Source organism: Mus caroli, unplaced genomic scaffold, assembly GCF_978045245.1.
Source record: "Mus caroli unplaced genomic scaffold, Mus_caroli_1 scaffold_6, whole genome shotgun sequence".
Taxonomy (NCBI): Eukaryota; Metazoa; Chordata; class Mammalia; order Rodentia; family Muridae; genus Mus; species Mus caroli.
Genome location: NW_028227261.1, coordinates 142,242,648 through 142,360,527, shown reverse-complemented (window position 1 = coordinate 142,360,527; position 117,880 = coordinate 142,242,648). Strand labels below are relative to the sequence as shown.

The 117,880-nt window shown below is 40.6% G+C and overlaps 3 protein-coding genes and 2 pseudogenes across 14 annotated transcripts; 3 read left to right on the top strand and 2 right to left on the bottom strand.

Moving 5' to 3' along the window:
- Positions 1-12,913: 12,913 nt before the first annotated feature.
- LOC147004410 (protein yippee-like 5 pseudogene) lies at positions 12,914-19,432 on the bottom strand (annotated as a pseudogene).
- An 83-nt stretch (positions 19,433-19,515) lies between these two features.
- On the top strand, positions 19,516-21,569 carry LOC147004409 (polyadenylate-binding protein 4-like). 4 transcript variants are annotated; one of them, XM_085838490.1, is made up of 2 exons: positions 19,516-20,938; positions 21,056-21,569. In XM_085838490.1, exons 1-2 carry the CDS (start codon positions 19,516-19,518, stop codon positions 21,472-21,474), a joined length of 1,842 nt encoding a protein of 613 aa, XP_085694616.1. In that variant the 3' UTR covers positions 21,475-21,569. The 4 variants fall into 4 exon arrangements, with proteins under 4 accessions (XP_085694616.1, XP_085694614.1, XP_085694615.1 ...); XM_085838488.1 differs by having other exon boundaries at positions 19,516-20,964; positions 21,025-21,569; XM_085838489.1 differs by having other exon boundaries at positions 19,516-20,986.
- A 9,572-nt stretch (positions 21,570-31,141) lies between these two features.
- On the top strand, positions 31,142-42,501 carry LOC110292389 (RNA-binding protein 12B-A). 8 transcript variants are annotated; one of them, XM_085839472.1, is made up of 3 exons: positions 31,142-31,354; positions 31,512-31,576; positions 34,984-41,569. In XM_085839472.1, the coding sequence occupies exon 3, from the start codon at positions 35,012-35,014 to the stop codon at positions 37,520-37,522; it is 2,511 nt and encodes an 836-aa protein (XP_085695598.1). In that variant the 5' UTR covers positions 31,142-31,354; positions 31,512-31,576; positions 34,984-35,011; the 3' UTR covers positions 37,523-41,569. The 8 variants fall into 8 exon arrangements, 5 of the variants coding, with proteins under 5 accessions (XP_085695598.1, XP_085695596.1, XP_085695595.1 ...); XM_085839470.1 differs by having other exon boundaries at positions 34,391-41,569; XM_085839469.1 differs by adding an exon at positions 34,391-34,440 and having other exon boundaries at positions 31,142-31,576.
- LOC147004408 (protein yippee-like 5 pseudogene) lies at positions 40,084-44,503 on the top strand (annotated as a pseudogene).
- A 121-nt stretch (positions 44,504-44,624) lies between these two features.
- Cibar1 (CBY1 interacting BAR domain containing 1) lies at positions 44,625-62,716 on the bottom strand. 2 transcript variants are annotated; one of them, XM_085839473.1, is made up of 10 exons: positions 62,432-62,716; positions 61,718-61,952; positions 60,702-60,722; positions 59,720-59,788; positions 59,005-59,106; positions 56,579-56,599; positions 54,960-55,064; positions 48,290-48,403; positions 46,298-46,417; positions 44,625-44,880 (listed from the first exon to the last, which is right to left on the bottom strand). In XM_085839473.1, exons 1-10 carry the CDS (start codon positions 62,662-62,664, stop codon positions 44,797-44,799), a joined length of 1,104 nt encoding a protein of 367 aa, XP_085695599.1. In that variant the 5' UTR covers positions 62,665-62,716; the 3' UTR covers positions 44,625-44,796. The 2 variants fall into 2 exon arrangements, with proteins under 2 accessions (XP_085695599.1, XP_021016315.1); XM_021160656.3 differs by lacking the exon at positions 60,702-60,722 and having other exon boundaries at positions 56,594-56,599; positions 62,432-62,715.
- Positions 62,717-117,880: the final 55,164 nt, after the last annotated feature.

Sequence of the window (117,880 nt, the reverse complement as noted above, 5' to 3'; positions counted from 1 at the left end):
AGAAACATTGATAGAAGCTTATAGATACTACACTCCTTTTAACCCGACCTCTGAGGGTCAACAAGCCGCAGTTGCTAATGCTTTTCAGGATTACATGCCATGGCTTTATAAGATTTAGTTAAGGAGGCAGAGAAGGTGTATCACAAGAGAGAAACAGAGGGAACGTGAAGGAAGGAACAGGCCAGAGAATAGACAGATAGGGTACCTGGGCAACAAGGAACCCAGACCTGAAGGAAGAAGATCTGTCCAGAAGATTTTAGAGAAGGACCAATGTGAAGGGCCCCTAAGGTCCTGACTCTGAATGATGATGAATAGAGGAGACGGGGCTCGGACCCTCTCTCTGAGCCTCGGGTAATCCTGATGGAGGAAGAGACTCCCATGGACTTTTTAATTGACACAGGGGCAGAACATTCTGTGTTGAAACATCCACTGAGAAAATTTCAAAAAAGAAATAAATAAAAGAACCATAGTGATTGGAGACACTGGTCAGAAACAATACCCCTGGACCACTGCATGCACTGTAGATCTGGGGAAAGGCCAAGTGAGTCATTCCTTCTTGGTCATTCCTGAGTGTCCAACACCGCTTCTAGGAAGAGATCTTCTGACTAAATTAAAGGCCCAGATCAGATTTACCCAAGAAGGACCGTGGGTAACTTGGGAATCTCCCACCTCCATAGTCTTAGCCCTGCAGCTTGAGGAAGAATAAGATTGGTTGACTGCTTTCCCTAGATCATGGGCAGAGACTGGAGGCATGGAAATGGCTGTCAGAGTTCCCCCTGTGGTTGTGGGACTGAAGACGGATACAACCCCTATAGGAGTACAACAATATCCAATGAGCCATGAAGCAAAAGATGGAATCAGGCCACATATTCAGAGACTATTACAATTAGGTATTTTGGTACCTTGCCAGTCACCCTGGAATACTCCTTTACTGCCAGTAAAACAACCTGGCATGAGTGGCTACTGACCAGTCCAAAACCTGAGAGAGGTCAATAAGAGGGTCCAAGATATTCACCCAACTGTTCCTAATCCCTATAACTTCCTCAGCTCACTCCCTCCAGAGTGAAAATGATACATAAAACTCCCAGATAACTCTGCTTCAATATGTTGATGACTTGCTCCTTGCTGCAACCACGGAGAGAGAATGCTGGCAGAGGACCAAGAGATTGCTAGCAGAACTGTGTGAGTTGGGTTACCGGGCCTCTGCTAAAAATGCACAGCTATGTCAGATGGAAGTAGTCTACTTGGGATATACCCTCCGGGATGGAAAATGGTGGCTGACAGAGTCTAAAAAAGGACTGTGACTCAAATACCAACACCGGCTACTCCAAGACAGGTGAGAGAATTCTTGGGCACCGCTGGGTTCTGCAGACTTTGAACACCTGGGTTTGCAACACTGGCTGCCCCCCTGTATCCCCTGACCAAGGAAAGTGGGGAATTCAGATGGACATCAGAACATCAGAAAGCATTTAAAAATATTAAAAAGGCCCTGCTGACTGCGCCAGCCTTGGCATTGCCAGATCTAACCAAGCCCTTCATCCTCTATGTTGATGAGAGGGCAGGGGTGGCCAGAGGAGTTCTTACTCAGGCTCTAGAGCCGTGGAAGAGGCCGGTGGCATATTTGTCTAAGAAGCTGGACCCAGTGGCCAGCGGATGGCCCACACGCTTAAAGGCCATTGCTGCAGTAACCTACTCGTTAAGGATGCTGACAAATTAACTCTGGGAAAGCAAATAACTGTGGTAGCCCCACATTCTCTTGAAAGAATCATCTGGCAGCCCCCAGAGCTATGAATGACAAATGCCCGGATGACTCACAACCAGAGTCTGCTGCTGACTGAAGGGGTCGTGTTTGCTCCTCCTGCAATTCTCAACCCTGCCTGCAAAGTGATCTACCTGACCAGCCATGGCCAGGTGTTCCAAACTGGTATACAGACAGAAGTAGTTACCTAGTAGAAGTTTTTGAAGATACCTTTTCAGGATGGGTGGAGGCCTACCCAACAAAAGAGAAACTGCCAATGTTGTGGTTAAGAAAATCCTAGAAGAAATTTTTCCACGGTTTAGAATACCTAAGGTAATAGTGTCTGACAATGGACCCAACTTTGTTGCCCAGGTAAGTCAGGGACTGGCCATCCAACTGGGGATTGATTAGAAATTACATTGTGCTTATAAACCCCAGAGTTCAGGACAGGTAGAAAGGATAAATAGAACTCAAAAGAAAAAAAAAAAAACTTGACTAAATTAATCTTAGAGACTGGCGGGAAGTATTGGACAGCCCTCCTTCCCTTTGCCTTGTTTCGCCTCAGGAACACACTGGGAACATTTAAGCTCACTCCATATGAAATCCTGTTTTTTTTGGGGGGGGGAAGGCTCCCCTGCTCACTGAAGTAGAGAGAGTGTTAGATCCTTTAAAATTTAACCCTGGTTCTTCATTGTTTACATGCATGAAAGCCCTAGAAGTGGTCAGAAACAGCACCTGAGAGCAGCTCAAAGAGGCATACAAACCAGGAGATTTGATGATACCACACCAGTTCCAGGTGGGAGATGCAGTTCTCACCTGACGACATCAAGCTGAGAATTAAAACCTTGTTAGAAAGGCTCTTGCATCGTGCTGCTGACCACCCCCACTGCTGTCAAAGTAGAAGGCATCTCTGCTTAGATTCATGCCTCTCACATAAAGCGAGCTCCTGAAGAATAAATCCCCTTGGTTGACCACCCTCATTTCTACTCTGATAGACCCTCTAATAATTTTGCTCTTACTGCTGACATGTGGCCTGATAGTTCTTAATAAATTGGTGACCTTTATTAGAGAGAAGATTGGTGCTGTCCAGCTCTTAGTACTAAGAAAACAATACCAGTCTCTGCAGAACCTTGAAAAAGAGGTTGCAGTTTAGTTCTAAGATTAGAACTAGTAACTACAAGAAGTGGGGACGAAAGAACCTGACAGAATGTAAAAGGACACAGAAGACCTGAAATTGGCAAGATAGATGTCAGTGTTAGCAGAACTAGCTTCACTGATTTAGAAAAATAGAGATGCACAATTCTCTGGCCACTCCTTGAACCTGTGTGTTTGCCAATGTTCTGACCAGGTGTGTGCCCATTGCTGCACCTTCATTAGACTCTTTCCTTGTACCCCTCCCATACCCATTTCTTGAGAATAGACGTTGTTTAGATCTGGAAATCCCCTACTCTCCACCTTCTCCTCCCTGCCCCCCCCGAGGGCCTATAAAAAGTGGGACCTCTTTCCCCTTCGTGTCGACTCCTCTACCCCTGTGTGGGATATGAGTCGTCCCCAGAGCTCTGGCTTTCCCCAAATAAAGCCTCATGTGGTTTGCAACAAGCTCGGTCTGTTGTGAGTTCTTGGGTGTCGACTATTGTCCTGAGGCCTGAGCGAGGGGCACCTTTCTGAGTCTTTCAACACCACCACCAGAAATAACTGGGACAAGTAGGATCTAGGGACTCAGGAACTCTACCTGAGCAGTCGCTCAGGTTCCTCCCAGTCTGCACTGGTTTACCTTGGAGGAAAACTGCAGCCAGACCCACAGCACTCAGGAGGCTCAAATCCTAAGCTCTCTAACATAGCCAGGATCTCAGAGGCACCTGGACTCCCAGAAACTCTGACATACCCACAATTTCAGGATCAGAAAGATCCCATATTCACAATTTCACAGAGACAAATGGACTATGAGGATTTCTGACACAACCAGGATTACAGGAAGGACAGGCTCCATTCAGATAGAAAGGGGAGGTAGCAATGGAAGCTCACAGTTAGCTATTGGATGGAAAACAGGGCGCCCAATGGAGGATCTAGAGAAAGCACCCAAGGAGCTAAAGGGGTCTGCAACTCTCTATGTGGAACAACAATATGAACTAAACAGGACTCCCAGAGCTCGTGTCTCCAGCTGCATATGTAGCAGAAGATGGCCTAGTCGGCCATCATTGGGAAGAGGCCTCTTGGTCTTGCAAACTTTATATGCCTCAGTACAGGGGAACACAAGGGCCAAGAAATAGGAATGGGTGGGTAGGGAAGTGGGGGTGGGGTATGGGGGACTTTTGGGATAGCATTTGAAATGTAAATGAGGAAAAGAAAAAAAAGGAAAAAAAGGGGGAAGTAGCCTAGAGATATTCATATGGTACGTGGCAAGCATAAGAACATAAGTAACAGAAAACAAGTTTCCATGGCATCAGAACCCAGTTCTCTCACCATAAGTACACCATCACACCACAAAAGCAAGATTCGGATCTAAAATCACTTCTCATGATGATGATAGACGACTTTGAGAAGGAAATAAATAATTCCCTTAAAAAAAAATACAGGAGAACACAGGTAAACAGAAGCCCTTAAAGAGGAAGCACAAAAATCCCTTAAGGAATTACAGGTAAATAAACAGGCAAAGGAAGTATATAAAACTGTCTAGTATATAAAAATGGAAATAGAAACAAAGGAATCACAAAGGGAGATAACCCTGGAGGTAGAAAATCTATAAAAGAGATCAGGAGTCATGCACGCAAGCATCACGAACAGAATACAAGAGATAGAGGATCTTGGGGGCAGAAGATACCATAGAAAATATTGACACAACAGTCAGATGAAATGCAAAAAGCTCTTATACCAAAACATCCAGGAAAACCAGGACACAATGAGAAGACCAAACCTAAGCATAATAGGTTTAGAAGCAAGCAAAAATTCCTAACTTAAAGGACAGTAACTATCTTCAACAAAATTATAGAAGAAAACTTCCCTAATCTAAAGAAAGAAATGCCCATGAACATTCACGAAGCCTAAAGAACTCCAAATAGATTGGACCAGAAAAAAAAAATTCCTCCTGTCACATGATAGTCAAAAACCAGATGCACAAAAGAGAGAAAGAATATTAAAAGCAGTAAGAAAAAAGGTCAAGTGACATAAAGTCAGACCTATCAGAATTGCACCAGACTTCTCACCAGAGACTATGAAAGCTAGAAGATCCTGAGCAGATGTCATACAGACCCTAAAACAACATAAATGCCAGCCCAGAGTACTATACCCAGCAAAACTCAGTTACCATCAATGGAGAATCGAAGGTATTCTATGACAAAACCAAATTTACACAATATCTTTAATCCAGCCCTACAGAGGGTGAAAGATGGGAAACACCAACACAAGGAGGAAAAGTACACACTAGAAACCGCAAGAAAGTAATCTTTTGACAAACCTAAAATAAAATCGCCACATAAACATAATTCCACTTCTAACAACAAAAATAATAGGAAGTATCAATCACTTTTCCTTAATATCTCTTAACTTCAATGAATTCAATTATCAAAGAATAAGACATAGACTAACAGACTGGATATGTAAACAGTACCCAGCATTTTGCTGGGTACAGGAAACATACCTTGTTGTTGAAGACAGACACTACCTGAGAGTAAAGGGCTGGAAAACAGTTTTCCAAGCAAATGGTCCTAATATATAAGCTGGAGTAGACATTCTAACATCATATAAAATCTACTCTCAACCAAAAGTTATCTAAAAGGATAAGGAAGGACACTTCATACTGGTCAAAGGAAAAATTTACCAAGATGAACTCTGAATTCTGAACATAAAAACTCCAAATGCAAGGCCAACCACTTTCATAAACTTTACTAAAGCTCAAAGCACACATCTCACCCCATACAATAATATTGGTAGGCTTCAAAACGGCACTCAGCAATAGATAGATCATGGAAACAGAAACTAGCCAGAGGCACAGTGAAATTAACAGAAGTTATGAACCAAATTTATCTTACATATTTATAGAACCTTTTGTGAAAACTCCAAAATTGACCATATAATTAGTCATAAAACAGGACTCAACAGATAAAAGATTGAAATAATCCCATTCATCCTATCAGATCACCAAGGACTAAGGCTAGTCTTGAAAACGAACAAACAAAAAAAGACACACAAGCCGGGCGTGGTGGTGCATGCCTTTAATCCCAGCACTCGGGAGGCAGAGGTAGGCGGATTTCTGAGTTCGAGGCCAGCCTGGTCTACAAAGTGAGTGCCAGGACAGCCAGGGCTACACAGAGAAACCCTGTCTCCAAAAAAAAAAAAAACCAAAAAAAACCCAAAAAAACAAAAAAGACACACATACACATGGAAACTGAACAATGTTCTACTCAATGATAACTTGGTCAAGGAACAAATAAAGGAATTAAAGACTTTTTAGAATTTAATGAAAGTGAAGACACATCATACCAAAACCTATGGAACACAATGAAAGTGTTAAGAGGAAAACTCAGCTCTTAAGTGGCTCCAAAAATAAACTGGAGTGAGTGTACACTAGCAGCTTGACAGCACATCTGAAAGATCTAAAACAAAAGGAAGCAAATGCACCCAAGAGGAGTATACAGCAAGAAATGATCAAACTCAGGGCTGAGATCAACCAATTAGAAAACAAAAAATTATACGAAAAGAGAGAGAGAGACAGAGAGAGAGAGAGAGAGAGAGAGAGAGAGAGAGAGAGAGAGAGAGAGAGAGAAACAAACAAACAAACAAACAAAGAAAAAACAAAGAAAGAAACAAAGAAAGAAACAAAGAAAGAAAGAAAGATCAACAAAACCAGGAGCTGGTTCTTTGAGAAAATCAACATGATAGATAAACCTTTAGCCAGACTAGCCAGAGGGCCCAGAGACAGTATCCAAAGTAATTAAAACAGAAATGAAAAGGGACAGATAATAGAAACAATGGATCCTACCATCAGATATTATTACAAACATTTATACTTAACTACATTGGAAAATATGGATGAAATGGATAATTTTCAAGACATATACCAGGTGCCAAAGTTAAAACAGGATCAGAAAAATCACCTGTGACACAAGCCTTTATCCCAGCACTCAGGAGGCAGAGGCAAGTGGATTTCTGAGTTGCAGGTCAGCCTGGTCTACAAAGTGAGTTCCAGGACAGCCAGGGCTATACAGAGAATCCCTGTCTCAAAAAAAACCAAAACAAAATACAAACCAAAAACAAAAACAAAAAAACATCTATACAGTCCCATAATACCTAAAGTAATAGAAGCAATCATTAATAGTCTTCCAACCAAAAAAGTCCCAGTACCAGATGCGTTTAGTGGAAGATTCTATCATACCTTCAAAAAGAACTAATACTGATATTCTTCAACTATTCCTCAAAATAGAAACAGAAGGAACGCTATCGAATTCATTTTATTAATCTACACTTGTTTATACCTAAACAACATCAAGACCCAAGAAAGAGAACTTCAGAGCAATCACCTTATAAACATTGATGCAAAAATAATAAAATTCTTGCCAACCAAATCCAAGAACACATCAAAATGATCTTTCACCACAATCAAGTAGGCTTTATCCCAAGGATGCAGGGATGGTTCAATATACGGAAATCTTTCAACCTAATCCATTATATAAAGTAAAAAAAAAAAAAAAAGAAAAAAGAAAAAAGAAAAAAAACCATAAGAGGTAAAAAGCATTTGACAAAATTCAGCATCCCTCCATGTTAAAATTGATTGAACGATCAGGAATTCATGGCCCCTACCTAAACATGCTAAAAAGCAATATACAGCAAGCCAATAGCCAACATCAAACTAAATGGAGAGAAACTCGAAGGAATCCCACTAAAATTGAACTAGACAAGGCTGCCCACTCTCTACCTACCTATTCAATATAGTACATGAAGTTCTAGTTAAAGCAATAAGACAACACAAGGACTTCAAATGGATACAAATTGGAAAGGAAGAAGTCAAGCTATCCCTATTTGCAGATGATATGATAGTATACTTAAGTGACCCCAAAAGTTCCACTATTGAACTAAACCTGATAAACAACTTCAGCAAAGTGGCTGGATATAAAATTAACTCAAATAAATCTGTAGCCTTCCTCTACTCAAAGGATAAACAGGCTGATATAGTAATAGGGAAACAACACCATTCTCAATAGTCACAAATAATATTACATACCATGGTGTGACTCTAACCAAGCAAGTGAAAGCTCTTAGGACAAGACGTTCAAGTCTCTGAAGTAAGAAATCAAAGCTTTTTTTTTAAAAAAAGAAAAAATAAATAAAATAAAGATCTCCCATGCTCATGGATTGGCAGGATTGATATAGTAAAAATGGCCATCCTCCCAAAAGCAATCTATAGATTCAATGACATCCCCATCAAAATTCCAAGTCAATTCATAGAGTTAGAGCAATTTGCAAATTCATTTGGAATAACAAAACAAACAAACAAAAAAACAAGATAGGGAAAAGTGCTTTGAACAATAATAGAACTGGGGGAATCACTATCCATGATCTCCAGCTGTAGTATAGAGTAATAATGATAAAAACTGTATGGTACTGGTACAGAGATAGGCAGGAAGATCAATGGAATAGAACTGAAGACCCAGAAATAAATCCACATACATATTGTCACTTGATATTTGACAAAAGAGTTAAAACCATCCAGTGGAAAAAGGCATTTTTAACAAGTGGTCCTGGTTCAACTGGCGTTCAGCATGTAGAAAATCGCAAATCGACCCATTCTTTTTCTTGTACATACATCAAGTCCAAGTGTATCAAGAAGCTTCATGTAAAAACAGATACACTGAAACTTTCAGAGGAGAAAGTGGGGAAGAACCCACACATGGGCACAGGGGGAAAAAAATCTTAAACAGAACACCAATGGCTTCTGCTCTACTATCAAAAATAGATAAATGGGACATCATAAGATTGGAAGGCTTCTATAAGGTAAAAGACTATCAATAGGACAAAAAGGCAACCAACAGATTGGGCAAAGATCTTTACCAACCCCACATCCGATGTAGCCATTGTACTAATCTAACAAAACAGCCATTTAACCAAAATTAATCAAGAGAAATAATACTCATTAAAGGAAAACATTCACCAAGATGATGTCTCAATCCATTTTCCAAATGCAAGGGCACACACATTTGTAAAAGAAACATTATTAAAGATTAAATCACACATTGAACCCCACACATTAATAGTGGGAGACTTCCACACCCCACTTTCAACAATGGCCAGCACATTCAGACAGTAGTAAACAGGGAAATAATGGACCTAACAGACATTATGACTCAAATGGACCTAAAAGATATTTTCAGAACATTTCATTCAAACACAAAACAATGTACCTTCTAAGCAACTCACAGAACCTTCTCCAAAATTGAACATATACTTTGTCACAAAGCAAGACTCAGAAGCTGCAAGAAAATCAAAATAAATCCTTGTATTTTTTAAAAAAGATTAATTAATTAATTAATTAATTAATTATTTGTGAGTAAACTGTACGTGCCTTCAGACATTTTCTCTCTCTCTGGCCAAAAGATTTATTTATTTATTTATTATATATAAGTACACTATATCTGTTATCAGACACCCCAGAAGAGGGCATCAGATTTCATTAGAGATAGTTTCAGCCACCAAGTGGTTGCTGGGATTTTAACTCAGGACATTCCAGAGAGCAGTCAATGCTCTTAACCACTGAGTCATCTCTCCAGCCCAACTCCCTCAATCTTATCAGACCACCATAGATTAAAGCTGGATTTCAACAACAGAAGCAACAGAAAGCATTAAAAATCATAGACACTGGAGAGAGAGAGAGAGAGAGAGAGAGAGAGAGAGAGAGAGAGAGAGAGAGAGAGAGAGAGAGAGAGAGAGAGAGAGAACCTCTACCACACAGCAAAAGCAGCTGAAACAGCTACAAGAAAAAAAAAATGGGGTGAAGCAACAATGGAGGTCTCTCTATGTAATCCTAACTTTCTTGGTACTTGCTATGTAGAGTAAACTGGCCTAGAACTCACAGAGATAAGCCTGCCTCTGCCACAGGAAGGAATGCTGGGATTAAAAGTGTGCCCCACCACACCCAGCTGGTCTCTGAGCATGCTAGGCTGACTTTGAACTTCTAGTAATCCTGCTTCTGGTTCTCAAACTCTGGGAGTATAGGTGTGTACCACCACACACAGCTTCTACATACCTGTGCAAAAACTTTATATGTAATGCTAAGCATTAATAGGCTTTAAAGGAATTTTTTAGATTTATTCTTTTACATGTATTTATGTGAGTGCCTGCCTGTATGTACATGTACTGCATTCAGATTCCCTGGACCTGGAGTTATAAGGGATTATAATCTGCCACATGGATGCTGGGAATCAAACCCAGTCTTTCTGTAAGAGCAGCAAGTGTTCTTGACCTCTGAGCTCTCTCTCCAACCCCTTGTGTTAATAGACTTTATTAGGCTACTTATAGATGAAAATTCAGCGAAGATAACCTGATGACAGTTGTGGAGGCAGGAAATTCTGAACTAGACAGTCACGAGCATAAAAGTATGTGGCGTTTGCTTATCTATGCCTTGAATTCATGTGCTTATTTAACAGACAGGGATTGAGCATTTAGTCTGTGCTGCATTAGATGTCATTTAAAGGTCTTGTTCTCATAAGGCTTGTGTATAGGGAAAGACAGACACTAAATGAAGAAACAGGCAAAATGCTTGAGACTAGAGTGTTAGGAATCCTCCATTTTTTAGATTATGGAATTTTTGCAGAAAAATATATCTTAGGAGTAAAGACATAAAGCCCAAATCTTTTTATCTTATTTTATTTTATTTATTTATTTTTTTGGGGGGTTTTCAAGACAGGGTTTTTCTGTGTAGCCCTGGCTGTAGGCTAGGCTAGCCTCAAACTCAAACATTCACACAGCATTTGTATTAATCAGCATTGCTGCTCTCAAACAGACTTATCTGGTTCTAACATCCTCTTTGATGATTATCAAAGTGAAAGGCTGTTTAAATTTAACTTATTTTAACTTACCATTTAATTCACAATACACAGTAAGGGTACTTTATGTTACTGAAGGATACTACTAGAATCAGATATAGAAATAGAGACTTCAACCTTAAAAATCACAGGGAACTTATTTTCTGAAATATTTGTTCTATAGTCCCTTTCTCATAAAAATAGGTAAAAATATGCCAGACATGTAAAAAATTAATTTTTCATGTGTTATTTTTCAACAGATATCCACAAGTGGAACAAGGACTGACCAACAAGTAGAAGATGAAGATGATGAAGAATTAGATGTTACAGAAGATGAAAACTAATTTACAAAAAGAATTCACATTTGTGTTTTCATGTCATCTAACTTGCAAATGTAGAAACACTTTATACTCACTTGACAGGTTAAACTGTAAAATGAAATGCAACTGTGAAACTGGGGGAAGAGGGGAAAATAAAGAAAATTTTGCTGTTTAAAAAAAGTTTTTTTTTTTCTGGATTACATAGTCTTTCTTTCATCATCCTACATATGGTAGTGTATATTTTTCTGTATATGTTCTATTAAAAAAGATTGTATTTTTAAGCATTTCAGAATTAATGCACTATAAATACATGTGTGACACACAAAATCACATACCTATTAAAGGTGAAAAAAGTAGGTGAGTAACAAAAGATTTATAATGCCTCATACTTTCTTTTCGGATAAAAAATGAGATGTTGATTACCAGAAGAGGTCAGTTAATAATCCTATGCCCTAATGTCTTGAGTAAACACACTGCTTCTTTTACTTTTATTATATAACCTTATGTTTCATCATCTGGTATGAAAATTTAGTGTTTTCAACTAAAATTGAACACAGTAATGATTTGAGATACTGATAACAGATTTTATAAGTGTATATATAAAAGATTACATTCTAATTTTAAAAGGTCACATTCAACCTTTCTTGTTTTCAAACAAAACTGCTCTCACTCTACAGCTCTGCACATTCTACTTGTATAAGTTATTAATTATTGGAAGGCAGGTACTTTGTTAGAAATGTTGCCTTATCTTAGAATGCCATAAAGCATTAAACACACTCTACTGTCTTATCAAGCCACCACTGTCAATATATCTATACTTTACATCTAAAACTACAAAATGTTTGTTATATCTTACCATTTTCTTTTGGTAAAGAACCATGCTTTTATGACTCTCAAAGCAATGATCAAAACAGAAAAGTTTGTTTTCAACAAAGAATTGCTTCCTGAGAATACTTTTCAAATTACTTTGGAACGTTCAAAGATGAAATGCTTAAGACTACTTTAAAGCCCCTAGGTAGGTATTAAGGAAGTCAGGTTGTTACTGAAATTTTATATATTCTTGGTCAGTATTAAAATTGGATTTTAGGAGGAAATAGCTATGGCATTTCTGATGCTGCTCAACAAACAGTAACTTTTCTGAAGCATTAACTGACTTATCTTTCAAGTTAATGTCTAAGGCAGCAAGCAATTCTGGGCAGTTAGTGTTCTCAAAAAATGTTTTTTTTTTTCCTTCTTCCAACCACCAATTATCATTTATATTACTATGCTTAAGTTACATGGGAAAAGACAACCAAGCAGTTCTGCCCCATTTCAGAAAGTTTCCAATCAACACCAAGTCCACGGTGACAAGGAGCTAGTGATGGTGACATCTGTAGGTCAAGACTAACACGAAGAATGGGTTTTGGTGCTAGAGTTCCTCTCCAACAAGAAGATGGCACAGTGGCCAGCACAAGTCATGCTAACACTGAGCCTCCAATGCTGGGCACAGATTTGGATCTCTTCTTGAAGCTAGCAAATTAAGTGAATAACCGGGTTAAAAAGAAAATTTTAAATGAAGCCCAAGTAAATTTGAAAACCATGCTTTGACATACTTTCCACTCAAAATGTACACATAAACCCTCTTTTTACCCCATTTTCCCCTCACATAGCCCACCATGTAGCTGCAAACTCTTCTGCCTCAAGAAGTAAACACAGGGAAAAAATTAACAGCATATGCATAAAATTCTCTCTACAAACTGTTGGATGGAAAATACAAAATTGAAAAAAAAAAAGTTCCATTTTAGAGTCTCACAACCTCTTTTTTTTTTGTGATTTCTTCAGACAGGCTTTCTCTGCCTGCCTTTGCCTCACCACACCTGGCTTTTCTCACAACCTCTTGTTCCACAGTTCAGTAAAGGGGACCTGGGAAAAGATGGATTTACCTTTTTTCTTCAAGAGTTATCAGATGGTATGTGCTCTTCAAAGCCTTCACTCTTTCGAACTAGTGCACGTTCCAGGATCACACGGCCTTCCGTATAACACTGGCAATCTTCAGTAGCAAACTCATAGATCCATCCAGTTTACTATTTGGCAGCTCACATTTCAAGCCATGTGGCATGACCTGATCTTGAACTTCAATGTACTGCAAGTTAACTACCTTCAAAAAGAAACATTCTACCAGTGGTGCCTGTGAACCGAGTAGAGATGGGTTCGGAGCAATTGGTCAGGACTGTATCCCAGTTTGCCCAAGAAAACAGACCAGTGCCACCAATATGATCAAGAAAGATTCTAAAAACACATGTGGTAGCTGGGCGTGGTGGCCCATGCCTTTAATCCAAGCACTCAGGAGGCAGAGGAAGGGGGATTTCTGAGTTCGAGGCCAGCCTGGTCTACAAAGTGAATTCTAGGACAGCCAGGGCTATACAGAGAAACCTGTCTCAAAAAACCAAACCCACCCCCAAAAAACCAAATGTGGTGGTAGGAGCCTCTTCTCCCACTACATGTAAGCCAGAAGCAAGAGGAACAGTTGTCATCCTTGGCTTCAGTGAGTTCAGGACTAACATTGTATACATAAGACCGTCAAAACAAAAGAATATAAAAATTAAGATTCTTTATATAAACAAGTTTATAAAAATAAAAGGAATATTATATAGCACATTTTAAGGGAAGCAAGGCAAAAATCAAACTATTTTATGACTATTAACACAACCAGAAACCATGTAACTACATTAAAAATGTGAAAACTGGGCTGGTGGTTAGCATTTAGTCTGAAATGCATTTTGAGGTCCTGGGATTCATTCCCAGCACCGCCTAACTCCCCCAAAACAGGCAACCACCAACTTGTTAAAAAGCCTATACTTTGACATCTCTAAGAAAAACTAAGGTTATCTGATTGATAGTTCTGAACATCAGCTGCTAGTACATAATGTAAAAGTAAAGTGACAAGGTCACTGCCTAATAGGTAATAAGGCTCAAAAGTCACTGCTTTTTAACAATATTCTTAGCTGTTTGGTGAATGAACACTTCTAGGACAGTTTTACGTAACATACAGGTTTAAGTTTGCTTTCTAGGTATGTATTACTCTTTTTAATGTACATTCTGGGAAGGAAAAAAAGTATCACTCGAATGCAAACTGACACTGGGTGTCTTGTTAAAAGGAATACACTCCCAGCATAGACCAAATACTGTTCACGAAATTACTGGAGCTGGGTAATGAAATCATTAAGCTTTAGGACTATTCTCTCATGTGTCTGAAACTGTTGTGTTCAGTTGCCATACAAAACCGAGAAAGATAAATAAAAGCTGTAAGGGGGAAAATCCAAGAAACATATAAAGGCAGATTCTTTAAAATTATACTCCACTTTTTAATGGCGATGCTAAAAGGCAGACGTTCCTGAGCAAATGTCTTGTAGACTCTAAGACTATAGATACTATATATAACAAAACTTTAGTAACTATGGATGGAGAAAACATGTTATTACAAGACAAAACCAACTTTAATCAATAAGCATTGAGAGAGCCCTACAAAATATACGATACGGATAGCTCCAACCCAAAAGGTAAACTAAACCCTGGAAAACACAGGAAACGAATAATTTCACAACAGTAAAAGAAGGCCGTGCGCACACACACACACACATTCACCATCATTGCTCATTAACATAAGGATCATTGCAGTCAATTCCCCCATAAAAACACAGTCTATCTGGGCAGTGGTGGCACATCCCTTTAATCCTAGCACTTGGGAGGCAGAGCCAGGCGAATTTCTGAGTTTGAGGCCAGCCTGATCTACAGAGTGAGTTCCAGGAGAGCCTGGGCTACACAGAGAAACCCTGTCTTCAAAAGCCAAACCAACCAACCAAACAAACAAAACCACAGGCTAATATAATGGATTCAAAATCAGGATCCATCATTTTACTGCATATAAGAAACACAATTCAACATCAAAGATAGACATTACCTTAGAGTAAATGTTGGAAAAAACTGTCGAAAAAAGCCTGCAAATGTAGCCATTGTACTAATTGTACTAGTTGTACTAGCCTGCAAATGTAGCCATTGTACTAATGTAACAAAACAGCCTTTTAACCAAAATTAATCAAGAGAAATAATACTCATTAAAGGGAAACATTCACCAAGATGATGTCTCAATCCATTTTCCAAATGCAAGGGCATCCATGTTTGTAAAAGTAACATTATTAAAGATTAAATCACAGATTGAACCCCACACATTAATAGTGGGAGACTTCAACACCCCACTTTCAACAATGGTCAGCACATTCAGACAGTAAGTAAACAGGGAAATAATGGACCTAACAGACATTATGACTCAAATGGACCTAAAAGATATTTTCAGAACATTTCATTCAAACACAAAACAATGTACCTTCTAAGCAACTCACAGAACCTTCACCAAAATTGAACATATACTTAGTCACAAAGCAAGACTCAGAAGATACAAGAAAATCAAAATAAATCCTTGTTATTTTAAAAAGATTTATTTATTTATTTATTTATTTATTTATTTATTTATTATATGTGAGTAAATTGTAGGTGTCTTCATACATTTTCTCTCTCTCTGGCCAAAAGATTTATTTATTATTTTATTTATATTATATAAGTGTAATGTAGCTGTTTTCAGAAACCCCAGAAGAGGGCATCAGATCTCATTAGAGAATGTTGACAGCCACCATGTGGTTGCTGGTATTTTATCTCAGGACATTCCGGAGAGCAGTTAATGCTCTTAACCACTGTGTCATCTCTCCAGCCCAACTCCCTCAATCTTATCAGACCACCATAGATTAAAGCTGGATTTCAACAACAGAAGCAACCGAAAGCATTAAAAATCATGGACACTGGAGAGAGAGAGCAAGAGAGAGAGAGAGAGAGAGAGAGAGAGAGAGAGAGAGAGAGAGAGAGAGAGAGAGAGAGAGAGAGAGAGAGAAAGACCACTACCACACAGCAACAGCAGCTGAAACAGCTACAAGAAAAAAAAAAAAAAGGGTGAACCAACAATGGAGGCCTCTTTATGTAATCCTAACTTTCTTGGCACTTGCTATGTAAAGCAAACTGGCCTAGAACTCACAGAGATAAGCCTGCCTCTGCCACAGGAAGGAATGCTGGGATTAAAGGTGTGCCCCACCACACCCAGCTGGTCTCTGAGCATGCTAGGCTGACTTTGAACTTCTAGTAATCCTGCTTCTGGTTCTCAAACTCTGGGAGTATAGGTGTGTACCACCACACACAGCTTCTACATACCTGTGCAAAAACTTTATATGTACTTATATGCTAAGCATTAATAGGCTTTAAAGGAATTTTTTAGATTTATTCTTTTACATGTATTTATGTGAGTGCCTGCCTATATGTACATGTACTGCATTCAGATTCCCTGGACCTGGAGTTATAAGGGATTATAATCTGCCACATGGATGCTGGGAATCAAACCCAGTCTTTCTGTAAGAGCAGCAAGTGTTCTTGACCTCTGAGCTCTCTCTCCAACCCCTTGTGTTAATAGACTTTATTAGGCTACTTATAGATGAAAATTCAGCGAAGATAACCTGATGACAGTTGTGGAGGCAGGAAATTCTGAACTAGACAGTCACGAGGGTAAAAGCATGTGGTGTTTGCTTATCTATGCCTTGAATTCATGTGCTTATTTAACAGACAGGGATTGAGCATTTAGTCTGTGCTGCATTAGATGTCATTTAAAGGTCTTGTTCTCATAAGGCTTGTGTATAGGGAAAGACAGACACTAAATGAAGAAACAGGCAAAAAGCTTGAGACTAGAGTGTTTGGAATCCTCCCTTTTTTAGATTATGGAATATTTGCAGAAAATATATATCTTAGGAGTAAAGCCATAAAGCCCAAACCTTGTTATCTTATCTTATGTTATTTTATGTTATTTTATTTTATTTTATTTTATTTTATTTTATTTTATTTTATTTTATTTTATTTTATTTTATTTTTGGCTTTTCAAGACCAGGTTTCTCTGTGTAGCCCTGGCTGTAGACTAGGCTAGCCTCAAACTCAAACATCCACCTGCCTTTGACCTCCAAGTGCTGGGATTAAAGGCATGAGTCACCACCACCCACCCAGCTGTGGCTGACTTCAAAATTGTTAAAATCCTCTGGTTCTGCCTCCCAAATGCTGAGATTAAAGGTGTGTACCACCACTTTCCAGCTTTTTGTTTGTTTGTTTGTTTTTGTATTTTTAGGGTTTTTTTTTTTACGTTGTTGTTGTTCGGGTTTAATTTGGTTTTTTTTTTTGTTTGTTTGTTTGTTTGTTTGTTTTTGGTTTTTTGAGACAGGGTTTCTCTGTATAGCTCTTGCTGTCCTGGAGCTCAGAAATCTGCCTGTCTCTACCTCCGGAGTGCTGGGATTAAAGGCGTATGCCACCATGCCCTGCTTATTTTTTTAAAAGACAGGTCTCACTTTGTGGCCCGGGCTGGCTTAGATCTTGCAATATCCGTTTGTTTGGACACAAATACTCAGGGGGGTTCTGTCTCCCAAGTGCTGAGACTAAAGGTGTGAGTCACTACACCTAGCATAGTCACCAGAAATTATTCTCAGAGGTAGGGAGGGACTCTTACTTGTATACCATGGTACCATGGCAACCACCGCATCTTCTAGGGGAAAGTTCTGATTAGCCATTTTTTGGAATGAATTGAGAGATTAAATTCTTATATTTCCTCAATTGTTTACTTCAACCAGTAGATGAATATCTGTCCTCCTTTTCCTAATTTCTGTTTTGAGTGGATACAAGGATAGAAAAAAAAATGGTCCTTGGCACTTATGGAGCAAGGAAATAAAGCTATAACTCTCCATATTTAGTCTCATGAGATAACATGATCTTCAAATGGTCAGTGAAGCCTTCATTTGGGTAAAAAGTCAATGATTACCCTTCATCATCTAAGCGTAAACTCTTAACTAGCGTTTACATAGTAACAAAAACATTGTTTCTCATGCACAGATGTTGTGCCATGAGTCACCTGGAGATGCCTTGTAAGGACATCACTAGAGGTAGCTCCCTTATACAAGAACCAGGAGCCCAAATACACCTTCCTTCTCCTCTTCCTCCTCCTTTTGCACAAACTAAGTTGTAGGCGTGCCACCAGAACACAACAGGAGAGGAGTGTCGCGTTTTGTTTTATAAAAGCTTTGCCAAGATTTGTTCATCTTTTCAAAAACAGTCTCATCACCTAAGATACCACCACCATCTCTAATGACCTCCAAAATCCAACCTCAAGGTTATATGTTCTTAAAATTTCCGTATGTCTCACGCATTCAGCTCAACCATGTATTGGGCCACCTAATAGCCGTACTTTAGCATCCCTTTGTGTAGATTTGGGCATTTCATGGATGTTTTAAACAGTATACCTCCGTGTGGGTCTTGGGGAGGACATGGCTCAATCCATACACTGCAGAAAGAGAATCATACAGGTGCGTGCTGCTGGTCCTCCAAACGCAAGGGGATGCTGTGACACCTTGCAGGCGGCTCCAGGTCACTCTGGCATGACTGCCCCGCCTTGGGCCCCCGGGGCAGAATGGGCGGGCACGAGTGCGCCCAGGTCAGGAGACGCCCTTCGACCAGCAGCACCTGGGGCGGGAGGGTATAAATACATGGAGCAGTGGCTGCTCCAGCCATCTCTCTATTACACACGGGGTCGCAGCCTTCGGTGTTGCTTTAGGCTCAACAAGCCTGAAGCAGAAAAAAGAAAAAGCTTTAAAAAAGTACAAAAGCCTCAAAAACCTTACAAAAAGAAAAAGAAGACGAAGAAGAAAAGAAAGGAAGAGGGAAAAAAAAAAGCAAAAGGGAAAAAAGAAGAAAAAGAACCAGATAGCGACTTCTGTTGGGAGCCTGCAGGGAAGTGACTTTCACAGCTTCTGGCCTGCCTGTCCATCAGCATCTGTCTGTCCATCCGGTGGTGAGCCATCCCCCTTGGCCTGCCCGCCCCTGCACAACTCCGCGTGGCAGCCCAGCGCCCCGGCTGGCCACACCACGTGTCTGAGCTGCCCTTCGCCAGCACCCATAAAGATTTGGTTTCCCCCTCCCCGGGCTGCTGTAAGTGTAAACCACCGGGAGCCCAGGGCCTATATTTATCGCCCCAAGGCGGCCGTGAGTGCAGCATCTGGTTGCCTCTTGAAAAAATTTTCCCCCCTTACGAGGGGATTTCCTACTTTAATTTTTATTTTTTAAGCCTCAAGCCAGGACAGCTGGAGAGTACAAACTTAAGGAGCGGGCCATATCGTTTTTGAGAGCCTTTTGTCTTCGGGCTTTTGCAGTCCCGTGTAAGTCGTCCCGCACTCGGGTCCCGACTCGGAGCCTCCTTGCTCCAGCCTTCCCTGGGGTCGCTGGTGCCACCTGTGCACCGCGGAGCGTGCCATAGCTCCTGGGAGCCCCTTTTGTCCTGCAGTAGGCCTTGTTAGAAGTCCTCCTGGCGGGGCTCGGGGTCGTGGGGGGTGGGGAGATGATCCCTGCAGCCAGCAGCTACCCCATGGCCTCCTTATACGTGGGCGATTTGCACTTGGACGTCACCAAAGCCATGCTGTATGAAAAGTTCAGCCCTGTGGGGCCTGTGCTGTCCATCCGGGTCTGTCGCGATATGATCACCGGGCGCTCTCTGGGTTATGCCTACGTCAACTTCCAGCAGCCAGCTGACGCTGAGAGGGCCTTGGACACCATGAACTTCGACGTGATAAAGGGAAAGCCAATCCGCATCATGTGGTCGCAGAGGGATCCCTCTTTGAGAAAGTCTGGGGTGGGAAATGTCTTCATCAAGAACCTGGACAAATCCATAGACAACAAGGCACTGTATGACACTTTCTCTGCCTTTGGAAACATCTTGTCCTGTAAGGTGGTCTGTGATGAGAACGGCTCTAAGGGCTATGCTTTTGTTCACTTTGAGACCCAAGAGGCCGCCGACAAGGTCATCGAGAAGATGAATGGCATGCTTCTCAATGACCGTAAAGTGTTTGTGGGTAGATTCAAGTCTCGCCAAGAGCGGGAAGCAGAGCTTGGAGCCAAGGCCAAGGAATTCACCAATGTTTATATCAAAAACTTCGGAGAAGAGGTGGATGATGGGAACCTGAAAGAGCTCTTCAGCCAGTTTGGTAAGACCCTAAGTGTCAAGGTGATGAGAGACTCCAGTGGGAAGTCCAAAGGCTTTGGCTTTGTAAGTTACGAGAAGCACGCGGATGCCAATAAGGCTGTGGAAGAAATGAATGGAAAAGAAATGAGCGGGAAAGCCATATTTGTAGGCCGTGCACAGAAAAAGGTAGAAAGGCAGGCTGAGCTAAAGCGGAAGTTTGAGCGGCTGAAGCAGGAGAGGATTAGCCGGTACCAGGGGGTGAATCTCTACATTAAGAACTTGGATGACACGATTGATGATGAGAAATTAAGGAAAGCGTTTTCTCCCTTTGGATCAATCACCAGTGCGAAGGTGATGCTAGAAGATGGGAGAAGCAAAGGGTTTGGCTTTGTCTGTTTCTCCTCTCCTGAAGAGGCGACCAAAGCTGTCACCGAGATGAATAGACGCATTGTGGGCTCCAAGCCTCTGTATGTCGCCTTGGCCCAGAGGAAAGAAGAGCGGAAGGCTCACCTGACTAACCAGTACATGCGGCGAGTGGCGGGGATGAGAGTACTCCCTGCCAGTGCCATCTTAGATCAGTCCCAGCCTGCAGCTGGTGGCTACTTTGTGCCCGCAGTTCCGCAGGCTCAGGGAAGACCCCCATATTACACGCCTAACCAGTTAGCACAGATGAGGCCTAATCCACGCTGGCAGCAAGGCGGGAGACCTCAAGGCTTCCAAGGAATGCCTAGTGCCCTGCGGCAGTCTGGGCCTCGTCCAGCTCTTCGACATCTGGCTCCAACTGGTAATGCTCCGGCCTCTCGTGGCCTTCCTACTACTGCTCAGAGAGTCGGGTCTGAGTGCCCGGACCGCTTGGCTATGGACTTTGGTGGGGCTGGTGCCGCCCAGCAAGGGCTGACTGACAGCTGCCAGTCTGGAGGCATCCCTTCAGCCACAGTTGCTGCCGCCTCTCCCAAGGCTGTGACTCCATACAAGTGCGCCTCCAGTGTCCACAGCCCACACCCTGCCATCCAGCCGCTGCAGCCCCCCCAGCCTGCAGTCCACGTCCAGGGTCAGCAGCCCCTGACTGACTCCATGCTTGCTGCAGTGCCCCCCCATGAGCAGAAGCAGATGCTGGGGGAGCGTCTGTTCCCGCTTATCCAAACAATGCATTCAAACCTGGCTGGGAAAATCACCGGGATGCTGCTGGAAATTGACAACTCTGAGCTGCTGCACATGCTGGAGTCCCCCGAGTCCCTCTGCTCCAAGGTAGATGAAGCTGTGGCAGTCCTGCGGGCTCATCATGCCAAGAAAGAAGCTGCCCAGAAGGTGGACACTGTTGCTGCTGCTACCTCTTAGACAAGAAAAAAAGAGTCAAAAGCCAAATGACCCCTCATGGCATCCAGCTAAGGTCTGAAGACGTCCTAGTTTGTCTGTGGACCTCCACACCAAGGACAAAGTTGTAAATTCAATAGGTCATTTTGTATCAGAGGTCAATTATGAAGCACGTATAAATTTCAACTGTAAGAATATATTCTCTGGGTTCTTTTGTGACCCAGATGATACTTTTTTTTTTCTATTGTGGGTTCTGGGTTTTTTTCCCTCATCCCAGAAATTGGTTTTGATGTACCCAAGACTTAAGTTTGTCAAATAAAGGAAATAAAATCTCCATTAAAAAAAATCATGGAAACTGAACAACTCTACTCAATGATCTCTGAGTCAAGAAAGTGTTAAGGGTAGGGTGGTGGGGCCAGGTTTACTGATCTCATTCGAGTGCCAAGTGCAACCCCCCCCCCCGGAAACCATGTCCTTAGGATTAGTCGATGTTCATTTTCTGAAATATTCTTCTAACAAGATATCTGACTGCCAGGAATGCTTCATTTTGGTCAGAGTCCATCTACCCCCAAACCACCCCACCTAGTGCATTGTAAGTGCCCCATGGTGCACAGGAGAGTGCCGAGACTTTGTAGTACTGGTTGAGAGTACTCTCTCTGGCCTCCAGAAAGGAATGGAGATCTGTGCCCATGAGACTTTGAAGAGAACCCAGAGAAGGTACATGGTGTCAGGATGGGCTAAAGAACAGGCTGAAGAACAGTATTTGAATGCTGTGGTCGCCAAGGCCTTGTAAGGGTCACCATGGTACCAATACCCACAGTATGCAGTATCCTGCTCCCCAGCAGCCTTAATAGTGAGTCTGCTGAGTTGATTGAACAATAAGGTTCAGAAAAAAAATAATCTTAGACTTGAGGCACCTGGTTGCTAGGTTACCATGCTCATAGGTAAAGATGGATCAGACATATAGGGGTGGGCATTTAAAATTTATTTCAAACTCCAGGACACACAGTCTATTTAGTGTGTCAGGAAATAATACTACAGCAACAGAAAATACCTGGTTCTAGCACTTAAAAGTATGTGTTTCATCAAGGGTGGCAATGGCATGTACATGAGAGTTTATCCTAGAAAAATATCCCTGTAGTGGCTATTCCTGGTTTTCAACTTGACTATATCTGGAATGAACTACAATCTAGAATTGGAAGGCTCACCAGTGATCCTAATCTGGAGGCTGGGAGATAGAAGTTTCTGGCTTGGATCTTGGTATGGAGATCTTGAGGCACAGTGGCTATGAATTCCAGAAGATTAAGACAGGGAGATCTCGGAGTTCAAGGTCACCTGCGATTAAAGGTGTGGTGGCACATACCTTTAATCTGGGCTACACCTTCTGCTGGAGACCACATAAGGACATTGGAAGAAGAACGGAAGGAAGGCTCTATTTCCTTCGACTGCTTGCCATGTTGTATTGAGCAACTGCTTGATCCTTGGACTTCATTCACAGCTGCTGCTGACCATTGTTATGGAGTCGGACTGCAGACTGTAAGTCATTAACGAATTCCTTTACTCTATAGAGACTACTCATAAGTTCTGTGACTCGACAACCCTGACTAATACAGTCCCCAACAAAGGAAATGTGATATGTTTTTACATTATTTAAATTCCACTGAGGGTACAGGCCGTTTCGGTTCCTTGGCTTCGGTTTTAACAAAGCAATACAGAAAAAACACTCACTGATTTTATATGCAATACAAGAATATCTTCACGGCAAATGATCTTCCCACTAGATCTTGTTTTTCTACTTTCATAGTTTGTTCATAGACCCCCCCATGTGTATAAACTCATCTCACTTGGTTTGAAAAGCACAGTTGCACATATATGAATGTTGTCTTTTAAAGTAAACACCCTTACAGACAGCACAAACATATTTTGGCATGACAGTCCTAGCTAATGTATGGCTTCCAGGACAAAATGAAAAATGGCTTTTAATCTTCAATCTTTAAAGGTCAATTCTATTTTGCTGTCTTTTTTGTTATAATCGTATTTAACTCTTTATCCTTTTCTCCCCAATAAAATTGCCAGACATATTGCTTTTGGTTTTTTGATTTTTTTATCAGTAGCTTGCCTTGGTTTTTGCTTACTAAGAAAAGATAAGGATTTCTAATAAAAACACTGCTCTGCCCTTGGTATATATTCTTAATTCCTGTGGGAACTGCATCTAAAAGTGTTTGATGACTTTTGAGTCAACATTATGTCTTTGTCAAAAGACTAACATTTCTCTGGTTTGTAGAATGTCCGACAAAAGTTGTATGCTCTCAAGTAGGCCCCTGAAAAGAAAAATCTTTTGAGTCACTATTTTATTGAACTGCAAATAATTTATCTGGATACACTTAAAATTAATGAAGACTAAGAAAGGAGAGTTAGAATGGTTGGATTAATCTGCAAGCATGCTGTGGGTGCATTTTGACTCCAGTTTTCCTTGAAGATATGCAACTTGACAAAACTTCTAGGAAATAGTGTTTATCTGTAGTGCAAGGACTTGACATAGAGAAACACAGTTAACTTCAAAATAACTAGACACTGTAGGCTCACTGGGCAATAAGAACACTAGGAAATAATATAAACTAAAACCATTAAGCATAAATTTGAGGTTGTATCATCTATATTATTCTTGTTGGTGAGTAATTGAAGAGCATGCAGCTCAGCCAATTCATAATAGCTTAAATGAAAAAAAAAAGCATAAGTCTGAAGGTGTATGACTACTGATCTTTGTTTAGCATACTGGTTCATCCGTCTTAATTTTAGGTGGCTGCCATATACCAGACAACAACTTTCAAATTTAAGATATGAGTAAGGAAAGGAGCTAAACAGCAGGTTTTTCATGACTCCTCAATTAATATTGCAAATAGTTTCTCATATCTTGTGCTAAATTTATTTTCATATATATTTCAATCATTTTTCAACAACCCTGAGTAAGTAGTGTAATTATCTTCAATGTAACTCAATGCTACCCACTTGAGATGTAGGAGTTATTCATTAAAGTGCCAGAAACTAGTGGAGTGTGTACTAATGACAGCTGAGAAGAAATATACCAGTGAAGGAATGGGTTCAGAGGAAAAAAAGAGCATGTCCTATGGAGTACTGACTACAAGGTAGCCACCAAACTTTGCTCTCTTTACAATATCAATAGTAATGTGTTATCTTTCTGGAAATCATCATTGCTCTATTAAATGGAGAGAAGAACTGAATATTTAAATTTCACTTAAATTTTCTGCTTTCAATTTGCTGAAACAAAATTTGAATTCCATCAGTTAAGCTATAGAAGTTGCTTAACCTAAATGTTTTGTCTACTAACAATATAAATGCTGTGTAGGGCATTAAAATAGAGAAATAGTCTTTCATACTAGCATTTGAATGGTCGTGTTTTACATCTAGGGGCATGATTTCATTACAGTGTTTGTGATAGAAGCCATGCAGTATTAATAAAACATAAGACGAAGCAGATAAAAGTAAATAAATGCTATAGTTAATGAGGCATAAGAGTGAAGAGACAAATATTTTGAGGAATTTTGCAAAAGAAATGTAAGAACAGACGTTTTTTTAAAAGACACATTCCATATTTTATTTACATTTTAAGACTAACTTTCATCTCAAAATCACATATCCATACACCTATTTCCTTTTTGTTGACTTCACTTAAAACATCTAAGCATGTTTTACTAAACAAAGACTGTAAACAAATTATTATGTCTGTTACATGTAACAAACGGGAACAGCTTTTAACAGAAATTCAAACCCCCCAACATCTTTTATTATGAATACAGGTATCACAAGAATCCTGAACCTATATTTGATATTAATAGTGGTCAGAACCCACACCGCTTCAAGAATTAACACAATTGTTGACTATTCATTGTATCTGCTACTTTAAACAATTCCAACTGCAGCTCTAAATATGATAAAGAATGCCATTTCTGTTCTTCCTTCTTGAGACTTTACTTTCCAGAAAAACAAATGTTTCCATGGCCATCTGACACTCTTTTGCCATGTTTTAGTCTTGAAAACCTGAATTCCATTTTGAGTACTTCAGGTTCATGTTTAAATGACAATGCTTAAGAAGAGAAAGAAAAATTGTGCTGCACGTCTCTTGTTACCTGAAAACATAATAGATATACATATATTAAATATATTCTTGCAACTGTCCAGGTCATGTTTACCAGCTGCAATTCTTTTACTTAATGTGTGGGCATTTTGCATGGTGATATTTAATCAAGACATTAATGACTTAAATGCTATAGGAATTTTGCCATGTTGCTAATACTGGTATGCTCCGTGCATCCACCATTCCACTGGAATTATTGATTCCATTCATACTCGTTGTTGTTACAAATCTAACTGATGGAGGAGCTTCTGGGTATTTATATCCACTTTCAGGCTATATATTCTGTTTTCATAGTTTGTCCTTGGTGGCCCAATAATCATGCCTGTCCACCTTGTAAGTGTCATGTCTTCTTCATCATCTTCAAGGCCCCAGATAACAGTACCATCACCTACTCCTTTTTGTCCTTCAAGTTCTTCCAACAAGTGAACATTATGAGGAACTTTAACTCCTGTGGAGACTGCCATCTTCTCGTGCTACCAGACACAGAAGTTTTTGGTTTTTTGTTTTTTGTTTTAAATTAAATATAAAGGAAATATATCTGTAAGAGAAGAGGAAATGCTCAAAAGAGGACATTTAAAATACCAAATTTTCTCTTGTTCAAGAAGAGTAAAGAAAGAACTAAGTTAGAAGGCTGGAAGAACTCCACATTTGTATTAGTCAGGGTTCTCTATAGTCACAGAACTTATGGAATGAATCTATATATTAAAGGAATTTTTTTGTGATGACTTACAGTCTTTAGTCCAACTATCCCAACAATGGTCTGCTGTGAATTAGAAGTCCAAGGATCTAGTAGTTTCTCAGTTCCACGAGGCTAGTTTTTTCATCTGGTCTTCGGTAGAAGTATGTTCCAACAGATGTGCTGGTAAGTAAATGCAAGCAGTGAAGAAGAGCGAATCTTCCTTCTTCCAATGTCCTTATTGAGGTCTCCAGCAGAAGTGAAGAGTAGAAAAATACCTACTGCCCTGAAAATATGGGCCCCGGCCCCCTGCCAGATGGCCTAATTATCCGGATCTTTTGAGAAAAACTAATGCAGAATGTTTCAATGTCCCAGGTGCCTTGAAACAAACATCTGCCCCCAGACTTCCCCTATTTCCTCCCTGATCCTCCCCCTGGTTTCTGGTTTTTGCCATTATAAGCCTGCTGAAAAATAGGGTCGGGGTCGTACTCCTCTACCCCTGCGTGGTGTTTGAGTCTCGTCCCCAGCATGGTGGTTTGAGCTCTTGTCCCATCTTCTCGCTGTTAATAAACTTCCTCGTGTGATTACAGCAAGTTCGGTGTCAGTGTCTTGCTGGGTGCCCACTATTCCCGAGAATTGAGTAAGGGTCTGTCTATGGGGGTGGGGGTGAGGGGGTCCTTCATTTGGGGGCTCGTCTGGGATCTGCGCTATCATCCTGGGGTCCTAGACCACTTGGAGGTAAGGTTCTCTGTTTTGTCTTGTTTCTGTGTCTGTATTCTGTCTAAAAATCTGGTGCGATTGCAGTTTCGGTTTTGTGGAAGCTCTGTGAGACCGCGCTCTGAGAGGGAGAATGGGGTGGATAGAGATAGCTGTATCTGATGTCCACTGTCCGTTCGCCCTGGGAGACAACCCAGGAGGCCATGGGGAGGACCAGGGATGCCTGGTGGACCCTCGCGGGAATAGTCAGGAGATAAGTCTTCTCCTTGACATCTGTGTCAGCGACCTGATTATCCATGGACGGAGCCACAGCCACCCCCTTTACCCTTTTATGTCTGTCCCAGAGATAGAAAAAGTAAAAAAGAGGCTCGCCGGTGCGGGGGAGCAGAGGGCTTCTTCTGTAGTCAGTGGGGATGTGAAACCACTGGTACCACTTATTGGCACCCTTCCTCTAGCTGGGATCTTATTGTAGTGTCCAGACGAAATAAGGGCCATGATTCTTTAAACATCACTTTTACTCAGAAAGGAAAAGAGGCAAAGGAAGATTGGATAAAGGGGAGGCAGTGGGGCCTAAGATTTTCTATGCCTCTAGTCCCCCCTATTACTTCTAAAGATTTCCCTAGGCTCCTGTACCATGATGACAGCTCTTTTGTCGATGAATTCGACCATCAAGTTCGCCATAAGCGAGAGCCCATTACCATGACTTTGGTGGTCCTCCTGGGTCTAGGGGTGGCGGCTGGGGTTGGCACAGGTACAACTGCCTTAATTCAGACCCCTCGATACTTTGATGACTTGTGAACTACCATGGTCACTGATCTGAGGGCCACAGAGCAGTCCATAACTAAACTAGAAGAATCCTTGAACTCCCTGTCAGAGGTAGTACTGCAAAATAGGAGAGGGTTAGACCTCCTTTTCCTCAAAGAAGGAGGACTTTGTGCAGCCCTAAAAGAAGAGTGTTGCTTCTATGTAGACCATTCTGGAGTAATTAAAGATTCTATGTCTAAACTCAGGGACCGATTAGACAAGCGCAGAAGTGAAAGAGAAAATAGACAGAGCTGGTTTGAAAATTGGATTAATAAGTCTCCTTGGTTTACCACCCTTGTTTCTACCCTTGCTGGTCCCCTAATCATTCTTTTGCTTTTGCTCACTTTTGGACCTTGCATTCTTAATAAGTTAGTGGCTTTTGTAAAAGACAGGGTAAATGCTGTACAGGTAATGGTGCTCCGACAACCGTACCAGACTTTGCCGGAAAAAGAAGAGGGGTTGCTCTAAGCTTAGAGCGACTCACAAGAAGAAGTGGGGAAATGAAGAGCGGAAAAATACTGACTGCCCTGAGAACATGGGCCCCGGCCCCCTGCCAGATGGCCTAATCACCCGGAACTTTTGAGAAAAACCACCGCAGAATGTTTCAATGTCCCAGGTGCCTTGAAGAAACTATCCGCCCCCAGACTTCCCCTATTTCCTCCCTGATCCTCCCCCTGGTTTGTGGTTTTTGCCTTTATAAGCCTGCTGAAAAATAGGGTTGGGGTCGAACTCCTCTACCCCTGCGTGGTGTATGAGTCTCGTCCCCAGCATGATGGTTTGAGCTCTTGTCTGGTCTTCTTGCTGTTAATAAACTTCCTCGTGTGATTGCAGCAAGTTCAGTCTCAGTGTCTGGCTGGGTGCCCGCTATTCCTGAGACTTGAGTAAGGGTCTCTCTTCGGGGGTCCTTCAGAAGTTGTGGCCAAGATTAAAGGATTTATTTTGTCTCAGGCTGACCTTGAACTGGGAGATCTCCTTGCTTTAGCCTCCTGGGTTTAAAGGCAAGTACTACCTTATTTGGGCCTAAACTTTTCACAGCCACTGTGCCTCAAGATCTCCATGCCAAGATCCATGTCAGAAACTTCTGTCTTCCAGCCTCAAGATCTGGATCACAGGTGAGACCTCCAATTCCAGATTGTAGTCCATTCCAGATATAGTCAAGCTGATAACCAGAAACAGACATTACAACAGGGGACATGCATTCTTTCCCAGGGCCAGCAAAGAGGAGATAAAGCAAGCCGTAAATAAAGAGTAGAGAGGGCAGAAACCCATTATGACTGACTGGTTTTCTAAGAAAAGGACATGAAAACTAGTGAGAAATGTTTTGAAACGCCATGGTGAGTAAGTTGAAGGGAAACCACTTTTAGATTTAAAAAGCCTGTATTGTATAATGCAGGAGTAAATCATGTTGGCATGGGAGGATGAAGGATGAAGTAATTAAGTCTTAAGAGTCAAAGGTAAACAGTGTGTGGAAAATGGGTTTTTTACCTGCTAAAGGAGGGAGGAATAGCAGAAAATGGGTTTGGACCAGGTCTTTTGATTGGTGAAAAGGTCGAAAGCAGTTGTTAGTTAACAAGGTTGAACTAAGAGAGATATAATCTTCTTAAAACAGAGCCTACATGACAACTCAGAAAGTTACTTAGCCTTAGAGGGGCATCCAATAATTTTTGAGACATTCATTCAGTATGTTTGTGATATAGACATGTGTTTCTAAATGCCTGGAAAGAATCAGTCTTCATAGTTAAGTGCGGTTACTTAATTTTATGTTTTGTTGTTCTGAAAACTCTGTTTTCAGTTTATAAAAATGTTTAGACTCAATAATGAGAATAGCATGTGGTTACATTGACAAGAACTTTCCCTTTTATATTATAATGACAGAAATGGTAGGCATTTACTCTAATATGCTATTTTGGAAGAATGTTAACTGAAGGGGGATAATCAGCCCAGAGCAACATGGGAGGTAGTTGGAGGCTGGCAATTCCCATGGGGTATGTTGAGAGTCTATGAGCATTCTGGTCCAGGTGAATTAAATTCTCATTAAATCTGGGCTGAAATTTCTGTAAATGTGGGTGAGCATCACTACAAGCAGCCTTAACTCAGAACCACACATTCCTCATCTCTCCTCATCTCTTGTCCCCTTCTCCCTACCTATGCTTTCTTTCCTTTTCACTTCCTACTTACATGCTTTTCTAACCTAACAGACTCACATGTACAAAGAGTGAGTGAGTGTGTGTGTGTGTGTGTGTGTGTGTGTGTGTAAGGCATTCCTAGCTGTCCAAGAGATGACAGTGTTGATCCTCTTGAGCAGAAAAACGGTGTATAGGTTTGTCCTGACCGGAGGGGAGTGTGATCTCCATTTTCTTCGGGTTGTGTTGGGGCCTAGGTGGCCATGTGGAGGCTGCTGCTTCGAGGAGCGTCCCAATCTCCGTTTGTGTGGTGTGTGGTAACTGCCAGTGTCTGTCCCTTTGGAAGTACACCACATCCACTCTCGAATGTCCTTTTCTGCATGGGCCACGGGCCTAAAACAAAACAAAACAAAACAACAACCCCCCCACCAAAAAAACCCAAACAAACAAACCATATTCTCCTTCTCTCCACTGTCTCTTTTCTTCTCCCTTTCCCAGAAGATACCTCAATTTCCCCTCCCAAAAACCTCCCAATAGAGAACTAAGGCACGGTGTGATTTGTTGGGACTTGTCACATAGATCAAACAGCACAGTCAAAAGTCACTGAGGGGCAGCTTTCTGTAAAACCGATTTTTGGCAAGGCAGCCTGCAAGTTTTGTTTTGTTTGTTTTCTTTTTTCTTTTCTTTTTTTTTCTTTTTCTTTCTTTCTTTTTTCTTTTCTTTTCTTTTTTTTTTTTTTTGAGACAGGGTTTCTCTGTGTAGCCCTGGCTGTCTTGGAGGTCACTCTGTAGACCAGGCTGGCCTCGAATTCAGAAATCCGCCTGCCTCGAACTCAGAAATCCACATGCCTCTGCCTCCCGAGTGCTGGGATAAAAGGTGTGCGCAGTCGCTGCCCAGTGCAGGCCTGTGATAAATACAGATTCCTTTTATCAGTTTGTACAACTGTAGCTTTTTTGTTTGTTTGTTTGTTTGTTTGTTTGTTAACAGAAACCTCAGCAGCGAAGGATAAAGAAATCTCAGTTACCCTCTTTCACATCTTTTCCTTACCCTGAAAAGAAAAGAAGAAACCGGTTTGATTTGTATATCTTTGCTTTTGCCTTCCGCGGATTAGAATTTTTCAGGGGTGGGTCCGGGCTTACAGAATGGATAGGACACGGAATGATCATGCACAAAAGCTTTATATTACCTAAGGAAAAGCCTTCCTCCAGTCCCCTAACCACTGCAAGCGGCTCTGTGCATCTCTGCACAAGCGAGTCCAGAGCGCCCCTGCTGTGGGTTGGATCTGAACTGCGCATGAGCAGAGAGACGGTGCATCGGTTTGTCCGGACCGGAGGGGACCGTGGTCTCCATTTTCTTCCGGCCGTGTTGGGGCCTGGTAGGCCGTGCGGAGACTGTGGCGTCGAGGAGCGTCCCTTCTCCGTTTGTGTGGTGTGTGGTCACTGCCCAGAGCGAAGCACTTCTCAGGGTGCCGGGCATGGGGGAAGGGAGGGGGTGAGAGCCGGAAGCACGGGCTTGCTGGGCGGGGGGCGAGCGCGGCTGGTGCGGTTAGGGCCGCGCTCGCTGACCCCCGACTTCCTCCTGTCAGCCTCCGTGTGGCGGCGAGTGAGCTTCCTGGGATCTTGACAGCGAAAATCTCGGAGCAGCGCCTAGGTATTTCTTTTCTTTGCCATGCCCACGTTGGTAGCGGCGCGGGAAAGGCCGGCAGGCCGGTTTTCTCGGGCTGGAGGTGCGCAGAGCGGCGCGGTGAGGTTGGGAGCCAGTCCCCTCGGGCGAGCTGGGGTGGTGCGTTTGTCCTCAGGACCACGGAGCGCAAAGGAACGCGGGTTGGGCGGTCCTGGTTAATTTGAAAGCCGATTCGGGCACCGAGTCTGGGGACAGTATCGGATCCGACCTAGGATGTTGGCCTGGCGCTAAAAGAAGGAAACTCTGATCTTTGGCTCGGAGCGTGGACTAAGTCGAGTCGCAGTCTTCGGAGGATTTCCCCATCGACGATGATGGATAACGGGGGAAGCGTGTGTCCTGTGGAATCGTCTTCACTTAACGGTTCCTGACCCGGAACTATGGCCCTACGTGGTCATGACGCCTTTTAATTTTAAACATCTACATCATAAAAGGCAGATCTTATCAGAATATTTGTGGATTGAGGTAGATTTTCTGCAAGGAAAATTCTTATTTAGGATTTTAATGGTTCTTGATACTGGGTAGTAAGAACGTTGGAGGCACATAGTAAAACTTGTCTCTCTTGCCAGGTCTGGAAAATGGCTATGTTAGTTAAAATCAAGTGGAACTGACATTACAGCTCTTAAGTCCAATCTACTGTTTTCCTCTGCATCATGATTAAAAGATGCACACATAAGATCATTTATTTAAGGTGATCTAAATGGAAGGATGGCTTGGTAAAATTAGCAACATTGTTTAACTTATGTTTCTCATTAAATGAAATTTCAAGGATCCCCTTCCTTTTCGTAGCAGTTCAGTAGAGGACTGACAGCAGTGGCATCACTAAACAACAGGGTTATTGTGTTGTTCGATATTTGTGCAATGGCATCCAAAACTAGGACAGGATAATTTGTGCTTGGATTTTGGCGCAGGCTGATGTGTCAGTAGACTTTCTGGAGATTGTAAGGAAATAGTGTATACTTTGAGTCTCTGAGATGTTCTCTTAGACGTTCCTGATTGTGGGCGAGTGATACCTTACCCTGCTATGGCAAGGACATGAAAGTGTAAACATTAGCTTTTATTTGGCAAATTAAAACAAACTTATGGTCCGTTGGATTGGAATTGAATAGCTTCGTGCCTGTGAAACTGCTTAATGAAGAAGATTTTAGTTAAGACAAACAGAAAAGGTGATTTTTAAGTCAGGATGTGTTGTGAGAGGCAACTTTAAACTGGTATGTGCTTTTTTCCTTGACTGTCTCAGAATTTATGTATTTGTAGCCGAATTCTTATCCTCGGGGTATATAGCTCTTTTTGGATTTGAAAAAGTTTAAAGACAGACAAATTGAAAAGCAGCCAATTCAGTTTCCCTAGGAGTCTTAGAATTTGGATGTGGACAGGTTTCAAGGAGCCGTTTATAGTTTTCTTTGAAGGTTGTGAATATTGACTTGTTGAAATCAAACTTACAGGTTTCTTTTCATTTGTTTGGATCTAGTGTATGTATGCTTTATATTTTGTACTGCAAAGATTTTAATAACAAATCTCAATAATTTCCATATGTAGTGTACTACATACAATGTAGTTCCATTATTTTACTGATTAACTTTTGGTTTAAGCATTTAATCTGTAGACCCTCCCCACCTGTTTGTTAAAGACAGCTTTTCAAACTTGAAGATAAATTTTATTTGCAAACTAATACTAGTTACAATGATTATTTTTTCAACTTTAAAAAGTTACTTGGTAAATATTGTTTGGTTGTCTGTGAAAGTGCTACTAATAAGTTTTCCTAACAATATGAAGCTGAGTAGTTTTTTCTTTAAATAATAGATATTGGCAATCCCAATATTCCAAACTAATAAGTCTTTATATATTTACTTTTCTATATTATTATTAAGGGTTTCATAATGTAAGTGTGTAGGATAGTTTTTAAAAGTGTCTGTTGCAGAGTTAAACTCATAGTTGGTACAGTGTGTGTTTTTGTGTATGCCTGAGATAAATTTTAGTAGCCTACTGACTCTTGTAAGTGTATGAAATGAGTAACATTGAATATTTTAAGTTTTTCTTTAGGGAAGGTATAGTATTTTCCTTAATTACATCATAATGACATTTATTTCTGTATTGATAGTATGCAGAACTAAAATTTGGATCCATATGGTAGCCATTGGTTTGGATTTATTGTATAATATTGATAGTTTTGGAACTTTGGTAATTTTATTCACTATAGCATTTTGAATTGTTGCTTTATTCAATTTAGTGTTATGTTTTGCAAGGGTGCAGAATGGCATGTGAGTTGGATATAAGTATGAACTACATGTTTGGATCACTGTTAGGTAAAGTGATGTGAGGCTGTTAAAAATACTTGGTCTCAAAACTGATGTTTTACTCCTGAAATAGATTTTAAGTACATGTAAAACTTCAGTATATTAGCATGTGATAAGCTAGGACTTTATTTAATAATAGAATTCAATGGGCTTTGAAATATTTATATACTCATGTATAGACCACTACTCTCAAAACTATCTAATACTTTCTTCATATTCGTTTCAAGCAAGTTCCAACCAAGTAGTATAGCTTTGATCACACTTTTTTTTTTTTTCATTGTACCTCCCAATTGTCTGTTCTGGTGTTATAGTTCCTTTTGCCGAAGTGTAATCAGTTTCCCTTTAGGACAAAAAAGACTACTTATAATGGCTGCACTTGTGATACCTTATATTGTTTTACTTTAATAGGTAATTCTGAAATGGATATCAGGCATTGAGATTGATTGCAGAGTTGAAAGATTAATTATATTTCATTTTCTTTCCACAGTTAAGTTGCTTTTACAGAATAAACAGGTTTGCAAGAAATAAAAGGCAAAGGTAAGACATCAGAGTGTAAGGCTTCCACAGAAGTGTGACAAAATCAGACAGATTAGTGGATCCTTGTACTCATTATTCTGTTGTTTACATGGTGACCAGTTGATAAAGTGTTAGGCAGCTGAATATCGGGAGCAGAAGTTGTATTCTGACCGTCGTTGGCTTTTCTGGATGTGTAAACTCTATTGTGGTTAGTGAGAGGCAGACTGCATAGGACTCAGTGCTTCTAAAGGGTCTCAAAGTAGTTTTGTCTTGTTGTGAAGTAGCATTTGGCAGACTTACAAAGGAAGATTTGATATTTTGATGATCCTATTGAATAGGGTAGGTGATGTGAAAATGTTTAAGGCAGTTGGTTTATTTGTATGTTTATATAGGAGAACATGCATTTGTTTTAAGAGTTAGATAACATCAGGTTTTCTGTGGATTGGTATTTTGTTTTCCATTTACGAATGCTGAAGAAGGCAGGAACCAGGTAATTATTAAGCTAGTTTGTGCTAAGGTACTGCAAAATAAGACTTGCTATTATGTGTACCTTTTTGTCTGCAGGTCATTATTGCTGTGGCTTGAGCTCAGCATGGCTGTAGTCATCCGTTTACTGGGGCTTCCTTTTATTGCGGGTCCTGTGGATATCCGTCACTTCTTCAAGGGATTGACTATTCCTGATGGAGGAGTGCATATAATCGGAGGGAAAGTTGGGGAGGCTTTTATAATTTTTGCAACAGATGAAGATGCAAGACGTGCCATAAGTCGCTCAGGAGGGCTTATCAAGGATTCATCTGTAGAGCTTTTTCTTAGTAGCAAGGTAGAAATGCAGAAGACCATAGAAATGAAAAGAACTGCTCGAGAAGGAAGAGGGAGACCAGGATCCGGGGCATCAGGGGTTGGCAACGTGTTTCATTTTATTGATGCTCTGAAGGAAGAAGAAAGTTATTCTGGATATGGCTCTTCGGTTAATCGAGATGCTGGGTTTCATACAAATGGTACAGGACTTGACTTAAGGCCAAGAAAGACCAGGCCATTGAAGGCTGAGAATCCTTACTTATTTCTACGAGGTTTGCCTTACTTAGTAAATGAAGATGATGTCCGTGTCTTTTTCTCTGGTTTGTGTGTAGATGGAGTAATTCTCTTAAAACATCATGATGGCCGAAATAATGGTGATGCTATAGTAAAATTTGCTTCATGTGTTGATGCTTCAGGAGGTCTTAAATGCCATAGAAGTTTCATGGGTTCAAGATTTATAGAAGTCATGCAGGGTTCAGAACAACAGTGGATTGAATTTGGTGGTACTGCAATTGAGGGAGGTGACACTCCTCATATGAGATCTGAAGAGCATTCTCCTTCAAGAAGGATTAATGGTGGACATTTTTGGAAACGGTCTCATTCAAAATCTCCTAGAGCACGTTCTCGCTCTCCTTTTGGATTTTATGTTCACTTAAAAAATCTGTCCTTAAATACTAACAAAAGAGATTTAAGGAATCTCTTTAGAGATACTGACCTGACTAATGACCAGATTAAGTTTGTGTATAAAGATGAAAGAAGAACACGCTATGCCTTTGTGATGTTCAAGAATCAAAAAGACTATAATACTGCCCTGGGTTTGCATAAGACTGTTTTACAATATCGTCCAGTTCTTATTGATCCAGTGTCTAGGAAGGAAATGGTGAGAATCATTGAATGCTACGAGAAGAAGAGACCAGAGTCTTTAGAGAAAGAAAGGCCAGGACGTGTTTCACAAAAGTACTCTCAAGAAGGCTTCTCTGGCTCTGGTCAGAAGCTGTGCATATATATAAGAAATTTACCATTTGATGTTACAAAAGGTGAAGTGCAGAAGTTCTTTGCAGACTTTTCTCTTGTTGAGGATGACATTTATCTGCTTTGTGATGACAAGGGAGTTGGTTTGGGAGAAGCACTGGTGAGATTTAAATCAGAAGAACAAGCCATGAAAGCTGAACGTTTGAACCGACAAAGATTTTTGGGGATAGAGGTGTTGTTAAGAGTTATATCTGAGGAACAAATGAAGGAGTTTGGTGTAAATTTTTCCTGGTTGTCTAATGAGAGGACACAAGCCTGTTCCCAGTCACATGGTGGAGATGACTGTTCATGTTTGTTTGACTTAAAAGATCCGTCATCCTGTTCATTTGGCCAGTCTGAAAGCCTTCGTTATCATCCAAAAGACTTAAGGAAAATGGGTCATTACAAGCATCCCCAAGGTTATTTCCGGCAGTCTGACAGGCGCTCTCCTGAGGACTTCAGGCACTCCCCAGAAGACTATAGGCGCCCCTGGGAGGAGCATACCAGCCACTCTAGGGAGGAAGACTGGAGACTGCCTCTGGAGGATTGGAAATGGCCACAGGAAGATGGTTTTAGGCAGTGTCATGAAAAAGATCATAGGCAGCTAAGAAGCCCTTGGGAAGAAGACTTCAGAAGGCCATCTCAGGAGCACTTCAGGAGATCCTATCAGGAGCACATTAGACGGCCACCCCAAGAACATTTCAGGCGTTCCCGAGAGGAAGATTTCAGGCATGTGGCTGATGAAGACTTCAGGCAAGCTTCTGATGAGGACTTCAGGACCTCCCAAGAAGATTTGAGATATCCCACTGATGAGGACTTTAGGCGGGTGTCTGTGGAAGACCTCAGGAAAGTTCCAGAGAAGGACCTTCGACTTCCTAAAAATTTTAGATCTCCTGGAGAGGAGTTTTGGACCCCACCTGATTTCAGAGGTCAACATCCTTTTGTGAACTTTGATCACCTACAAAGTGGCAAATTTGATTTTGAAAAGTATAAATTTGGAAGTTTTCCTGATACAAAAGTTATGTCTGATCTAAATTTAAATTGTGTTTCAGGTAAAATAATTCCTGTCAAGATATCCAATCTTCCATTCAAAGCTAATGCTAATGAAATTTTAGACTTTTTTCATGGTTATAAAGTCATACCTGATTCCGTTTCATTACAATACAATGAGCAAGGATTACCTATAGGAGAAGCCATTGTTGCTATGACAAATTATAATGAAGCTCTAGCTGCAGTTAAAGATCTAAGTGGTAGACCAGTTGGTCCCCGAAAAGTTAAGCTTAGTTTGCTTTAGAGGGCCTTTCTAAGTAAACAGTTTTCTTCCACAGTATTCATGCAGTGAAAGTAAAGTTTTTTATAGAGATGAAAAATTTTATTTTTAACTTGTGAATAGAAAAAATTTGTTATGTAAATCTCGTTTCTTTTTGCTTATAAATGGACATTCTTTTACCCCCTACTTTAAAATTAAAAATATTCCGTTCTTGACAGGTGGGAGAGAATTTCTTGAATTCTTTGTTTTCATTTTTTACTTTGTTTTTATTTTGTTTTTAATCATAGAAGGAAATGAACACTGACTGATGTCTTAGTCAGGCCTTCCATACCTACATAAACATCATGACCAAGAAACAAGTTGGGGATGAAAGGGTTTATTCAGTTTACACGTCGATGTTGCTGTTCACCAAAGGAAATCAGGACTGAAATTCAAGCAGGAGCTGATGCAGAGGCCATTGAGGGATGTTCTTACTGGGTTTCTTCTCCTGGCTTGCTCTGCTTGTTTTCTTATAGAACTCAAGACTACCAGCCCAGAGATGGTACCACCTACATGGGGCCCGCCCACCTTGGTCATTAATTGAGAAAATGCCCCACAGCTGGATCTCATGGAGGTAATTCTCCAGCTGAAGCTCCTTTCTCTGTGATAAGTGCAGCTGTGCTAGGTTGACATACAAAACCAGCCAGTACACTTGACCCCTTGTCAACTTGACACACAAACACATCACTATTAAGCCTCATCCCTTACTTTCTTATTCTTTCCGAAGATCTAAATAACTTTAAAAACCCCATAGTCTTTACATATTAAAAGTTCACTTCCTTTAAAATATCAAATATCTTTTAAAATCTGAAGTCTTTTTATATGAAAAGTCTCTTAACTGTGGGCTCCACTAAAATACTTTTCTTCTTTCAAGAGGGAAAAATATCAGGGCAAGGTCACAGTCAAAAGCAAAATCAAACTCCAGCGGTCCAATGTCTGGGATTCACTCACCATCTTCTAGACTCCTCCAAGGGCTTGGGTCACATGTCCAACCCTGCCCATTATAGCACACAGCTTGTCTTCTAGGCTCCAGCTGCCTATACTTCACTGCTGCTGCTGTTCTTGGTGGTCATCTGATGGTACTGTCATCTCCAAAACATTGCTGTCTTCTACTATATCTATGCTCCACCTACTGCCTCTCATAGGCTCTCTTCATGGTGCCAAGCCTCAACTCCTTTGCATGACTCCTTCAGTCCTGGACTATCAATTGCAACTGAGTCTGCACCTTCACCAATGTCCTTCCACAGCCTCTCACAGTGCTGAGCATCAGCTGCTCTTCATGACCCCTCATGACTTCAAAAGCAGTACTAGTGTCTGACTCTTACACATTACCAAGTCCAGTTGCAACACAAGGTACAACCTTTGCTATCTCTGGAACACACTGCTCTTTGTGCTCTTAGAAAACACTTCCCAGAAGATTTCACCTCAATGGTGCTGGTCTCTTTTTAGTTGCTGCTAATTCCTTAGCTCCAGCTAACCAGCATCAACAGTCCCAGTAATACAAAGGTTTGCTTTAGTGGTTCAAGTATCTTGTTAATCACAGCTGATTCTTCAGCCCCAGGTAATCCAAACCTCAGAATCTTCACAATCAAAATAGCAACAGCCCTGATAAAGAGTCTTTACTCTTCCCTCTGAAATTTCACAAGCCAGGTCTCCATCTTCTGCACTGTTCTCAACATTATCTTCTAATCTCCTACACAACATCCCACAGAGCTCTTAACATCGAATGGATCTTCTAATCCAAAGTTCCAAAATCCTTCCACGGTCCTCCCCAAAACTTGGTAACATTGTCACAGGAATACCCCACTATGCTGGTACGATTTTGTCTTAGTCAGGGTTTCTATTCCTGCACAAACATCATGACCAAGAAGCAAGTTGGGAGGAAAGGGTTTATTCAGCTTACACTTTCATGTTGCTATTCACCACCAAAGGAAGTCAAAACTGAAACTTAAGCAGGTCAGGAAGCAGGAGCTGATGCAGATGCCATGGGGGGATTTTCCTTACTGGCTTGCTTCCCCTGGCTTGCTCTGTTTGCTTTCTTATAGAACTCAAGACTACCAGCCCAGAGATGGTACCACCTACATGGGGCCCCCCTCCCACTTGATCACCAATTGAGAAAATGCCCCACAGTTGGGTGTCATGGAGGTACTTCCCCAACTGAAGCTCTGTGATAACTCCAGCTTGTGTCAAGGTGACAATATAAAACCATTGAGTATAACTGATTAATCAGCTTTGGCACTTTCATTGCTACTTGCCTGTAAAAGTGTTTGTGGAGACATTGTGAGACTGTCTCCTATGAACTTTAACTAGTCCAAAAAATGAACTTACTGTGAAGTGAAATTTTCTCATGTGATGCCTCAGGAAAATCTCAAAATTTGTATTCACAACTTTGTAAAGTTTTATAAAAATAAAATTGCACTTGAAATCCTTACTAACTTGTATTTGTGTAACAAGGACAAAGCCAAAAGAATTGCTCTGGGTAGTGTGAGCTTCTCAGCAGCTATATTATAGTATGCGCTGAGCAGGACATCTAATCTGTACTAACGATGTACAGGTCTATGATTTCTTCAACACCATTTTATCTTAGCGCTGGGCTCTAGGTTTTATACTAAATAGATTGCTGAGTTTACACAAAATGTTCAGAAGACAGTAAAATAATCTGTTTAGGGTAATGGGAACTCTCAGGCTGGGGAAGAATATGAATTTTTCTAGGAGGAACTTAGTGGTGGTTCATTGTATTCAGTAGTTAACTCAGACTCAATAAATACAGATTTCTGAATGAATTTTGACTTTTTTGATACTCATTTTCTTTTTGTATTCAATTAGATTTTCCTTGTTCACAATAATAGAACTAGCTGACAGTGGATACTTATATTAGCCAATAAGCACTTTATGTGTATGATCTCAATGTTTATTATATCTATATTTTATAAATGAGAAATGAAGTTTAGAAAGTCAAACAAGGTGCCTGAAGTCAGACTATGTTAGGAAACCAATTTCAATACCAGCACATTCCTGATTATACCCTGTATATAAATATTTTTTGTTGTGTTATTTTCTTACATCATGATAAAAATATTTTTAGGAGTATCTATTTGCTTTTAAAGTTGCATTTAAAGAGTGATAAAAAGTATGGTATTTAACTACGCCTTTAATCCCAGCACTCGGGAGGCAGAGGCAGGTGGATTTCTGAGTTCGAGGCCAGCCTGGTCTACAAAGTGAATTCCAGGACAGCAAGGGCTACACAGAGAAACCCTGTCTCAAAAACAAACAAACAAACAAAAACAAAACAAGAATGAGAAAAAGTATGGTACTTAACTGTTGTTAGCTAAATTGAGGAGAAAGTGACTTAAAGAATTTATATTGGTTTCCAAGTCAAAATTCTTTGTTTTCTTTTTCTTTTTTTTTCAAAGATTTATTTATTCCATGTAAGTACACTGTAGTTGTCGTTAGACACAACAGATGATGGGGTGTGACATCTCATTACTGATGGTTGTGAGCCACCATGTTGTTGCTGGGATTTGAACTCGGAACCAGTCAGTGCTCTTATGTGCCAAGACATCTCACCAGCTTCTTTGTTTTAATTTTGTGATTTTTATAGTTTATATAAAACAGTTTTACACACTTTGTTCAACCAGACATTTCTCACACTGAGTAATTATGTACAAAGTTTATTTTTTAATTCCGTATATCATTTTGCTATTGTAAAAGTGTACAATACTTTCAGTATTCTGAATGAACATTCAGTCACTTAAATCTGAAGCCTGCATAAGTTTCTGTTTTTACTAATAAATATCCTACTTATAAAACCGTAAATATTGTTTGAAAAAAAAAAGACATAGTCTTCAAACTAGTAGGATTTTAAGGTAGAATGAAACATTTGGAATGTCTAAGCCAAGCACAATGAGACAACTAAGATAAAGCTTAAAGTGAAAGATTATTAAACATGTAATTGTTTCTCAAACTGGCCTGGGGTAGAATGGTAGACTTGGGTAGAGAGCAGCTGTTAATCAGAAGCACTGTGTCTTGATATTTGTTCACTTAATCTTTTATAGGAGTCAGTGATTTGCAGGTGTGTATGTGAACCATGTGTCTGTGGAGCTAAGCAGAGTTCATGAGATTCCCTGAAACTGGAACTACAGACAGTTGTGAGCTCTACAACAGCAGTTTGTGATCGCAATTGCTGAACCATCTCTCCAGTTCATACCTAGAAAGTAAACTTAAACCTGTATGATACGTAAAACCGTCCTAGAAGTGTTCATTCACCAAGCAGCTAAGAATATTGTTAAAAAGCAGTGACTTTTGAGCCTTATTACCTATTAGGCAGTGACCTTGTCACTTTTACTTTTACATTATGCATTAGCAGCTGATGTTCAGAACTATCAATCAGATAACCTTAGTTTTTCTTAGAGATGTAAAAGTATAGGCTTTTTAACAAGTTGGGGTTGTCTGTTTTGGGGGAGTTAGGGGGTGCTGGGAATGAACCCCAGGGCCTCAAAATGCATTTCAGACTAAATGCTAACCACCAGCCCAGTTTTCACATTTTTAATGTAGTTACATGGTTTCTGGTTGTGTTAATAGTCATAAAATAGCTTGATTTTTGCCTTGCTTCCCTTAAAATGTGATATATAATATTCCTTTTATTTTTATAAACTTGTTTATATAAAGAATCTTAATTTTTATATTCTTTTGTTTTGACGGTCTTATGTAGACAATGTTAGTCCTGAACTCACTGAAGCCAAGGATGACAACTGTTCCTCCTGCTTCTGATTTCCATGTAGTGGGAGAACAGGCTCCTGCCACCACATTTGTTTTTTTTTTTTTTGGGGGGGGGTTGGTTTTTCGAGACAGGTTTCTCTGTATAGCCCTGGCTGTCCTAGAATTCACTTTGTAGACCAGGCTGGCCTCGAACTCAGAAATCCCCCTGCCTCTGCCTCCTGAGTGCTGGGATTAAAGGCATGGGCCACCACGCCCGGCTAACACATGTGTTTTTAGAATCTTTCTTGATCATATTGGTGGTACTCGTCTCTTCTCTTGGGCAAACTGGGATACAGTCCTGACCAATTGCTCAGAACCCATCTCTACTTGGTTCACAGGCACCACTGGTAGAACATTTCTTTTTAACAAGGTAGTTAACTTGCAGTACATTGAAGTTCAAGATCAGGTCATGCCACATGGTTTGAAATGTGAGCTGCAAAATAGTAAACTGGATGGATCTATGAGTTTGCTACTGAAGATTGCCAGTGTTATAAGGAAGGCTGTGTGATCCTGGAACGTGCACTAGTTTGAAAGAGTGAAGGCTTTGAAGAGCACATACCATCTGATTACTCTTGAAGAAAAAAGGTAAGTCCATCTTTTCCCAGGTCTCCTTTACTGAACTGTGGAACAAGAGATTGTGAGAAATGCCAGTTGTGTTGAGGCAAAGGCAGGCAGAGAAAGCCTGTCTGAAAAAAACAAACAAACAAACAAAGAACCAAAAAAAAGAAAAGGAGGTTGTGAGACTCTAAAATGGAACTTTTTTTTTTCAATTTTGTATTTTCCATCCAACAGTGTGTAGAGAGAATTTTATGCATATGCTGTTTTTTCCCTGTGTTTACTTCTTGAGGCAGAAGAGTTTGCAGCTACATGGTGGGCTATGTGAGGGGAAAATGGGGTAAAAAGAGGGTTTATGTGTACATTTTGAGTGGAAAGTATGTCAAAGCATGGTTTTCAAATTTACTTGGGCTTCATTTAAAATTTTCTTTTTAACCCGGTTATTCACTTAATTTGCTAGCTTCAAGAAGAGATCCAAATCTGTGCCCAGCATTGGAGGCTCAGTGTTAGCATGACTTGTGCTGGCCACTGTGCCATCTTCTTGTTGGAGAGGAACTCTAGCACCAAAACCCATTCTTCGTGTTAGTCTTGACCTACAGATGTCACCATCACTAGCTCCTTGTCACCGTGGACTTGGTGTTGATTGGAAACTTTCTGAAATGGGGCAGAACTGCTTGGTTGTCTTTTCCCATGTAACTTAAGCATAGTAATATAAATGATAATTGGTGGTTGGAAGAAGGAAAAAAAAAAAACATTTTTTGAGAACACTAACTGCCCAGAATTGCTTGCTGCCTTAGACATTAACTTGAAAGATAAGTCAGTTAATGCTTCAGAAAAGTTACTGTTTGTTGAGCAGCATCAGAAATACCGTAGCTATTTCCTCCTAAAATCCAATTTTAATTCTGACCAAGAATATATAAAATTTCAGTAACAACCTGACTTCCTTAATACCTACCTAGGGGCTTTAAAGTAGTCTTAGGCATTTCACCTTAGAATGTTCCAAGGTAATTTGAAAAGTATTCTCAGGAAGCAATTCTTTGTTGAAAACAAACTTTTCTGTTTTGATCATTGCTTTGAGAGTCATAAAAGCATGGTTCTTTACCAAAAGAAAATGGTAAGATATAACAAACATTTTGTAGCTTTAGGAGTAAAGTATAGACATGTTGACAGTGGTGGCTTGATAAGACAGTAGAGTGTGTTTAATGCTTTATGGCATTCTAAGATAAGGCAACATTTCTAAGAAAGTACCTGCCTTCCAATTATTAATAACTTATACAAGTAGAATGTGCAGAGCTGTTGAGTGAGAGCAGTTTTGTTTGAAAACAAGAAAGGTTGAATGTGGCCTTTTAAAATTAGAATGTAATCATTTATATATACACTTATAAAATCTGTTATCAGTATCTCAAATCATTACTGTGTTCAATTTTAGTTGAAAACACTAAATTTTCATACCAGATGATGAAACATAAGGTTATATAATAAAAGTAAAAGAAGCAGTGTGTTTACTTAAGGCATTAGGGCATAGGATTATTAACTGACCTCTTCTGGTAATCAAAACCTCAAATTTTATCCTACAAGAAAGTATGAGGCATTATTAAATCTTTTGTTACTCACATACTTTTTTCACCTTTAATAGGTATGTGATTTTGTGTGTCACACATGTATTTATAGTGCATTAATTCTGAAATGCTTAAAAATACAATCTTTTTTAATAGAACATATACAGAAAAATATACACTACCATATGTAGGATGATGAAAGAAAGACTATGTAATCCAGAAAAACAAACTTTTTTTTAATCAGCATAATTTTCTTTACTTTCCCCTCTGCCCCCAGTTTCACAGTAGCATTTCATTTTACAGTTTAACCTGTCAAGTGAGTATAAAGTGATTCTACATTTGCAAGTTAGATGACATGAAAACAGAAATGTGAATTCTTTTTGTAAATTAGTTTTCATCTTCTGTAACATCTAATTCTTCATCATCTTCATCTTCTACTTGTTGGTCCTTCCTTGTTCGGCAGGTGGATATCTGTTGAAAAATAACACATGAAAAAATAATTTTTTTACATGTCTGGCATATTTTTACCTATTTTTATGAGAAAGGGACTATAGAACAAATATTTCAGAAAATAAGTACCCTGTGATTTTTAAGGTTGAAGTCTCTATTTCTATATCTGATTCTAGTAGTATCCTTCAGTAACATAAAATACCATTACTGTGTATTGTGAATTAAATGGTAAGTTAAAATAAGTTAAATTTAAACAGCCTTTCACTTTGATAATCATCAAAGAGGATGGTAGAACCAGGTAAGTCTGTTTGACAGCAGCAATGCTGATAATAGAAATGATGTGTTATGTATTGAAAAGATAATTCTAGCTATACATCTTTCGTTTCCCTTGGATATCTTACTTATAGCTTCTCTGAGGGTGATTTACACCACCCAGGATACAATGGTCAATGTTTGATCAGCAGAAGTGGTCAAGTTTTGGATGTGTGTTGCTATGAACAAATGCTGCTAAATATCTCTAAGAGTATACATACACTCTTAACTCTATCTAACCCCCAGGAACTTTCTCTAAAGGTAGTAGGGTTAATATTAAAAATATTGTAGTATACAAAATTTTTGACTGATGTATATGATTCAGTTTTAAATAGAATTTTATACGGAATAGAAACACTAACTTTGTGGAATATGTATGTCAAGAGTAAAATAATAGAAATGTTAATTTGGCAAGGGGGGAAGATGAATGTAAAAGAAACTGCACAGAATCAAATGACAGGAAGTTTTACCTATACAAATTTTACTTTTTGAGATTGTTTTATTCAGTTTTAAAATTCTGAGGCAAAGCAGATTTTGGTACATTACAGTCATTTTATGGGTTTGGCTACTGATCTTAAGAGCTATATTCTGAGCCCATGAGTTATGCTTAGAAAAATGCCACTTTTAGGTATAATTTCTTTCTTTCTTTCTTTCTTTCTTTCTTTCTTTCTTTCTTTCTTTCTTTCTTTCTTTCTTTCTTTCTTTCTTTCTTTTTTTGGTTTTTCGAGACAGGGTTTCTCTGTGTAGCCCTGGCTGTCCTGGAACCCACTCTGTAGACCAGGCTGGCCTCAGTGCTGGTTTAAAGGCGTGTGCCACCATGCCGGGCTATGTATGATTTCTAAATAGATTAAGCTCACAATTCGACTCTAGGATTTGTGTTTATGTTAGATACAGCAAATCTACATGAGCACTGTTCTATCTTTCCTATCCATTTCTTCAGTGTTCTGCCACAGAGAATAAGTAAAGTGTGATTAGAGAAACTTTTCACTTTCAGTGAAAGATGACAGCTGGAGATAATTGTATGAGGTCACCTAACAAGGGAAATACTTTTAGCCCTGAACAACAAAGACAACAACTTAAATTCCTTAATAGGTTTTTCTGTTTTGTTTTGTATTTTTAAGCTCACCTGTCCAGTTCCAGATGTGCATTTAGTTGACAATGATCTCTGAAGAGGTGACTTTGAATTTGCTCTTACAATATCTAAACGAGATGGATAATCTGATAGATATAGAGAATTTCGGAAAACCTATTGCAATATAAAACAACATTTTAAATTGAATACTAAATGAATATCTAGGTAAGCAATAAAACATTTTAAATTGGACAGGAAGTGAACATGTAGATAACCAACTTATATTCTTACAAATTACAAATCTAGTTAAATTAGAAAAGTAGGGTAAACAATTGTACATGAACCATGTAAATTGATAAACCATGTAGAGCAGCCATGAAATTGTCTGACAGGCAACTGTAATCCAGTGTGCTATGCATTTGTCCTTGGTTCTAATTGCTTTATCTACCCTCAACCGTTACTGACTTCACTCCAGGTGTGCTATTGTGCACAGTGTACACTGGAGCCACCCTAACCCTACAAGGATAACAGCAACATTAGAATCTGGACTTGCAGTATTTCCAAATGTTGTCAATGTTTTCCAAGCCTTCTTAGCTCTTATATGTACCCCATGTTCCTCAGGTATGAATTTTAAACACCTCCCTACAAACTCTTCCACGTCTTAAAAAAGCAATTGCCATTCCAATTTCTTCCAATGTGTATTTTTCCTTCACAAAACTACAAATTTACAAAGATTTGGTTCCCACAGGTTCCCTCTCAATCGCCCTAAATTTTGTAATCCTTTAATAAAGTTCCTCATATTATGGTAGCCTCCAATCTAAAATTATTTCTTTGCTTCTTTATAACTGTTTTTTGCTTCTGTTATGAATTCTAATGGAAATATCTGTTTTTCTGATATTTTCTTATGTGATTCCCCCACCTTCAAAGGGTCACAACCATGGGTTGAGAACTGCTGGTGGGCAGTATAGACTATTTTACTTACAATCCCAACATTTGAGAGTTACTTGGCATTATCAGTGTTGCAGTTAGTGCTGAGACATCTTAGGATGTAAGTAGCGTAGTTTTCCATTTTATAACAAGTAGGTTAATTTGCTCAATACTACTACACTCAAATGTGAAAGAAGTTCACAAACACATCTACTATATAGCCCTGAAATGTTTCATCTATCTCTTCTCTACTTAGTAGCTAGCTTATTGAGAACAGTGTTTAGTTATAAAGAGCAGTGTGCCGTCCTAGGCCCGCCAGAGCAAGGTGGAAAATCTTATTTTTTTTTTTTGAGACAGGGTTTCTCTTTATAGCCCTGGCTGTCCTGGAACTCACTCTGTAGACCAGGCTGGCCTCGAACTCAGAAATCCGCCTGCTTCTGCCTCCCGAGTGCTGGGATTAAAGGCGTGTGCCACCACCGCCCGGCAAGGTGGAAAAATCTTAAGGACTAAGTACATATTAGTTCACAAGTCAGGAATGATAGAGAACGGAGATTGACAAGATACTCCAGTTTTGCGGGAAAAGTACAGAGATGACTTGAATCTGTTAGTAAAAGCAGTATTTTTTCCTTGCAGGAAATGGTACAAGCCTCAAGTGTAGTAGCCTTGAGAACAAAGCATTAAGAATCACGATGTGATAGACTTTTAAGAGTGGACTCCCACCTGTGCTGCAAAAAGAGCTGTCAGACCCCTGGGAAGTTTCTTTACTATATTTCAGTTTTAAGGGAGGAAATAAGTTTTTTACTAAAGATGATGGACCAACTAGTATAGTTAAAATACATAGATCTGTGCAAAGCAATGATTACTAAATATTTGTTATTTTATAATTGTCTTGTAAAAGTTCAGTTCAATAATCTTTTATTAACACATGGAAATGAGTGAGAATGAAATACTAGCTTGAGTACTTGGAGAGAGTACTCAGTCATCTTTAACCAAGTATAATGGAAAATCACAAAAGAGCAGTAATTTGGGTTACACATGATAATATAGACCATTAACCATATAAACTGAAACTCTAAAACATCTGCACACTAACAGAACTGAGTTTAGATGTAGGCCTACCTCTAGGTCTTCATCCTCATCAATTTTTTGTATATTTTGGTAGGCAGCAGTGAAGACCTCTAAAGCTTTTCCATGAAATAACATTTCAATTGTGATGAACTCAGATAATATGTTCTGAAAAACAGAAAGACTGGAATTGTAAAGAGTGTGTTTTAACAGTTTGTATGTATTTAAGAACCACAGAGTTTTACATTCTCCATTATATAGTACAGTCTTAGTATTCTGTATTACTAAGAGAGAAAACATAACTGAAATAAAGGCTCTCTACAGCAAAAGACTTAAATTGTGCAAATGTTGCTATACTCACTATTCACTTTTTCTTTTTTAAAAATTACTTGTATGAAGATAACTAAATTGTACACAACTATATAAACCAGTATTACATGCCTATAAATATTTGTGTTAGAAATTTGAAACTGATAAAAGACTCACTTCTGCAAATAGACATGAAAGTGACCAACAGTATTTCTTACTTGATGATGCAGGTCAGAGGGGACTCTGTGGTACTAGCATGTACAACTGATTATCATAATGAATAGCCCTATGATTCGATACCATTTGAAGTTTCACACTAACGCTTGCAGAGATATACAGGGACACCTTAAGAGAGATTGCATGGCTTCTGCTAAGAATAGGAGTTAATTCCTTAATTTTTAGTTTCCCTAAGATAGGGTAAAAAAAAAATCCACAAAGGAATGATGCTATTGTGCTACTATATAAGGACATGATCAGATCAATAAGACTAGAAAAATGAAGCATTTCAACAAAGTTGCCCACCAAAGTCATTTGCAGGGTATCCGAAAAGAATGAATGTAAAAATGAGCTTCAAATGCTTGTTAGAGTGAAATGACCAAACGATTAGAGGAACGCTCAGAGACAACACCATTGATCTGGCCATGGAGATTTAGCTGGGACTCTAAACTACAAGCGACACAAGAAACTGAATAGATGTCCCTAAAATTGAAATCAAATGAACTATCACAGCACCTAGAAAATAACTTAGTTTTGCATGCTTACATTGGTCAATCTTTTTGATGTGCATCATTAATCTTGTGATAAGATGCAGAAGTAGCACCATAGTCCGTAATATGTAAGCTTCACAAGCCCATCTTTGAGAAATTTCTATTCTGCACTTGATATCACCAGTGAAATGCTTTCTAAAGAGGCATCTGGTTAATTATGCAAATAATGGTTTGTGATAATTGGTCCAGTTTTACAAACAACAGAATTTTAAATAGGGGAAGTTAATAAAGGAGACACCTCCCATGCTGTGTGTTCTTTGAAAGTAATTGATAAAAAAATACAAATAAGTAGGATGCCCTGTGCCTCAGCAGCATGCCCGCCCCAGAGCCCTTGGGGTTTTTGTCATGCCCAGCTTTCTTGTTAGTACAAGTATTTGTATGTTGGGCACGACCCTGTTTAAATGTTAACTGCCTTGTCAGCCATAAGTGCTTACTTACAAAGTCTTGGCCTTAGTGGAAAAGTACTAGCTTACATTGAGATTTCTGTGGGAAAAGTTGAGGCCTCTGTAGGAAAGTACTACTCCCAGTTAAGAACAGATAGCTATAGATCTTGTGGACAGGTATCTAGTAACCCATTCTGTTCTGTTTCTCCTTTTTACCTAGCCAATATTCTACTTTTGGGAACAGGTGCATTACCCCCAGAAACAAAGCGATTCTGCTTCACCCCTCTCCCCATACCCTGCTTCTATGGGTATAAAACCTGCCTGGGAAAAATAAAATCTGTCAGCTTGATCAGTCAGACTTGCTGTCTGTTCTTTGTGTTTCTTGCCCCCCATTCTCTCCACAGGTGGTTCCTTAGACCCTATTCGACTGTCCCGTGGGTCAGGACATTTGTAGTTTGTAATTAATGTGCCTGTACATACAAATTTTGTAGCCTTATTATTCCAGAACAGATTGAAGATCTACAATAAGAATGTAATAACTTACAAAGGTTTGCATTAATGAGGATTACACAGAAAACCTTTGTTAAGGATTTGTGTAGATCTGATAATTGTCAAAATTTTATTTTTAAAGTATTCTTACAGAAGAGTTCCATTTAAGAACATTCACTTATAGGGCCAAAGTATAAATAAAACTTTCAAATATGTTTGATTAAAAAAAAAAAAGTGGGGGCTGGTGAGATGGCTCAGTGGGTAAGAGCACCCGACTGCTCTTCCGAAGGTCCAGAGTTCAAATCCCAGCAACCACATGGTGGCTCACAACCATCCGCAATGAGATCTGGCGCCCTCTTCTGGAGTGTCTGAAGACAGCTATAGTGTACTTACATATAATAAATAAAATCTTAAAAAAAAAAAAAAAAAAGTGTGTTCGCAATACTATCAAAACAGAGAGCCAACAATGTGAAAAAGCAATGGCATCTATTATTTAGTAAGGAATTTAGTATATATCCAGAACATGATCAAAACAACCCAATTGGAATATGCACAAAGGCCTGAACGGGCATTTCTCCTAGGAATATATACAAATGGTCAGTAAACATTATTCAGGATTGCAAATCACAACCACAATGAGATACTACTTTACATGCACCAGTATGGCTACAATATCATCATTTTCCTAAGAAGAAAGTACTGAGGAGTCACCATACAATGTAGAACCATCATACAGTGCTAGGAAGGATGTAAAATGATAAAGCCATCTTGGAACAGGATGGCAGTTCCTCAAAGAGTTAAACATTTACTGTAGCATCAGTAATTTAACGCTTTAATTTTTTCATTTTATATTCATACATATTCAAAATTGTATTTCATATAAACATGAAATGCAAAAATAAATCCACATGGGCTGGAGAGATGGCTCACTGAGTAAGAGCACTGACTGCTCTTCCGAAGGTCCTGAGTTCAAATCCCAGCAACCACATGGTGGCTCACAACCATCCATAATGAGATCTGATGCCCTCTTCTGGGGTATCTAAAGATAGCTACAGTGTACTTACATATAATAAATAAATAAATCTTAAAAAAAATTTCTGCACAAGAGTGTGTTTATGAATGTATCAACTTATAACTAAATGGGAACAATTAAAGTAGCCATTGACTGATTAACACATGAACAATATTGTACAATCAAATTTATTTGGCCAAAACCAAAGAGTAATACATGCTACAACATGGATAAGCCTGCACATATGGTAAGTGAAATGAAACACAAAAACTGTTCTATCCATGGTGAAATGGCCAGAATGGCCCAATCCACAGAGAAGATTAGTGGTTTCTTAGGGCTAGTAATCTGGCAGAGAGGTAAAGCTAAAGTGTACAGAGATTAGGTGATGAAAATGTTCCTAAACTTGTAATGGTTGCACATCTTTACACAGTTGTATATTTTTGAATTAAACCTACTATTTCATAGGAGAAGTTTTCTCTTGCTCCTTTCTCCTTGTAAAAAACTTTTTGTGGGGATAGTAATGGAGACAAAGAAAGGAACTTGGACACATTGTGTAGCTCCATCAATTCCAGAAAGTTCCTGGAAGCACACTAGCTAGGATTTCTGCACTTACTTTCTTTGCCACACTTGTGTACTCAGTATTGAGTAGGGAAATTATAACGCTCGAGGAGCTAGCTTACATGTAGGTGGGACACAAAAGTGAACCCAAAGGTCATAGATGGTATTTCACCTGAAAAACATTTACAGGTCAAAGGAAGGGTTAGCCAATAAGTGGTAATATTGGTAATATAGTAAAATTACAAAAATAGCTGTTACAGGAAAATCTGCAGTGAGAACAAAAATCCTTAATTTTTATTAGTATATAAGATAATTATTAAGTAATATTTAGGATTTTTTTCAAAGATAACTAAAACATTGCTAACAAAGACCTGCCAAAAAAGTGAAATCTGCAGGTTTGTCATGGTAAAGGCAATTGTGAATATTTGGAACCAAACCAGTTCATCATTGTGGATACAAATTAATGTTACCGTGGTATTAGCAGCAATATTGCTATGATAAAACACCATGACCAAAAGCAAGATGGGGAGGAAAGGGTTCATTTGGCTTCCAGTTTCACATCTTAGTCCACTGAAATTAGTCAAGGTAGGAACCTGAAGGCAAGAACTGATGCAGAGGCCATGTAACTGTGCTGCTTACTGGCTTGCTCATCACAACTTGCTCAGTCTACCTTTATAAAGAACCCAGGACCACCAGCCCAGTAGTGGTACCTTAGAGTGACTGTTGGGAAAAAAAAAATTGTTGAAGCAATAGACCCAAGAAGCCTGTAGGTGTAACCATTGTAATATCTAACAAAACAGCCTTTTAACCAAAATTAAAAGAAGTGATACTCATCAAAGGAAAATTCCAAGATAATGTCTCAATTCTATGCCCAAATGCAAGGGCACCCACATTTGTAAAAGAAACATTACTAAAGGTCAAATCACACATTGAACCCCTTAAATCAATAGTGAGAGACTTCAACCCTGACTCTCACCAATGGACAGGACATCCAGACAGTAACTAAACAGAAATAATGGAACAGACATTATGACTCAAATGAACCTAACAGATATCTACATGGATTAAAGCTTGACTTCAACAACCACAACAAAATCTACAGACAGCATTCAAACTCATGGAAACTGAACAATTATTTACTCAATATCCACGGAGTCAAGGAAGAAACAAAGAAAAAAAATTAAAGAGCTTCTAGAATTCAGTGAATGTACAACATACCCAAACTTATGGGACACAATGAAATGAGTGCTCAGAGAAAAGTTCATAACCTTCATTAAGTGCCTTCATAAAGAAACTAGTGAGATCTCTTAATTAAAAAAAAAAATAGGGTACAGATCTAAACAGAATTCTCAACAGATGACTCTCAAATGACAGAGAAACACTTCAAGAAATGTTCAACACCCTTAGCCATCAGGGAAATGCAAATCAAAGGACTCTGAGATCCCATCTTACACCTGTCAGAATGGCTAAGATCAAAACCACAAGTGACAGATCAGGCTGTTGAGGATGTGGAGTGAGGGGAACATTCCTCCACTGTTGCTGGAAGTCTAAACTTGTATAGTCACTTTGAAAGTCAATATGGCAGCTTCTCAGAACATTAGGACTAGATCTACATCAAAACCAATTCCTGGGCATATAAACAAAGGATGCTCCACCATACCACAAAGATACTATTCAACTATATTCATAGCAGCTTTATTTGTAGTAGCTAGAAACTGGAAATAACCCAGATGTCTCTCAACCAAAGAATGGATAAAGAAAATGTACATTTACACAATTCAGCTATTAAAAACAATGACACCATGAAATTTGCAGGCAAATGGACTGAACTAGAAAAAATCATGGTGAGTGAGTAAATTCAGACTCAGAAATACAACCATAGTATGTACTCACTTATAAGTGGATATTAGCCATAAAGTAAATGATAACCATGCTACAATCCACAGACCCAAAGAAGTTAAGTAACAAGGAGGGATCAAGGAGGAGGAGCTGCATGGATCTCCCTTGGAAGGGAAATAGAATCGACATAATGGGTGGGCAGGGGAGGGGACTTCATGGGGTTGAGAACAGGAGGGATCAGGTGGGATGATGGAGAGAGAGAGAGAGAGAGAGAGAGAGAGAGAGAGAGAGAGAGAGAGAGAGAGAGAGAGAGAGAGAGAGAGAGAGAGAGCTGGGAAAGCCAACTGAAATTGGTGGGGTGATATCTTTAGGATGAACTAGATACCTAGGGCATTGGGAACTACCAGGAATCCATGAAGGTTACTCTAGCGAAGACTCCAAGCAATGGGGGATATGGAGACTGAAGCAGCCATTTCCTGTTACCAGACAAGATTTGCAATAGAGGTATTGGGACATTGCAGTCACAAAACTTTCAACCTACAATTTGTCCTACCTATAAGATGTGCAGGGGTAAAAGATGGAGCAGAAATTGAGGAAAATGTCAAATAACAGGTTTGGCTTGAGACCTACCCCAGACACTGTTAATGATATTCTGCCTATACTTGCAGGCAGGAGCCTAGCATAACTGTCATCAGACAGGCTTCATCCAGCAACTGATGGAAACAGATGCAGAGATCTGCAGCCAAATATTACGTGGAGCTTGGGGAATCCTGCAGAAAATGGGAAGGATTGTAGAAGCCAGAGGGGTCAAGGACACCTCAGGAAACCCTACAAAATCAACTAACCTGGGCCCATAGAAGCCCACAGAGATTCAACTGTCAACCAGGGAGCATGCATGAAACTGACATATGCCCTCTGCACATATGTACAGTTGTGCAGCTTAGTCATCATGTGGGACTCCTAACAGTGGGAAAAAGGGCCCCCTCTATTGTTTGCTTTTGGGACCCTTCCCCCCTATTGGGCTGCCTTGTCTAGAGCCTTAATAGGAGAAAATATGCCTCGTCTTGTTGCAAAACTTGATACTCCAAGGCTGGTTGGTATCCATGGGAGGCCTTCCATTTCTTGAAGAGAAAGGGAGGAAAATTGGATTGGAAGGGGGGAGAAGAGGAGGGAAGGGAAACTGCAGTTGGAATATAAAGTAAATTAATTAATATAGCCCCTTTAATGTACCATTGTATTCATAATTAACTTGATAAACTTTGGTCTATAATTCTTTTTAGTTTAAGCACTCTGGGCTAACAATCAGTGTGCTATTTGTTCCTTAACTTTAAGTAAGGTTAGAGAACATTGTGTATTAAGTTAATTACCTTTATGTCCTTTATTTTCTGCTTTTCAAAATTATCAATAGTTTCCTCCAAATGACGACTTGTGCGGGTAGCATCAATTGTGGCTCTCTGTAATTCAGTTTCTGCCTAAAAAAGTGAATGCCCCATAAAAGAAAAACCCATCAGGATCCAAGTAGAGGGATCTTTTGGTGAAAGTTACCACTTTACTCTTGGCTTTCTGGTCTCAAAGTGTAAACTATTCAAATTTACCTTTAACCACATACAACGAAAGCACGATATTAGATAGTATGCAAACACAGAGCTTTAAGTTTGTTAAGAGACATTTAATCTCAAACAAGAGTCCTTTCTTTAAAACTGTTTTCCCTGTTGTCCTTGGATGTACTGTAACACTACGTTGTTTACTGCTTCCCTCTACTTTAATCTGTGGTGTTTATCTCGCTGTCCTTTTCCCTCAAAAGAAAGACTTGTAATTGGTTACTGTTTTCGGTGCTCTCACATTGTATTATTCTGTAATACAGATTATCTGACACAACTACTTTATAGATTAAATCAAATAAAATAGATCTTTGGAAGGGCTAAGAGAACACACTAAGAGACCCACAGCTATAACAATTCCCCCTACAGAGACTCAGAGTTTCTATTATTACAACATGCAAGTGCTTGAGGCGGGGGAGACTCAAGTGTCCTACCACTGTTTACATTTAAGAGTTCTCCAAATGCATGAAATATATAATTTTTAATTTTTGAGGCAGTGCCTGTCCTATGATTCTCTAACACAGGCTGACTGTGAACTCATGCTGCTTCCTCTTGACTGCTGATTATAGGTGTGTGTCACCATATCTATCTGGATCTGTATTTATATAGTTTTGGAATATATATAACATAGTCTATGCTGGCTGTAAGCTTACTACCTGGTGGAAGAAAACCTTGAACTTCTGATCTTCCTTATACAAGTGATGGGATTACAGGCATGCACTATCACACTCAGATTAATCAGATTCTTAAGCTAATAGCATTGCATTGTTTCATTTAGTTTATGATATATTTGTGTGTGTGTATACATATATATATATATATATATATGCATACAAATAACTAATATATTAAAAGGCAAGTACCAATGTTTTACTTTATACATGCACTCATACTATCTAGGTCTGTGTTGTAAAATCAATTATCAGTTACCATCTAAATATTTCTATTTACTTGTGGATTGAAGACAGATTTTTTTCTTTTTGAAAAAAAAAAGCTGTTTTCTAATACTTTAGTTGTATATTAAGAATTTAGGCACGTAGAGTAGGAACGGTACTGTTAAGTGCAGAAAATTCCAATTTAATCATAGTATTTCTTTTAAGCATCTTTTCCTTTAGGACAGTAGTGTTACCAGACATTAAATGTCACCTTAAGCAGCACCAACAATTAAAACAGACCTCAACTTGACGACTAAATTGTTCTTAATAAGGTTTTGTTCCTTATACTAAAATTATATTGTCTCTAAAGTCATATATCATTTAATATGAACTGGTCATCAAAGTTTTGAGCTATAATACTCTGACATTTGGTTTTTGCTTCTTTTTAAGACAATCTGTAAATTGAAACAAGTAAATGGGTTTACTCTCAGGATCCATTTCGTGACACACCAATTTATTGCCCACCTGCGACTGAAAATTTTCATAAAGGAAAACATACATTTCAAAGAGAATTGAACACTATAAAGTCAAGTCCTATACAGTTAAAGAATTGCTCTTACAATCAGTGTAAGTCCATAACTTTCAGAAACTAGGCACTTGGAGGTGCATCACCTTGTATCTGTATTTGTTTATAGTTACCATATAAAGCATAGTTTAAAAAAGACTTTCAACTTAATCCTAACTAGTATTAAAAACTATTTAAAAACATTTCTGGGCTTTTTTTTTTAAACAGAAAATTTAAATGTAGAGTCCCTGTGAGGTTTTGTTCTGAAACTGATTGTCAGTTACTTGATCTCTGTTTTTTTCTGAGAATACTCAGACTGACTCCTAATGATTACAGTCTGTGATGTACAGCTTTTATGACTTTTATTTTGTATCTGATCTCTGTCCTTCTCATTTCCTTATGTTTTAGTTTAGGAATTGCGAGTCTCTTTAGGACTGGTTAATTTAGAAAAGCACAGGAAGCAGAAGAGCTGAGGTCTTGTATCCCAGCTGCTGACGACTTCTATCCTTTTCTAAGGTTGGAAATCCTCTTCCAGAGCCGAAAGCTCCCAGAGCCAGACTTTAGCAAAGAAAATATACATGTCTGATCATTATTATATTCACTAAAAATTGCTCAAAATTCTACAATGAACCAATGTCGAGTAGGAAATATTAAGAAGCAGATTTGTGAAGAACAAGTAGCAGTATATGCACTTAGCCAGTGGTAAAGCCACAGCGATGCTTTCAAACGGCCACAGCCGTCCAGAAGTCATCTGGTACGTTTGGGGTGGGCAGGAGATCCTAGGATTGTCTTCATCAAAGGAAGGGACTCCAATTCTGTATACATTGAACTTTACTGAGTAGACAGTTGAGTTGTAAGGGTCTATCTTCACACTGATGCTATTGGCTGTTTTATTTTTATATTTAATACATTTACATGTAAAGTGTGGTTTATGCTCTAGTTTCAGGTAATCAGAATGCTTGAGTAGGTCTTATCTAGTGAGCAGAACAATTCACCTGTAACTTGTGTTTTTCCCACCTTGTTTGAGGTGTGCCATAAGGACTGCTCCTTCCTCTACAGCAGTGTTAACAGAGCAGTGTGTCAGAAAAGTGTGACTTAGCAGTATGTTCATTTCTATGTTAAAGATCAATATGAAACTTGTGATTCAACCAACAACTATGCAGGATCACAGATGGTATATTTTACCTGCCTTCATAGACTCTTTACCCCAAGAACAAAACAAATTTTGATTACTGACTTAATGGTGACTCTGTAGTCTGACAGATCTCTAGTTGTCAGGAATGAATTTGTAGCATTCTCTGGTTTGTCCAGCTTGCCTAAAACAGACTGGTTTGAAATTCATAGCTCCAATAAATGTCCAATACATATTCTGCACCAGCCCAACTTAACTGCCTCTTTGTTCTTTTTTTTATATCTATTTATTTTATGTACATGAGTAACACTGTAGCTGTCTTCAGACCCATCAGAAGAGGGCATCAGATCCCATTACAGATGGTTGTGAGCCACCATGTGGTTGCTGGGAATTGAACTCAGGCTGTCTGGAAGAGCAGTCAGTGCTCTTAACCTCTGAGTGATCTCTCTAGCCCTTTTTCTTTTTTAAAATAGAAAGTTGGGCATATGTACCTTTGGCCTAAAGAAAGATGGACCAGGTAATTGGTGTAGCCCCAAATCACTGCCCAGGGGACTCCCTTCAGGTATGAAGGTGTTTTTCAACCTCCAATACCCCAAGAGTCTCTCCTTATTGGTGTCTGGCTAGGTTGGCTGGGCAGAACCAACCTTGAGCAGGAGGAAGACACAGGCAAGCTAGAATGGGGAAGAGTGGCAGGGAGATGTCAGTGCTTTCTACACAGCTCCTAGCACTGCATGAAACATTCAGTGTTAGTTCAGGAAGTAATTGTTTCCTAGAAGCACTGTTTTATAACAAACATTCATATTTAGATACCATGTGCCTTGCTATGAGCTTAATTATACTGAAATCTCCTGAAGGTTTGACTAAAAGTTATCACTATGATTTCATGTTTTGTTTTTGTTTTGTTTTTTTTATGAAGGACATTATAGGAAAATTTCCCCCCTTCCTTAAAAGTACTGCAGGTAGGGCACTGAGACAGTAGCATTTACTTTTTCATTCACCCTAAAGACATCAACGTTTCTGAGTGGACTGTGGGTCGTGTGTCAGGAGGAGCAAACAGACTGGGTTAGGAGGTGGGGCTGCCTTGTTTCTCCAGTGAGGATTCCTAGTGGGATTCGTTTTGCCACTGACATGAAAATTCCCAACTTAGAACTAGAGATGTATAGTTTCCATATACATTTACTTTTGTACTGCATACCCCACAAACCCTTTTTGTTTTAAAGACCAAATTCCAAAGGATACAATTACATGTCGATCAGATGGGTTTCGCTGGCGTGTCCTTTCTAACTGAGATAGCTGTTTGGCTTCTCGATTCCTTGCTGTTAATGTTGCTTTGAGATCATCCTGTAAACAAGCATTTTTCTTAATAAAACTTTCTAACTTAAGAAATAAAACATTCTCTCTTAAGAATGGAAGAATATTTGTTTGATCCCGGCACTGTGAGCATACAAGTTATGAGTACTGTAGAGGTGTATGTGTGTGCACATGAGAGCCTGTGCATTTTATTGATATTTCTCAAGATAAGACACAATATGAATGGAAAATGAGTCATACAAATGACTACAATATTGGTTCTGGTGATGCTTACATGAGTATATGTATAAAAACCAAACACTGAAAAATAGTACTTTTATTTTGTATAAATTTTACTCTAAGTCGATTTCAAAAGCAGTTTGTCAGATTTTAAAAATACAAGTCACCATCTTTAAAACAAAAAAAACCCATATTCATCACATATTTTAAATGTTTCCACAATAATGATTTTTATTGCTAGATAGAATATTAATAAAATCAGCAAGCTTGGTAAGAATGGTTCATTATTTTTAAAGATCTAAGAAAATCTTTTTCAAAGTATATAAAAAGAATAACTGTATGTTATTTTTTATTTGTTATGAAATAGACAAAACCTCATACCTTTTTCATAATACCAAGTGGATAAGAAAATGGGCTGACTTACTCGTTTCATCTTTACAATGGTCCCATAAGCTTTCAAAGGTTCAACTACTTTGGCTTCAAGTCTTTCAACCTATTGAAAATTATATAAAATATAACTGAAAAGAAACATAGAAATACCAAAATTTAAATCCTGAAATAAAGATCTATGCTGTTTAATCTGAGATCAATACTATACAGATAAGCAGTTTTGAAATCTTAAGTTGCAGTGTAGTTACAGCTTTCAGGAGGTTTAAGGAGTGCAGCTGCTATTGTTATGTGCTCAAGCACACCCTGTGAGACATTACAGATACAGACCCTAATCCATATAGCTTAACTGCCCAGAAAAAATAAAAGCTGAAAAATACAGTGTTATTAGGAACATTTAAAGGAAAACAGCCCTCAAGAGCAAACAGCTTAGGAATTATTGTACTAGCTGAATTGTTTTAAACAGCCACTTATGATGTATCAAAGCCCAGAGAACAAGATAAATGGGCTTAGAGTTGCTGATCTGCCAAACTGTACAACTGACCTCTTTTTTATCTAGAATTAAATAGTTTCTCAAACTCATTAAATTTTCATCACAAAGTAATAGCAATTCTTTTAATAACACCAGTAAAAGGAACTGAAGGAAAAATGTTATACCAATACATATACAAGAAAATGATGAGGCACTGAGACTTTGCCGGGGTGGGCAAGCAAATGACATCTATTGCTTAAAACAAACATTTTACAGCAAATAAAATGCTTTTTAAAATGGTACATGTTTACCTAATCAGTTCATTTCATTTCATGTTAGTTCTTTAGTTTTTGGAAATGATGTCATATGGATGTTTCACTTTAAAAGAGTTTAGGAAAATGTAAAAAATAATCATTTAAATTTCAGAGTTTTAAGATCAATGTTATGACTCTTCGGGCCAGTCTAATGTCCACCAGCTCTACCACCACACACTGTGAGGTCTATCCATGTCTGTCCTAACAGCTTCCCTTGTCTTTCCCTTGCCTACCTTTGCCATGTTCATTAGCATCTCCACCATTTGGTAAGCAGGGAAACAGAGCAGAGCAAACGCAAATCAATCCACTTTGCTATTTGATAACTAGCATAAAATTTTTCTAGAAAGGGGAACTTATTGGTAAAATAGGACTTTAGGGTTATCTGTGAATAAAAACTATTTCTGAAACATTACATCTCCAGTTACCATGTATAACTGAGTATTTCTTGTTATAGAAGAAATGTATGCCAAGAACTCAACATTTTTCTTACAGGTATCCCCGAGGGATTAGTACTCAAGTTTTATATACATGATGATGATAAGTTCATATATTGTTCCTCTTTTTAATTTTCAGTAAGTGAAAATTTGTTTTAGGCTTTAAACATAAGAAAGATCAATAGGGCTTGTTACAAAAGTAAAAAAAAAAAAAGCAATGTGCCAACTTTTGTTATGTTAACTGGTACCTAAAAGAAGTAAGTGAAAATGCTTATGCAGTATTAAGAAAATACTGTATTTTAGAAAGATCTCCCAAGAGCAAAGCTCTGGTCACTCAAGGCAAACACACAGCCAGCCTCTCAGCTGTATCACTTGTGTTATAAGTCATAGCTTTCCGATTTCGTTCGACTTTCAAACCATGGAAAAATCAGCAACGTGTAGCCCATTTATTAGTACTTTGTGATCTTGTCATTTTCAGCATTTCCATTTCTAGTCATTCTTTAAAACGCACTTGGCCCACACAGGCCATACAGGTGCTTTTCTTCCCCTCAACTGATATTATGTCACCTTTTCTGAATGCATGTTCCCTGTCATCCTGTTGGCGATAAACTCAAGACTTCAACCACACCTGACGTTTCGTTTGAAAGCTATCAGGTCACAGAAAGGTTCCATATAGCGAACCCACGGTGTTACAAACAGGAAAGTCATTTATCAAGGGTACATTCACCACTGCTGGTTAGGTTACAACGAAAAGTCCACAATTCCTACACACTATGTAGAAATTTGGCTTCTGACACCAGAACCTCACTTCATACCTCTGCCTGGCGGTAATCTTGAAGTTTGGCAAACTCATCAGCAAAGTCTTTCAGACCCTGCTTTAAATTTGGTGTCTCCGTAGAGGCATACAGGTTGATTTCATTCACTAGGAGGTCGGCTTTGTCTCGAAGCCTGGCAGTTTTCCGTACATAAGCAGCAAAGATTTGGCAAAGCTCTCCAAAATGCTTCTCCACATTTGTGACAGCATCCTGCAGTTGTTTTGTTTGAGCATCTCTAGAAAAAGGAGACACAGAACACTGTTCTTAAAACAGTAAGAAGGTGTCCCGTTAATTTTACGTGCAAACATTCCCGTGCCTTCCTAAAGCCCTGAAGGGCAACATTCCCAACTCTTCCAGAGGCCCGCGCCTTCTCTAGGACCTCACGCAGGCTCTGGTCCTGCCGAGAACCTTGCAGGCCCGGGAAAGGGCCCGGGCCTGGTGGGCCGAGAAGGGGCGGCGCTGCTGCGGCCTGGGCACCTGCGGCCTCCCGGGCTCGGTACCGCGGCAGGGCCCGGCCCAGCTCAGGGGGGCCGATCGGCCAGGAGACTCTCTCGGCCCGGCATTCACCTCATCCGGGTGGACCGGCTGCAGAGCGCCACGGGCACCGTGCGGCCTCCTCCCGCCCCAACCGGCTTCCAGGCCCTCGGCCCGGCTCCTCTCTCCCACCCGGCCCTTTCCCTCGGGCAGCCTGCACGACGAGGCCCCAGCGGTTACCGGTCATCCAGATTGCGCCTCAACATCTTGCCTTTCCCGCCGCCCGGGACCCAGGATGGGAGCCCAACGAGCGCGGCTCCGGGCCGCCAGGGCGCGCGGGAGCAGGCGACGCCGCCACTTCTACCGGGAGCCGAGAGCGCGCAGTGCGCGCCGCCCCGCCTGCCCGGCGTTTCCGTGGCGACGCGGCGCGCGCCCCGGCGGTCAAGAGCAGGGCAAGGGAGACCAGAGGGCATTGGGCAGAGGGAACACCAAGCATCCTCCTTCAGCTCCTGCAGCTCTCTAGCCCTCCCAGGCTTCTGGGAGCGAAGGAGGAAAACCAACCCACCAGCAACCGGAAGGGGTACAGGAAAATAAAGGTGAATGGGGTTCAGACTTCATGCGAAGCTTGTCCCTGTGCTTCTCTGTTGAATGAGACAACATGTGGGCTCCTGGAAGCTGCCTTTGGAAAAGAACCGCTCTATAAGTTAGATTTCTATAGCTGTGATAAGACCCCGACAAAAATCAAGTTGAGGAAGAAAGGATTTCTTTGGCTGACATATCCCAAGTCACAGTTCTTTAAGGAACTCAGGGCAGGAACCTGGAGGCAGGAATTGAAGCAGAGGCCATGTAGCAACACTGCTGGCTGGCCTATTCAATTGACTTTCTTATATACCCCAAGACCTCTTGCACAGGGGCAAAACTGTCTACAGTATTACCATGCCCTTCCATGTCAATTCATCAATCAAGAAAACAGCCTACAGGTCAATCTAATTGGGACATTTTCTGAATGTTCCCTCTTCTCCGGTAACTCTAACTTTGGTCAAATTAACTAAACAGAAACAAACAAACAATAACAACAATAAAAACAAAAACAGAAAAAAAGCACACCAGTGCTTACTCCCTCATCTTTACTCATCTTTAATGCCATCTGTTCCCCCTCTTGCAGTTAACTGAGTTTCTACTTTGTGAAAAAGATTGTTAGACCCAGTCGAGGTATGGGCCTGAATGAAGGTTCCCCAATTGGAAGAGTCACAGATAACCCCAGAGCCTTCCTCTAGCTTCTGAGAGGGAGACTTCTCTTCCGAGTGAACCTGGGGTCCAAATTCAAGCTTTGTCTACTTCTCAAATGCCCATAATTTCTGAGAATAAAGTCCTAACCTAAGGTCAGAACAGTCTTTGCTCTTACAGTGCTCACAGCCTTGGTGGAAGGATAAAGCTAACCAAACAGTCAAACACATATAACACAGCCCAGAAATGTGCTTACTGTGTCAGGTTTCGTTGTATAAACAAATTATAAGGCCTAGTGGCTTCCACAACTCCACTAGTCAGTTCAGGATTCTGTAAACATGGATGGTTCTTCTTTGGTTCTGTTCAGCTGGGTTCTTTCCTGCCTTTCCAGGTGGCGAGTCTGTTACTAGCTGTATAATTTCACTAAATGCTATGGTGTTGAGCAAATACATTCTGCAATTGGGAGGTAGGGAGCCAGATGTGTCCAACCCCACTCCCCAAAATCTCATCTTAAGACCAGTAGGAGTAAGAATGGCTCCCTCCTTGTTCTGGGCCTGCATGCCATGATAGTGCATGTATCCTTGTGACCCACACCTCCACCCACATTGAGGTAGTCGAATAGCCTGGTGGCTAAATTACAGGGTTAAGCACCTGGAATTCCTCTTCATGCAGATGAAGCATTCCCAGTACCTCGGTACCAACCAATAATGTACACTCATCCTGAAAAATACCTACCCACTACCCAAGGTTTATATAGCCCTTATTTCCCTCAAATAAAGAGAGCTGTAACTCTGAAAAACGTTCAGCCAACAGAGTTCCTGCGGACCCAGGACCCACCCTGCCTGGTGATTCTTCATTTTTTCCAATCCAGCCTAGTGCAAAAACAGTGCCTGAGTACCCTGAAGGCAGAAGCAGAACTAGCCAATTTGAATACAGTTTGAGTGTTCTCAAAGAGTACATGACGCAGAGGCTTGGTTTGCTCCTTAATGTATGGTGGGAGGTGTAGACATTTAGAGAGGAGCCTAAGGAACCTAAAGGTCATGGAGACTATCACCCTTGGAAGGGATTACGGTGTGTGTGGTTGTTTGTTTGTTTGTTTTTTGAGTCTCATATTATTAGTTTCTGGAGAGATTATAGACCAGAGTCTTACCCCACCTGGATGTGACTTTTTCCATCTATACCTGCTGCTACCATCATGACCAAATCTACTATATGAAGTCTATCAGAGCAGAGCCACTAGCCAGAATTGTGAACCAAATCAACATGTATTTGTATACACTTGCCAGCCTGAAGTATTTTTGAAAGATTTATTTATTTATTTATTTATTTATTTATTTATTTATTTATTTATTTATTATGTTTATGTGAATGCCTCTTGAGTTTATATGCACCATGTGTGCATAGGAAGGCCAGAGAAGGCCTGGGTTTCCCTGGAACTGGAGTTGCAGGCTGTTGTGAGCCACCGTGTTGGTTCTGGGAATGAAACCAACCTCTGCAAGAGCAATAAGCCCTCATAACTTCTCATCCACTGCTTCAGCCCACTAGCCACAGGTATTTTATGATGATAATATAAAGTAGACAGATACAGGTGGCCTAACATTCCATGCACGCAGCAGGGAACCTGTCAGCTGAGACAACATGCCTTTTATTTTCCACCAGGTCAGCCTGGATTCTTCAGATAGCTTCTTTCTAAACTAGCCAGCAAGACATGGCAAGTCCCATTGTACACATGCTTTTAAAGTGTCTACCTAATTATCATGGATTCCTAGGTACTATTGGTTGATACAAGTTACATGGTTCACATTAAAATGGCACATTAATTATCACAGGCCCAGGGAGTGGTTGCTTCTGTTTGTTATTCCATGTATCAATTGGACCTTCATGGCACCAAGAGAACATGTGCTTACAACAGAGCTTCAGTTTGATGTCACTGAAGAAGTTCAGTGAAGAGGAAGCATTTCAACTAAGACCAGAAGAATGAGAAGGGGTTAACTAGAAGAAAGGGGGATTAAAATTGGACCAATGAGAGGGACAGCATAGGCAAAAATTGTCTCCTTATTTCCCAAGACAGCTCTTTTCTCCTTCTAGAATTGCATATCTTATATCTGTATGGATGTGACTCCTGTCAATAATAAATTTGATGGCCAATGGCTTAGGCAGGAAATAGGAGGTGGGACATCAGGGAGGCAGAAAGGACTCTGGGAGAGTGCCAGGTAGGAGGTTTGCTCGGGAAGATGTGATGAGATGTATGCATGGTACCTAAGCATAGGAAGCCAGCCAGATTTCCTATGTTAGATGAGCTGAAGTCATCAATGAATACATGAATGAGTGAAAACCCCATGGCTGAGTGTTTTCTTGTGTGTGAGGAAGGAGTGGAGGTGGCTGTGGGATTTGATGAGGGGATGGGTAGGAGAGGTCCTACAGAGCATTTTGGCTAATACTAATGAATTTTGACTTTGGTCCTTGTATGAGTCATGGTTCTCCAGAGGAAAAGAACCAACAGGTTGTGTATGTGTATAGTACAATATATAAATTCATTATAAGGAAATGATCCAAGTGATTATGAGGGCCGAGAGACCTCAGGATCTGTAGCTTAGAGGCAACACGGGATAACCAGCATGGAACAACAGTTCAAGTGTAAGAACTAGAAAAACTGATGCTGCGAATATCACTATGGAAGCTAGAGGTCTAATCCTCAAAAGTGTGTTTCAGTCCTAGTCTGAGTGTCAGCAAAAACCAACATATCAGCTCACACTAGATGGCAGTCTCTAACCTATTCAGATCTCTGATTAATGGAAAAGGGTTTATTTTAGTTAGGGTTTTACTTCTGTGAAGAGACACCATGACTAAGGCAACTCTTATAAGGACACTATTTAATTGGGGTTGTCTTTGAGGTTCAGTCCATTATCAAGATGGGAGTATAGCAGTGTCCAGGCTGGCACAACACTGGAGGAGTTCTACATCTTCATCTGAAAGCCTGAGAAGACTGGCTCCTAGTGCTTAGGAGGAGGGTCTCATTGCCCACCCACACGGTGATTCACTTCCTCCAACAAGGTCACACCCACTCCAACAAGGCCAAACCCACTCCAACTAGGTCACACCTTCTAAAAATGACACTCCCAGGACCAAGCATATTCAAATCACCACAGTTCACTCCCTGGCCCCCATAGGCTTGTTCAAACACATGTGTCTATGGGGGCCATACCTAGCTATAGCATATTAAAAAATACATTTTGTCCAATTTTCTAAGTCTCTATAGTCTATAGCAGTCTCAACAATGTTAAAAGTCCAAAGTTCAATGTCTCTTCTGAGATTTGTCCAATCACTTAACTATAACTCCCAAAGCAAGACAGGAAATCATCTGGGCAAACTCCGAACGTCTGATGTCAAAGCAGTCTTCAGATCTCCAGCTCCTTTTCCATCTTTGTTGACTGCAACAAAGTTCTTTCTCCTGGGCTGGTTCTACTCCCTATTAGCAGCTTTTCTTGGCAGGTATTCCATGGTTCTGGCATCTTTAACATCTTGGAGTCTCCAAATCAACCTCAATTTCACAACTTCCTGTTCTAATATCTAGGATCCATATATGTTCTTCTGGGCTTCTCCAAAGGACTTTCATCACTTCTCCAGCTCTGTCCTCTGTAGCACTCTAGGCTCTAGTTGACTCCACTCCACTGCTCCTGCTGTTCTTGGTGGTCATCCCATGTTACTGGCATCTCTAATATGCTGGAGTCTTTTTGACTGCTAATAGGCTTCACTAATAGCCTCTCTTCATGGTGCCAAACCTCAAGTTCTTTGCATGACCCCTTCTGACCTGGGCCATCAACTACAACTGAGGCTGCACTTTTATCAGTGGCCTTCCATGTCCTCTCACAGTACCAAGCCTCAGCTGCTCATGTCCATACATTTCATATTTTTCCTTTATTAGCTTGCTACACTTGTTCAAACACTCTTCATGAGTCTTAATCGGAAAACAAAGTCTGTTGAGGTTTTTTGAGACTTTCTTTGTCAATGCAATTAATATAAATCTCTTTAACTTAGCCACAGGTAGACTTTTTAGACCAGAGCAAAAAAGCAGCCACATTCTTCAACAAAATATCACAAGAACAGTCTCTCAGCCACATATTAAAATTCTTCTCCTCTGAAACCTCTAGGGTCAGGTTCCCACTCCTTCCCTTCCTTTCCCTCCCCTTCCCTCCACTCCCCTCCTCTTCCTTCTCCTCCCTTCCCCTCCCCTTCTCTTTCCTATCCTATTCTACCTTACCTCAGTTGAGAAAATATCTCCACCAAACTAGCCTGTAGGCAAGTCTGTAGGACATTTTCTCCATTCTTGATCGATGTGGGAAGGACCAGTCCAATGTCAGCCGCATCATCCCTGGACATAGTGACCCTGGATCGTATAAGAAATTAGGATGAGGGAGTCATGGGGAGCAAGCCAGTGAGCAGTGCCCTCCATGAGTTCTGTTTCAGTTCCTGCCTTGATTTCCTGTTCTGACTTCCCGACATTGGTAGATGATAACCTTAAGCCAAAAGGAACCCTTCCCTCTGAAAATTGCTTTTCATAATGGTGTTCATCACAGCAAAAGAAACCTAAGTAAGATGCAAGGACATCACCCTGCACCTCTCTCAAGATTCCTGTTTTACAAAGTTCTTAACACATGTAAACATTTCAATTCTGTTTTCTATTTGGAGGAAAGAGGGTGTTTGTTTTAGGGTAAATCCATCATTGAACATAGCAGTCCTGACTGAGAATTACTGTCTTGGGTTACAAGTAGTATAGGTTTTGCCTTTGCCAGTACAACTACATGATGCCTGCATGTTTTAAAGTCAGCATAACATTATTTTTAAAAACATTTTAATGAGTCTCAGTTTGTTTAGTATGGCTGACGAGGGGCCAGATGGAGACATGCTCAATTAACTTATACTCATAATTAAGTATTAGATATGGAGAAAAAGTCATGTTCCATATGCTAGACTTGCATGGGTCATTAAAGAATACTTCCTAATCCTCTGTTTTGGAATTTAGAGGTTATAACACACTGTAAGTTAGAATTATTATAATTTAAAAATGTTATTATTTTGCTAATCTAAGCTTTTTCTCTCACTTCCCTTGTCCCACTTAATGAGTGAGCAAATAATGACAGGAGTATAGGAGTGTCTTGTTTAACATGCACAAGACTCTGGGGGCTCATCCCAGCTCTTAATTTCCCCTCACCAAAGAAAAACAAATAAACACAAATATTTAATAAAAAATTGTAGTATATTTTATTTAGTTACTAATAGTGGGTTGATACCTAAAAAATATAACTTCTAAAAGAACTGGTCCTTAATTTTTTAAAAATTAGACAAAGAAAAGAGGACATTTTACCTGTAAGTCTTCCTTAAAGGAAAGTAGGTTAAACAAATTTCTTTAATGTCAATGTATAAAAGTAGACATTTTCTCTAACAGAAGACACACACACACACATTGTATGTATTAGTAAATTCATGACTTTGGGGTTTATTTTATGACTGGCCTATCCAGTTTCACCAGGACCATTTTGTGTGACTGTTGTTTTGGACTATCCATTAAAGCAAGGCGGAGTCACCAGTGGGCATACACCTAATGGGAGTGCTTCTCTCCTCCCTCAGAATTTATCAGTAGCACATAGTTCTGCAGAAGAGTCGGCTCTTCAGAGCCTCTTCTTCATCCATGCCTGATTATGGACGGGTCCATTCTTGGTGTAGGCAGCTGTGCTGCTGTGACTGCAATCTCTGTATCTTGCATAGTTGCTGGCATTTTGCAGCCCATCCCCCTATTATCTAGTTCTTATATACTTTGTCCCCCATCCTTTAGCAATGTTCTCTGAGTTTTAGAGGGGACAGTATAAATGTCTTGATGAGAACTAATGACTCATTTGCCACTTATTCTCAGAACCTTGTGCAGCAATTTGTCTCTACTCATCAGCATGAAATGCTTTTGTGAAATGCTGAAATGCTTTTCTGGTTAGGCTGTGTGTAACATTTGTCTATGAGTGTTAACATTAATATATAGAAGGAAATACTATGTAAATTTAGCTAAACCATACTCAATTTCTGTCTAGACCTATGACCTCCTGTATAATACATTTATAGTACTAGGTGTTAGCATCAGGACCTCTGAAACGTGTGACATCACATAGACAACAGTGCGACCTACACACCTGCTGCCAAGATAACGGCCACCATATTCCCAATATCCATTGGGCTCACCATCCACCTTTACCTATGACCACATCACCATCCATGTATATAAGAGGAACGCCCCTCTCTCTCCCTCTCTCTCTTTCTCTCTCTCTTCCACCCTTCTCTTTCCTCCACCACCTTTCTCGCCCCTCTCCTTCCCAATAAACCTCTTACATATGGAACTGTTTTGGCCTAGTGTGCTATATTCAGATGTGAGTCGCTATTCTACACATCATTTGATGCCTAAACCGGGGAAATCAGCGGTAGCACCAACAGCTGCTGCGGAGCGACACAGCCGGGACCAGCAGAGGTGGTGGGATCACAGCCATGTGCAGAGTGGGCTGCTACCACCGACCATAGCCTGCAACCGTGGCTGCTGTGAGTATGTTGGCTCTCCACTGCCACTCAGCTACAACCACCGCCAGTGGAGCAGGCCAGAACTCTCACTGCCCGATGGAACTTCTGCCCGGCCCGCTGTGTGTGCCATCTGGGAGCAGAGGAACTGGCAGCATCCCAGCCCCTCAGCTGGTTGCTAGAGGAATCACAGACTTCCATCACAGTGAGCTCCTGCTGCTGCTACCGACACAGTGGGACATACAATTTCTACCACATGAGCTGTGCTGCCCTGGTCCATCTTGTGGGGCTTGCTTTTGCCAGACCCACACCTATCCACTCAGTTCTAGGTTTCTATTTACCAGTTCGCTATAATTTTCACACAGACACCAGCATGTTAATTGGTAGGGACGGTCGGCAAGAGGGCCCCTAATTTCCCATATAGGGCCTGGCCAGCTTTTTCTGTGCAGTAAGGAGTTGGCATTTTATAGTCACGCCTCCCAGCTGCCATACGAATTAGGACATCGACCCTTTGGATGACCATTCCCTTGAAAGTGTCTTTCCCTCCCCTCCCTCTCCGGGCTCTTGCAGCTGTTTAAGAAACCCCTGGATCCAGGGTAGAGCCCTTTCTACAGTAAGTCCGGAGCTTACTGTGTAGCCTCTAGGGTGTCCTTGTGATGACTTGGGCCTCTAGCCTGGCTGATTTCTTTTTGGTTGTTGAATTATTCTTGGGATGCCGGTATGAATAACCCAATAATCCCCCAATGGGTGCTGCAATGTCTTCAAACGCACCTCCAGGCACTCCACCGGGATGTCTCCTAGAAAATCTCAAATCTTTGAAGCTAATGCCTGACTGGAAGGCATCAAAATTCATATACCTCTGCAATAAGGTCTGGATTCAGTACCAGCTAGATAATAGTTCCAAATGGCCACTTAATGGTACCCTAGATCCAATTATTTTAAGGGATCTTAATACATACTGCCAGCAAGCTGGTAAATGAAAAGAGGCTCCCTATGTCAAGGCATTCATCTATCTTCACTCCAATTCCTCCATGTGCTCTTCTTGTTCCCCAACCCAACTTCTCTTATCCATGAAACCTACACAACCTCCACCAAATGATGCTACAATGCTAGATCCAGCTAACGAACCACCTCCTTTCTGCTGCAGGCCTGTTTCCATGCTGCCCAAAACCCAAACTGCTGCCTCAGTTTCTCCTTCTCACCAGGATACCCCAGACCCTGCTACCTCTACTTCTCCAGGCCCTTCCCCTTCTTCTGTGCTAGCTGCAGGTCGCTCCAAATGCCCTATATTGGCAGCTACCTTCATTCCCCACCCCCCAAGGCTACAGCTAATCCCCCAAGTCCTTCTCCCCTAGGGACACCTGACCCAACATTGGTTCTTCCCCTAAGAGAAGTTGCTTGTCAGAGTACATGTTCTTTTCTCGCCAAGTAAACTTTCTCAAATAGAAAGCAGACTGGGTTCCTATACCTCTAACTCCTCCGCCTTTATTAAAGAGTTTTGATACATTTCTCAATCTTACAGCTTGACTTTCCATGATGATACTTACTAATAACTTACTTCCTGAGGAACGCAGGCGAGTATGGGAGCAAGTGAGAATGCCTGCAGATGAAATTCATCAAACAGACAGAGCATATCCAATCGAATCAGAGACAGTGCTTGACCAGGATCCTTGATGGGATTATAATTCTGCAGGCGGCATTTTAGCCAGAGACAGGTTTATTACATGTTTTTTGGTGGACCTAAGAAAGGCAGCTTTAAAGCTGGTAAATTTTGAAAAACTCCAAGAGGTTGTCCAGGACAAACAGGAAAATTCATCTCAATTTTTAGAACACTTCACAAGGCTTTATTGCAGCATACCAATCTGGACTCCGGAAACCCAGAAGGTAAGCAACTTCTGATGACCTACTTCTTTTCTCAGAGCTACCCCGACATAAGACGTAAACTAAAACAGCTGGAGAGAGGACCCCAAACTCCACAGGCAGAAGTGTTAGCACTGGCCTTCAAAGTGTACCATGGGAGAGATGAGAAAGTCCTCAAACAAAAATACCATATGCTGGCAAAAGCTGTCTGACCAGCCCCAGCCACTGCCCTGGACTCCTGGTCTTCTAAGACTCGGAGACCACCAGGTACCTGCTACACATGTGCTCAACAAGGTCACTGGGCAAAAACCCGCCCTAACTTCCACAAGCCAAGGGGGCCATGCCCTAGGAGCCATCAAGAGGAACATTGGGATGTCGATTGCCCTCATGCTACACAGAACAGAGGGACATCACCCCTAGATAACCCTCGAGCTGATCTGCTAAGGCTTGGCTATGGCCAACTGAGGTGGCCTGAGCTCTCCTGACCTGACCACTGCCATAACTAGTAGGGAGCCCCGGGTAGATATCATGGTATGTGGGCAGCTCATCTCTTTCCTCTTGGACACTGGAGCTACTTACTTGGTCCTAATGGAGTTTGGGGGACCCACTTCTTCTTGTCTTCCTGTTGTTGGGGTAAGAGTACAGCCTTACTTTCCTCAGCAGACTCCACCACTTAGTTGTATTTTTAGGGGGGTTACCTCTCACCCATTCCTTTTTGGTAGTGCCAACATGTCTAGTCCCCTTATTGGGAAGGGATCTTCTGTCTAGGCTGGGAGCCTCTATTTCCTTTGCTTCCCCCATTTGCCTAAACACAAGCTCACCAGCAATTCCTCTGCTCTTTCTTCTAGCCAGCCAACCTACTAACACTACCATGTTATTTCCTTTACCAGCTTCTCAGATAGATGCCCGAATCTGGAACATCCAGAACCTCTCTGTTGCTAAACACCATTCTCCTGTTGTCATCCAGTTACTGGACTCTACCAGGTACCTAACTCAATCTCAATACCCTCTTTTTCTCTCTAGAGCCTCAGGGGACATAAGCCTATCATTTCTGACCTCTTGAGGAAAAAAAAAAAGAAAAACTCCTTTGCTCTACCTCTTCCCATTTTAACAACTCTATACTAGCAGTTAAGAAACCTAATGGTACCTATCTCCTGGTTCAAGACCTCAGGCATATTAATTCTTCACTGGCTCCTCTCCATCCTATTGTGGCTAACCGTTACACACTTCTTTACACTATTCCCTTGGGGACTTCCCATTTCTCAGTCCTAGATCTCAAGGATGCATTTTTCTCTATCCCTCTAGACACCCAGTCACAGAACATATTTGCCTTTGCCTGGACAGATTCTGATACCCACTTTTCTACCCAACTTACCTGGACTGTTATACCTCAGGGATTTCGGGACACCCCACATCTATTTGGCCAGGCCCTGGCTTCTGACATACTCTCTCTGTCTCTCCCTAAATCTAAGAGTATACTTTACATAGATGGCATCCTTCTCTGTAGCCCCTCTCTAGAAATTAGCCAAGCTGAAACCTCTGCTCTTCTAAATTTCCTCTCCAGTCGAGGCTACAGGGTCTCACCTTCTAAAGTCCAACTGTCCACCCCTCAGGTCACCTATTTGGGACTAACAATTACCCTAGATAGAAATAATCTGATTCAGTCTCTAACTGTTCCTTCTACAAAGGAAGAGATTTTATCATTCCTAGGTATAGCCAGTTTTTTACATTCCCAGGTTCCTTCCTTTTCCCTCCTTTTCTGCCCCTTCTATGAAGCAGTGTTAGGCCCCACCCACGAACCTCTTCTCAAACCTATTTCCAAGCCCTTTCAGAGGTTCCAACAGGCTCTCCTAAGGCTCCAGTTTTACATCTCCCTGACCTGACTCATCCTTTTTCTCTCTACATAACTGAAAAAGAGGGATTTGCCCTTGGAGTCTTAGGTCATCAACTGGGACCTTCTCTTGCACTTATAGCATACTTGTTGAAAAAACTAGATCTAACCATCCAATGATGGACACCTTGTATCCGTACTTTAGCAGCTGATGAACTCCTTATTTGAGAGTCAAAAATAAAACAAAACAAAACAAAACAAAACAAAAAACAAAAAACTAAGCTTTGGGTCACCTATAACTGTCTTCTCTCCTCATAACTTGTCACAGCTCCTAACTTATAAAGGCTTACAGATTCTACCTCCCTCCAGGGTTCTTTCTCTTCAGGTAGCTCTAACAGAAGATCCCTCCCTCACCTTCCAAGCATGCCTGCCTCTTAATATTTCCAATCTTCTTCCTCAACCAAATACTGACCACTCCCTATCTCACTCCTGCACTGAAACTTTAGAGGAACTATTACCTCATCCTTCACACATACAGGAGGGCACATTGCCTCAGGCCATCTATACCTGGTACACAGATGGCAGCTCCTTTTTATATGAAGGGGCCAGAAGACCTGGATATGCCATAGTATCAAACACTGAAGTGGTAGAGGCACAGGCCCTTCCTGCTCATACCACCCATCAACAGGCTGAACTAATAGCCCTTACCCGTGCCTTTCAACTGGCCCAGGGAAAATCCCTCAACATCTACACAGATTCCAAATATTCTTTTCATATCTTCCTGTCCTATGCTGCTATCTGGAAGGAGCACAGGTTACTTACCACAAGGATCAGTAACTAATGCAAACCAAATTATGGCCATGCTAAAAGCCTCCCATCTCCCCACAGCTATTGGGATCATTCACTGAAGATCCTACCAGATGGATGACTCTATTGTCTCGAAGGGAAACAGCCAAGCTGATGAGGCAGCTAGAGCTGTGGCCCTTAGGGGCCTAGACTTGTCTCAGCCTCCCTAGGACATTCTTACACTACAACCTACATCTCCACCTTCATCCCCTGACACCCACCAAACTCTGTCCTATCTTCACCAACTCTTTCATCCTAACAGCCAAATATTGTCTTCTTTTGTCAAGAAAACAGCCTACTCCTGAGATTCTAAGTTTTTAAAAATCTATCACTGCTTCTTACAAAATCTGTCAGATGTCTGACTTCAACTCAAGGTATTGTAGCATCCCTTTACCTACCCATCAGGCTAGAGGTCCCTTCCTGGAACTGACTGGAAACTTGACTTTACTCACATGCCCACTGTCAGATGTGCCAAGTACCTCCTGTTTTGGTGGACACTTTTTGGGGGGTGGGTACAGGCATTTCCCACATCTAACAAAAGGGTTCAGGCAGTCTCTGATCTCTTCCTCAGAAAGATCATTCCCCAGTTTGGTGTCCCAGACTCTCTCCAATCAGACAATGGTCCCGATTTACTTCTCAAGTTTCTCAGATCCTATCTAAGGCCCTAGACATTCCCTGGCATTTTCATATTCCCTACTACCCTCAATTTTCAGGTAAGGTAGAAAGAACTGACCGCTCTTTAAAAACCACTCTTGTTAAGCTGTCATAAGAACTTCATCTTGATTGGGTAAAACTTCTACCCCTGTCTCTTTTCAGGCTACAACCTCTCCCCAAGCGACCTCTCCTCATCTCACCCATTGAACTCATGTATGGATGTCAAGTCCTAACTCCTGGTCATTCACCTAAATGTTCTCCCCTCCCAGACCATCTACTCACCCCATTACTTTGCTACCTCCATTCTCTCCTATGGAACTTTGCTGACCACCATCTACCACAGCCACACACTGTCTTCTGTCCACTGTCTGTCAACATTGGAGATCAAGTACTTCTATTCCCTCCAGATTGTCATCCCTCACCCCTCTCTCCCAAATGGCAGGGCCCTTTTAAAGTAATCCTCGTGACCCCTACAGCTGCTAAACTCCAGGAACTCTCATTAGATCCATCTGTCTCACCTCAAACCTTTCATTCCTTCACCTAAAAATGACTCTTCTTCATACACGTTGACCCTAACAGGACCGTGTTCTGTTAAGTTCCAGAAGACGTTGAGACCACCCACCTTGTCCCCAATCCCAGAAAATGAGACTCCACTCTGGAAGCTGAGCTCAACCTCACTGGATTAGACATAGATTTCTGTCTTCCCTCTGCTGTTCATTTCCATCCAGGGTAGCCCTTACATCTGGAGATTTGAAGTCCAAGAAACCCCCACAAATAACAGTCTTTCCAAATAGGGTCAGGAAACTGCTCCATAGCTGGATGCCAGGAACCAATCCAAATTGCTGTCATCCCTATATCTGTTATCCCATCTAAATATTATGATCTCTATACTTGCTTTCTCTTTGACCAACAAAAGATTATTGTAGAAAATGGTCAGACGAATATGGGGGCTGTCCATATTGGTTTTGTCATATACAAATGCTAGAACCATGGACCAATCATTTCTTCTATCAGCACTGCAAGACACTCTTTTTCTACACACAAGACCTATGGGATTCCAGGCAGAAGACAGGAGGTGTTGGTAAGCTCTACTGTCAAAATCAGCCTGGGTCCCCAGTAAGTACCATCCATATCCAGAAACAGATTGATTCTTTGGCAGCTATGGTGCTTCAGAACCAATGGGGGCTAGATGTCCTGACAGCTAAAGAAGGTGGTCTTTGCCTGTTCTATATCAATGCTGTTTCTATATCAACCAATCCTGGATAGTAGGAAATAAAATCTAGGAGCTACAGTCAGACCTCCACTTCTGGTATTTTAAAAAATCCTATATGGAAGTGGATACTCCCTTTTGTAACACCTTTCTTAGTCATCCTTCTGGCACTATTATTTGCTCCCTGCCTCATTAATTTTGTTTCTGCATTCCTTCATCAACAGATACCAAAAATTTCTAACCAAAGTATTAATCAGCTCCTGTTGCAAGATTACCAGCTGCTGCCCACAGAAGAGCCATTGTCCACAGAGGATCCTGATGCGAAGGTTTACCAAGTAGATACCAATGGTGAAAGCCAGCCACACCCCAGAATGGACAACACCCCTAGACAGCAGGAAGCAGCTTAAGAGACACGACACCCTCATTCCCTCTTCACCACCAGCTTTCCCCTCCATTGCTTCCCCTTCTCTTTATAATAACAAGAAGGGAGGTATGTTGGTATCAGGACCTCTGAAACCTGTGACATCACATAGGTAACAATATGACCTACACACTTGTTGCCAAGACAATGACCATCATATTCCCAGCATCCATTGGACTCACCTCCCACCTTTATCTTTACCTGTGACCATGTCACTATCCATATATATAAGAGAAATGCCCCCTCCTCTCTCTCTTCCCCCCTTCTCTTTCCGCCACGACCTTTCTTTCTCTTCTCTGTTCCAATAAACTTTTTACACTTGGAACTGTTTTGGCCTAGTGTGCTGTGTTCAGATGCAAACTGCTATTTTAACACATTACTAGGAATGGATTCCCTTCTGTGGAGTTGGCCTCAATCCAATCAGAGTAATTGGTGACATTATAACTAAATTGCCACTGTTGTACAGTGAGCACATCTTGCCTGGAAGGTTGGGCTTGTGATTCATATGGTTCACAGTTGGGGAAGACCTTTGACGTTTTTATCCCATAGTGCTCTGTTCAGTGCCACCCGGTACTGTGAAAGTTAGCTGGTACAAAGGAAGTGTTGTGCCCAGATCGAGAAAACCCCAAAGAGAACACCAGGAACCACAACCCCAATACAAGAACACGAGAGTCTTTATTCAAGCTCAAGCTTGGGCCACAAACCTTCCTGATGCAACAGGATAGGAGAGTGGCCCTGAGAGCTAGGGAAAGGGGGTTTATAAAGGAAAAAAACTGTAAGTAGGGGTTTACAAGTGTTGGCAATACATGAGAGAGTAAAGGAATGTTGGCTTCTAAGCAAATTGGTTGACAGCACCTGGTTAAACCATAAGGAGGTAGCATATATCAAAAAGGAGCATCTTGGCCTGGGAAAGACATGTTTTCTTCATCCACTCTGTAGTTACCTGCTAGCTGCAGCTGCAGTGTCTATTTTGCTACTGCCAGGGACATTTTGTGATTTTTCTCAGACCTTAAGGGTGTTGTGCCTTATTTGGCCAGATACTGAGGCCTAGTGAGGAAGCCTGAGCCTTTGCTCGAGTTTAGAGACATGTCTTGCTCACTTCCGTACTAGAATGACTCAGCATGACCTGCTTAAGCCTGCCTTTGCCTAGCTACCGCTAATCTAGAATATCTTCATTGGCCCTGTCAGTCACCCCATACCCTCTGTCACCCTTCCCCACCCCCTATGTCATTCCACCTTACCAAAAATCCCCACTTCCTTCCTCAACCCTATATAAACAAAAGACTGATACTCTAAAATGAGTTCTCAGTGGCTAAGTTGGAAAGAGTCTGAGCAATAAAATAAAGTAGTTCTGGATTCTAACCCAAAGTGAAAGATGCATATCTCTGAGTCCACGAGAAGGTAAGGTAATGATTGAATGAGAATAAACAAGTATTGAGATAAATGGAGAAGATAGAGACTTCCCAGGCATAAGGACTCCATGTGATCTATACAGACACACTGTCTTCAAGTTGGATGAGTAACCCTGCTCCGTCCTCATGGACAATGACTGTGTGGAACATGGAAAAAGGAAAAGAAAGATACTCTATAAAGATACGCTAGAGAAACATGACAAATTGCCTCAACAGGTGTCCACTGTCAATGCTGACAGTGAAAGGAGGTTCTATTAGTGTGTAACACATAGAATCACTTTAAAACACAATGAAAACAAGACAGGAGAGATGGCTCAGTAGTTAAGAGCACTGGTTGCTCTTCTGTGGAGTGCAGGCTTCATTCCTAGCCCCCACATGGTGGCTTACAACTGTCTGTAAGTGCATTCCCAGGGTAAACAATCACACACACACACACACACACACACACACACACACACACACACACACACATATGGTGCATAGACATATATGTAGACAAAACACTTGTACACGTTAACAAATAATAATAATACCCCGCACAGTGGAAATGATATCATACACACCTGTGATCTTTGATTTCCAAGCTGATAACCCCACCAGAGACGTGAGAATAATCATCCAATATACACCAACACAGGGACACTTTACAGCATTACTGAGTAATTCTTGTCAACAGCTTTTGAGGTCATCAAGAACGGAGAAAAATTGGAAAAATTCTGTGGTCCAGGGCATCTAAATGAAACTTGAGATATGACAAGCACGTGGAATCCTGGTTACATCCTTAAACAGAAAGCACTCATTAAGCAAGGCAATGTGCAGTGAGAGGTAAGTGAATGAGATAAAGAGAAGCCCTTTGGGTTTCAGAAGCAAACTGCAACATAGCGGGCTTGTTATTAGAAGTCCCACCAGGACGAAAGGCATTAAAAACCCTATAAAATGTTACTGTTAGGACTTTCCCCCGACCTCCCTTCCTTCTCTCTTCCTTCTCCCAAGTGGGTAAGTAGGCAAAGTATACCTCCAACCCTGCCCCAAATGTGCACACACAGTGAGCAGAGAGGTAATCTTATAAAAACGGAATGTGTGTGTGTATACAAGAAGTGTTACGGTGTATGGGTGATGATCACAGGAAAATCTTGAGAGACCAAATCTTTTATGTTCAGACTCCATTTTAGAGAACTTGAACTCAGGTAAACTAACAGGCATTAGTTTCCAAGTTACCTCCCCCCAAAAACCCAAGCCTAGCTCTAGTTTCTAGGCTAACCCCAACAAGACCCGTGTCTCCAGGTTAATCCCCAACAAGCCCATCCTCTGCCTAACAACCACCACTGCAGAGGAAAGCAGAAGTTAAATTTATGGTTTGACTCCCAGCACCAGCCAATTATGCTAAAGGCCATAGTAGCTCTCCAATTAGATGCTGGCCAGGCTAGAAATAACACACACACACACACACACACACACACACACACACACACACACACACACAGACACACACACACACACACACTTGTTGCCTTTCTATAACACGTTACCCCAATAGATGTTTGGGGCTTCTCTCCACCAAAACCTCCTGTGCGGTAGGCTGAGGGGCCTGAGCTAACTTGATGTAATTGTGTCAGACCAGCTCCTGTCTGGTATTTTAGGGTTCCTAAATACTTTCCTGGCACTACAACCTCAGGTGTTGGTTCTCACCTACTTTGGGACAGGGTCTCTTCTTTGTTAGCTGCTGTGTATCCAGGCCAGCTATCCCACAAACTTGAGAGGGATTTTCCTGTCTTTACCTCTTACCTCACTGTGGGAGTGCTAGGATTCAGCTTTGTGCAATCTCTGGGAATCCAAACTCCACCCCTCACACTGCACAGCAAGTGCTTTATCCATGGGGCCACCTTCCCAGCCATCTCTCATATTTTTAATAATCAAAAGTCCTAGATAAGACAAACTCCTCTCCTCATTGCAGATAAATACATCACTCTGACCACCATTTCTCACAGTCACAATGATTGATCTGTCTTAAAAGTCTCCTTTACATATGTTCTTTACATTTCTGCCCTGTGTGTGCATGTATAATATAGTAGGTTTTTTTGCATTATAACCTAACCATCATTTGCAAACCTTTTATAATTTACACCTTTATCATGACATTGCATGTTACACTTAGTGTAATGTAGACGTCTGTTGTTTGACTAAATTACAATGGTTGTATTCCTTATAAGATACTGGTTATTCATATTTTTTCTTGGCACACGATGAGCTGTAACACATATGTACTTGATTTTTCTCTGGTGTATCCACAAAGCTTGTCTTTTCATGTTGATGGTAGTAACTTTTATAGGACAGGAGTTTCCAATTGTAGGGTCTATTTTGAATGCATTTTTTATGTATACTGTGAGGTAAGGATGTAATTTTATCTTTTAAAAATATGAATAACCCTTTGTGCCAAATTAATTTATTGAATAATTCATCCCCCCAACTGATTTTCATTACTATTTCTCTCATCTGCCAAGTTTATAGACATAGGTTGGCCTGTTTTTAGGCATTCTTCACATTGGCCTGTTTGTTTATTGTTGTGTCAGTGCCAAACTGTGTTAATTGTATGTGCACAGCTCTGAATGGATTACATTACTTGAAACCAAGAAAAAGTTGTTTGGAAACTTCTCAAATCAGTGAAGCTGACCTTAGGTGAGTGCATGATAGGACACACTCGCTTTCTATCTTCTCTGCTGAAGACTTGGAGTCTCTCAGTTCTACAAAGAATCTGAGATTCCAATTTATTTATTTTTTATTTTTTAGATTATATATTTTCTTCATTTATATTTCAAATGCTATCCCAAAAGTCCCCTATACCCTTCCCCTACCCTGTTCCCCTACCTACTCGCTCCCACTTCTTGGCCCTGGCGTTCCCCTGTACTGGGGCATATAAAGTTTGCTAGACCAAGGGGCCTCTCTTCCCAGTGATGGCCGACTAAGCCATCTTCTGCTACATATGCAGCTAGAGACACGAGCTCTGGGGGTACTGTTTAGTTCATATTGTTGTTCCTCCTATAGGGCTGCAGACCCCTTCAGCTCTTGGGTATTTTCTCTAGCTCCTCCATTGGGGGCCCTGTGTTCCATCTTCTAGATGACTGTGAGCATACACTTCTGCATTTGCCAGGCACTGGCAAAGCCTCACAAGAGACAGCTATATCAGGGTCCTTTCAGCAAAATCTTGCTGGCATATGCAATAGTGTCTGAGTTTGGTGGCTGATTATGGGATGGACCCCTGGGTGGGGTAGTCTCTGGATGGTCCATCCTTTCGTCTATGCTCCAAACTTTGTCTCTGCAACTCCTTCCATGGATATTTTATTCCTTATTCTAGGGAGGAACTCCTTCCATGGATATTTTATTCCTTATTCTAGGGAGGAATGAAGTATCCACACATTGGTCTTTCTTCTTGATTTTCTTGTTTAATTTAAAGTTAACAACCAAACCAAATAAAAAACAAGAAACGCTGTACATTCCTAGTGAGGCATTCAGTCCAATGTCGCTTTGGGAACAGCTAGTGTGTTCACTTTCTCTGCCCTCCTTTCCTCCATTTGTTGTTTTTTAACAGTGTCTCTGCAGCCCATGCTGGACTCAAGATCGGAAGCTTGGGCTCAGGCTACACAGCCTAGGATGAGCTTGACCTTCCGAACCTTCTGCCACTGTGTGCCGGGTCACGGCGGTGGTACCACCATGACTGGTTAATGCGGTGCTGGTGACTGAACCTGGAGCCTCAAGCATGCTAGGCAGGCACTCCACACTGAGCTCCACCCCTAACCCTCACCCTAGTTTATTTTTGATTTCCTCTGACGTATCCGCATAGTTACCTTTTCATGTTGTTTTTAATAACTTTTATAGGACAGGCATTTTAAATTGTAGGTCCTAGTTTGAATGTATTTTTATGTATACCATGGAGTATTTGTGCCCAATTAATTTATCTAATTACCGCCCTCCCCATTTCTTTCTAGCATTCCCTTTCTTCTGGTTACTTTGAAGTACACTGTTGTGGCTTCACTTACCTTATATGGAACACCAGAATTGAAAATTGTTCTTGACCCTGTTCTTCACCATTGCACAGTTGGCTCTAGGGATGCTAACTTTGCTAGGTATAAATGAAACAGTCATTTGTTTATTTCTGCATCACATAAAAGATGCGCAGAGGTGAGTTGCACAGTGATTTGTAGAGGCCCCAGAAAGCAAATGTCTTTCAGATGTTGTAATAGAATTTCAGTTCAGGCATTACATGCAGGTTTTTGATTTCTGACAAATTTTGGAAAAGTGGAAAAGTTAAGAAGATATTTCTAAAATACAGAACTCTGGCAAAGGTTGTGGGGTGGATTAGGAGGGAGTTAGGATGGTATGAGTATGATTAGAGGCTGATGGAAGTATTGCAGACCTGTATGCAATTCACAGAAAATAATAAAAACATTTTAAAGCTTTACCATATAGGTTTATGTCTCTGTACAGATTTAAAAAATGTCTCACCAAACAACTAGCTTACATGTCATGAGCTAAATATTGACTCATTGTCTTTTCAAAGAAAGCTATAATAGCTGATCTAATAGAGAAATTTACTAATCATGATAAATTGGGGTCCTCTTAATAAGGAAGGGCACATGGCTATGGCATGGAGAATAACATTCATTGTGGCTCTCCCCAATTTGCAGAGCCCTCGGTAGGCTTTATGATCCGTGGAATTTCTGTTGCATAGGTTTTTGTTTGTTTGTTTGGTTTGGTTTTGGTTTGGTTTTTGTTTTTGTTTTTGCTTTTTTCTTTTTAAATTTACTTGGGGTTCTTTTCTGGGAACACCAGGAGTTCTTAGAGATCATCTAAGTGTTTCGCTGTTTTTCTTTCTTTCTTTCTTTCTTTTTTTTTTTCGCTGTTTTTCTTGAGATGATATGATCAAACACTTCTTCACCTAGATGGAGTTCCAATGGCAGATCAAAGAAATGGTTCTATCCAAGTTAAACTTGATGAACCAATGAGTTTACTGTTCTCATTTACAGGAGCATAGGTAAGCATGTTGGTTATTCTTGGTTTTCAACTTGACTACATCTGAAATGACCTAAGACCCCCAAGTGGAGGGCACACATAAAAGTAACTTTTATTCGCCAGATAATATTGTTGTCTTAAAGGCTTACTGCTGAAGAAACTTACAATTCCTAGCTCTTTCTGAACTGGGGCTGGCTGGTTCAACTCATATGTTCAACTTCACTGCACTCTGCTTATGGATTCTGGTGTACACTGAAGATCAGCAGAGATATCCGGTCTAGGAACAATCACTGGATTCTTGGGCCTTCTGTACATAGACATTTTGGATTATCTGGACCACAGCTTTTAAGTCATTTTAATAAATCTCTTGTCAGGTCTGTTACTCCAGAGAACCCAAACTAATACAGTGAGGACTTAATTAAATGAACATGGGTGACTCAAAACCAGCTGCATTTTCCCCATAGCCTACTCCAGCGTGGGTGGCAACTCATGAGAACTACATCAGTGGAGACCCCAACCCCAGTCAAACTTTCACATTCTATATACTCTAGCACAATCCCAAAACATTAACAGCTGGGCAGATTACATGGATCTGGGTATGTGTGTTTAAGTGCTTGGATCTCAGTTCAGGGTTTGAGTACTTCCCATGTCCTAGGAGGGGATGTTGATAGACTCAGCATGTGTCTCCTATGAGTGATAGTTGTTCTTGCTTTAAGATGGCAACAACTATGCCGTGATCTGGGGCTGGAGTTCCACAATACATGCCTCTTATTCCTTTGGTCTCTCCCTTTCAATACAGGTAAGATATGCTCATGAGGACATTACTGACTATGCTATGGCAATTGGATATTGTTATTGCCCATGAATGAAGCCTCTGACTCCAAGTATAAATAATGAAATCATTTGGAAGAGCATCATTTGGAAGAGCTTGCATATCTAATCATGATTTATTGACTCTTTCAAAGCAATGTCATTTCTGATTCAGATCCTTTTCTTCGTTGCCCTTTTCAATGATATTAGGGGAGTCTTTATTTCTTACCTGGCTCGTTAGATGAGGAAGACTTGGGAGAGTCTTACTTTTGAGTTTAACTGATGATTTATTTTGTACTCTTGCCTTTCAGTATCTGCACATGGATCCAGACATCTGCACATGTAACTTCTCTATTAATTAGGGGAACTAGCCCACAACAAACTTGTTTCTTGTCTCTAGACCTACATAAATCTGTTCAGAGTGTCCATAATCATATGTTCCTTCTGGGACATAAAATTGCTTTGCCAAAAGTTTTTATTTTTTGTCAAATGTATTAACTTTTATTTTAAAGTCTATACATTTTTAATTGGATATTTTATTTATTTAAATTTCAAATGTTATTCCCTTTCCTGATTTCCCCTCTGCAATCCCCCAACCCTACCCCCATTACCCTACTTTAGTGAGGGTGCTCCTCCCCCACTCTTGCCTCACTACTCTATCATTCCTCTACAATGGGACATTAAACTTTCACAGGACCAAGGGCCTCCCCTCCCATTGATGCCAGACAAGGTCCCTTCAGCTCCTTCAGTACTTCCCCTAACTCCTACATTGGGGTCCCTGTGCTCATCCTGATGGTTGGCTGCAAGCATTCACATCTGTATTTGTCAGGATCTGGCAGAGCCTCTCAGAAGACAGCTGTATCAGCCTCCTGTCAGCAAGCATTTCTTGGTATGTTGAAATTTATTTAGGTGTTTCTTGGCCACTCAAGTTTCTTCAGTTAAGAATTCTGTTTAGTTTTGTTCCCCATTTGAAAAATAGGATCATTTGGTTGTCTGGGGTGTAACTTCTTGATTAGCCCTCTATTGGATGTGCGATTGGTAAAGATCTTTTCCCAGTCTGTTGGTTACCATTTTGTCCTGTTGAAAGTGTCCTTTGCCTTACAGAAGCTTTGCAATTTTATGAAGTCCCATTTGATATTAGAGGATAAGCCATTGGTGTTCTGTTCAGGAACTATCCCCTGTGCCTATGTGTTATCAACTTTCCCCCACTTTCTCTTCTATTAGATTCAGTGTATCTGGTTTTATGTGGAGGCCCTTCATCCACTTGTACTTGAGCTTTGCACAGGGAGAATAGATCAATTTGCATTCTTCTACATGTTGACCTCCAGTTGAACAAGCACCATTTGTTGAAAATGCTGTCTTTTTTCCACTGGATGGTTTTAGCTCTTCTGTCAAAGATCTAGTGACAATAGGTGTGTGGGTTCATTTATAGGTCTGTCTTAGTTATGGTTTTACTGCTGAGAACAGACACCATGACCAAGGTAAATCTTATAAAAAAAAAAAAACCAAACATTTAATTGGGGCTGGCTTACAGGTTCAGAGGTTCAGTCCATCATCATCAAGGTGGGAGCATGGCAGTATCCAGGCAGGCATGGTGCAGACAGAGCTGAGAGTTCTACGTCTTCATCCAAAGGCTACTAGTGCAAGACTGACTTCCAGGCAACTAGGGTGAGGGTCTTAAGCACACACCCATAGTGACACACCTATTCCAACAAGACCACACCTCCAAATGGTGCCACTCCCTGGTCCAAGGATATACAAACCATCACAAGGTATTTAATTCTTTTTTTTCCCAATTTTTATTAGGTATTTTCTTCATTTACATTTCAAATGCTATCCCCAAACTCCCCTATACTCCCCACCCTGCTCCCCTACCCACCCACTCCCACTTCTTGGCCCTGGTGTTCCCCTGTACTGGGACATATAAAGTTCGCAAGACCATGGGGCCTCTCTTCCCAATGATGGCCGACTAGGCCATCTTCTGCTACATATGCAGCTAGAGACAGGAGCTCTGGGGGTACTGGTTAGTTCATATTGTTTGACCCATCCAGCAGGGTCCAGTTATTCGAGGGTCTCGAGGGGACCTTCTCCTAAGAACCAAATGGGGGGATAGAGAGAGACGAGAACCTTGTGCAATGAACGACACACGGAAGCAGTCTGAGTAGCATCAAGGTCCCACTGTATTAGTCAGGCCCAAGGTTTAAATGCACAAGCAAAAGGGGAAGTACTTCTCAGCAGGAGGGATGGGGCAGCAGAAATTTTTGGGGGTGGACTACACAGGGAAGCAGGAACTTGGTGGTATCAGGGTACATCTTGAGGTCAGGACATCCAGTGCTGACTTAGGGCTGGAACAATCTGTGGTTGTTCTCAGAGCAGTGTGTCGGTGGCCCGCTTTTGACCCCCTTTTCTTCTCAGGGGGAGAGTCCCAATTCAGAGATCAGGACAATTGTGTTGTCTTAATACCTCCCAACAGTTGTTCCACCTATAGGGTTGCAGACCCCTTCAGCTCCTTGGGTACTTTCTCTAGATCTTCCATTGGGAGTCTGTGTTTCATCCAATACCTGACTGTGAGCATCCACTTCTGTGTTTGCCAGGCACTGGCATAGCCTCACAAAAGACAGCTATATCAGGTTCTTTAAGCAAAATCTTGCTGGCTTATGCAAAGTGTCTGAGTTTGGTGGCTGATTATGGATGGATCCCTGGGTGAGGCAGTCTCTGGATGGTCCATCCTTTAGTCCCAGCTCCAAACTGTGTCTCTGTAACTCCTTCCAGGGGAGTTTTGTTCCCAATTCTAAGAAGGGGTGAAGTTTCCACATTTTTGTCTTTTTTCTTCTTGAGTTTCATGCGTTTTGCAAATTGTATCTTGGGTACTCTAAGTTTCTGGGCTGATAATCCACTTATCAGTGAATGCAGTGACTTCTTTTGTGATTGGGTTACCTTACTCAGGATGATATCCTCCAGATCCATCCATTTACCTAGGATTTTCATAAACTCATTGTTTTTAATTGCTGACTAGTACTCCATTGTGTAAATGTACCACATTTTCTGTACCCATTCCTCAGTTGAGGGACATCTGGGTTCTTTACAGCATCTGGCTATTATAAATAAGGCTGTAATGAACATAGTGGAGCATGTGTTCTTATTACCATTTGGAACATCTTCTGGAGATATGCCCAGGAGAGGTATTGCTGGATCCTCCAGCAGTCTCATTCATTAAAGAAATTTTAGTAAAGCTCAAAGCACACATTGCACCTCACACAATAATAGTGAGAGACTTCAATACACCACTTTCATCAATGGACAGATCATGGAAACAGAAACTAAACAGGGACACAGTGAAACTAACAGAAGTTATAAAAAAAATGGATCTGACAGATATCTACAGAACATTTTATCCTAAAACAAAAGGATATACCTTCTTCTCAGCACCTTATGGTACCTTCTCCAAAACTGACCACATAATTGGTCACAAAACAAGCCTCAACAGATAGAAAAATATTGAAATTGTCCCATGCATCCTATCAAATCACAATGGACTAAGGCTGATCTTCAATAACAACATAAATAATAGAAAGCCAACATTCATGTGGAAACTGAACAACATTCTTCTCAATGATGCCTTGGTCAAGGAAGGAATAAAGAAAGAAATTAAGGACTTTTTGAAGTTTAATGAAAATGAAGCCACAACATACCCAAACTTATGGACACAATGAAAGCATTAATAAGAGGAAAACTCATAGCTCTGAGTGCCTCCAAAAAGAAACTAGAGAGAGCACACACTAGCAGCTTGACAACACACCTAAAAGCTCTAGAACGAAAGGAAGCAAATTCACCCAAGAGGAGTAGACAGCAGGAAATAATCAAACTAAGGGGCGAAATCAACCAAGTGGAAACAAGAAGAACTATTCAAAGAATCAACCAATCGAGGAGATGGTTCTTTGAGAAAATCAACAAGATAGATAAACCCTTAGCCAGACTCACTAGAGGGCACAGGGAAAGCATCCTAATTAACAAAATCAGAAATGAAAAGGGAGACATAACAATAGATCCTGAAGAAATCCAAAACACCATCAGATCCTTCTACAAAAGGCTATACTCAACAAAACTGGAGAACCTGGATGAAATGGAAAAGTTTCTAGATAGATACCACTTACCAAAGATAAATCAAGATCAGGTTAATGATCTAAAGAGTCCTACATCCCCTAACTAAGTAGAAGCAGTCATTAATAGTCTCCCAACCAAAAAAAGCACAGGACCAGATGGGTTTAGTGCCGAGTTCTATCAGACCTTCAAGGAAGATCTAATACCAGTTCTTCACAAACTATTCCACAAAATAGAAACAGAAGGTACTCTACCCAACTCATTCTATGAAGCCACAAGTACTCTGATACCTAAACCACAAAAAGACCCAACAAAGATAGAGAACTTCAGACCAATTTCCCTTATGAATATTGACGCAAAAATCCTCAATGAAGTTTTCGCTAACCGAATCCAAGAATACATCAAAACAATCATCCATCCTGACCAAGTAGGTTTCATCCCAGGGATGCAAGGATGGTTCAATATACGGAAAAACATCAACGTAATCCACTATATAAACAAAGTAAAGACAAAAACCACATGATCATTTCATTAGATGCAGGGAAAGCATTTGAAAAAATCCAACACCCATTCATGATAAAAGTCTTGGAAAGATCAGGAATTCAAGGCCCATACCTAACCATGATAAAAGCAATCTACAGCAAACCAGTAGCCAACATCAAAGTAAATGGTGAGAAGCTTGAAGCAATCCCTCTAAAATCAGGGACTAGACAAGGCTGCCCACTCTCTCCCTACCTATTCAACATTGTACTTGAAGTCCTAGCCAGAGCAATTCTACAACAAAAGGAGATCAAGGGGATACAAATTGTAAAGGAAAAAGTCAAACTATCACTTTTTGCAGATGATATGATAGTATATATAAGTGACCCTAAAAATTCCACCAGAGAACTCCTAAGCCTGATAAATAGCTTCGGCGAAGTAGCTGGATATAAAATTAACTCAAACAAGTCAATGGCCTTTCTGTACACAAAGGATAAACAGGCTGAGAAAGAAATTAGGGAAACAACACCCTTCTCAATAGTCACAAATAATATAAAATATCTTGGCGTGACTCTAACTAAGGAAGTGAAAGATCTGTATGATAAGAACTTCAAGTCTCTGAAGAAAGAAATTAAAGAAGATCTCAGAAGATGGAAAGATCTCCCATGCTCATGGATTGGCAGGATCAACATTGTAAATATGGCTATCTTGCCAAAAGCAATCTACAGATTCAATGCAAACCTCATCAAAATTCCAACTCAATTCTTCAATGAATTAGAAAGGGCAATCTGCAAATTCATCTGGAATAACAAAAATCCTAGGATAGCAAAAACTCTTCTCAAGGATAAAAGAACCTCTGGTGGAATCACCATGCCTGACCTAAAGCTTTCCTACAGAGCAATTGTGATAAAAACTGCATGGTACTGGTATAGTGACAGATAAGTAGATCAATGGAAAAGATTTGAAGACCCTGAGATGAACCCACACACCTATGGTCACTTGATCTTTGACAAGGGAGCTAAAACCATCCACTGGGAAAAATACAGCATTTTCAACAAATGGTGCTGGCAGAACTGGCAGTTATCATGTAGAAGAATGTGAATTGATCCATTCCTCTCTCCTTGTACTAAGGTCAAATCTAAGTGGATTAAGGAACTCCACATAAAACCAGAGACACTGAAACTTATAGAGGAGAAAGTAGGGAAAAGCCTCGAAGATATGGGTACAGGGGAAAAATTCCTGAATAGAACAGCAATGGCTTGTGCTGTAAGATCGAGAATCAATAAATGGGACCTTATAATGTTGGAAAGCTTCTGCAAGGCAAAAGACACCTTCAATAAGACAAAAAGACCACCAACAGATTGGGAAAGGATCTTTACCTATCCTAAATCAGATAGGGGACTAATATATATAAAGAACTCAAAAAGGTGGACTCCAGAAAATCAAATAACCCCATTAAAAATGGGGCTCAGCCAGGCATGGTGGAGCATCCCAGCACTTGGGAGGCAGATTTCTTTGTTCGAGGCCAGCCTGGTGTACAGAGTGAGTTCCAGGACAGCCAAGGCTACACAGAGAAACCCTATCTCGAAAAACCAAAAAAAAAAAAAAAAAGTTGCTTAGAGCTAAACAAAGAATTCTCACCTCAGGAATACCGAATGGCTGAGAAGCACCTGAAAAAATGTTCAACATCCTTAATCATCAGGGAAATGCAAATCAAAACAACCCTGAGATTCCACCTCACACCAGTCAGAATGGCTAAGATCAAAAATTCAGGTAACAGCAGATGCTGGCGAGGATGTGGAGAAAAAGGAACACTCTTCCATTGTTGGTGGGATTGCAAGCTGGTACAACCACTCTGGAAATCAGTCTGGCAGTTCCTCAGAAAATTGGACATAGTACTACCGGAGGATCCCGCAATACCTCTCCTGGGCATATATCCAGAAGATGTCCCAACTGGTAAGAAAAACAAATTCTCCACTATGTTCATAGCAGCCTTATTTATAATAGCCAGAAGCTGGAAAGAACCCAGATGCCCCTGAACAGAGGAATGGATACAAAAAATGTGATACATTTACACAATGGAGTACTAGTCAGCTATTAAAAGGAATGAATTTATGAAACTCCTAGGCAAATGGATGGACCTGGAGGGCATCATCCTGAGTGAGGTAACACAATCACAAAGGAACTCACACAATATGTACTCACTGATAAGTGGATATTAGCCTAGAAACGTAGGATACCCAAGATATATGATACAATTTGCTAAACGCATGAAACTCAAGAAGAAGGAAGACCAAAGTGTGGACACTTTGCCCCTTCTTAGAATTGGGAACAAAACACCCAGGGAAGGAGTTACAGAGACAAAGTTTGGAGCTGTGACGAAAGGATGGACCATCTAGAGACTGCCATATCCAGGAATCCATCCCATAATCAGCTTCCAAACGCTGACACCATTGCATACACTAGCAAGATTTTGCTTAAAGGACCCTGATATAGCTGTCTCTTGTGAGACTATGCTGGGGCCTAGCAAACACAGAAGTGGATGCTCACAGTCAGCTATTGGATGGATCACAGGGCTCCCAATGGAGGTGCTAGAGAAAGTATCAAAGAGCTAAGGGGATCTGCAACCCTATAGGTGGAACAACATTCTGAACTAACCAGTACCCTGGAGCTCTTGACTCTAGCTGCATATGTAGCAGAAGATGGTCTAGTCGGCCATCACTGGAAAGAGAGGCCCATTGGACTTGCAAACTTTATATGCCCCAGTACAGGGGAATGCCAGGGCCAAAATGTGGGAGTGGGTGGGTAGGGCAGTGGTGGGGAGGCTATGGGGGACTTTTGGGATAGCATTGGAAATGTAAATGAGGAAAATACCTAATAATATATATATATAAAGAATGCACATAGCCTGAAGAAATAAGCACAGGACCATCATCTGCCTGTACCAGGTCCTCTGAATATATATTTCACCTTAGGATATTTTTTCTTTGAGGATAAATTTTTACTTTTTATCAATTCTTTGTGAATTCCATACCATGCACGCCCATCCCAATCATCTCTCTATCCTCCCCCTCTGCCCAAGCAATTCTTCAACCAAAGAGAAGAAGGGGGAAAAGAATTAAAACAAAACAGAACATCTCACCGTGGAAGCTGTAGTGTGTCACAGTGTTACCCCACCCCCAGGATATCCTTTTGTCCACACATCTTTACTTGCAAATGATCAATGTTGCAGTGAGTTATGGGTCTGGTTTGAGGCTTCTGACTTTTACTATGCTGTTAATACTGTATCTTCACCTGAACTCCTCTAGGATATCCTGTTGTTGCCTTGTGTCATGCAGATCCTGCAGCTTTGGATCTTCAGGACTGGCCACTTCACACACTCCAACAGTTCCTAGATGGGGTAGATGTTTGGCTGGGCCAACTCAAAGCACTGGATCTGGCCTGTGTGGTGACTGAGTTGGTCAGTTTGCCAGCTTTTCCACACTGAAACCACCAATATGAACTCTCCTGCACTGCCTGGGCTACCTTACCCAATGCCCCAGCCACCATGGCTCACCCACAGCCACACTACCAGGGCCAGATCTACTACTATACTGTCTAGACAAGGTGCAGAGCCCACTCTTCCAAGTGCCACAGCCAACAATGGTGGGGCCAGTCCTCCTGCCTGCAACAGGTGATAAGGCCTGAAGTCGGAGGAGGGTATCTCTCCCTCACCCAAGAGATACACCTTAGTATTTTTGTGGGACTCCTTACTCTAATAGAGTGAGTCTCTGACTCTTGTGCCAGCTCTTGAGATTCTTTTTCTCCTGTTGGATCGCTGTGTTCAACTTTGCTGTTTCATATATATGGCAAGCACTTTCCTGAGAATACTTGGTCCTAACTCCATATTTACAAAATGAACGATGCTCTTTCATCCTAGCATGTGTCAGTTCCCACTATTTTCTGTGAACTTTTAGAAATTCCAATCTTAGTTAACTTTTCTGTTGCTGTGATAAAACACAATGACCATGGCAATTCATTAAAAAAGCTTTGAGTTGGGCTTATAGTTTCAGAGGGCCAGAGTTCACAATGGTATGGAGAGCAGAGATCTCACAGGAAGGCTTAGATTTTTCAAAACCTACTTTGATAAGGGTTCTCAAATGCTTTCACTCCCCCTCTATCCCATTGTCCAAAGTTAAGGGAGAAAAGATGGTAAATAGGACAAGGGGATGTGAACCTGTTTAGAAGTAGTTCTTTGGGGTGATTCCAATCTCTGTTGTCAGGATACCAGCAGTCCAGTTCAGTAGTGTCAGGATACAAAACATGAATCAGAAGTGGTGGCATGATCCAGCAGAAGCATCCAGGCCTCTGCTGAATTGGCACAAGTCAGTGGGGGCATCCCAAACCAGCTGGGATGTCAGGAGAAGTTCTCTGTAATGCCTCTCTCAATGAAGTAAAGATTAACAAAGATGAGAGATCAGCGACGCGTTGCAAGGCTAGCTATGAAATCCCCTAATCACTGTTCATCGAGTTACATTTATACTCTCTCCCCAAATCACATGTCCTTTCATGGATCTTACCTCAGCAAAACACCACATGAGTCTGTACCACATGATACAAACGGAAATTTCCACTTCACTCACATCTTACCTCAAAACAAGAAGCAGAGAGGAAATACTGGGGATGATGTAAGTCTTTTGAAACCTCAAAGTCCACCTTCAGTGACACACCTTTTCCAACAAGGCCACACCTTCTTGTTCTTTCCAAACCATTCCACCAGTTGGGGATCAAGTGTTCAAAAGTATGAGCCTATGCAGGTCATTCTAATTCAAACCACCACAAGCCTTGTGATCACACTTGCTATTATGGTTCCTAAAGGTCACAGTTAATCCTTTAGATTACATAATGAAATTTTAAGGTCTCTTGATGTGAACTACCTAAAGTACCTCTGTTTGCTAAAACTGTAACATCAGTTATGTTTATATTTATAGATTATGTAGTAGTTATATTAAAAAGAAAACAGAATGAAATTAATTTTTGTGACAAATTTTATTTAATGAACCCATCTAAAATGCTAGCTTTAAATAGTTATTATAATATTTTTATGTCTTAAAAATCTGCTGTGTATTTAAGTATTATAGCTTTCATTTCCCCAATTTTAGGAACCTAATATCTACCTGAAGTTAGTGGCTGCCATACGATCTGATACACAGAAGTGTATGTATTGGACACTGAAGAGCTAGTATGGCCCTCGACAGTTTGCCTCTTTGTTTTGCATTGTTCATTACCAGATGCTATTGAGTTAATGCCCAGTGAAGGATTTCTTCAATCCACGAGACATGAATCTGGCATAACCTCAAGGCTATGGGTTCTGATTTTTATATAGTTCTTACACAGAATTGTAGAACTTTGGATTCAACAATATGGTGACATTTTAACACACATGCAAAATACACACACACACACACACACACATACACATGAATGCTTAAGTTATCAATAAACAGTTATGATATCTTCAAAATTAGATCATAGGTAATGTGCACATCTATAATGGTTCTATATCTTTTACAGATTGACAAAAAGTAATGAAATAAAATTGACTAACCTTAGGTATGACTTAAGAGAGGACGAGAAGTAGCTCTACTGACAAAAACATTTGAAGTTTTACATCTTAATTTCTTTTTTTAATTAGGTATTTTCCTAATTTACATTTCAAATGCTATCCCAAAAGTCCCCCATACCCTCCCCCACACCCCTCTACCCACCCCTCCCACTTTTAGGCCCTGGCGTTCCCCTGTACTGGGGCATATAAAGTTTGCAAGTCCAATGGGTCTCTCTTTCCAGTGATGGCCGACTAGGCCATCTTCTGATACATATGCAGCTAGAGTCAAGAGCTCCAGGGTACTGGTTAATTCAGAATGTTGTTCCACCTATAGGGTTGCAGATCCCTTTAGCTCCTTGGGTATTTTCTCTAACTCCTCCATTGGGGGCCCTGTGATCCACCCAATAGCTGACTGTGAGCATCCACTTATGTGTTTGCTAGGCCCTGGCATAGTCTCACTAGAGACAGCTATATCAGGGTCCTTTCAGCAAAATCTTGCTAGTGTATGCAATGGTTTACATTGGAATTTTTACATCTTAATTTCTTATGCTAGCAGAAAACACTTTTGGGGCTGTAACAAAAGACAGAAGGCTTTAATCAACTAAAATCCCAAATTAGTGGGTAAAGATAATATAGCAAATGATCTGAGGACAAAGTTTACCCACTTGTAGAGCCATAACATCATACAATTAGATTTCACATTTACTACTCTATCTGTGTGGGCCTGGGAGACATGTTTCTTTCTCAGACATTGGCAGTGGACTAAGGAATCAGAGAGCTATTGGAGAATGTAGTCTTAAATCGTACATTTTGGAACCTAGTCTGTACAGGTTAGAGTGAGGACCACAGAGGCAGACAGCTTCTGGGACAGGCGGGAGCCACAGAGCCGCTGAGGCAGCACCCTTTTGGGGCCGCAGACTTCTGGCACCCTCCCAGCCGGAGGACAGTGACCTGCCCTGCAGGGAGCACCATCTTGGCTCCGGGACTCCGCCGAACTTAGTCTGTACAGGTTAGAGTGAGGACCACAGAGGCAGACAGCTTCTGGGACAGGCGGGAGCCACAGAGCCGCTGAGGCAGCACCCTTTTGGGGCCGCAGACATCCGGCACCCTCCCAGCTGGAGGACAGTGACCTGCCCTGCAGGGAGCGCCATCTTGGCTCCGGGACTCCGCCGAACTTAGTCTGTACAGGTCAGAGTGAGGACCACAGAGGCAGACAGCTTCTGGGACAGGCGGGAGCCACAGAGCCGCTGAGGCAGCACCCATTTGGGGCTGCAGACATCCGGCACCCTCCCAGCCGGAGGACAGTGACCTGCCCTGCAGGGAGCGCCATCTTGGCTCCGGGACTCCGCCGAACTTAGTCTGTACAGGTAAGACTGAGGACCACAGAGGCAGACAGCTTCTGGGACAGGCGGGAGCCACAGAGCCGCTGAGGCAGCACCCTTTTGTGGCCACAGACATCCGGCACCCTCCTAGCTGGAAGACAGTGGTCTGCCCTGCACAGGAGCCCTCTGCCTCAGGAGCAGGGAGCACATCTTGGATCCAGGACTCCACTGAACTTAGGAACTTAGTCTGCACAGCTGAGAGTGTGCACCACAGAAGCCTACAGCTTCTGTGACCTGCCAAAGCAACACAGCATCTGGGAAAGGTCCTGTTTTCCGCCTTCTTCTTCGGCCAGGAGGAGGTCCAAACGCCAGATATCTGTACACCTTCCCTTTAAGAGGAAAGCTTGTCAGCAGGGAGTGCTCTAACCACTGAAACTCAGAGGAGAGAGCCTGTCTCCCAGGTCTGCTGACAGAGGATACTCAGAATCACCAGAAGAACAACCTCTGAACAGAGACAACTATAACAACTCCAGAGATTACCAGATGGCGAGAGGTAAAGGTAAGAATCTTACTAACAGAAACCAAGACCACTCACCATCTTCAGGACCCAGCACTCCCACTTCGCCCAGTCCAGGGCACCCCAACACACCTGAAAAACTAGACCTGGATTTAAAAGCATATCTCATGATGATGGTAGAGGACATCAAGAAGGACTTTAAAGAACTACAGGAGAACATGGCTAAAGAGTTACAAGTCCTTAAAGAAAAACAGGAAAACACAACCAAACTGGTAGAAGTCCTTAAAGAGAAACAGGAAAACACATCCAATCAGATGATGGAAATGAACAAAACCATACTAGACCTAAAAAGGGAAGTAGACACAATAAAGAAAACCCAAAATGAGGCAACACTGGAGATAGAAACCCTAGGAAAAAAATCTGGAACCATAGATGCAAGCATCAGCAACAGAATACAAGAGATGGAAGAGAGAATCTCAGGTGCAGAAGATTCCATACAGAACATCGGCACAACAATCAAGGAAAATGGAAAATGCAAAAAGATCCTAACTCAAAACATCCAGGAAATACAGGACACAATGAGAAGACCAAACCTACAGATAATAGGAGTGGATGAGAATGAAGATTTTCAACTCAAAGGACCAGCAAACATCTTCAACAAAATTATAGAAGAAAACTTCCCAAATCTAAAGAAAGAGATGCCCATGAACATACAAGAAGCCTACAGAACTCCAAATAGGCTGGACCAGAAAGGAAATACCTCCCGACACATAATAGTCAGAACAACAAATGCACTAAATAAAGATAGAATACTAAAAGCAGTAAGAGAAAAAGGCCAAGTAACATATAAAGGCAAGCCTATCAGAATTACACCAGATTTTTCACCAGAGACTATGAAAGCCAGAAGATCCTGGACGGATGTTATACAGACACTAAAAGAACACAAATTCCAGCCCAGGCTACTATACCCAGCCAAACTCTCAATTAACATAGATGGAGAAACCAAAGTATTCCACGACAAAACCAAATTCACACATTATCTCTCCACGAATCCAGCCCTTCAAAGGATAATAACAGAAAAAAACCAATACAAGGACAGGAACCACGCCCTAGAAACAACAAGAAGGTAATCCCTCAACAAACCGAAAAGAAGACAGCCACAAGAAGAGAATGCCAACTTTAACAACAAAAATAACAGGAAACAACAATTACTTTTCCTTAATATCTCTTAATATCAATGGACTCAACTCCCCGATAAAAAGACATAGACTAACAAACTGGCTACACAAACAAGACCCAACATTTTGCTGCTTACAAGAAACTCATCTCAGAGAAAAAGATAGACACTACCTCAGAATGAAAGGCTGGAAAACAATTTTCCAAGCAAATGGTCTGAAGAAACAAGCTGGAGTAACCATTCTAATATCAGATAAGATTGACTTCCAACCCAAAGTCATCAAAAAAGACAGGGAGGGGCACTTCATACTCATCAAAGGTAAAATCCTCCAAGAGGAACTATCAATCCTGAATATCTATGCTCCAAATACAAAGGCAGCCTCATTCATTAAAGAAACTTTAGTAAATCTCAAAGCACACATTGCACCTCATACAATAATAGTGGGAGACTTCAACACACCACTTTCACCAATGGACAGATCATGGAAACAGAAACTAAACAGGGACACAGTGAAACTAACAGAAGTTATGGATCAAATGGATCTGGCAGATATCTACATAACATTTTACCCTAAAACAAAAGGATACACCTTCTTCTCAGCACCTCATGGTACCTTCTCCAAAATTGACCACGTAATTGGGCACAAAACAGGACTCAACAGATACAAAAACATTGAAATTGTCCCATGTATCCTATCAGATCACCATGGACTAAGGCTGATCATCAATAACAAAATAAATAATAGAAAGCCAACATTCACGTGGAAACTGAACAACACTCTTCTCAATGATACCTTGGTCAAGGAAGGAATAAAGAAAGAAATCAAGGACTTTTTAGAGTTCAATGAAAATGAAGCCACAACATACCCAAACTTATGGGACGCAATGAAAGCATTTCTAAGAGGAAAACTCATAGCTCTGAGTGCCTCCAAAAAGAAACTAGAAAGAGCACACATTAGCAGCTTGACAACACACCTAAAAGCACTAGAACAAAAGGAAGCAAATTCACCCAAGAGGAGTAGACGGCAGGAAATAATCAAACTCAGGGGCGAAATCAATCAAGTGGAAACAAGAAGAACTATTCAAAGAATCAACCAATCAAGGAGCTGGTTCTTTGAGAAAATCAACAAGATAGATAAACCCTCAGCCAGACTAACTTGAGGGCACAGGGAAAGTATTCTAATTAACAAAATCAGAAATGAAAAAGGAGACATAACAACAGATCCTGAAGACATCCAGAACACCATCAGATCCTTCTACCAAAGGCTATACTCAACAAAACTGGAGAACCTGGATGAAATGGAGAAGTTCCTAGACAGATACCAGGTACCAAAGTTGAACCAAGATCAGGTTAATGATCTAAACAACCCTATATCCCCCAAAGAAATAGAAGCAGTCATTAATAGTCTCCCAACCAAAAAAAGCCCAGGACCAGATGGGTTTAGTGCAGAGTTCTATCAGACCTTCAAAGAAGATCTAATCCCAGTTCTTCACAAACTATTCCACAAAATAGAAACAGAAGGTACTCTACCCAACTCATTCTATGAAGCCACAATTACTCTGATACCTAAACCACAAAAAGACCCAACAAAGATAGAAAACTTCAGACCAATATCCCTTATGAATATTGATGCAAAAATCCTCAATAAAGTTCTTGCTATCCGAATCCAAGAACACATCAAAACAATCATCCATCCTGACCAAGTAGGTTTCATCCCAGGGATGCAGGGATGGTTCAATATACGGAAATCCATCAACGTAATCCAGTATATAAACAAACTCAAAGACAAAAACCACATGGTCATCTCGTTAGATGCAGAAAAAGCATTTGACAAGATCCAACACCCATTCATGATGAAAGTCTTGGAAAGATCAGGAATTCAAGGCCCATACCTAAACATGATAAAAGCAATATACAGCAAACCAGTAGCCAACATCAAAGTAAATGGTGAGAAGCTTGAAGCAATCCCTCTAAAATCAGGGACTAGACAAGGCTGTCCACTTTCTCCATACCTATTCAACATAGTACTTGAAGTTCTAGCCAGAGCAATTCGACAACAAAAGGAGATCAAAGGGATACAAATTGGAAAAGATGAAGTCAAAATATCACTTTTTGCAGATGATATGATAGTATATATAAGTGACCCTAAAAATTCCACCAGAGAACTCCTAAACCTGATAAACAGCTTCGGTGAAGTAGCTGGATATAAAATTAACTCAAACAAATCAATGGCCTTTCTCTACACAAAGAATAAACAGGCTGAGAAAGAAATTAGGGAAACAACACCCTTCTCAATAGTCACAAATAATATAAAATATCTTGGCGTGACTCTAACTAAGGAAGTGAAAGATCTGTATAATAAGAACTTCAAGTCTCTGAAGAAAGAAATTCTAGAAGATCTCAGAAGATGGAAAGATCTTCCATGCTCATGGATTGGCAGGATCAACATTTTAAAAATGGCTATCTTGCCAAAAGCAATCTACAGATTCAATGCAATCCCCATCAAAATTCCAACTCAATTTTCAACGAATTAGAAAGTGCAATCTGCAAATTCATCTGGAATAACAAAAAACCTAGGATAGCAAAAACTCTTCTCAAGGATAAAAGAACCTCTGGTGGAATCACCATGCCAGACCTAAAGCTTTACTACAGAGCAATTGTGATAAAAACTGCATGGTACTGGTATAGTGACAGACAAATAGACCAATGGAATAGAATTGAAGACCCAGAAATGAACCCACACACCTATGGTCACTTGATCTTCGACAAGGGAGCTAAAAACATCCAGTGGAAGAAAGACAGCATTTTCAACAAATGGTGCTGGCACAACTGGTTGTTATCATGTAGAAGAATGCGAATCGATCCATTCCTATCTCCTTGTACTAAGGTCAAGTCTAAGTGGATCAAGGAACTTCACATAAAACCAGAGACACTGAAACTTATAGAGGAGAAAGTGGGGAAAAGCCTTGAATATATGGGCACAGGGGAAAAATTCTTGAATAGAACAGCAATGGCTTGTGCTGTAAGATCAAGAATTGACAAGTGGGACCTCATGAAACTGCAAAGCTTCTGCAAGGCAAAAGACACCATCAATAAGACAAAAAAAACACCAACAGATTGGGAAAGGATCTTTACCTATCCTAAATCAGATAAGGGTCTAATATCCAATATATATAAGGAACTCAAGAAGGTGGACTCCAGAAAGTCAAATAACCCCATTAAAAAATGGGGCTCAGAATTGAACAAAGAATTCTCACCTGAAGAATACCAAATGGCAGAGAAGCACCTGAAAAAATGTTCAATATCCTTAATCATCAGGGAAATGCAAATCAAAACAACCCTGAGATTCCACCTCACACCAGTCAGAATGGCTAAGATCAAAAATTCAGGTGACAGCAGATGCTGGCGAGGATGTGGAGAAAGAGGAACACTCCTCCATTGTTGGTGGGATTGCAAGCTTGTACAACCACTCTGGAAATCAGTCTGGCGGTTCCTCAGAAAATTGGACATAGTACTACCGGAGGATCCAGCAATACCTCTTCTGGGCATATATCCAGAAGATGTCCCAACCGGTAAGAAGGACACATGCTCCACTATGTTCATAGCAGCCTTATTTATAATAGCCAGAAGCTGGAAAGAACCCAGATGTCCCTCAACAGAGGAATGGATACAGAAATTATGGTACATTTACACAATGGAGTACTACTCAGCTATTAAAAAGAATGAATTTATGAAATTCCTAGCCAAATGGATGGACCTGGAGGGCATCATCTTGAGTGAGGTAACACAATCACAAAGGAACTCACACAATATGTATTCACTGATAAGTGGATATTAGCCCAAAACTTAGGATACCCAAGATATAAGATACAATTTGCTAAACGCATGAAACTCAAGAAGAATGAAGACCAAAATGTGGACACTGTGCCCCTTCTTAGAATTGGGAACAAAACACCCAGGGAAGGAGTTACAGAGACAAAGTTCGTAGCTGTGATGAAAGGATGGACCGTTTAGAGACTGCCGTATCCAGGGATCCATCCCATAATCAGCTTCTAAACGCTGACACCATTGCATACACTAGCAAGATTTTGCTGAAAGGACCCAAAGATAGCTGTCTCTTGTGAGACTATGCAGGGGCCTAGCAAACACAGGAGTGGATGCTCACAGTCAGCTATTGGATGGATCACAGGGCTCCCAATGGAGAAGCTAGAGAAAGTACCCAAGGAGCTAAAGGGATCTGCAACCCTATAGTTGGAACAACATGATGAACTAACCAGTACCCCGGAGCTCTTGTCTCTAGCTGCATATGTATCGAAAGATGGCCTAGTCGGCCATCACTGGAAAGAGAGGCCCATTGGACTTGCAAACTTTATATGCCCCAATATAGGGGAATGCCAGGGCCAAAAGAATGGGAATGGGAGGGTAGGGAAGTGGGGGGCGGTATGGGGGACTTTTGGGATAGCATTGGAAATGTAATTGAGGAAAATATGTAATAAAAAAACAGTGAAAAAAAATCGTACATTTTAATTTGTAATATTTAAAGCATATTCATGAATGTGACAGAAAGTTATGTAAATATATTTTAGTGTAATAGTTCTAACAGAAAAAAAATGATAAAATAGTCAAAATGTCTATCAATATAGAATGAACTAAATAAACCATGATGTATTGGTGCAGTAGATTACTGTATATTTCTTTAAAACTGAGACACTTCTAATATCTTTACATAAAACTCACTCTAGGATATATTGTTCATATAGAAAAATAACATACATTGATGTCGGCTATGGAATTGCAAGCACTTGCTGCCCACTTTTTAAAAATATAGTTTTATTGGTGCACAGCCTCTCCATTTTTTAAAAACACGGATCTATGTATGTGAGTTATGGCTACTTTTATAGAAAACATTTATTATCTGTCTCTGTAGGAAAAATACTGCTGGGCTCTACCTGCTATTATTTGTGTTGTGTAATGTTCGTTAAGACGGCATCTAAAGCATGGGAACATTGGACTCCAGACGTGCCATTTTACTTTTGTAAACCTGAGCGTATTCTTGATAGTATGTTAATAAAATCCTCTGTCTTTAAGGGAGTTAAAATAAAAATCAAAGATAAATTTTTACATGCTTTAAAAAATGTTTTATTGCTTCACTATTTTTCCTTTTTAGTAAAATAACTTGTTTAAAAGTTTTAAACATCTATATAATGAGATATATCAAATATACCTTTCCCTCTCTCTTATTTAACTCCTCCAATGTCCAACATCTTTTCCTTCCAATTTCATACAGGGTTCTTAGAGCTTGATAAGTTCCTTGGGTGCTGTCAGGAAGGGTATGGGTGTCGGGCCATCTGCTGCAGCACGGGCAGTCTATCAGGTGTCAGATCCCTGAAGGAAACTTAGACATTCCTTCCCACAGTAAACATAAACTGTCAACAGTTCCTCAGCTAGGGGTGGGACTTCAAAATATCCTCCCCGTCCCAGGTTGGATTTTACTTAACTTGATCTTATGTAGATCTTCTGTGTGCAATGAGGTCTGTGAGTTCAAGTATACAGCACCACTGTCACATCCAGAAAATTCGGCTTTGTTGCAGTCATCCACTACCTTTAGCTCTTATACTCTTCTCCCCTCCAACCCCCTTTGCACAAAGATCCTTGAGCCTTAGGAAGAGGGATGGATGTGTGATACAGATGTTCCAATTAGGGTTAAGCACTCCACAATCTTTTATTCCATGCTTCTTGACCAGTTGTGGGGTTCTGAATTATTAATCACCATCCACTACAAAACAAAAATTTCTCTGATGAGTGTTGAGAGATTCACTAATCTATGGGTACAAAGAAAAATATACAGAGGGCAATTTGATACTGTGCCCATTTACATAATAGTTATAATCACCACCACCACCACCACCACCACCACCACCATCACCACCACCTATGGGCTACCCACCCATGGCTTTGTGGCTCAGTTAACACTAGCAGGCATGAGTTCTATCTTGTGAAGAAGGCCATAAATCCTGCTAGAAAGTCTTTAGTTACTTCTGTATCACTTGTGCCATTATTGCACCAAAGGACACACCTAGCCAGGCAAGCTACCATTGTACCATATGGTTGGCTACTATTGTTCATTACTTTTCTCCTTAAGCAGTGTGCATTGCACTTCCCAGCCCTAGGAAAATGAGCCAGTAGAGCCAGTAGCTTGGTACCATCTGGATTTCTCCACTTGAGCATCACAAATAGTATTTCTTCTTTTTTTTTTTATAATTTGCTTTTATTATTGTATGAGTTTAAAAGATATTATACATTGTGATGCATTAAATTTAAAAATCGTCAATGAAATATTTTTAGAAGAATGACAAGTGTAAAAAATAACAGGAGTCACTAATGTTAAGAAAACAAAAATTAACCCAAGAGCTGGTTCTTTGAAAAGAGTTAAAACAATTTATTTATTTTTTAATACTTTTAATTAGGTATTTTCCTCATTTACATTACCAATGCTATCCCAAAAGTCCCCCATACCCTCCCACCCACTCCCCTACCCACCCACTCCCCTACCCACCCACTCCCACTTTCTGGCCCTGGTGTTCCCTTGTACTGGGGCATATAAAGTTTGCATGTCCAATGGGCCTCTCTTTCCAGTGATGGCCGACTAGGCCATCTTTTGATACATATGCAGCTAGAGTCAAGAGCTCCAGGGTACTGGTTAGTTCAGAATGTTGTTCCACCTATAGGGTTGCAGATCCCTTTAACTCCTTGGGTACTTTCTCTAGCTCCTCCATTGGGGGACCTGTGATCCATCCAATAGCTGACTGTGAGCATCCACTTCTGTTTTTGCTAGGCCCCAGCATAGTCTCACAAGAGACAGCGATATCTGGGTCCTTTCAGCAAAATATTGCTAGTGTATGCAATGGTGTCGGGTTTGGAAGCTGATTATGGTATGGAACCCTGGATATGGCAGGCTCTAGATGGTCCATACTTTCGACACAGCTCCAAACTTTGTCTCTGTAACTCCTTCCATGGGTGTTTTGTTCCCAATTCTAAGAAGGAGCAAAGTGTCCACACTTTGGTCTTCGTTCTTCTTAAGTATCATGCATTTAGCAAATTGTATCTTATATCTTGGGTATCCTTAGTTTCTGGGCTAATATCCACTTATCAGTGAGTACATATTGTGTGAGTTCCTTTGTGATTGTGTTACCTCACTCAGGATGAATGCCCTCCAGGTCCATCCATTTGCCTAGGAATTTCATAAGTTCATTCTTTTTAATAGCTGAGTAGTACTCCATTGTGTAAATGTATGACATTTTTTTTTATCCATTCCTCTGTTGAGGGGCATCTAGGTTCTTTCCAGCTTCTGGCTATTATAAATAAGGCTGTTATGAACATAGTGGAGAATGTGTTCTTCTTACCAGTTGAAACATCTTCTGGATATATGCCCAGAAGAGGTATTGCGGGATCCTCCGGTAGTACTATGTCCAATTTTCTGAGGAACCACCAGACTGACTTCCAGAGTGGTTGTACAAGCTTGCAATCCCACCAACAATGGAGAAGTGTTCCTCTTTCTCCACATCCTCGCCAGCATCTGCTGTCACCTGAATTTTTGATCTTAGCCATTCTGACTGGTGTGAAGTGGAATCTCAGGATTGTTTTGATTTGCTGTTCTCTGATGATTAAGGATGCTGAACATTTTTTCAGGTGCTTCTCAGCCATTCCGTATTCCTCAGGTGAGAATTCTTTGTTTAGCTCTGAGCCCCATTTTTTAATGGGGTTATTTGATTTTCTGGAATTCACCTTCTTAAATTTTTATATATATTGGATATTAGTCCCCTATCTGATTTAGGATAGGTAAAGATCCTTTCCCAATCTGTTGGTGGTCTTTTTGTCTTATTGACGGTGTCTTTTGCCTTGCAGAAGCTTTGCAGTTTCATGAGGTCCCATTTGTTAATTCTCAATATTACAGCACAAGCCATTGCTGTTCTTTTCAGGAATTTTTCCCCTGTACCTATATCTTCGAGGTTTTTCCCTACTTTCTCCTCAATAAGTTTCAGTGTCTCTGGTTTTATGTGGAGTGCCTTAATCCACTGAGATTTGACCTTAGTACAAGGAGAAAGGAATGGATCAATTCACATTCTTCTACATGATAACCACCAGTTGGGCCAGCACCATTTGTTGAAAATGCTGTCTTTCTTCCACTGGATGGTTTTAGCTCCCTTGTCAAAGATCAAGTGACCATAGGTGTGTGGGTTCATTTCTAGGTCTTCAATTCTATTAAATTGGTCTACTTGACTGTCAGTACACCAGTACCATGCAGTTTTTATCACAATTGCTCTGTAGTAAAGCTTTAGGTCAGGCATGGTGATTCCACCAGAGGTTCTTTTATCCTTGAGAAGAGTTTTTGCTATCCTAGGATTTTTGTTATTCCAGATGAATTTGCAGATTGCTCTTTCTAATTCTTTGAAGAACTGAGTTGGAATTTTGATGAGGTTTGCATTGAATCTGTAGATTGCTTTTGGCAAGATAGCCATATTTACAATGTTGATCCTGCCAATCCATGAGCATGGGAGATCTTTCCATCTTCTGAGATCTTCTTTAATTTCTTTCTTCAGAGACTTGAAGTTCTTATCATACAGATCTTTCACTTCCTTAGTTAGAGTCACGCCAAGATATTTTATATTATTTGTGACTATTGAGAAGGGTGTTGTTTCCCTAATTTCTTTCTCAGCCTGTTTATCCTTTGTGTACAGAAAGGCCATTGACTTGTTTGAGTTAATTTTATATCCAGCTACTTCACCGAAGCTGTTTATCAGGTTTAGGAGTTCTCTGGTGGAATTTTTAGGGTCACTTATATATACTATCATATCATCTGCAAAAAGTGATATTTAACTTCATCTTTTCCAATTTGTATCCCCTTGATCTCCTTTTGTCGTTGAATTGCTCTGGCTAGGACTTCAAGCACTATGTTGAATAGGTATGGAGAAAGTGGACAGCCTTGTCTAGTCCCTGATTTTAGTGGGATTGATTCCAGCTCTCACCATTTACTTTTATGTTGGCTACTGGTTTGCTATAGATTGCTTTTATCATGTTTATGTATGGGCCTTGGATTCCTGATTTTTTCCAAGACTTTTATCATGAATGGGTGTTGGATCTTGTCAAATGCTTTTTCCGAGTTTAAGGAGATGATCATGTGGTTTTTGTTTTTGAGTTTGTTTATATAGTGGATTACGTTGATGGATTTCCATATATTAAACCATCCCTGCATCCCTGGAATAAAACCTACTTGGTCAGGATGGTTGATTGTTTTGATGTGTTCTTTGATTCAGTTAGCGAGAATTTTATTGAGTATTTTGCATCGATATTCATAAGGGAAATTGGCCTGAAGTTCTGTATCTTTGTTGGCTCTTTCTGTGGTTTAGGTATCAGAGTAATCGTTGCTGCATAGAATGAGTTGGGTAGTGTACCTTTTGTTTCTATTTTGTGGAATAGTTTGTGCAGAACTGGAATTAGATCTTCTTTGAAGGTCTGATAGAACTCTGCACTAAACCCATCTGGTCCTGGGCTTTTTTTGCCTGGGAGACTATTAATGACTGCTTCTATTTCTTTAGGGGATATGGGACTGTTTAGATCATTAACTTGATCCTGATTTAACTTTGGTACCTGGTATCTGTCGAGAAATTTGTCCATTTTGTCCAGGTTTTCCAGTTTTGTTGAGTATAGCCTTTTGTAGAAGGATCTGATGGTGCTTTGGATTTCTTCAGGATCTATTGTTTTGTCTCCCTTTTCATTTCTGTTTTTGTTAATTAGGAAGCTGTTCCTGTGCCCTCTAGTGAGGGTTTATGTATCTTGTTGATTTTCTCAAAGAACCAGCTCCTCGTTCGGTTGATTCTTTGAATAGTTCTTCTTGTTTCCACTTGGTTGATTTCGCCCCTGAGTTTGATTATTTCCTGCCATCTACTCCTCTTGGGTGAATTTTCTTCCTTTTTTTTCTAGAGCTTTTAGGTGTGTTGTCAAGCTGCTAGTGTGTGCTCTCTCTAGTTTCTTTTTGGAGGCACTCAAAACTATGAGTTTCCCTCTTAGAAATGCTTTCATTGTGTCCCATAGGTTTGGGTATGTTGTGGCTTCATTTTCATTAAACTCTAAAAAGTCTTTAATTTCTTTCTTTATTTCTTCCTCGACCAAGGTATCATTGAGAAGAGTGTTGTTCAGTTTCCAAGTGAATGTTGGGTTTCCGTTATTTATGTTGTTATTGAAGACCAGCCTTAGTCCATGGTGGTCTGATAGGATGCATGGGACAATTTCAATATTTTTTTTATCTGTTGACGCCTGTTTTGTGACCAATTATATGGTCATTTTTGGAGAAGGTCCTTTGAGGTGCTGAGAAGAAGGTGTATCCTTTTGTTTTAGGATAAAATGTTCTGTAGATATCTGTCAGATCCATTTGTTTCATTACTTCTGTTAGTTTCACTGTGTCCCTGTTTAGTTTCTGTTTCCATGATCTGTCCATTGATGAAAGTGGTGTGTTGAAGTCTCCCACTATTATTGTGTGAGGTGCAATGTGTGCTTTGAGCTTTACTAAAGTACCTTTAATGATTGTGGCTGCTCTTGTATTTGGAGCATAGATATTCAGAATTGAGAGTTCCTCTTGGAGGATTTTACCTTTGATGAGTATGAAGTGCTCCTCCTTGACTTTTTTGATTACTTTGGGTTGGAAGTCGATTTTATTTGATATTAGAATGGCTACTCCAGCTTGTTTCTTCAGACCATTTGCTTGGAAAATTGTTTTCCAGCCTTTCACTCTGAGGTAGTGTCTGTAGTTTTCCCTGAGATGGGTTTCCTGTAAGCAGCAGAATGTTGGGTCCTGTTTGTGTAGCCAGTCTATTAGTCTATGTCTTTTTATTGGGGAATTGCGTCCATTGATATTAAGAGATATTAAGGAAAAGTAATTGTTGCTTCCTTTTATTTTTGTTGTTAGAGTTGGCATTCTGTTCTTGTGGCTGTCTTCTTTTTGGTTTTGAGGGATTACTTTCTTGCTTTTTCTAGGGCGTGATTTCTGTCCTCGTATTGTTTTTTTTTTTTTTCTGTTATTATCCTTTGAAGGGCTGGATTCGTGGGAAGATAATGTGTGAATTTGGTTTTGTCGTGGAATACTTTAGTTTCTCCATCTATGGTAATTGAGAGTTTTGGCTGGGTACAGTAGCCTGGGCTGGCATTTGTATTCTTTTAGTGTCTGTATAACATCTGTTCAGGCTCTTCTGGCTTTCATAGTCTCTGGTGAAAAGTCTGGTGTAATTCTAACTGGCCTGCCTTTATATGTTACTTGACCTTTTTCCCTTACTGCTTTTAATATTCTATCTCTATTTAGTGCTTTTGTTGTTCTGATTATTATGTGTCGGGGCGAATTTCTTTTCTGGTCCAGTCTATTTGGAGTTCTGTAGGCTTCTTGTATGTTCATGGGCATGTCATTCTTTAGATTTGGGAAATTTTCTTCTATAATTTTGTTGAAGATATTTGCTGGCCCTTTAAGTTGAAAATCTTCATTCTCATCTACTCCTATTATCCATAGGTTTGGTCTTCTCATTGTGTCCTGGATTTCCTGGATGTTTTGAGTTAGGATATTTTTGCATTTTGTATTTTCTTTGATTGTTGTGCTGATATTCTCTATGGAATCTTCTGCATCTGAGATTCTCTCTTCCATCTCTTGTATTCTGTTGCTGATGCTTGCATCTATCGTTCCAGATTTCTTTCCTAGGGTTTCTATCTTCAGTGTTGCTCACTTTGGGTTTTCTTTATTGTGTCTACTTCCATTTTTAGGTCTTGGATGCTTTTATTCAATTCCATCACCTGTTTGGTCGTGTTTTTCTGCAATTCTTTAAGGGATTTTTGTGTTTCCTCTTTAAGGTCTTCTACCTGTTTAGCTATGTTCTCCTGTATTTCTTTAAATGAATTATTAAAGTCATTCTTGATGTCTTCTACCATCATCATGAGAAATGCTTTTAAATATGGGTCTAGCTTATGGGGTGTGTTGGGGTTCCCAGGACTAGGTCGGGTGGGAGTGCTGCGTTCTGATGATGGTGAGTGGTCTTGATTTCTGTTAGTTGGATTCTTATGTTTGCCTTTTGCCATCTGGTAATCTCTGGAGCTAGTTGTTATAGTTGTCTCTGGTTAGAGCTTGTTCCTCAGGTGATTATGTTAGCCTCTATCAGCAGACCTGGGATAAGTTCTCTCCTTAGTTTCAGTGATCAGAGTACTCTCTCCAGGCAAGCTCTCCTCTTGCAGGGAAGGTGCCCAGATATCTGGTGTTCAAATCTGCCTCCTGGCAGAAGTTGTGTTCCACTCACCAGAGGTCTTAAGATCCCGTGGAGGGTCCTGTGGGGACCTTGGGGGTGTCCAGAAACTCGCACGCAAGGAATCCCAGTGCTGGCATGTACTGGAAGCGACATTTGCCCCTGATCAGGCTGGGTTTTCTGCTTCACTAATTGATGCAGTCTCAGGTCCTGCGAGATTGGATTGGAGCAGACGCTGTGTTCCACTCACCAGAGGTCTTAAGATCCCGTGGGGGATCCTGTGGGGGTCCTTGCAGGGGTCTGAAGACTCCACGGGCAAGGAACCCCAGTGCTGGCGTGGACCGGAAGGAACTTGTGACCACAAATAGTATTTTTTAGCCATTTGTATTTCTTCTTTTAAGAACTTGGTTTGAGAACTCCATGCCGTAGTTTTAATTTCTTAAATTGGTGTTTGGGTTTTTAGTTCTTTGTGTATTTATTCTAAACACTAATACTCTGTTAGATTATATCTATTAAGACTTCATTTTTACTCTCCTGTAGGCTTTTTCACTGGGTGGAGTGTGTCCTTTGTTTTGCAGAACCTTTCTAGTTTCATGAGATTTCCATTTATCAATTGGTCTTAATTCCTGTGCTAGGAGAAGTCATTATATGTGACTATATGTTGAGTTGTACTCCTTACTTTCTCCTCTAACAGATTCTGTGTACTTTCAGGTCTGGTTAGTTTTATTACCTTGACAAATGTATAATATATGGGTAGAGGGAAACCTCATTTGATGAATTATCCTGATTAGATTATTCCCTGGGCATATGTGTCAGGTATTTTGTTTAATGATTGAGCTGGAAGGGGCAAGAAGCCCATTGTAGGTAGTGTCACCTTTGGGCAAGTTCTCATGGGTTGTATAAGAAAGCAGATTGAGGAGGAGGAACAGATTGAGTTACTGGCAAGAGTGTGACTAACATTCCAAGATATATAGGAAAACGACCGGTCCATAGTGTGAGAGCCAGTGCTCACACTGGGGTGGAGTAAGCTCCACCCTTGTCTGTTACTGTGTGACCTGGGTTTGAATGTATGAGCATGCTTTTGGGGGTGCACACCCATATACAGAGAGTCTACTTGGAGTTTGCTGAGTCACCTTGTCTGGACATCTGGGTAATATTATAACAATTAATATTACCACAGTGGTTGTTTTTCTTTATCCCAGCTAGTTCCACAGTAATGACACAGAGAGACCAAGATTTATTTAATCAAGCTTTACTGTAATACCTGAGCAGTCATTTTTCTATTTTAATCCTCTAAGCTAATCTGGCTACCTCCAGCCAAAAATCCCCAAGATACTTGCATTTAGTATTGGTCTGGCTCTCTGGGGTTCAGATGTATTTTCTCATGATGTCTCCTCTTGCCATCCTCAAGGCTCAACTTGCCTTACTTTTCTCTCGCTCCCTCCCCTGGCTGGCACAAGTCCTGCCCTATTTTCTCTTCTGCCCAGCCACTGGCTGATCAGCTTTTATTGACAAGGCAGAAAATAAATGGTAAGCATTGTTTACACAAAATTGAGACAGGAGATTCTTGACTTAAGCATTACAATGTCGGGTTCAGATTGAAACAAGATATGAGAGCAGAGAAACCAGCATTTGAATAAGACAAGGATAATCTTTACACAGTACACAAAACCACAAAAACCTTGTTAGGTTGACTCAGTTCAGATCCCTGTCTATGGAATGGGCTAGATTTAGACAATCATTGATGTGTGTGTGTGTGAATGTGTGCATGTGTGTGAGTGTGTGTGTGTGTGTCTAAGCTATGGTGTCGTGTGTGTGTGTGTGTGTGTGAATGTGTGCATGTGTGTGAGTGTGTGTGTGTGTGTGTGTGTGTGTGTGTAAGCTATGGTGTCTTCCTGCCAAAGGGTGAGCAGTCCTCAGTCCTCTTCCTCTAACAGCCCAGGTCTAGCCAGCCACACTCTGAATTTTGTGCTAATTGTTCTGATACAATGACCTGGCAAACCTTTCTTCTTAAATAACAACAGCAACAGTGATAATTGTGACCATGACAATGAGGATGGACAGATAGGACAACAATGACAGACAGAAGATGTTGATGATGACGATGACAAAGATGACTACAACAATAAAAATCTCCCTTTATAAAAAATAGCTACATTTATCTCTTTGACATCTTTCCTTGTACTTCTGTTTTTGTATTGACTAATTTCTTGCTCACTGGGATCCTGGATGATCTGATAATCTGTTCTCCATGTGTCTCATTCCAGAACCTTTTAATATCCCCCTTTTAAATGCTTAGCTACATCTGTTTAAAACCACACCACATCAAAGAACACACACAAACAGCAGACACAGTCCTTGTGTATCTGAGGGTGTCTCCTTCGGTGATGACAGTAGTAAATCTTCCTCAGTATAGGCTCCCATGACCCCTGTGAAGCTAGACATGCTGTTCTTTCATGCATGGTTCTGCTTCAAGCTGTTCCTGACTCAAACGCACCCAGCACTTTCAACTCAGAAAACACCTCCCATTCTACCACATTTGTCTCTGGCTCCCTGGAGGGATCAGTACCCTCTTGTCTTCAATGCTCGACATTTTATTCTTGAAGCTCTCGGTATTTATTGTAGTTAAGTGATTCATTTTTGTGTTCGACTTACTCCTTGATCACAAATTGCACCTCAGTTATTTCTAACACCATCTGCTTTGAGCAGCAGGAAGCACAGGATGATTCTACACAAGAGGAGACTGAATGAAGGTTCTGGTCCTTAAGAGTTTAAAGTTGGGTTTTGTAAGTGTTGAGGAGATTATGGCAATACATTCACTCCACAGCGAATAGCTACTACGCATCTCCTGTGTGTCACAGCTGACCTGACGCCTGGCACACATTAAGGAACAGAACCCAAAATGTCTGTGCTTTTTTTAAGTAATGAGATACAGGCAGGGAATGCTAGGTGATTATAGGCAGCTCTTCTAATTCTAGGTTTCTAGAGAGTTACCAAACCAAAAGGTAGAGCCGGATGAAAGAAGCCAAGATAGCTGGTGTCGGGGTGGACAACTCCTGTCCTCTCACTAAGGATTTGCCTGGGATCCACAGACACCCAAGTCTGAGCCACTCAGGCTGAGTATTCATGTAAGTGTGAGGTCAGTGACCTAAGATGAGGACTATTGCACGTATCCTCATTCAGTAGCTTAGGAAGTAAAAACACATTTGTTACCCAAGCTGATTAAGCACACAGGTCCATGCCTGGTGCTTGGCCTTGGATTTGAACTCAGGTCGTGTAAGCTAAAAATATAGGTTCTTAAATAGTACTTTGTTCTCGAGGGCATGTGATAAGCCCCCTGAATTGTCCCTCAGTTTTAAAATAGCTAGTGTAGAAATCTTTTAAAGGCAAATTCATTGAAAACTAAAGACTCTTTTCACAGCCAGGGGGCAGCAAATGATTGGTTTTGAACAGTAACAGTTTTATAGGATGATTTAAAACAAAAACCCTGCAAGCCTGTTTAATTATAGTAAATAATGTTCCCAAGTAAGATTCAACTTATATCTTCCTCATTCTTTTTAAATTTCTTTCATGCTAATATAAACATTTAAAACTATTGCTTTACAGTATTATTTACTGTAAATGATAGAGTTATTATTTACTGTAAACAACGGGGTTATTACTTACTGTAAATAATAAGTTTATTATTTACAGTAAAACCTTACATATCAGTTTAATAAGAATTTTGATCTAAATATCAACATTATTGATATCTTTCCACTTTGATTTAATATATCTTAAGATGTCAGGATGTGCACATTTTTTGATTTCTACTTTACTTTTTCAAATGACTCAGTTTTTCCTTTTTAAAAATATATCTTGATTACAGTTTCCCCCTCCAGTTCCTCCCTCCCTCCCCTCCCCTCTGCATCCATTCCTTCATTGTCTTTCATTAGAAAAGAACAGGTTTCTAAGAGATAGCAACAGAACATAACAAAATAAGATATAAACAAAATAAAACAAAGCCCTCACAACCAAGTTGGACAAGCAAACCAACAGAGGGAAATGAGCCCAAGAGAAGTCACAAGAATCATTTTTATATCTCAGTGACTTCGTTAGCATGCGAGATAATGGTTTCCATTAGGCCATATCCTTGCAGCTGCGCCCGTTACCTTTCCTGTTCCTCCTCCTCCCTCTAAGTAAGCCCCCCTCTGCTGCGTGCTGTAGATATATGTGTGCTCATGTGTACCTTTATATCTTCCCTCAGTATCTTTCCCCTCTCTTCTTTCTCTCTGCTTCCTTTCTTTAACTGTCTTCTGCCACAGTTTCCCTCAACTTTCACATCTTATATCTTTTAAGAAATCTATCTCTCTATATAAAATATATTTTAAGTGATCAGAGATAGAAAAAGGAATAAAATTGATGTGTATTTATGTTTTATATATTCCATTTTATTCTTTGGAACCTTTAGACATGTATATAATAAAATATGGCTATATATACAGTCCACCCCATTTCTCTCTTCAGCTCCTCCCATAGCCTCCTCCTGCCATCATAACTTTGAATCTTTTACTTTTTTTTTCTTTTACTGATAACCCAGTAAGTGCAGTAAGTCCAGTTAGTGCTGCCAATGTGTGTGTGGATGTGGGCCCATCTCCTGGAGTCTGAGAAATCTACCAGAAGGTACACCCTTAAAGAACAATTCTCTCTTCTCAGAAGTACCAACTGCAAATAGCTCCTCAGTAAGGGGTGGGGGCTGTGATCATCTCCTCCACCTCTGCTAATGTTTTACCCAGTCTGCTGAACCTTCCATAGTACCATACTATATTGCTTTTTCTTCTGAAGCAGTATGAAATCATGTTTCTATATTTCTTCTCATTGAAACAAACCACACACATGTGTGCATGTATGCACCTGTGCATGCACACAGACACACACAAACTCACACATGCAAGTGGATATGAACACACACACAGACACACAGGGACACACACATGTGCACACACAAAGACACACACATGTACACACACACACATGTATATACACACACACCAAATGTGTGCATACACATATGCACATACACATGCATACATACACAGACACACAAATGCACACACACACCATGATTGCACAATACATATGTGCACACACAGATAAGCACATGCACAAACAGACACACATGCATACACTACACACACACACACACACACACACTTAGGTAAACTGAATAGTAACCCACTTTACTAGATTACAAGCTCTGAACTTCGGAGCCTCTGCACACTTGTCATGTCAGGGTAAGTTCCTGTCTCTGGGCCTTTGCACGTTCTCTTCTCTTTTCTAGGAGTGATTTGCTCTGATATCTGAATGTCTAACCCTCTCATTTCTGTGTGTTCTTTACTCAAAAATCACATTCTCCATGTCAGAAACCCTCCAGGCTCATAACATTTTGGATTTCCTTTCCTTGAATATTTTCTCTAGCACAAAATACATGTAGCATTGTGCATTTTTTTACTCATCGTCATTATTATTTGTATAGATTCCAAGTTATAGTAGGACAGAGATTTTTGCCAGTTCTGTTTGCAACCCTGTACATAGTGCTTAGCATGAAGTAGGAGACCAATACATGTTTAAGGAATAAATAAGTAGATAGCAGCTTTCAATAAACACAACAGAAACGAGCCATGGTGTATAGGCATTGGATCTGAGCCTAGAACTAATGTCAAGGGAGATGAATGGGTTTCCCCCAACATACGTTTTTGAAAAGGCACTAGCAAAATTAGTTCGGATTTACCCAGATCTTTTAAGTTTATAAAAAGTCAACCAGTAGTTCACTGGCATTAGCAAGCTTATATGTAAACGTCCTCATCTGAACATTTCCAATCCGCTTCTACACATCAGAGGGCTTTCGACTCCTTACCTGCCAGAATAGTGATTATGCTTCAAAGACATCTGCTCAGCTCCTCATTGCTGGTTCCTCCTGTGGTGTATACAATCGCGTGCATTGGTACATATTTGTTTACATGGTATGGCATATGGTATTGGTCAGTTCTGGCCATAGACATGTTCTGAAGATTTTTGGTAGAACTAGGCCTTACTATGTGGTTTTTGCCATTGAAAATTAGATTTATTTTCTAAGAACTGAGCGCTGAACACTCTGACAGGAGGAGTTTTGAACAAAGATGTTCAGATTCTCATCCTGCTGCAAAACTGTGCGTTCCAAAGAGACTTAGCTAAGCACTACAGTACTGCCTCTCAAGAAAAGCAAGCTCAGATTTGGATAAATTTGGGGGAACTTGATGCTTGGGACAAAATTGGGAAAATGTTGGGTCTTATGGTAGAATATATGAAAATACAAAGTAATATGAGTTTCAATTTGAGTACAGGTATTTTCTGGGAAGTGTTACTTTTGCAAAGTTTTTCATTTTGTTTTCAAGTGAAGAAGAGAACCTACGAGCAACACAAATACTCTTATAAAAGGACACAGCTTTGCTTCTAGGGCAAGAAGACTATTTGGTAATTCTGATTATTTTATTCAATCAAATCTTCCCAGCTTAAAACAGAGTTATGGGTTTTGTTAAATAAAATAGGAACCTGGACTTCCTTGTAAGGCGAGTCTTTATTTGAAAGGGTTATATAAGAGAGGAGGCAGATATTGCAATAGAGAAGATGCTGTGATCGCAGGACTGGGAGGGGTCTCAAGAACTGGAGAGAAGGTATTTCCTTTCTAAGAGAAGTGAACCAGATACCAAAGCACTGGCTTGGGGATGTGGATGCAGGAGAGGTGCCTAGGGTAGTAGTGGCAGTAGAGCTGAGCCCCAGTGTGATTGACAGTCATTTTGTTTGATCAACAGGAAACAGAGATTGAGTTAATCAGCTACCAAGCAAAGACTGGCAATGCAGCAGGTCTGCATGCAGCCTTGCCGGAGCGGAAGTAAACAAGGAGCAAAGGTCCTGACAAAAAGTGATTCATTACTACAAGCCCAGATACAGACCACACAAAACAACAGGGAGGCTACTTTAATCCTTTGTGTCTCCCAAGGCAGAGCGCAGGTAAAAATTGCTCACTTCGAAACCTACCATGGATTTGGAAACACACCCTGGCCTTCTTGTTTACAAAGGGATTAAAATAACAATTTGAAGGCATTATGGCATTTGAAATTGCTCTTCAGGATTTGTGTGTGTGTGTGTTAATGTAAATTATTAAAAAACCAAACAGGAACATGGAAGGGAGTCTTTGGAAGATAGCACAGTCAGAGATGCCATTGGCTGCTGGTTTGTATGGTAGCTGACATGCAGGGGGGCACTACAAACTTAGGAAGGGCAGGAGAAAAACAATCTCTGTACTGTTAATCAACAAAAATTAATATTCAGATAGTCTTTCTTAAAAGCAAGCACCCAGTTCACCTTAAGCTATTTGTTTTCCAAAAAAAACGACTATTTACTGAACTTTGAAAATTTTCCTCTAAGTGAAGAACAAAGATACGACAAGGAAGTTAACAGATACCCAAAGAATTAAGACAAAGCATCAGGTGTTTCATTTTTATATTGTGCTAAAAGGACCAGAAATCATGTTCATGATGAATTAGGTTTTGTTTTGTTTTGATTTGGAAAGACGTAACATTGAAGAGAGTGGCATAGAGAGAGTTGTTGGTTTGATTTCCTCTTTTAGCTGTGTATTTATATTAAAGTCTGATTCCCCTTAAAATATCTTCCCAAATGAAAACATACAATTTTATTAAAATTTCTGAAACTTTTAAATACATCAAAACCAAATAAAAGTGGACTAGGGAGGGGAAACCTTTGGAGGTGTGTGGGCAAATTCATTCCCGAGAGAACATTCCCCGAGGAAAACTAGAAACAATTTGGTCACCCAAATGTTGCTAATGTCAGCTTCCTCTTCTCTTAAAGATAAGCAGAGGAGACTTAAAAGAGTCGGTGTAGTCATTTTATCTTCTCGACACCAGAAACTCCTCGACTTATGGAGGGATAAATACCAAGTCACCAATGTGGGCGGAAAGTTGGGTGCAGGGTGGACGCGGTGCTTCTACATCTTTAGCAGGCGAGCTAGAAAACCTGAGGAAAACGTGAAGTCGCTGGCACCGGAGACATTTTTCCTTTGGGCGACCTCAGTGTTCAGGGAAACCATGGCTGTTGCTGGTGGCACCAGGCTGCCAAGCATCCTGCCTTTCTTTTTCTCTTCCCTTTCTGCAGAGTATTGGGGTAAGGATCCTGTTCCCAGCCTCAGCTGCACAACTCAGATCTTTCCAGGGCACCGGGCAAAGAACGGTTTCCATTGCTATTTCATCTCCAGACAGTAGATGGCGCTGGCTTTCTGTCAAAAGAATCTTCCTGCGCGGTCTCATATATCAAATTCTGTGCTGAACCACCTCCGACTTAGGTGGGTTTGATTTTTACTTGTTT

Excerpts from the sequence above, each read along its gene's own strand:
- Cibar1 (XM_085839473.1), bottom strand. The coding sequence starts at position 62,664 with ATGCCCTCTGGTCTCCCTTGCCCTGCTCTTGACCGCCGGGGCGCGCGC. Across the intron at positions 59,789-60,701 it reads TGCTAATGAACATGGCAAAG|GTTGAAAGACTTGAAGCCAA; the intron begins GTAGGCAAGGGA and ends AATTTTCAATAG. Across the intron at positions 56,600-59,004 it reads CATCTGATCGACATGTAATT|TCGCAGGTGGGCAATAAATT; the intron begins GTATCCTTTGGA and ends GAAAATTTTCAG.
- LOC147004409 (XM_085838487.1), top strand. The coding sequence starts at position 19,516 with ATGATCCCTGCAGCCAGCAGCTACCCCATGGCCTCCTTATACGTGGGC.
- LOC110292389 (XM_085839472.1), top strand. The coding sequence starts at position 35,012 with ATGGCTGTAGTCATCCGTTTACTGGGGCTTCCTTTTATTGCGGGTCCT.